The sequence below is a fragment of the Salvelinus namaycush genome, chromosome 16 (genome assembly GCF_016432855.1).
Source record: "Salvelinus namaycush isolate Seneca chromosome 16, SaNama_1.0, whole genome shotgun sequence".
Taxonomy (NCBI): domain Eukaryota; kingdom Metazoa; phylum Chordata; class Actinopteri; order Salmoniformes; family Salmonidae; genus Salvelinus; species Salvelinus namaycush.
In genome coordinates, this window is record NC_052322.1 from 26,800,551 (window position 1) to 26,941,274 (window position 140,724).

The 140,724-nt window shown below is 43.8% G+C and overlaps 10 protein-coding genes across 21 annotated transcripts in view; 3 read left to right on the plus strand and 7 right to left on the minus strand.

The window, feature by feature from the left end:
- Nucleotides 1-364: 364 nt before the first annotated feature.
- On the minus strand, nucleotides 365-5,306 carry LOC120060725 (histone-lysine N-methyltransferase SUV39H1-like). Its single transcript, XM_039010132.1, has 6 exons — nucleotides 5,280-5,306; nucleotides 4,511-4,656; nucleotides 3,384-4,046; nucleotides 3,021-3,167; nucleotides 2,554-2,683; nucleotides 365-1,519 (listed from the first exon to the last, which is right to left on the minus strand). Exons 1-6 carry the CDS (start codon nucleotides 5,296-5,298, stop codon nucleotides 1,386-1,388), a joined length of 1,239 nt encoding a protein of 412 aa, XP_038866060.1. The 5' UTR covers nucleotides 5,299-5,306; the 3' UTR covers nucleotides 365-1,385.
- A 1,499-nt stretch (nucleotides 5,307-6,805) lies between these two features.
- Nucleotides 6,806-9,748, minus strand: si:dkey-16n15.6 (organic solute transporter subunit alpha). Its single transcript, XM_039010133.1, has 6 exons — nucleotides 8,778-9,748; nucleotides 8,602-8,675; nucleotides 8,316-8,471; nucleotides 7,973-8,084; nucleotides 7,640-7,892; nucleotides 6,806-7,484 (listed from the first exon to the last, which is right to left on the minus strand). Exons 1-6 carry the CDS (start codon nucleotides 8,973-8,975, stop codon nucleotides 7,060-7,062), a joined length of 1,218 nt encoding a protein of 405 aa, XP_038866061.1. The 5' UTR covers nucleotides 8,976-9,748; the 3' UTR covers nucleotides 6,806-7,059.
- Nucleotides 9,749-12,023: 2,275 nt separating this feature from the next.
- Nucleotides 12,024-18,327, minus strand: LOC120060727 (protein-serine O-palmitoleoyltransferase porcupine-like). 3 transcript variants are annotated; one of them, XM_039010136.1, is made up of 14 exons: nucleotides 18,283-18,327; nucleotides 18,129-18,203; nucleotides 16,046-16,207; nucleotides 15,604-15,799; nucleotides 15,461-15,504; nucleotides 15,117-15,298; nucleotides 14,709-14,839; nucleotides 14,273-14,398; nucleotides 13,956-14,056; nucleotides 13,735-13,811; nucleotides 13,455-13,518; nucleotides 13,260-13,345; nucleotides 12,945-13,055; nucleotides 12,024-12,809 (listed from the first exon to the last, which is right to left on the minus strand). In XM_039010136.1, the coding sequence occupies exons 3-14, from the start codon at nucleotides 16,176-16,178 to the stop codon at nucleotides 12,708-12,710; spliced, it is 1,353 nt and encodes a 450-aa protein (XP_038866064.1). In that variant the 5' UTR covers nucleotides 16,179-16,207; nucleotides 18,129-18,203; nucleotides 18,283-18,327; the 3' UTR covers nucleotides 12,024-12,707. The 3 variants fall into 3 exon arrangements, with proteins under 3 accessions (XP_038866064.1, XP_038866065.1, XP_038866063.1); XM_039010137.1 differs by having other exon boundaries at nucleotides 15,604-15,796; nucleotides 18,129-18,206; nucleotides 18,283-18,325; XM_039010135.1 differs by having other exon boundaries at nucleotides 18,129-18,206; nucleotides 18,283-18,325.
- Nucleotides 18,328-27,198: 8,871 nt separating this feature from the next.
- LOC120061599 (myelin transcription factor 1-like) lies at nucleotides 27,199-40,359 on the plus strand. The gene is made up of 24 exons (XM_039011508.1): nucleotides 27,199-27,220; nucleotides 29,275-29,369; nucleotides 29,555-29,609; nucleotides 29,771-29,801; nucleotides 30,643-30,881; nucleotides 31,136-31,374; nucleotides 31,465-31,611; nucleotides 31,726-32,106; nucleotides 32,209-32,332; nucleotides 32,459-32,549; nucleotides 32,655-32,780; nucleotides 33,098-33,312; nucleotides 35,535-35,743; nucleotides 36,030-36,248; nucleotides 37,134-37,288; nucleotides 37,499-37,561; nucleotides 37,869-37,937; nucleotides 38,373-38,435; nucleotides 38,549-38,632; nucleotides 38,802-39,023; nucleotides 39,327-39,418; nucleotides 39,668-39,771; nucleotides 39,932-40,075; nucleotides 40,219-40,359. The coding sequence occupies exons 1-24, from the start codon at nucleotides 27,199-27,201 to the stop codon at nucleotides 40,357-40,359; spliced, it is 3,330 nt and encodes a 1,109-aa protein (XP_038867436.1).
- A 16,228-nt stretch (nucleotides 40,360-56,587) lies between these two features.
- pcmtd2a (protein-L-isoaspartate (D-aspartate) O-methyltransferase domain containing 2a) lies at nucleotides 56,588-65,337 on the plus strand. Of its 6 annotated transcripts, none has more exons than XM_039010929.1 (7): nucleotides 56,588-56,661; nucleotides 56,779-56,847; nucleotides 57,594-57,909; nucleotides 58,224-58,326; nucleotides 58,670-58,841; nucleotides 63,088-63,211; nucleotides 63,776-65,337. In XM_039010929.1, the coding sequence occupies exons 3-7, from the start codon at nucleotides 57,603-57,605 to the stop codon at nucleotides 64,219-64,221; spliced, it is 1,152 nt and encodes a 383-aa protein (XP_038866857.1). In that variant the 5' UTR covers nucleotides 56,588-56,661; nucleotides 56,779-56,847; nucleotides 57,594-57,602; the 3' UTR covers nucleotides 64,222-65,337. The 6 variants fall into 6 exon arrangements, with proteins under 6 accessions (XP_038866857.1, XP_038866858.1, XP_038866855.1 ...); XM_039010930.1 differs by having other exon boundaries at nucleotides 57,603-57,909; XM_039010927.1 differs by having other exon boundaries at nucleotides 56,601-56,746; nucleotides 56,817-56,847.
- A 303-nt stretch (nucleotides 65,338-65,640) lies between these two features.
- Nucleotides 65,641-82,789, minus strand: LOC120061254 (polycomb group protein ASXL1-like). Of its 3 annotated transcripts, XM_039010931.1 has the most exons (13): nucleotides 82,174-82,789; nucleotides 78,860-78,942; nucleotides 76,219-76,221; nucleotides 75,956-76,073; nucleotides 75,650-75,809; nucleotides 74,844-74,974; nucleotides 74,552-74,636; nucleotides 73,508-73,630; nucleotides 72,624-72,790; nucleotides 70,717-70,813; nucleotides 70,235-70,340; nucleotides 69,094-70,075; nucleotides 65,641-68,783 (listed from the first exon to the last, which is right to left on the minus strand). In XM_039010931.1, the coding sequence occupies exons 1-13, from the start codon at nucleotides 82,228-82,230 to the stop codon at nucleotides 66,087-66,089; spliced, it is 4,809 nt and encodes a 1,602-aa protein (XP_038866859.1). In that variant the 5' UTR covers nucleotides 82,231-82,789; the 3' UTR covers nucleotides 65,641-66,086. The 3 variants fall into 3 exon arrangements, with proteins under 3 accessions (XP_038866859.1, XP_038866861.1, XP_038866862.1); XM_039010933.1 differs by lacking the exon at nucleotides 76,219-76,221; XM_039010934.1 differs by lacking the exon at nucleotides 73,508-73,630.
- Nucleotides 82,790-87,340: 4,551 nt separating this feature from the next.
- LOC120061255 (zinc finger protein PLAGL2-like) lies at nucleotides 87,341-92,252 on the plus strand. The gene is made up of 2 exons (XM_039010935.1): nucleotides 87,341-87,465; nucleotides 88,443-92,252. Exon 2 carries the CDS (start codon nucleotides 88,972-88,974, stop codon nucleotides 90,250-90,252), a length of 1,281 nt encoding a protein of 426 aa, XP_038866863.1. The 5' UTR covers nucleotides 87,341-87,465; nucleotides 88,443-88,971; the 3' UTR covers nucleotides 90,253-92,252.
- A 214-nt stretch (nucleotides 92,253-92,466) lies between these two features.
- On the minus strand, nucleotides 92,467-96,105 carry mylk2 (myosin light chain kinase 2). Its single transcript, XM_039010138.1, has 11 exons — nucleotides 95,826-96,105; nucleotides 95,454-95,641; nucleotides 95,207-95,312; nucleotides 94,990-95,083; nucleotides 94,814-94,923; nucleotides 94,299-94,440; nucleotides 94,028-94,098; nucleotides 93,786-93,914; nucleotides 93,381-93,533; nucleotides 93,150-93,282; nucleotides 92,467-92,932 (listed from the first exon to the last, which is right to left on the minus strand). Exons 1-11 carry the CDS (start codon nucleotides 96,077-96,079, stop codon nucleotides 92,825-92,827), a joined length of 1,488 nt encoding a protein of 495 aa, XP_038866066.1. The 5' UTR covers nucleotides 96,080-96,105; the 3' UTR covers nucleotides 92,467-92,824.
- A 10,857-nt stretch (nucleotides 96,106-106,962) lies between these two features.
- On the minus strand, nucleotides 106,963-116,694 carry LOC120061256 (targeting protein for Xklp2-B-like). Of its 3 annotated transcripts, none has more exons than XM_039010936.1 (16): nucleotides 116,590-116,694; nucleotides 116,130-116,265; nucleotides 115,288-115,425; nucleotides 115,054-115,186; nucleotides 114,620-114,703; nucleotides 112,467-112,577; nucleotides 112,060-112,169; nucleotides 111,837-111,982; nucleotides 111,499-111,670; nucleotides 111,205-111,343; nucleotides 110,655-110,874; nucleotides 110,126-110,392; nucleotides 109,657-109,803; nucleotides 109,340-109,451; nucleotides 108,683-108,870; nucleotides 106,963-108,023 (listed from the first exon to the last, which is right to left on the minus strand). In XM_039010936.1, exons 2-16 carry the CDS (start codon nucleotides 116,242-116,244, stop codon nucleotides 107,913-107,915), a joined length of 2,193 nt encoding a protein of 730 aa, XP_038866864.1. In that variant the 5' UTR covers nucleotides 116,245-116,265; nucleotides 116,590-116,694; the 3' UTR covers nucleotides 106,963-107,912. The 3 variants fall into 3 exon arrangements, with proteins under 3 accessions (XP_038866864.1, XP_038866867.1, XP_038866868.1); XM_039010939.1 differs by having other exon boundaries at nucleotides 107,878-108,023; nucleotides 108,683-108,849; nucleotides 116,590-116,653; XM_039010940.1 differs by lacking the exon at nucleotides 115,288-115,425 and having other exon boundaries at nucleotides 107,913-108,023.
- Nucleotides 116,695-132,443: 15,749 nt separating this feature from the next.
- The window catches only part of LOC120060729 (solute carrier family 2, facilitated glucose transporter member 1-like), a 9,300-nt gene continuing 1,019 nt past the window's right edge, over nucleotides 132,444-140,724 (minus strand). The window contains exons 2-9 of the mRNA XM_039010139.1: nucleotides 139,831-139,991; nucleotides 137,366-137,606; nucleotides 137,012-137,174; nucleotides 136,412-136,599; nucleotides 136,178-136,282; nucleotides 135,818-135,919; nucleotides 135,491-135,694; nucleotides 132,444-132,647 (exon numbers count right to left, since the gene is read on the minus strand). Coding sequence (XP_038866067.1) covers nucleotides 132,444-132,647; nucleotides 135,491-135,694; nucleotides 135,818-135,919; nucleotides 136,178-136,282; nucleotides 136,412-136,599; nucleotides 137,012-137,174; nucleotides 137,366-137,606; nucleotides 139,831-139,991 — 1,368 coding nt within the window. The remainder of the gene's footprint in view (nucleotides 132,648-135,490; nucleotides 135,695-135,817; nucleotides 135,920-136,177; nucleotides 136,283-136,411; nucleotides 136,600-137,011; nucleotides 137,175-137,365; nucleotides 137,607-139,830; nucleotides 139,992-140,724) is intronic.

Here is a 140,724-nt window from a genome sequence, read left to right on the forward strand (position 1 = left end):
ACCCAAAGGACATCCAGCCAACTTGACACAACTGTGGGAAGCATTGTAGTGAACATGGGCCAGCATCCCTGTGGAACGCTTTCGACACCTTGTAGAGTCCATACCCTGACGAATTGAGGCTGTTCTGAGGACAAGAGGGGGACTCAATTTTAGGAATGTTTCTTAAATGTTTTGTACACTCACTGTAGCTACAGCAGCACCATATTATTGGGGGATTTGATGTGAAGTCATAGGAATGCAGCTGCACCATCTAGTGGTGTTGAGGTTGTACTCAAATGAATTGTAAACTTTACATTTTGATTCAGCTACATTTACATTACACTTTTAGTGCTGCATCACTCTAAATATTGTCCAGAAGAATAAATCAGATTAAAACTTTTATTTACAATGTTTTTGCTGGCTGTAAACCTTAAAAAAGATTTGCATTGATAAAAATGAACGTGAATAAAAAAAAAGTTAAATATAAATGACTAAGGAAAATATAAAATAAAAAGGAACAGCTTTGTTTGGCCATCACATTACTACATGAACAATAATATTGACTTCCACAAAGGACATTTCTCATCTGATTCACAAATAGGTTAAACCATGGAGAGCTTTTTCAAGGTGTGGCTTGTGAAATTATACTGCAGCTCACAAACAACCAATTGTAGGACAACAAAACGGGAGTGTCAGAGGGGATTCATTCACATTTAAGAAAAAGTAGGCCAATTCAAAAACAAAAAAAGCACTGGGACAGTTTGGAGGTACACAAAATTCCTAAACATTATTTCAGGACAACATACAGCACTATCTACAAGTGGGGAAGAATTGCAACTTAATAATTTTCTCAACAGTCATTGAAAGCATATCAGTATAAAAGTACACCTTTTAATGTTTCTTTCTACCAACGAGGCTTGAAGCTCAATAAACTTGAGACAGGAAGAACTGCTAGTGAAAATGACTGGGCACCATAGAATTTGCAATGACTATGTTCCACTGAATTTATAGGTCGAGATTTTAAATCCTCAAACACTGACAAAATGTACAGACTGACAAGTGCACTACCGATATGTAAGCGCTGAAGAAATTCTAAAATCCAGGTGTGTAAAATGTATGTTTAAGCTGGTTCATTTAGGTCATATTGGCCATTGTTTTACTAAAATGGTTTACCAACATACTAGATACATTTGGGGACATTTAAAATGAAGTTATGAAATAAAAAATGTTACAAAAATTTATCATATCTCTTTTGATATGCACCAATGTGGCTTAAAAGTTAATGAAAGTAAAAACAATAAAATTTAAAAAATTGACAAATACAAATAAAGCCGTACAATTACCATAATTCCCCGAAATATTACACAGTGTCTGTTCAAGCTTTGATGTTCCGTTTACAATCCATATCAGAAGAGATACTTCCGACATGTGTCAGATCCACACCGGCACTCCACCCGAATCCGCTTTTTGGGAGAGCTTGGGAGTCCCGCTAAACTGAAATTTGAGTCCATCCTCGTGCTCTCTGCATCGACTGGATCAACTGCAATGACAATGTCAAGAGTAAAATTCAGCCAAGACAGCATATCTGAGATATATGCGTTATGGTTAGCTCACCTGCACCACATAATTGTCAAACTGCTTAACAAGCCAAATATGAAAATCGAAGCATCAAACACTCAAGAGTGAAACGCTAAATAAAGTTTAATGTTGAAATGTCCAGTGTTCATTGAAATTGTATAACTCAATGTAATTCATGTGTTACTGTAGTACAAAAAAAAGTTGGGTTTTCCCAATTGCACTCGCCTACCTAGCCCTGAAAGGACTGAGTTTAGGTAATATGACACATTTGGTGCCCACTCCCACCTTTATAGTTAGTGAAAGTAGCTAGCAAGTTACCTGCAATGCCCACTAGCAGTGATAGGTGATGACAAAATGACAGAGCCTATTCATTTTCAATGAGCCAGGTGAAATGTGCAAAGCGAAGAGAGCGATGCAAAAAAAATTGAGAAAGCTGAACTCTATGCAAATCTCCAGCAATATTGCGGCACGATTACCAATAGAGGCTCATGATAGCTTCCAGCCGATGCTGTATTGGAAGTTGATAAATCCACTACCTATCGTGCTGTGGGCTTGCTGCTCGAAAGAATCACCCACATGGTGATCAACTGTTGGAAAATCAAGTGACTTGTTGCTTTCAGTTGATATTAGTAACAGTAGCTGTATTATCTACCTTTAATGTGTAAACTGTCATGTTGGGGTCATGCTAGTAGAGCCGGGACGAAACCAGAATCTCGATACTCATTAGTACCGTGGCAAGTAAACAAAACACGAAGCAGATTTACCTTCTTTAGGAAAACAGCCTTAATGTTGGAAACAAACATCATTATGTTGTCATCCAGAGTCACATGTTTTTATTTTCTAAGTTATAACACACTATATATTTAACATATAGCAGGTTTTTAAAGGACCAAAGCGATTGGTCTGCTTTGTGTTTTCATTTTTGAAATGTAAAGAATATCTTGATACTAGTATCGCCACAGCCCTACATGTCAGGCAGTGAAACTTCACACTTACTTTGCATCTTGTAGTCAAAAGTGAGCTCTTCTCCTGCCCTGATGGGGCGTGTTGAAAATAAAGCTATCCTCGGGAGCCTCTCATCCAGGTTGTCTATAAACACGTTGTATACTTGCAAGTTGGGGTTGCACTGCAAAACAGAGAAGAGACAACTTAAAGGTCAATACTTTAAGGTCAAATCACATTACAGCAATTAATGCTTTATTTCAGAATAGCCTACTGCTTATAATATAGATACATTTGCTGCACTTCATGCTCTATTTGAGGAAGCATATTAGAGTGCAATACTATAACATCCATGAGTTGAACCACTTCCATTCTGCTGTGTCTACGATGCGACTGCTTTCACTTGCACCTAGAATACCAAAATATACTACTACCAAAAAGGTACGACATGGTGCTTTGGCTACTCTGCAGGTATGCCTCAGGTTTTGAAAGGTGAACATATATGATAATGTGCCACTCACACTGTGGTTGACAAAGTGGGAGATGTTGCCATGGTGAGCAGCGTCCACTGTATAAACATCCTCCACGTAGTCCAGGTCAAACAGGTAGGTGGCGCCCTGCCGGTCGTACAGGTGTCCTCTCTTCTCCGCCTCGTCCGATGTGATGATCTTGACAAACAGACACACACACACCACTTCAGAAACTGTTCACAAACGCCCGTAATAGAAACATAGCACTAGCACAACGTTTGTCTAATGTTCTTTGTCCATTACTCCAATCCAATTTATACATTTTCATGACAGAATAGCTCATTCTGGTAAATGCAGTTGACATAGGCCAATACATTTTACCTAAAGTATTGGCTAATACTTTATACTACTTACCTCTCCAACGTACTCCATGACAAAGGTGTTCTTTTTGATGTGCTGTAGTGCGCGCACGCCCCAGCCTCGGCCGTTCCCAGTCTTGAAGATGCACAGGTCGAATGGAATGCCCTTCTGGACCACTCGGTTGGGGCAGTCAGGCCCGCAGCTGCAGCGGGTGTTACACTCGTAGATGGGCTCCCCGGCCCGCACTCGCACCTGGCCCTTGTCAGTGTAGGCCAGGCGGTGGAGGGAGGCCCCGGGGCAGCAGCCTCCGACCGGATCACTGAAGCAGTCCTTACACTCACAGCCAACAGCCATCTCATTGAGCACGATGCCCTCGCCCACCTTATAGGTGTTGATGTAGGTGAAGTCCCTGGGTGGGCCGTCCAGGTCCACCTCGTTCAGGACAAAGATGCGGCCTGGGTGGTTGCGCGTCTTGTTCAGGTCGGCCTCCCAGCGCTGGAGCCTCTGGCGGAGTTTGGCTTTCTGCACCAGGATCCAGGCTACGTCCTTGTCCAGCCGCTTGGGACAGGTGGTCCGTCTCTTTTGCCGCCTCAGCTCACGCTCCATGTCCTCATGGAACTGAATCATCAGCTTCTTGCACTTGAGATTTTTGCGGGGCTCCCAAGTGTTGGCCGACTCAGGGAAGCCCTTCCATTTGACCAGGTACAACTCCTGCTCCTGATAGATGACAAAAGGACACATGACTTGGATTGCGTATTAAGCCACAAAATAATTATATTGAACGTGGTACATTTTACAGTGAGGTCCAAAAGTATTGGGACAGTGACACATTTTTGTTGTTGTTTTGGCTCTGTACTCCAGCACTTTGGATTTTAAATGGTACAATGACTATGAGGTTAAAGTGCAGACTGTCAGCTTTAATATAAATTAATGGTAAATAATGTAGTGTCATTTTGGAGCCACTTTTAACAAACTGCAAGTGCACCACATAAATTTGTCGAGTTACAAGCTTGATGTAGTCATTGCGTGCTGTAACTGTTGACTGCTGTCTCTTTATCTCAGTATCCATATGAAACCAAAAGTTAAAGGAACCACACCAACTGACAGTTGCAATGCTCGAGATAACTCTACGGAGGACTTGTCCCAGCCTTCATAGACCCATTGTGAATTAATTCACTCACCTTAGACTTCTTGTAGTCACAGAGGTACTCAACCTCATAGTCATCGATGTTATGCTTGTTCACCTGTAGTTCTTTACAGTGGAGCCTTTCCCGGCGACAGACAGCCTGCAGATCGTCCAAAGACAGCTTGCAGGATACGTTGCAACCTGCAATGTTGTAATTGTAGCCACCATGTTTAGCTAGCTAAATTACGTTAGCTAATAGCTGCCAACTACGTTAGGTTTAGAAGGCAATAATTAAATATATTCAACTTTATCATATTCTTATTTGTTCTAATTTGGAATTGTGCAGGCTAACGGGTTATGTGAAACGCTTGCAAGACAGCTTGCAGACACTGCCAGACATTTCTAGCTAACTAGCTACTCAACGAGGTCTGTGTTTTGGCGGGTTATGAAGTTCTCCGTTGTTTGCAAGTAACTATGGCTGTCTGAAAACCGGGCCGATTTTCCTCGAATTTACGCTTTATCGTGCCATGCAGCTTGCGATCATTTCTTTGGCTAGTTTAGTTACTAGTTATTCGATATCCGTATGCATTCGTTTAGCTTTTAATTAAAACGTTATCCGCTACAATTTATTTTTTAAAAGACCACACAATCGAAGTGCGCAGATAGAGCTGTCTACTCAATGTCATTGTTATTGCTTTATCAATGCTAAATATTCCATGACAAGCGTGTATTAAAGGTCACATAATTAAGTGTTACATTTGATCAGTTCAAACAGCCACAATAACCTCAAAACACAACAAATATACACGTATTAACATCCTTACCGTTCAAATCTTCCGCCATGTTTTCCGCACCGCCAAAATGGAACAATCCTTCGATTGGGGGAAAGACTTTCGAGGAAGCAGCTGTTTCATGCTGTTGATTGGATGGAGCATATTCTAGCGGTATTTCTATTGGAGCAGAAAAAAAACTGTTGTTGCAAGCGAAGCTTTGTAAGGATGTAATTATTTTGCAAGGTCAGCAAGGTATGGAAAGAGAATAATATGCATTTTCTCACTCTAATGTTCAGATAATATTTTTTGGGAAAAAATGTATATTCTTATTTATTATTTAAACCATTGGAAAAATGTGTATCACTAAGAGGTCACAGTAGACACATTGTTTCAAAACGTGGCTCTTACTACATGCCTGGGGGAGTTACAGTAGCCAGCGTAAACTACCTCATATTTGTTTGACATTATATTTGACAATATGAGACCTACAGTACACTACATGGTACATACCAAAAATACTACATACCAAAAGTATGTGGACACCTGCACGTCGAACATCTCATTCCAAAATCATGGGCATTAATATGGAGTTGGTCCCCCCTTTGCTGCTATAACAGCCTCCACTCTTCTGGGAAGGCTTTCCATTAAGAAGCTGGAACATTGCTGCGGGGACTTGCTTCCATTCAGCCACAAGAGCATTAGTGAGCTCGGGCACTGATGTTGGGCGATTAGACCTGGCTCGCAGTTGGCGTTCCAATTCATCCCAAAGGTGTTCGATGCTGTTGAGGTCAGGGCTCTGTGCAGGCCAGTCAAGTTCTTCCACACCAATCTCGACAAACAATTTATGCATGGAACTCACTTTGTGCATGGGGGCATTGTCATGCTGAAACAGGAAAGGGCCTTCCCCAAACTGTTGCCTCAAAGTTGGAAGCACAAAATCAGCTAGAATGTCCAGTTCTGTGAGCTTGTGTGGCCTACCACTTCGCGGCTGTGCCGTTGTCGCTCCTAGACGTTTCCACTTCACAATAACAGCACTTACAGTTGACTGGGGCAGCTCTAGCAGGGCAGAAATTTGAGGAACTGACTTGTTGGAAAAGTAGCATCCTATGATGGTGCCATATTGAGTTAAGTTACTGAGCTTTTCAGTAAGGCCATTCTACTGCCAATGTTTGTCTATGTTAATTGCATGGCTGTGTGCTCGATTTTATACACCAGCCGAATCCACTAATTTGAAGGTGTGTCCACATACTTTTGTATATATAGTGTATCTTTGGTATCAAGGCACTTCAGAGGGAAGGCTAGGCCAGAGGCCTACTATGTATGTGGTGTGAGAAGCTCATAGGGAGCCAATATCATCTACCCCATGGGGCAGTTATGAGAACAGATTATATTAGTGCTTACTTTGAATTGAACATTACATTAACCCATGAAGGTAATCAAATTCATATCAAACTCCAAAGATTTTTTGTACGTTTTGAGAGACGGCATTAGAGACACAGAGACCGATTAATAAATATGCAATATTTGTGCAACAGGCGTTTTAAAAATGAGTTTATTGGCTTTTTGAGATAACATTGCAAAACAAAATGTAGAGTATAAAAAGTAGGGAAAAAATCTGGGTAGGAAAAAATGACAGCCTATCACACCAGTAGCTACCATCTTCATTCAGCTAAGGAATAGATAGAGCCAGAGTCTCAGTCAATATACGCAAAAAGGAACAAACTGGTTAAGGTAGTACCTCAAGCGGTGAGGTGTGTTTCTTCCATTTTCTGGAGGTGACCCCTATGTTGTCTTCCCACCAGGAGATTCCAGGACAGTACATTCCATATTGTCATACAACAGTAACATTTCTAGACTCTACAACATTGATGTCAGCAGTGACAGTCAGTTTGGGCAACTCCAAAGTGCCACTTTCATCAGTTACGTTTTCTGGCCTCACTGTCTTTTGACGTCTCGGTTGAAATGGGAAAGGGAAGCAATCCAAAGGGGCGTGTTCGACTTTACAGAGGCTGTCCTCACTGCTGTCACTACTACAGTCGGGATTGGAGACTCCGGCGCCGCCCCAGCAAGGCCAGGGGTTCTCCCTGAGTGGCACCACGTCTTCAGTCTGAACCGCCTTCTCCATCAATATGCCTCTGGGGGGCCTCTCCTCCAGCCCAAAGTCCTCCTCTAGACTAGGCTCCACTTTACGGAAAGTGTGGCGGGCAAAGAGGCATATGCAGAACATCTCCACAATCACAGAGTAGTGGTAAATTACTGAGAGAGGAAGATAATAAAATAGAAAAGGTTACCACCAATGTCACATTGATAATTTTAATAATAAACATGTATCTCCACTGTTACAATATTGACATGGAGATGATGTTGAGAGGGAGATGTATGGGGGAGGACTTCCATCACAGTGCACTTACGCTGGGAACGCATGAGGACAGAGAAGGGAGCGGTGCAGGGCACCACCTCCAGGGCCCCCATGGTCTCCAGGATTCCACTCTGAAGGCCACACAGCACCAACACTACAATGATACAGACAAATTTGGCCCTCAGCCCATAGCCAGGCAAGGCCTTTTTGGTGGCCTTGTAAAACAGCAGGTGGCCATAGAAGGACAAGAAGGTAGACACGCCTATGATGACATTCGTGTACATATTGGGATTGGCATAATCCACCTGTGAAAAATTGCATGGATATGGTTAAAAAAAAATGATTACAATGCAATTATGTCTTGCGATATATGCATTCCACTCACATCTCCATAGTCATACTGCTCATCTGTCCAGAGGACCAGAGTGACAAAGAACAGGATGGTTCTGACCACAGACAGTTGCAGCACAGCAGCCATCATCCATCCCAGGCTGGTCCTATGGAGGGAGAGGTAGTGGGCAGGGTGATTACGGCAATATATGTGCATTTATCATTATCGCAACATGGGAGATTATGGTGATATATTGTGCATTTATCAATATTGCGATATGGGGCCATTACAGCAATATTGTTTATCTATCATTATTGCGATGTGGCCATATCTTATGAATCTATCATTATCACGATATGGATGCGCACACTGAGGAGGACACCCAGTTATAAAGTACCTGTTGATGGCTATCATAGGGAGGCAGCAGCAGCAGCAACATGGGAACGGATCCGGAGACACCTGCTCTCCAGCTAAGATCTCCAGCATGCGGGCCTTACCCCCAAAGAAGTCTGTGATGAGCCCCATAAACTTTAGCAAAGTAATGGAGTGGTACCTTCAGAGCAAGAACGACATATGGAGAGATAGTTTTACTGATGGAAGTTTTAGCCCAGAATGATGTGAACAATTTAAATTAGTACACAAAACAAAGTGATGGTCAGAAAGAGGTTGTACTCAATACTTACAGAGAAGCTATGAAGCTACATAGTGAGGAGGAGCGAGGAACGTACAGCGCAATGATTGAGGTTAAGCCAAAGACCTGACCGAAAGAGAATGAGTGTAGTTAGGCAACAATGACAAAATGTACAAATACCTATCCGAAACAATTGAAATGTGTGGCAAAAATGAGAGGTCCCTTTACCGGGTACATGCCCAGTATCCACAGGTAGAGGCGCCGGCGTCTGGAGTAGGGGACGTGACGCAGGAAGAAGCCCACCTCTTCTAGGAACAGGGCCAGCATGATCACAGCGAACCCAGCAGGAATGAGAAACAGCCATAGCTCATCCTTGATCACTGGGTACAAACGCACAACACAAGGACTTGTGGTGGGACAAATCATATACAACACATACAGTTCCCAGAAAACAACAATAGAGCTAACATTATCATAAACACTGGTGACACACTGGTGTGAGGTAAGTCTCAGGCGGAAATGCCCCAACACATTAGCAGGGTTGGTGTAGCAGAGAATGGCTCATCACTCAGAATCTAAGACGGCAAACACCAATATTGCACATAGACAAAGCATTGAAAAAGCATTGTGCCGTTTTTGGCATAGAAAGAAAATGTTGGTGTCTTCAAGCACGGACGTTTATCACACAGAACTTGATATGTATCAGATCCAATGACTGCAAATTCTCTGGCCACTCAAAAACATAGCCCATACAGTTCATGTGAATGCATAAATGCTGGTCTTACCACTGAAGAACTCCCAGGACAGCGGGATCTCTGCTCCTAACCAGCTGCAGTTAACTCCTCTCCTCATCCTCTCAGAGAGCACAGTTCCCACTAACAAACACCACAAACCCTAAACATATTATGAATAGGACAGAATTTAGAGTAGGTCTCAAATTTAGGGAGGGACAATTACTTTTGAACTAACTGACCTCGTATAGAAAGACTGATGTAATAAAGGACAAGACTTTGTTTTTCTATTCTCAGAGGACGGACACTTGGCGAGTGTCTTGTCAGTTCCGTGTTGAGATGGCGTCTTGTCGTCTGAACGATGGTTTCCTGATAGCAGTGATTAATGATTGACTAAACACAGGTAAGCCGACAGATGGGGAGCCAAGTCCACTCTGGAATGTGTCAACTTGTGTTGTCTCTGAACCGATTATGAGGGGGCTCTAAACAAGCTGGGTTGTGAAACTAACGTAACAAATTGTTTTAAAGTTGTCATACCATGTATCATTTAGCTATTTGATTTAGAATTTTAGGACCCCTCTAGGTATCAAAAGAATTGTTTTAAATTATTTGATAAAATATTGAATTTGGGCTTTACTACTATAGCCCATAGAAATTAATTGAATAACACATTCATAAATGGAAAAGTAATTATTTTTTATCAAAAAACATTAAGGAATAAGTGTCTCTAGGAGATACAGTATAAGAACGCTCAGGAAATATTTTACTTTTTTGGACACATATTTAACCCCTTTTTTTGTTGGTACAAAACTAGCTCCATACTTCCATAATTGAAAATAATTGGTCCGGGGTTACCTTCAGTCGAGTCCTGTCGTTGTTGTTGGGGTTGTAGAGCAAAACAGAAATACCACCGTGTTCGTAAGTCTCCCCTTTCCAATATGGGGTCATATCAGTAGAGGCTGCTGAGGGAAGAACGGCTCATAATAACCGTCGGAACGTAGCAAATGGAATGGCATCAAACACCTGGAAACCATTTGTTTGATGCATTTGATACCATTCCACTGATTCCGCTCCAGCCATGACCACAAGCCCGCTCTCCTCAATGAAGGTTCCACCAACCTCCTGTGTTAGTTTGTAGCCCAAACGGTTCGGATGCTACAGACAGACGTTGGCACATCGGCGGTACTGATTTTAGACCAGTCCCATGGGGCTTGTGGGGGTCGTAGAGAAAAACGGAGTACACCATCGTGTTTGTGAGTCTCATCTTTCCATATAGTGGTCATATTAGTTAGTCGGCCAAACCGTTCGGACGCTACGTTTTCGTGAGAAGACCAATTTTCAATGTCTACTGGTCTGACAAACAGTGCTGTAGCTCTGCCACTTTCCACCGCAGATGCGGAAGGCCAACATCGGCGGATGCAGTGGTTTGAGATGCAGCCCATGCAAAAAAGCCCATACAGATATCTCTACCTTAAAACTGACAGATTTATGGGAATTGTTGTATTATGTCAATTAGATTGACGCATAGACTCTTAATGATTAAGACAATAAGTTATATAAAATTGTCTTTGTACACAACACTTGTAATAAGCATGATACTCTTCTTAGTGGTTAAGATTAACTCCACTGAACAAAAATATAAACGCAACATCTAAAATGTTGGTCCCATGTTTCATGAGCTGAAATAAAATATCCCAGAAATGTTCCATATGCACAAAAAGCTTATTTCTCTCAAATGTTGTACACAAATGTATTTACATCCCTGTTAGTGAGCATTTCTCCTTTGGCAAGATAATCCATCTAGTTGACAGGTGTGGCATATCAAGAAGCTGATTAAACAGCATGATCGTTACACAGGTGCACCTTGTGCTGGGGACAATAAAAGGCCACTAAAATGTGTCACACAACACAATGCCATAGATGTTTCAAGTTGAGTGCAATTGGCAATCTTGACTGCAGGAATGTCCACCAGAGCTGTTGCCAGATAAATGTTAATTTCTCTACCATAAATCGCCTCCAACAACATTCCAAAGGCCACAATCAACAGCCTGATCAACTCTATGCACAGGAGATGTGTCGCACTGCATAAGGAAAATGGTGGTGACACCAGATACTAACTGGTTTTCTGATCCATGCCCCTACTTTTTATTTTAAGGTATCTGCGACCAACAGATGCATATCTGTATTCCCAGTCATGTCAAATCCATAGATTAGGGCTTTGTGAATTTATTTCAATTAACTGATTTCCACATATGAATTGTTACTCAGTAAACAAATGGAAATTGTTGCATGTTGCATTTATATTTTTGTTCAGTATACTTGTACTAACCATTGTTTTGATCTGGCATTTTAAATGATATAATTTGCTGCAAAATACAGTACAATCCTTCACCATGTTGAATAAATAATGTAACTACTAGGGTGTGTTTTACCTCCCATTACCAAATAAACCGTTCATTGATTAGTTTTTAAGTAGGGCCACGGAACTAGAAATAAAATGTCTTTAATAGAAAAACAGATACACAAGTAGAAATAAAGTACCTCCATCGAGAACATCATGTATTATAAACTGGGTGGTTCAAGCCCTGAATGCTGATTGGCTGACAGCCGTGGTATAATCAGACCGTATACCACGGGTATGACAAAACGTTTATTTTTACTGCTCTAATTACATTGGTAACCAGTTTATAATAGCAATAAGACACCTCAGGGTTTGTGGTATATGGCCAATATACCACGGCCAAGGGCTGAATCCAGGCACTCCACGTTGCGTCGTGCATAAGAACAGCCGTTAGCCGTGGTATACTGGCCATAAAACACACACCCCCCGTGCCTAATTATATAACATCAATGGTCCAACATAATACATTCACTTAAGGCACACTGCACCTTAGCCCCAGGTTAACAAATGCTTGTATGAACACAGGAAAAGCTAGACCAGTCTTAGCCTGGGGCTAAGAACAATGCAGTGTGAGAAGGCTAATAGTGCTACTGATATACACAGAAGCATAAATATTCATAATGATTGTGTGTGATCAAACTCCAAAAGACCTGAAGATGAACAGTAGCCTATACAGAAGCCACTGACAAATCTTCAGCCTACCTCTGGTTCTCAATCTCCACAGTGTGATGCATCATAGCAATGAACTTGTGTGTGACTGGTTTGTTAGTGTTCACCACAACAAACAAATACAGAAAGACCCTGGTAAACAATGCAGCATTCTTCCAGTCATGATGGTGTGGGACAATTGTCCTGGCTCTACACTTTGCTACTCCGTGTCCACTAAGTCTTTACCCACACCAGACCTTGCTAGGTAAGATGGCCCACCTGTGAACTAAGGGTTCTTTTTGGACCAGGCTTTTGTCTTCTGTTCTTTTTGGACCAGGCTTTTGTCTTCTGTTCAGTACAGACTTTCGCCCAATGAGATTACTGAATGAGGCGGTAGAAGAGCCAGCTGCCGAACACCAGCCAGTGGCTGGCCCAGTTCAACTCTGACCACTTCTGAATGGTGTGGTTGGCCACATAACCCTGAGAAGGAGGACAATGGTGACTAAATGTGTATAAGTAATACGTTCATGCAGTTCATATAGACCACTGTTTAATTCTTATGTTCTCCATTAACTTGGCCCCAGCCAGGAGTAGCAGGTCATTGGTGGGCCTTACCTCCTCTGCAGCCAAGTTGTCTACTTCAGCGTCAAACAGGGAGCCCAGGTATGTCAGGTGGAAGATGGCCATGGCACTGAAGGCCAGGTTGATGCCATACACCCACAGCTCCTACGAGAGAGGCACAGATCATTCACTACACTGGGGATGTGTTCTGAATCCCAAACCTCCCCGCAATGTGCACTAGCTAGCTCACTCACCCCACATGGACCCATTCAATGTGCAATTAACAATAGGTTCTCTTATGGAAAGCACCTTCAAAATATGATATGCAAACTTGAGTGGAAAACATTCCTGGATGCAACAAGCATGTACCTTCTTCTGCTGATGATGGCAATTGTTGGGACACTGTTTGGACAGGATACAGGCACTAAAGATGGCTGCCAGCCTCTTCCTCAGAACTGACAGAGGATGACAAGACAATAAGGTGATGTACAACCTTTGAAACAAAACTCACATAAAACAAGCGAGCATGTGAATGTGAAAAGCAGATAGGCGCGGTAACTTCACCATGTTCCACGTAGGTGATGAAGCCCAGAGACAGCAGCACGGCCCCAAGATGGAAGCTGAGGCCCTGGAGAAAACAAAATGGCAGATTGGTTTTACAACATCGGAAGCTGATCAACCAACTATTCACTTTGGCCTCAGCCAGAGGGATAAGGCAGTGACATTTTCAAAATCAGATCAAATCTTACTAAAGCAAAAAAACAGTATTAAAGTGCAATGGTGAGTGACCTTTTCTGAATCATCACGTAAGATGACATCACTGAGTTGGTTGACTCATACTCACATGTAGCAGGGCACTGGCTGTGTAAGTCACAATGATGGAAGAAAATGTGCCAAGTTTCAAAGCACTTTTGAAAACATCTATAACAAAATGGGGGAAAGACACAGTAATCAGTTGACATTTTAATATGTAAAAAAGTAAATATGGTTGGTTAAACAGGGCCCATAGTTCTAACATTTATGTCTAATCTGTTTATAGTAAATTGAAGGTGTAATGATGCTTACATATGTTGAGCCAGCGAGACATGGGGATGTTCCAGGAGGTCACCACCAGCACCATGGACCTGGGCAACTCCACATTCAGAGGCTTAACCACTTTCAGATCCCTAAAAACACATTTTGTGCATTCATGGATATGCACATGCATGCACGCACACATTATTTTCACATATCTTATCTAGACAGATATTACAATAGGTACATAGCATAGTAACATAGTGTCTATCACAATACTGCAATTATAAACTTAACCTACAGGCAAATTGATAATATATGAAATGTGTACCACTAATTGAACCATAGATCGTATGAATTGAACTCCCCATTTGATATTGTCTTTGTCTTCAGTGAAACCTGCTCCTGCCAGCACAGTAGTACTTTCGCTGAGGTGGCCCACAAAGTAGTTACTGAAGTGGAAGGATACAGCATTCTCATACGCATGGAGCCACCTGTACACAGGGAAAATAGACAAGATAGCTCTAAGATACTGTTTATAGCCTTTCTTCATTCAGCAATAATGCCAGGAATAGTATTATGCACTGACACCATCTTGAAGTGTTATCTATTGCTACTACCAGTGCTTGTCTGAAGAACTTTGTTTGATGTTCTTCATCACAATAACCCTTACCTTGCTTATGTGCCTCTTGGAAGCAGAGAAACAGAAATAAATGGAAATCACTAACATAAAGTTGGTGTACATTCACATATCAAAATAGCATTGGAATGACCAAGGAATTGCTCAGTGAAACATGCACTCACGTGCGCAGTCCTCTGCTCCCGTGGATTGGAATGAAGTAAGGAAAGAGGTATGGGGCGATGCAGTTGGATATCACCAAGCATACCTGGCATTTCACCCAGCTGACTGAAAACTTCTGGAGCCAGGACCAACTCTGGGGGACAGAGAAGCCAAGTTAAAAAAGGACAGATTTTAGCAGCCATTTTTACTTAACGCAGCTACAGTATGTGGATCTAACTGCGGTGAAAAGAGGTGTAAACTTTGCACCAGCGCAAACACTTAGTAAATCTGGACCAATATGTTATAGGCCTATATGTCAAATGTAAATTCAGATACTATCCAGGAATCAATTCAGCTTTCTTTTAACAAGTTCACTGAGAATACATAATTTATTTGCAAAACAGTAGCACATCTCTTCAGCTGTGGCTTACTAGTTTACGGCTCTCAATTGCCTCTTTGTAGCTTGAGTAGCTAATCCAGGGTCCAAAGATGACAGTGCCCACAAAGAGAATGTAGCCTGTGAACTCCAGAGGGTTGGGCACAGCGAGCACAGTGCCTCTGTCCAGGTCAAAGGCCAGAGAAATGGCCTTCATGGCCACCACCATCTGAGAACCTGAGGAAGTGGGGATGATAGGCAAAGCATGCACAGTTGTTCCTTCACTAAGGTCTCGAATACAATGTAACAGGAAGATGTCCGTGTCTGAATCTATAAAATCATGCATATGTCTCATACTGCCTTGCCATCCAATCATTCACATCTGTGCAGGACATTTACCTCTCATTTTATGCCAGGTCACTGTGTCAATCATATGCAGCTCTCTGGAGAGAAAAAAACCCCAGGAGAAAACAGTTAAGTGGAGCAACATTGCCTATGATGCAGCATTAGCAATAGATGGAGTTATCATTTTCATTCATTACCCCATGAGTAGATAGATGAGGATAGTGGCAGAGAGGAAGATTCCTCGGCTACTGGAGTGGCGGTTGAGGAACAGGACAGTGTAGCAGAGCATACTGAGCATTAACACCCACACCATGGACTGCTCAAAGAACAGGTAGAGGGCATATAGACCCGCTGACACTGAGCCCAAGTGTTTCACAGAGGACGAGAGACCTACTGGAGGACAGGAAACACTAAGTACCAGGCTGGCACCACCAAAGGCCTTTGTACAAATTGGGGTGCTTTTCTAGACATCTGTAAGATAATACTGAATGCTTTATCTGTCATCAGTACATGTGTCCCACACACTGTGGATGGTGTCATGGCAAAGTATACATTACATGATTCAGTCTTTGTCTATAAAGTTAGGCACATCCTCTGTTTAATGCTCATTAAATAATGTTATCGGTCAAGTGAACTCACCCAGCCTACAGAGGAGTCGACAGAGCAGGCAGAGGAGCAGTAGCTGCCAGACCTGTTCCACTCCCTGCTGTGCCGTAGGGAGCACACAGCTCTCCCCTAGCTCCTGGAAGAACTCTATCCTGCTGAACTCCATGGTGTAGCCTCAACTCTGCCTGGCTCTCACTAGAGTGGAGAAACATTAAAATAATGCAGCTGTATGTGAGTGATCAATGTTAAAAAGGCATAATGTATAAAATGTCCTACTGTTCAATTGTCAGTGTAATTTAAATTAATGCCTTGGCTTTCTTGAGTATAACTTATTATATATTATGAGCTTGGTACAATGGCCCACAATAGGTTGTAATCAGGGTTGTGCGGTCTGCCCAACGCATTACCGGGGGCAAACTACCCGCCCTCCAGGACGCCTACAGCACCCGATATCACAGGAAGGCCAAAAAGATAATCAAGGACATCAACCATCTGAGCCACTGCCTGTTCACCCCGCTATCATCTAGAAGGCAAGGTCAGTACAGGTGCATCAAAGCAGAGACCGAGAGACTGAAAAACAGCTTCTATATCAAGGCCATCAGACTGTTAAACAGCCATCACTAGCACATTAGAGGCTGCTGCCTATAGGCATAGACTAGAAATCCCTGGCCACTATAAGGAATGGAATACTAGTCACTTTAATAATGTTTACATATATGGCATTACTCATCTCATATGTATATACTGTATTCTATTCTATTCTACAGTATCTTAGCAGGTAGCCTAGTGGTTAGAGCATTGGGCCAGTAACCGAAAGGTTGCTGGATTGAATCCCCGAGCTGACAAGGTAAATCTGTCGTTCTGCCCCTGAACAAGGCAGTTAACCCACTGTTCCCCAGTAGGCCTTCATTGTAAATAAGAATTTGTTCTTAAGACTTGCCTAGTTAAATAAAGGTTAAATTAAAAACAAATAAATAATGTTTACATATCTGGCATTACTCATCTCATATGTATATACTGTTTTCTATACTTCTACGGTATATTAGTCACTTAATAATGTTTACATATCTTGCATTACTCATCTCAAATGTATATACTGTATTCTATACTATTCTACATGATCTTAGTCCGTTCCGCTCTGACATCGCTCGTCCATATATGTATATAGTCTTAATTCATTCCTACTTAGATTTGTGTGTATTGGGTATATGTTGTGTAATTTGTTAGATATTACTTGTTAGATATGACTGCACTGTCGGAGCTAGAAGCACAAGCATTTCGCTACACCCGCAATACGATCTGCTAATCACGTGTATGTGACCAATAACATTTGATTTCATTTGTATTACCGGTATTTTGTGTTGTCAATAATCCGTGTTGGGGAGTAGTGAACTACATGTAGTTCAACAAGTAATTTAATAAATATTCAGTAGCTTGGTGGTAGTTTAACAAATTCAAACCTTTGTGGTGTTTGCAGTAGTTTATTTTGCCATGTAGTGGTGAAGCTAACTATACTCTACTTGTTTTGCAAAAAGAAAAGATGGGTGAAGTAGGCAATAATGTTCTTTCTTTTTCAGCATCAGACCTGCCTAATTCTGATGTTGTGTTTAAAAGGCTAACTTCTTCCAGTGTGAAGTCATTGGTAGCAAGCTTGGTAAACTATATTTTCAGAATAGTTTCCCCAACACTGTAAATAACGTAAAATGTTTGAGTAAATGTCCGAACTCCATTACAAAAGTAGCTGGTTCAAACTGTTGAAATACAATTTTAAAAATCCTCTAAAACATTGTAATTTTTAACGAGGTTTTGTCATGTTATGGCAGTGGCTACTAGTTTAAGGCGGGGTTGGTAAAAATAGCAAACTTGCCTGTTGCTCGAGACAATGGTACACGGCAGAGTCAGCAAGAGTGCAACACATTGAACGGATAGCTAGCTAGCTTGCAGAGTATTTGTGCCAACTCTCGATATCTGGACGAAAGTTTAAGAAACGCCAACCTTCGCTGGCTAACTTTAAACTTGAATGAGTTGTTCGCTAACATGCAGCCAACATTGCTGGCTAACTAATAAAGCAGACGAAGTGAAACGCTAGCTAACTCGCTAGCCAGCCAGAGCTCACCTGAAATAGTTTTCACTTGTCTGATTCGTGTCCTACTCGTCCTGTACTATGCCAATGTCCGCGTCCACTCGTCTCCTACTGAAAATGAAGTTATTTTAGAATCAATATATTCAAAAAAATGTTTTGGAATAGAAAATCTCGTGCAACGCATTACCTTGAAACACATTCGTATTTCGACTCTTCATAATCACTGGCTACACTGTCCACCAGGGGACACCATTCTCTGAGCTCTCTCTGTGTGTTTGCATACTGAATGCAAGCGGAATCCACATGCTATATTCCAAATGATCAAGCTGTTTTTGTATAAACCTTATGTACGTGTTGAGAGGGTTAAGATGCAAGTCACACTTTGAACAGGGATTGGACTGCCATTTTTGTGATTTTGCTCACTGAGAAAACGCATGGCCCCTGCTGTAACAGTGCAAATGTGAAAAACACAGTTGCTCTAATAACATAATTACACTGGCTTGAATAATATCCAAACATGCATCAGCACCCAAACCTTTGAATCTAATTTTTAGCAAAACAGCGCAATATCCTACATGACAAGGCTGCTCAACCCGTGAGATATGAACTGGCGCTTTTGTCAGACTTATGTTACCTTTACCTGTATGTCCCATACCCACAGCACTGACAGTCATTCCAGAAACTATATATTTTAAATGTGTAGATTTTATTGTGTCGATGCAATGGATAATTATTGTGTATTAATGAAAATGTTACATTTGTTTCAAGTAATTCAGCCTTAGCTGCTATTGATAGCTGCTATTGATACCATGGCATGTTGCCTTATTGAAATAAAACCACTCTCAACTCACACTTTTCTCTTCATGACAGATAATGAGATGTCTTTGCATGAAATAGCCTATTCTATTCAATTGTACACCATCAACCTAAGAAACAATGAAAACCAATATTGTTAGTATGTTAACAAAAGATGACTGTAAATTCACCATTTCAATACCAGTGTTCATAACTGTAAGCTTCAGACTTCTATTTTTTGTCATAGAGAAATGAGATTGAAACTGATCTGGAAGAGGGAAGAAAGATGAGAGGAAAGAATAAATGTTTTCCCTTCGTCTCCCCTTTCCTTCTGAGGGTCCTGGGCAGTATACCCCCCTGTCCTTCTGTCTAAATGCCCTGGACCGAGTCTCTTCTCTCTACTTCCTCTTTCCCTCTCTCTTCTAGGAGCATATGTTAAGACTGGGCAGTTCTCTACTAATAAGATGCTCCTATTGTGTCAGGTTTCTTTTTTCAGTGCAATAGTAGTGGTTGTTATAATTTTGTTGGTGGGGGAATGGTGCAAGGCTTGCTGTGCTGGCAGAAGGTTATTATAGGACTCTTAATGAGTTTACCTCCAGGTGGTCGGCTCTGTAGACCCACTGCTTTGCACATGTTTGTTTGTTCTGCGTCGAGAACAGTCAGGCCCTGAAGAGGTCCACATTTCACCTTCTATCCCCTCTTTCCTGGTGAGAGAAGTTTGTCAGTGAGCGGTAACAGAGAGCATTGACATGAAACCTTGTCATGAATACTTTAAATTCAAACAGATGCACATGTATACATTCAATATATACTAAGATAATAATATGTTTTTAAGCCTGTTGTTCATGCAGTATATAATAAATGATAAGCAGGCCATATGTGATTATTAGGTTTGTTTAATTGAGTTGCAGTGTTGGCAGTGTCTATGTTGGCAGTGTCTTCCTCATCCCTAGGGAGAGAGGCACGTGCGGCACATTCAACTCCAGTAAATAATCAAACAGCCCTTTCATTCTCTTCAAGAGGTCAGTCCTTTTGCAACACCTGCTCCCACTGGAGGAGAAAGAGAAGCCTCTCCGGGGTGACCTCTGTTACCACGCACCTCCGAGAGGTCAGGGGTCAAAGAGTGACCGGTGTGGCTGCCCATCGTGACACTTCTTCTCTGGGAGAGGTGTCCTGTTTCCCTGTGACCTTCAGGGAATAGAGTGAAAAGTTGGTCATCATCAGAAGAAATTTTAATACATTATTGTATAACAAATAAGTAAATCATTCATTAAAACATTTCCTCAATTTGTGCAGATCTAGACATCAAAATGTTTCCAACCATTATAATACTACCTGAAAACATTGTCTGCAATATTGTTTTCTTTATTGCATTGTCTATTTTAGATGTGTGTGTGAAACAGATGTAGGAACATGCATGGGGAAACAGCTTAATAACAAAGGCACAGAAATGCCCGGTTTTGAAGTACTGTTTAAAAGATGTTCACAATGTGGTAATGTAAGCAGAATGACTTAATTAAGTATTTTTTTCATTTGTAACAATTTCATAATCAATATTTTACAAATGGCAATTGCAAGGGGCTTTGCCTCTCTGGATGACAGCCATAGAAAGCAGGCCGGCAGCTGCTTATAATGTCACACAATTTATATCTTAGTGCATAAGTATGGGGGAGTCCTACATCCCCTCACCCTCCATACATTATCTATATACCATGAAGGTTATTTACATACAGATGCCAACTCAGCCTGGCTAGTTGGATGAGAAAGGGGGGGGGGAATTCACTCAGTCCTTTGGCTCTGCGCCATGGCGACAGGAATGTGGAATTAAAATTACCATGGATACTTCGGAGTGTGGGCCGGTCCTAATTAATCTTTGAAGATGTCTAATCTAACAATCATATTGGCTGGGCTTCAGCAGTCTGCAGGTAGATTTTATATTTTTCTGGCTTTCTTTTTGAATGAGGGGCAATGGGGGCTGCTGTATTGCCGGAGGCAAGGTGACGAAACAAAAATAGTCTGGAGACCAGAAAGTGAGTGTGCTTAATTATGTGGGGGGGGGGGGGGGGGCTGAGCTGGGTGGGAGGGAGGGTGTATAAGGGCAGGTGGCATGAACATCTAGAGTAGAAGGCAAATTGTCTTATTGGGAGGGGTGTGGTGGGGGGTCTATTGAGAAGTTGAGGGATGAATGAAAAAAGAGGACTATTGGCACGTTGTCATATTCACTCCACCAAAACAAGTGAACCTATACTTTTCGACATCTGCTGAGCTTATTTGGCAAGGCATGGCAGAATACTTGGTATTTTAAGTGTGATGCATTTTTACAAATAGAACATTTTTAGTCAATGATTATCTGAAGTTCAGTTTGTGTTTACCACACCATACCTTTTTAAGCTACTCCTCTTTGTAACTTCAGTCTTACAACTTTGAGTCACTTCATAGATCCCTATGCACAAACAATTCCAGAACAATTTACTTGAAAATACTGAAATGTGTCTTTTTTTGTATTTGAGCTTCAAATAATTATTGAAATGATCCAGGGATATTGATGCAGTCGTTCTTTTCACACTAACTTTAGACAGACTAGAGTGATATTACACTGAAGAGTGACAGCTGTGGCAAAGAGCCTTTTTTTCACTATTCACACACAAACACACACACACGCAGACACACACACACACACAGAGAGTCCTCATTAAGCAGCCAATGGCCTGGAAATCATCCCGCTGGCTCCGCCCCAAAGTGTGAGCAGCCTTTGTTATTGTAATCAGGCTCTTAGTGTGCAGGGGGCAGGGGGTGCGTGTGTATGCGTGTGTGCAGTGCAGCAGGACTTGGCCATCCGTCAGTATGCCTCCTCACAGCTCCCATCCATAGGCCCATACAGCATCAGATTTTAAAAAACAACTACCGATGCAAACACTACAAAATACAGTTTATTTTGATGAAAACCATTGATGAAAACCATGTGAAAAACACCAAATTGAAAAAAGTTAATTTCAAGGTAATCATAATCAGGTCTCAGCCATACGTCTCAACTCTCAAAAGTTTGAGCCTGCAGAATACCTTTACGACAACCAGAAGTGCTGTCAGAAAGGAGGTGAGGGGGGGGGGGGGGGGGGGGCTGCAGCCTGTGGTCATCAATATCTGCAGGCCATCTGTCATAGGGGTCTATGGAGGCGCACAGTCTCCACTCACAGGACGAGAAGGACATATGGTGAACCATAAAGTTACAGAGCACCATTCACAAGGAGAGGAGAAGGGCCAGACTAACAGAGACACAGGGACAGACAGACAGACACAGGGACAGACAGACAGACAGACAGACAGACAGACAGACAGACAGACAGACAGACAGACAGACAGACAGACAGACAGACAGACAGACAGACAGACAGACAGACAGACAGACAGACAGACAGACAGACAGACAGACAGACAGACAGACAGACAGACGTGGAGAGAGATGAAAACAATGAGAGAATGGGAAGCAAGTAAGAGAGAGAGATGGCATTTGTAGATGACAGTCAGGCTACAGTGTGTCAAATGGTAGGCATGTGTCTGAGAAACATCCTTCATTGATTTGTAAGTAACTGATTGATAGACCTGTCAAACCTTGACTTGAACTCAGTGATCTGGGTTTGGCATCCCTATCTGACAGAACACAACCTTACTGTAGCATGTTGCTGTACTATAGCACAACAAATGTGGTGTAATAGCCTGAAAGAAGAACGTAATTACACTGAAATTAAGGGTTTAGGCTATCTGAGTTTTCATTAGCCTATGAGTAGGCATACTAGGCCTATAACTTGTTTCCACACTATTGCCATGTTATAACCACTTTATTGCATGCTATTGTATAAAGTGCTACCAACATAATTGTATTGACTAAATTAATCTGATTGTGCATTTGTACACACTACTTCAGTATTATATAATTCGTTTCATTACATATTATAGGAAATTGGTAGGGTATGCCTTCCTCTCACCTGCTGATAAGATTCTGAGGGAGGCATTCTAAGAAATGAAAGCTTCCTTTCAGAGACACTTTGAAAGCTCAAGCATCTTTGAGGAGTTGCAATGAGAGAGCCGGGAAGAAGTTGAATTTCACTTGTGACTTACTAGGGATACCGCGACCCTTTTGTGTTCCTTTTCAATGGGCATTGTTTTGGAACGCTAAGAGTGTGCGGCGCTCTCATTTGCTGTTTTTGGAAACAATAAAAGGACCGGTGGCCTCTGATTGGTTCAAATCGACAGCTGCCCAATAATACCCCCCTTCCCGACTCGTAAGTTTCTCTACCCAACTTTGCTTAGTGTGAAGTAAAGTTGCTGTGTTTGGAAGCGGTGTGCAAGGGGAAAAGTCACAGCAAAAATGAAGATGAAGCTGTGTAAAACTTTTTTAGGTGAGTCACCTATTTATCATCTGTTTCTCGCTCTCTCTTCAGCAAGCAATGTGTTGATGGCTAACTGAACTATGGTTAGGAGCAGATGTGACGGTCTACGCATCTGTCACTTTTAGACTGTTAGGATAGGCCTTACCTGCTCTTCTGTTGTAGCCTAAACTTGCATCTTCTCTATTCAAAGTAATGTAAAGACACAGTAGCCTATTCATCGTAAAAAAAAGTATCAGTATTTGCATTGGCTTTTGTGATGAGAAAGAAGCATCTTCCACCGACCACAAAACACTCACAGGTGGCGTCAACATGATTTAAACATACTCGAATTATGCTAATGTAACTTCTTCGTATTTCATTAGCAAAAACTCATCAACTATATTTACACAATGTCTAAATATAACCCAAAATGTACGGAAGCTATAAGCTTGTCGACAACGTATTAAAAAGGTTGATTTGTAGTCTGTGCCCAGTTGTTGAATTTTCTGGGCCTTTTAACCGTTCAGCTGTTTATGAAAAGTTTTTCAGTATATGCCCGAATTTATATTAACAGAAAAACAATGTTGAATCCTAACCACACAAGGCCCTTTGTGCTGACCAAATATTTCCTGAACTCACACTCTGTTCAGACACTTTGTTAGACAAAGGAAAGTTTTGTCCCCTCAGGGATTAGTGGCTCTTAACTCTGTATAGGAGACGTCAGGCTGCAGGCGTATTAAACATTTTTGTGCGGGGTGGGGGAGTCTGTCAGATTGGTCCATCTGTTTTTGGGGAGTCGAGAGAGCAGCCTACCCTCTCGTCGGTCACCCACCATGTAATATTTATACAGCCTGTCCCGGTCATAGCAGATCCGACGCTGATTGTATTCCAGAGCAGGGCTGTCCATCTGCACTGGGGCTTTAAAACGTGACTGAGATGGGGGAGAAAAAGGCCCCAGCTGGTAACCGAAGAGGAGTTGAGACTTGAAATATGCAAAACTCTTTTGAAGTTGCTCCAGCTTTAACAGTGCCAAAATGTTGATAATTTTTTCACCATATTTACAACCGGACGTTTGAGGGGTATAGACTAGGCCTACTAGGGTACTTTATATGCCCAATAAGTAAAAGCATTTATTTACACGCATTCAAAAGTGTATACTACTATAAAACTACTAATAGCATATTCGTTTTGTTTAATTATTGATTGGTTTTCCAAATGTGTATAGGTATAGGCTTCATGATTTGTGATTAGATCTAGATTATGGTCATAACCTATATATTCGTGGTTATATTAGCATTTATTAGCCTACTCTATTTAAACAATACATTGTTCTAAAGTAGCTTTTTTTCTGTAACATTATTTAATTTTCCCCAAAACAAAATCAATAGAGAGCAAATATAGGCAAAGATACTTATTGGGCTCCCGAGTGGCGCAGCGGTCTAAGGCACTGTATCTCAGAGTTAGAGGGGTCACTACAGACCCTAGTTCGATTCCAGGCTGTATCACAACCGGCAATGATTGGGAGTCCCATAGGGCGGCGCACAATTGGCCTAGCGTCTTTCGGAGTAGGCCGTAAATTAGAATTTGTTCTTAACTGACTTGCCTAGTTAGAGAAAGGTTAAATAAACACTGTAGGGTTACTACTACTTTGTCCAGAGGCGCTCAGGCTGTAGGCCTAATCATATTTTGCGGAGTATTGCCTATGTATTGTTGCACAAGAAAATGAGTTCCCTCTGAGAGGGGTACGCTTTTTTTTGCCTTGACACCAGTGTTTCAGTTTTTGTGCTACGAAGACATTGTCTGTAACAGACACCATGCAATTGATCGTTTTTTTCTTCTTCAATAAAATATCGGTATTTAAGTTAACTTTGAAGGAATTTAAATCGGTGTGGATTGGAAAGTGGTTTATATTTAGCTCTGAGAGTAGTTACCACATCTATAAGGACCAACGTTACAGTATGTTTATGGTCCGCCGTTTTAGCAGAGCGCTCTAGCTACTGTCCATGGTGCTGAAACTAAGGCACGCACCACCCGGGCTACTGAAATCTTCAAAATATTTTTACGGTGCTTAGATTTACCTTGATACTGATGCTGATGGAGGGTGTAGACTACAACAAATTATGATTGATGCTGCAGCATGATAACTGATCTAAAAAAATTACCGGAGTACTCGAAGCCACCTCTTAGCCTATGTTGTGGGCTTTGCTATGGTGATGTCAGCGCATGGGGGGAGGGGTGAACAATGACCCATGAGCGAAAGGTAAGGCAATATTACGCAGGCCTGTTCTCGCTGACAAAGGCAAATGAAGCCATGTTTTTTGCTTATGAATTTTGGAGTAGGCTATTCTACATTTAAAGTTGGATTAATGCCGCTTTTGTAAACTGAAGACTGGTGGAAGAGCACTGAGCTCCGGATTATGTTTGATGTCTCTAACGGTCAATGAAAGAGTTGCGGGGATATTGTGGAGGTAGTATTCAACGCTGAGAAGAAGTTGTTGAAATAGGAATCAGGAGGCCCGCCTTACCTACTTGAAAACAACGAAGCAACCAGAGCCATTCAATAATGGTATTTATAATCATATTATGGTTTCAAATTCTGTAGTATAGTTAAATGCGTGTGTTCCTCAAATGTATTTCAAATCAGATTGTAAACATATTTATTATCTTTTCGCGAACATCCATTGCTGTTGGTTTCTATCGCCTAATGGATGTCCCGGTCTTAGTTCTTAAAGATGCAGTCTCTTTAGGATGCTAATTCATATAGAACATAATTGTATCTTATTTCACACAACCTTCAGTACTATAGACGTATGGCACGAACAAACAGAACACACAGTTCTGTTTTGGTAATCCAAAAGTAATCCAAACGGCCAAAGAATGTCATTTCGGACGAATGACGAACTCTTTTGATAGTCCCCTTTAAAAAAACGTTGATCGTTTTGATATGAGTTTCAGATAAGCTATATTGTTCACAGTTTGTAAAAACATTAATGTGTGATTTGTTTCGGACTTCGTGTTGCTTATGGTTTCTGAAACTTCGAGAAAAGAGGCATATAGACCTAATGTTGATAAGTTTGAAAGCTGTAGGCCTATTGTGTGGCATTGTACATAGCCATGTAGTTGTATTTTATGGTGTATCCTTTCTTTCCATTACGAAGAGCCTATAGAAAAGTAGGCTACCGGGGTGATAATATAAAATAATATTTGAACCACTAGGCATATTTGTTTCGGTTTAGGGTTCTATTGTGAAAGTAATTTTGTGTTTTTGCAATCCGGAGAGGCATAGGCCTTTATACGCGCAATGTAGCCTACTTTTCTTGTTCTTATCTCGTGTATGTTTTTTGTCTTTATATTTCAGTTGTATGTGGATGTTCAATCGATGATCAAGGCCTAAACCGGCATGTTATTTGGTTACAAAGTGGCTTTGCAATGGGCCTACTGCTGCGTTGCTATATATTTGCCTGTGCTTTCCTACTCGGCTCGCTGGAGGTCGTGTTTGTAGTCGATGACTGTCAAATGTGTCAGTAGGAAACTGGCGGAGGTGGAGCTACATATCCGAGAGCCGATGATCATGTGCCCCTCAAATGTCACCATCTCCCGGGGCTATGTGCGCTAAGAGTGCCATTACAACGACCTTATTATTATAATAGCACTAGAAAAACACACCCAAACTTGATATTTGAAGGCTCTCTCTCTCTTACTTAAGCAAGACGGATTAACTCGAAGGCGTTGTGTCATAGCGGAGTGTGTGAGGCCGTGTTAGCAGCACCATGGACAGCACCGTGGTGTTTTTGTCAAAGGCCGATAAACAAAGCCACGAAGCCATTTTCTTTTTCTTTAAACACATATTCATAAATAATTAAAATGTATTCAAATGTGTCCTACTCTAGGCCTTTAGGTCTAATTCCATTATGTGCAAGAGAGAAGAAAAATAGGCTAACATGGTCGAGGAGGAGGCTTTGGGTAGGCTAGTTGCATTTCCGTTGTAAATGCAGTTTAATATTTTAGTATATACTGATTAACTGTCTGGTTCATTAAAGGCTATTCCTCAAATAATATAATCACCACCGGTTATAACGTCCAACTATATAGGCCAAGTAGGCCAAATCATAGGTATGCCTAAAATGCTATATGATACATTTTTTTTGCACATTGCTGCATGTTTAACGCAACATGATCTTGGAACAGTGTAATGTCATTGATGTAACAGCACTAGTGATAGCACATGGGCAGGCCTTCTGTACTTGTCGGACTTCTGTATTGTTCTCTTATATTTATCTGGGAGAATCCCAACCACACAGCCCTATTGTGTATGGGAATCTTGTTGTGTTTGCAATAACAGTCATGGTTATTTATCACCCTCTTATCAACCATCGACCGTTTTTACCTGTAGCTCTGTCCAGATTGAACATGTGATGATTTTCTAGGGGTGCTCTTCAAGGATTGTTTTGTGTTTAATCTTTTTAGAACATTTTTTACACAAATAAGAATAACAACAAATAAGAAGAACACCAACCATTAACATTACATTATGTCATGGAATGAAATTGCCATACATGGAAAAAATAAAGCATGTCACACAGTCCTATATCTTGTATCCCTAATAGGTTAGGAAGTCACCAGTATAGGCCTGTCTAAGTATGTACACAATATATACAAAAGTATGTGGACACCCCTTCAAATTAGTGGATTCTTCTATTTCAGCCACACCGGTTGCTGACAGGTGTATAAAATCGAGCACACAGCCATGCAATCTCCACAGACAAACACTGGCATTAGAATGGCCTTACTGAAGAGCTCAGTGACTTTCAATGTGGCACCGTCATAGGATGCCACCTTTCCAACAAGTCAGTTCATCAAATATCTACCCTGCTAGAGCTGCCCCGGTCAACTGTAAGTGCTGTTTTTGTGAAGTGGAAACAGCTAGGAGCAACAACGGCTCAGCCACGAAGTGGTAGGCCACACAAGCTCACTGAATGGGACCACCGAGTGCTGAAGTGCGTAGCGCGTAAAATCCTCTGACCTCTGTTACAACACTCACTACCGAGTTCCAAACTTCCTCTGGAAGCAACGTCAGCACAATAATTGTTTGTCGGGAGCTTCATGAAATGGGTTTCCATGGCCGAGCGGCCGCACACAAGCCTAAGATCACTATGCGCAATGCTAATCATCGGTTGGAGTGTGGTAAAGCTCGCCGCCATTGGACTCTGGAGCAGTGGAAACGCATTCTCTGGAGTGATAAATCAGGCTTCACCATCTGGCTGTCCAGTGGACGAATCTGGGTTTGATGGAGAGAACGCTACCTGCCCGAATGCATAGTGCCAACTGTAAAGTTTGGTGGAAGAGGAATAATGGTCTGGGGCTGTTTTTCATGGTTCGGGCTAGGCCACTTAGTTCCAAGAAAGAGAAATCTTAACGCTACAGCATACAATGACATTCTAGACAATTCTATGCTTCCAACTTTGAGGCAACAGTTTGGGGAAGGCCCTTTCCTGTTTCAGCATGACAATGTCCCCATGCACAAAGCGAGGTCCATAAGGAAATGGTTTGTCGAGATCGGTGTGGAAGAACTTGACTGACCTCAACCCCATTGAACACCTTTGGGATGAATTGGAACACCGACTGCAAGCCAGGCCTAATCGCCCAACATCAGTGCCCGACCGCACTAATGCTTTTGTGGCTGAATGGAAACAAGTCCCCACAGCAATGTTCCAATATCTAGTCGAAAGCCTTCCCAGAAGAGTGGAGGCTGTTGTTGCAGCAAAGGGGGGACCAACTCCATATTAATTCCCATGATTTTGGAATGAGATGTTCGATGAGTAGTTGTCCACATACTTTTGGTCATGTAGTGTATGTCAGAGGTGGGCAAACTTTTGCGGGCCTCTGTGCGGCCCTCCATTGAATTTCGAAATCCCGATGTGGCTCTCGAGCCAAAAGGTTTGCCCAACCCTGATGTATGCTGTATGCTGTTGTTGTATAACCCTGACTGTGTGTCCTATGTCTCTCCTCTCCAATAGAAAATGAGTTCAGAGGGCAGCTGCTGAACCAGAGGTGGACGCGAGGAGACAGAATAAGCAGATTCTGTGAGACCAAGAGGAGCCTTCGAATCAAAGTGAGAAGCTGTGTGTGTGTGTGTGTGTGTGTGTGTGTGTGTGTGTGTGTGTGTGTGTGTGTGTGTGTGTGTGTGTGTGTGTGTGTGTGTGTGTGTCTGTGTGTGTGTGTGTGTCTGTGTGTGTGTGAAAAAGAGAAAGAGAGACAGATAGTAAGTGCAGTGTCATGACACTCTGTGTGTTTCAGATGAGTCAGGACACAGCAGAAACGAGAACCCGGACCCGCTCAAAAGGCATCAGAGGTGAGCTGGGGCCAAACACACATGCACGTACAGTAGGCACGCACGCAGCAAACGCACGCAGCCACACATTCACACACACTAATTAAAAAGGCTTCATTTGTCGTGTATTTAGGACAAGTGTGTGTCTTATGATGTTCCCTCTCTGTCTTTTTATTCCCCAGTACCCGTTGAACTCGTGGGAGCAGAGTTAAGGTGAGAGAATACGTGTTTTTCTGCTACTGTATTGAATCCAGCCACACAGTTGTCCTATTACTGTATACATGTAGTCCAGTCCTGATAAATGCAATATGGCTTTAGACTGGTCGGGTGCACTAAAACCAGAGCATGCAGATATTCAGAGCAAATAAACTAGGTTGGTGATGAACTGAAAAGCACATACAAAGTTTGAACGTAATTCATTGTGCAAAATTAATAAAACAAATGTTTGTTTTCTGTTTGTATCACTAAGTAGCTGCCCCACCCCCGGGTGCGATGGTTCAGGCCATGTCATTGGGAGATATTCACGACACAGAAGGTATGATATACTAACTAGACTAACCACCACCAACTCTTAGCGCTCAAGTTCCTCTGCTAACACTGTTTTTTAAATACAAATACTATTAAATTGAGAAAAAGCTCCATTAAAAATACCACATATGTGGTATTAAGGATAATTCGTTCTCCATTTCTCCAGTGATTTTTTAACTTTACCTGTTGAAAAACAATATCCCATGTATAAATACAGTAAAGTACATACACTAAAGGATAAAAAAAATATGTTTTGAGCAAAATAGTGTTTTTTAGACAACTGCAAACTTCAAGGAGTATGGCATTGGTCTGATGGTGACTGTGTGATGTCATCGGCCACCCTCCTTGCTCAAGGAACAGTAGAGAACAAAAGAGGAAAGGCTCCTCCCCCACTTGTGCCATGTCATGAGGATACCTGGACCACCTATTGAGATGTACCTTTTGTTAAGTAAATCAGGTGTTAAATGAGAATGAAAGGAGACTGGAGTAAGACTTTAACACCCATCTCCTCACCTTGCACCCATAGCATTCTTGGATGCCCAATAGTGAAGAAGAGGAAACTTGTGGAGGCGGAGGAAGAAGAGAATCAACCCGCCCCCAAGAAAAAGACCCTGCCCCTGAAGTTGGCCATGGACGAGGGCTTCAACACAGCAGACAGTGACGCCGCCAGTGAGGCAGAGCATAAGGAGGGAGAGGAGTCAGAGGAGGAGGAGCAGAAAGAGAAGGAAAATAGCAAAACGCCAAACCCAGCCATGTCCATGAAAGGTGAGTCAAGAGAAGACCAGAATCCAAGGAATATATCACATTTATCATGGATTGCTATTGGCTATTGCAGTGGTACAGATTGATGATGATACTAAAGTAAGTATTGATGGAAAGACAAATACAGGGAGCGTTCATTATTTAGCAATAACCTATCAACTCTGCACTGTACACAGCCGATTGCTCACAGGTGGTACCCGAAGACACCGAAAAAGAGACATCTGTTGAGTCCGACACCATAGCTGTACCTGAAGCAGGGACTTCGCAGAAGGACACAGCCACCACAACCCAACAGCAAGCTTCCACAGAGGCAGAAGCAGAGGCAGAGGCAGACAGACACAAAGAGGAGGTGCAAGTAGTGGCAGAGATACAGGCCGCTGAGGAGGAGGAGGAGGAGGAAGATGAGGATACAGTTGATGTACACAGAACAATAGAGCAGCCCAAAGGCGACAATGAAACAGGGAGAGCAGAGAGTGAGGAGAAGCAAAGGGAGGAGGTAGGAGAGGAGGAGGAGGAGGAGGGAGGAGGGGAGGAAGAGAAAGAGGAGGAGAGGCAATTTGTGAGTCAGGAGATCTCAGATCACCAGTATTCCAGTGGCGACTATAGCAGGCATCCGGCAAAAGAGGAGGGAGATGAGGAAGAAGAGAAGAAGGGAGAGGAAAAGGAGGAGGAGGAGGAAGAGGAGGAGGTAGAAGAGGAGGTAGAGGAAGAAAAGGAGGAAGAGGAGGATGAGGTGGTCTACATGGAGCCTGCCATCCCTCTTGCCCCTAGTACTCCTGCTCAGGAATGTGAGGATACAGAAGTGGCAGCGGGGGAGGTAAAGATTGGTTCCCCGTTGACTGAAGAGGAGGAAGAGGAGGAGGAAGAAGAGGAGGAAACAGAAGCAGGGGAGGTGGAAGAAGAGGACCACGACTCTCACAAAGCCCCACCTACCACAGTGGCCATTGAGATACGATCTGAGGAAGAGGAAGAGGAGGAGGAAGAGGAGGAGGAAGATGACTGTCTCTCACAGGGTTCGGGTGTGACAGATGACTCAGAGACCTGGGATATGACCCGGGGGAACTTGGGACTGCTGGAGCAAGCCATCGCCCTGAAGGCCGAGCAGGTGAGAGGGCCGCACGTCGACCAACAGTCTCCAGAGCACCAGCACTACCACAGCCCCGACGACAGGGCCAGCAAAGCCATGGACCAAGCCATGCGACACAGAGGATACCACAGCAAAGGTAGGAAAGTTTATGCTTTATCAGGATATCTTTTAACCCGCCATAGAATCAGAATCATGTTCCAATTGTTAGGGATTTTGCTCACTCAACATCTCTCCCCTTCCCATCCAGAAAAGAAGGAGGTGAAATGCCCTACCCCTGGGTGTGATGGGACGGGCCATGTGACTGGGCTGTACCCCCACCACCGCAGCCTCTCTGGGTGCCCTCACAAAGACAGGATCCCACCTGAGAGTGAGTACTAGCAGAGCACTAACACGCTAATACCAAAGTTCTAACAGCGAAACATTACACGTACTCGTTTGAACAATTTGCATATCTGACACACATTCTTATATCTCTCTGTCTATCTCTCCCTAGTACTGGCCATGCACGAGAACGTGCTGAAGTGTCCAACTCCAGGATGCATAGGCCAGGGTCACGTAAACAGCAATCGCAACACACACCGCAGGTATTATACCGTCCAACGATTACAACCTGACATTGACCTTCTATTTCTGGTGGGATTCTATGAGAAAATGTATACATTTTCACTATCTCTCTTTGTCCCTCTCAGTCTGTCCGGTTGTCCCATAGCAGCTGCAGAGAAACTCTCCAAGGGGGGCCATGTCACCCCCAGTCACCCCCAGCCTTCAGTCAGCGAGCCCGCAACTGGGAGCCCACATTCAGACAGAGTTCTCAGGTGAGCCCTCTCTGGTCCTCCCTTTCTCCATATCTCCACTTACTACAATAGCTGTCCATCTGATGCATTTTACTAATCTTTTACCCCTTCTCTTGTACAAAATGTTCTGACTGTTTCACCACCTCTGTCGCTTACCTTTCACCTCTCTCTCTCTCTCTCTCTCTCTCTCTCTCTCTCTCTCTCTCTCTCTCTCTCTCTCTCTCTCTCTCTCTCTCTCTCTCTCTCTCTCTCTCTCTCTCTCTCTCTCTCTCTCTCTCTCTCTCTCTCTCTCTCTCTCTCTCTCTCTCTCTCTCTCTCTCTCTCTCTCTCTCCTACAGACCTATGTGTTTTGTGAAGCAGCTGGAGATCCCTCAGTACGGCTACAGACCCAACATGGTGCCTGCCACACCCCGCGCCAACCTGGCCAAAGAGCTGGAGAAATACTCCAAGGTCTCCTTCGACTATGCAAGCTTCGACGTCCAGGTGTTTGGGAAGCCTTTGCTGGTTCCAAAGATACCCGCCACCAGCCAAACCTCACCCAAAGCCTTCAAATGTAAGATGATCTTGGCATTTGTTGAATTTCTGTTGGAAACCAAAATGACATTTTTTTTTTTACCATGTAAGCATTCTATGGACAAGGTATCACAGCAATTCATGCTCTGGTTTGTTTCCCTGGCACTGTTTCCACATGCTAACTTTTTAGCATTTGTGGCACAAATCTTATTCAAGTCATGAGACCAATATTAGCATTTTTCGCGCATCATGTCCAAATCATCCAAAAGCACTTGCATTTTTCAAATTTAATTTAAAAAAAATGTAAAGTCTTTATACAGCATGTGCAAATGAGGTAGGATAAGGGAGGTAAGGCAATAAATAGGCCATGGTGGCGAAGTGATTACAATATAGCAATTAAACACTGGAATGGTAGAATGTGCAGAAGATGAATGTGCAAGTAGAGATACTGGGGTGCAAAGGAGCAAGATAAATAAATAAATACAATCTGGGGATGAGGTAGTTGGATGGGCTATTTACAGATGGGCTATGTACAGGTGCAGTGATCTGTGAGCTGCTCTGACAGCTGGTTCTTAAAGCTAGTGAGGGAGATAAGAGTCTCCAGCTTCAGTGATTTTTTCAGTTTGTTCCAGTCATTGGCAGCAGAGAACTGGAAGGTGAGGCAGCCAAAGGAAGAATTAGCTTTTGGGGTGACCAGTGAGATATACCTGCTGGAGCGCGTGCTACGGGTAGGTGCTGCTATGGTGACCAGTGAGCTGAGATAAGGCGGGGCTTTACCTAGCAGAGACTTGTAGATGACTTGGAGCCAGTGGGTTTGGCGACGAGTATGAAGCAAGGGCCAGCCAACGAGAGCGTACAGGTTGCAGTGGTGGGTAGTATATGGGACTTTGGTGACAAAACGGATGGCACTGTGATAGACTGCATCCAATTTGTTGAGTAGAGTGTTGGAGGCTATTTTGTAAATGACATCGCCAAAGTCGAGAATCGGTAGGATGGTCATTTTTACGAGGGTATGTTTGGCAGAATGAGTGAAAGATGATTTGTTGCGAAATAGGAAGCCGATCCTAGATTTCATTTTGGATTGGAGATGTTTAATGTGAGTCTGGAAGGAGAGTTTACAGTCTAACCAGACACCTAGGTATTTGTAGTTGTCCACATATTCTAAATCAGAACCATCCAGAGTAGTGATGCTGGATGGGCGGGCAGGTGCAGGCAGTGATCGGTTGAAGAGCATGATTTAGTTTTACTTGCATTTAAGAGCAGTTGGAGGCCACGGAAGGAGAGTTGTGTGGCTTTGAAGCTCGTCTGGAGGTTGTTAACACAGTGTCCAAAGAAGGGCCAGAGGTATACAGAATGGTGTCGTCTGCGTAGAGGTGGATCAGAGAATCACCAGCAGCAAGAGCGACATCATTGATGTATACAGAGAAGAGAGTCGGACCGAGAATTGAACCCTGTGGCACACCCATAGAGACTGCAAAGGTCCGGACAACAGGCCCTCCGATTTGACACACTGAACTCTATCAGAGAAGTAGTTGGTGAACCAGGCGAGGCAATCATTTGAGAAACCAAGGCTGTTGAGTCTGCCAATAAGAATGTGGTGATTGACAGAGTCGAAAGCCTTGGCCAGGTCGATGAATACAGCTGCACAGTATTGTCTCTTATCGATGGCGGTTATGATATCGTTTTGGACCTTGAGCGTGGCTGAGGTGCACCCATGACCAGCTCGGAAACCAGATTGCATAGCGGAGAAGGTACGGTGGGATTCAAAATGGTCGGTAATTTGTTTGTTAACTTGGCTTTCGAAGACCTTAGAAAGGCAGGGTAGGATAGATATAGGTCTGTAATTGTTTGGGTCTAGAGTGTCTCCCCCAATTGATTTTGAAGCTCAACAAAGTCACTTATAGATGATTTGAACATGATGCATGAAAAATGCAAATATAAGTCCCATGACTTCCTTAAACGTTAGCATGTGAAAACAGTGCCAGGGAAACTAAACTAAGGCATGTATTGCTGTCATACCTTGCCCATAGACTGCTTACAGGGTAAGGAAACGTATGTCATTTTGTAATTTGGGTGAACTGTCCCTTTAACTAACAAAACATAACTTTTTCGTTTCACGTTAGTATTCATGAGAGAAATTGGTTGATAGTCTAGGATCATGACCCTGCTGGTTATAGGAGAACTGTAATGGCGGCTTGGGGCGTGTTATACTGTGAAGGTAAATTCTCATTGGCACACACCCACCCTCTCTCTCCTCTACAGCTAAACCATTCCCTAAGGCCACGTCCCCGGGCCTTAGCTTCTCGGGAGGATATGCAAAGAGCAGCTCCTCCTCGTCCTCCAGTGGCTACGATTACACCCATGATGCCGAGGCTGCTCACATGGCTGCCACTGCCATTCTGAACCTGTCCACACGCTGCTGGGAGAGTCCAGAGAACCTTAGCACCAAACAGCAGGACCCAGCTGGCAAGGTAGGCCTCTCTGCTACCCAGCTCAGCCCAGCCTAGCCTGTTGGTGGTTGACTTTATAAAGAATATATTTTTCCCTCTTGAAATTATTTATTAGACACACTGCATTACTACGCACGCACGCACGCACGCACGCACGCACGCACGCACGCACGCACGCACACACGCACACACACACACACACACACACACACACACACACACACACACACACACACACACACACACACACACACACACACACACACACACACACACACACGTGTTAACATAGTCCTTGTACCTTCAGGACATAGATATTGAAGTGGATGAGAATGGGACACTGGACCTGAGCATGAAGAAGCCCATCAAGATGGAAGGGATGCAATCACCAGACCCCTGTTCTTCCTCCTCCTCGCAGCACCCGGGAGACGTTCCCTCGTCCCAGGGCCACCTACAGGAGGAGTTGGAGGGGCCTCTGGACTTCACTAAGCCAAACTGTCCCAAAGAGAAGGAGGAGCAGGATGAGGTAACTGCTTTATGCCAAGTCTGCGACTAACACCAAACCATTGGAATTATGATAATCTTTATTTTTTATTTTACCTTTATTTATACAGGTTTTTTCTCATTGAGATAACATCTCTTTTCCAAGAGAGACCTGGTCCAATAGCAGCAGAGGGAACAACGATTCAGACAAAACAACTTACATACACCAAAACAACAGTAAACAAAACTATAAACATAAACATATAAAACAAAAACATTGTACATTAAAAACACAAACGTCTTGACTAAAAACAGCTGGCCTAAAAACAATTACACTCTTCTATGATATATACATCGATCAAGTGTTTAAACTCCACCAATGATACTAGATCATCACATTTTTAAATGTTCAGGAGAGAATTCCAGGACCACGGAGCTAAGTAACAAAAACTATTTCTAACATGTTCTGTTCTAATTTTTGGTACTGTTAGAAGCAAATCAGAATGGGACCGTAATCAATATTTATTTACTGACCTGACTAAAAAAGAACAGAGATAAAATGGCATTTTACCCAATATGGCCTTATAAATCAGTGTATACCAGTGTTTAAGCCTACGCAAGGTCAATGACGACCAGCCAATAGCGCTGTAGAGATCACAATGATGTGTTAGACGTTTCTGATTTGAAATGAACCTGAGGGCTGCACTGAATCAAGGTAATGTAATAGTCTTGAGAGAGGTGAGTGTGTGTTCTAGCCTCAGCTTCCAGTGATACACGACAATTGGAAATATGGCAAGGTGAGACTTGTGTGATTATGTTCTGATTACATGATTTTTTATACTGGAGCTGTCATCTTTTGAATAAAGGGTGGATTAAATGATGAACTATAATCTCCATCCTTACCTGTGTTTGTTTGACCTTCTGCCAGTTGGACTATGTGGCCCACTCCTACACCTCCTCTGACGCAGAAGATGATGACATCACCCAGGAGAGCATGGAGGACAGGAAGTACCCAGGCGAGGTCACCACGTCCAGCTTCAAGGTCCAGTTCTCGCCCAAAGACTGCAAAAAAGAGGTTCTACTGTAAGAATACTCTAAAATAACTTAAATCCGGCATTCATAACAACACTATAAGTAAAAAATAACCTACATTTTAATTATCTATGTCTCTCTACCTAGTACTCTAATATCAAGGCTGACACATCACCATTATAAAGAATTCAGTTCAAAGTAGTACTGCCATCCACCCTCATGTTTTTGAATGAATTTCTAATCATTCCCAATTATCTCCAGGTGTCCCACCCCAGGTTGTGATGGCAGTGGGCACATCACTGGAAACTACGCTTCACATCGGAGGTATGACACAGCCCTACTCCCCTGCATTACAACCAATGCAGTCGCTAGCGCTGTTTCACATTGTACGTCTTACAGCTGCATTTATAGTGTTTTTCAGGCACTGACACTGAATATCAACTAATCTACACATCTGTATAAAAAATCCTGAACTTTCAATAATTACTATACTCTATTGCTCTTTTCATGTGCTACTATGGGTCCTGTAAACAGTATTCATTGTTATGATTGTGATCTTTCCTTTATTCTGCCCTTATTAAATGACTACACAATATACTCTGTTTATATATATATTTTCCATATCTTCTAGTCTGTCAGGCTGTCCTCTTGCTGATAAGTCTCTTCGGACCCTCATGGCTGCCCACTCTGCTGAACTGAAGTATGTCTGTGCTTGTATTACCCCTTCCTTCCTTCTTTCTAACCCAGGCATGTGTGCAGGCATTGGTTCCAGTTCAGCTCCAACACACCTAAAAACCTAATTGTTGTCTGACTTCAAGGATTTTAATTAGGTGTGTTAGTGCTGGGCTGGAATAAAAACCTTCACACACTGCGGCACTCCTTGACCAGAGTTTTCTATCCCTGTTCTAACCCTACTTTATACTGACATGACTGAACCCTTTGTATTGTCACTACAATGCGCGGGGATGTGTTTTCCCTCTGCTGCGATCTCCTGTGTCAAACAAATTCTATCCCATAGAGAAAGTGTTAGCTACTTTTATGACAAAGCGCTTTCATATCATCTCTACATTTGCAACAAATATGAATATCTCATGCAGTGCTATGCTGACTTGACTTTTCTCTGGTTGACTCCCAGGTGTCCGACCCCTGAATGCGATGGATCAGGTCACATCACTGGAAACTACGCCTCCCATAGAAGGTATGCACAGATCATTTATTGCTTTTGTTTAAAAAAAATGTAATCCTAGAAAATCCAACTGGAGGATAATATAAAAAGGACTTTATTCAAATTTCTCTCTACGTCTCTGTCAGTTTGTCTGGATGCCCCCGTGCTAAGAAAGGTGCCGTCAAAACAACACCCACCAAGGATGACAAGGAAGACTCTGAGCTTTTAAGGTTGGTCCACGACAAACCATTCCTTTTCTTTACCATCCACACAACAGACCGCCCTTTTTTCGGCCCTCTAGTTTTCAAACTATTGCTGATTGCTTTCCTCTGTCTCTCTCTTTCTATCCTTTCCCCTCTCATTCCCTGTCATCCCTGACTTTCCCCCCTCCATTAGTAGATGCCCGGTGCCCGGCTGTGACAGCCTGGGCCACATCAGTGGGAAGTATGCCACCCACCGTAGTGCCTACGGGTGCCCGCTGGCTGCGAGGCGTCAGAAGGAGGGGCTCCTCAACGGTTCTCCTTTCTCTTGGAAGGCCTTTAAGACGGAGGGCCCCACCTGTCCCACCCCCGGCTGTGATGGATCAGGACACGCCAACGGCAGCTTCCTCACACACCGCAGGTATTACACTCAATCAAATTCAATTGTTTTTTGGCGGGGTTCGTGCAAACACTTTACAAAAAGCTGGGCCTAAACCTGAAACATTATTAACCTAGTATAGGTTATTATTGAGTTGGTTTATTTTATGATTTCATTTCATTTGATAGATTTTTACATCTAGTCAGGTTTTTAAAGCACAGGAAAACATATTGTATAAAGACAAAAAAGTGATTGGCATATTAAAATGAACTAAACTAACTGGCCCTGTTCTAGCAGTGCTCCATCCCTAGCCTCATCTCTCTGTTCCTCTTCTGTTGTTCCAAGTCTCTCTGGTTGTCCCAGAGCCTCCGCTAATAAGAAGAGAACCAGGTTCCCTGGAGACGAGTACATTACAGCAAAGTTCAAGGCCAGCGATGGTAAGTCTGGGGATATACAGTAACTTAAATGTTTAATCTGACAGTTTCTGCATAACAGGGAAAATTGTAATTTCCACTTAACTCAAATGTTCACTTAGTCATGCATTGATTTCAGTGGAAGTTAGGATTTGTCCCAACATTATGAGTGTGTCAAGTCAACAATACATCAGTAAAACTGGATGATCTTCAATTATGTTTGACTGTTTCTAGTTGTTTTATTGGTTGTTACTGGTTGCTTAATTTCCATAGTTCTGGATAATGATGAAGATATCAAGCAGCTGAACAAAGAGATCGGGGAACTGAGTGAGTCCAACTCAGAGATGGAGGATGATATGATGAACCTGCACACACAGGTGAGTCTGACACTTGTTAACAATACCCACTAAATACTGTCCCGACCGTACATTCCTAATTCAATTCAAAATCAAAAACAGATTGTAAAAAGAGTGTTTCTGACTGGTTTGTGGCTGACTGAAGAACTGTGGTTGATTGATTGGTGGTTCTCTGCTCCAGATCTCATCCATGGAGAAGAACCTGAAGAGTATGGAGGAGGAAAACAAGCAGATCGAGGAGAGGAACGATGCCCTGTACATGGAGCTGTCTGGCCTGAGCCAAGCTCTGATCCGCAGCCTGTCCAACATCCGGCTGCCACACATGGTGAGTTACACATAGGGATGGATCACTCAGAGCATGTATGCACTCACGCACACCCACATACTCTCCACAAATGCAACGGCACTCGCTTACAAATTAACGCATACAACTTGTCTTTAAAGCGTTACTTGTGTTTACTTCAGCAGGAACCTATGTCGGACCAGAACTTCGATAATTACGTGGACACCTTGACCCATATGTTCTCCAATAAAGATTGCTACCAAAACCCGGAGAACCGCGCTCTGTTGGAGTCCATCAACCAAGCAGTAAAAGGCATCGAAGTGTAGTCTCTAAAAGTGTGGTGAGACATAATGGAACATACAAAAGAGAGGCAGAAGAGGAGAGAGAAGGCAAGGTGACATGGTGTCTGGGTATACAAAACCCAACAACCATAAATAATCATCCCTTGCTTTTGGAATATATACTTGGTTTTTCTCTTATTTGTTTTGGAGAAAATATGTTGTCCATTTCATGTTGCTCGCCTCCCTGTTTGCATGAAGGTTAACAGGATCAATGGACACACAAGTGTTTTTGTGCGCATTGGAGTAAACTGTGTTGGTGTGGGTGTTTGGGAACCTTTTGAGGGGTATAATAAAAAAAGACATCCACTTTAATTGTACAGAACAGACTAAGAATGCAGTATACTGGCTCCAATACCCCATCATAACATACGCTCCAAAATAGTGTACTTGTGTTCCAACCCTATTGAGTAATGTTGATAGTATTTATGGGCATAAATATTGCACTTCCAGGAATAGTTTGTGATTTCATTATTATTGTTGTGTATGAATTTTAGTCTGTTTAATATATTATTTATTCATGTTGTGTTCATTTTGCTTATTTATTCAGCATTTATTTATTGACCTATTTATTTATTTTTACAAAAAAAATGACACTGAAGACATTTTTAAACAGCGACCGAGAGGACTTGTTTATCCTCTGCATTGTTGAAAAAGAGGAAATATTTTAAAATATCAACTATAAATTGTTTTATATATCTTATTTATTTGAAATACTGGGATCTTTTTTAAGTGCAAATATTTTGTAACCGACAAGTTTTGATAATTTTTTAAAGAGTTAGATTTTTGTTTATATCATTTATTTTATTTCCATAAAGTATTTTGAGACACCTTTGCAATGAACTAGGAAAAATGTGATGAACGTATTTAATATTTATTTGATAATGAAGAACAAAGTGAATGGAGATGTTGATGTATATTTATTTTGTATTGTCTATGTCACGTGTTAGTGATGATGGCTGTGTATGGATTAGTCTTTGGCCATATGTTGATTTTGAAATAAAGGAAAACCTGTGCTAAGAAAACTAAGCATCATGGAATATTTCATGATTAATTATAATTATGCGTAATTATTGTGAAAGTGTATGAATATTGTTTATGGCTACAGATATTTTGTTGAAGACGGTGCTGGCTAAAGCTAAAACTGGCGAGTGTAGAGAGTATAGAGATATTGTTATCCACGTCGGCACCAACGATGTTAGGATGAAACAGTCAGAGGTCACCAAGCGCAACATAGCTTCAGCGTGTAAATCAGCTAGAAAGATGTGTCGGCATCGAGAAATTGTCTCTGGCCCCCTCCCAGTTAGGGGGAGTGATGAGCTCTACAGCAGAGTCTCACAACTCAATCGCTGGTTTAAAACTGTTTTCTGCTCCTCCCAAAAGATAGAATTTGTACATAATTGGCCCTCTTTCTGGGACTCACCCACAAACAGGACCAAGCCTGGCCTGCTGAGGAGTGACGGACTCCATCCTAGCTGGAGGGGTGCTCTCATCTTATCTACCAACATAGACAGGGCTCTAACTCCTCTAGCTCCACAATGAAATAGGGTGCAGGCCAGGCAGCAGGCTGCTAGCCGCCCTGCCAGATTAGTGGAGTCTGCCACTAGCATAGTCAGTGTAGTCAGCGCAGCTATCCCCATTGAGACTGTGTCTGTGCCTCGACCTAGGTTGGGCAAAACTAAACATGGCGGTGTTCGCCTTAGCAATCTCACTAGGATAAAGACCTCCTCCATTCCTGCCATTATTGAAAGAGATCGTGATACCTCACATCTCAAAATAGAGCTACTTAATGTTAGATCTGTAACGGCTGTCTAATTCCTCCTCCTCGAATGAGGAGAAGGAGTAGGGATCGGACCAAAACGCAGCGGTAGATGAATACATTAATTTATTTATTTAAAGACAAGACGAACACGAAAAAACACTTGAAAAATTACAAAACAACAAAACGACGTAGACAGACCTGAACTTGAGAACTTACAATATAACACGAAGAACAGGAACAGACTAACCAAACGAACGAACACGAAACAGTCCCGTGTGGTGCGACAGACACAGGAACAATCACCCACAAACAAACAGTGAGAACAGCCTACCTCAATATGGTTCTCAATCAGAGGAAACGTCAAACACCTGCCTCTAATTGAGAACCATATCAGGCAACACATTTAACCCAAAATAGAAACACATAACATAGAATGCCCACCCCAACTCACGCCCTGACCAACTAAACACATACAAAAACAAGGAAAACAGGTCAGGAACGTGACAGAACCCCCCCCTCAAGGTGCGAACTCCGGGCGCACCACCTAAAGTCTAGGGGAGGGTCTGGGTGGGCATCTGTCCACGGTGGCGGCTCCGGCTCCGGACGTGGTCCCCACCCCACCATAGTCAAACCCCGCTTCCGTAGCCTCCTCCAAATGGCCACCCTCCAAATTAACCCCACTGGATTAAGGGGCAGCACCGGACTAAGGGGCAACACCGGAATGAGGGACAACACCGGAATGAGGGGCAGCTCCGGACTGAGGGGCAGCTCCGGACTGAGGGGCAGCTCCGGACTGAGGGGCAGCTCCGGACTGAGGAGCAGCTCCGGACTGAGGGGCTGCTCCGGACTGAGGGGCTGCTCATGGCTGGCTGGCGGCTCTGGCTGCTCATGGCTGGCTGGCGGCTCTGGCTGCTCATGGCTGGCTGGCGGCTCTGGCTGCTCATGGCTGGCTGGCTGCTCATGGCTGGCTGGCGGCTCTGGCTGCTCATGGCTGGCTGGCGGCTCTGGCTGCTCATGGCTGGCTGGCGGCTCTGGCTGCTCATGGCTGGCTGGCGGCTCTGGCTGCTCATGGCTGGCTGGCGGCTCTGGCTGCTCATGGCTGGCTGGCGGCTCTGGCTGCTCATGGCTGGCGGAAGGCTCTGGCTGCTCCTGTCTGGCGGAAGGCTCTGGCTGCTCCTGTCTGGCGGAAGGCTCTGGCTGCTCCTGTCTGGCGGAAGGCTCTAGCGGCTCCTGTCTGGCGGAAGGCTCTAGCGGCTCCTGTCTGGCGGAAGGCTCTAGCGGCTCCTGTCTGGCGGAAGGCTCTAGCGGCTCCTGTCTGGCGGACGGCTCTAGCGGCTCCTGTCTGGCAGACGGCTCTGAAGGCTCAGGACAGACGGACGGCTTTGCAGGCTCAGTACAGACGGGCGGCTTTGAAGGCTCAGTACAGACGGGCGGCTTTGAAGGCTCAGGACAGACGGGCAGTTCAGGCGGCGCTTGGCAGACGGACAGCTCAGACGGCGTTGGGCAGATGGCAGACTCTGGCCGGCTGAGGCGCACTGTAGGCCTGGTGCGTGGTGCCGGAACTGGAGGTACCGGGCTAAGGACACGCACCTTCAGGCTAGTGCGGGGATCAGCAACAGGACGCACAGGACTCTGGAGGCGCACAGGAGGCTTGGTGCGTGGTACCGGAACTGGAGGTACTGGGCTGGAGACACGCACCACAGGGCTAGTGTGTGGAGGAGGAACAGGGCTCTGGAGATGCACAGGAGGCTTGGTGCGTGGTGCCGGAACTGGTGGTACCTGGCTGAAGACACGCACCATAGGGCTAGTGCGTGGAGGAGGAACAGGGCTCTGGAGACGCACAGGAAGCCTGGTGCGTGGTGTAAGCACTGGTGGTACTGGGCTGGGGCGGGGAGGTGGCGCCGGATATACCGGACCATGCAGGCGTACTGGCTCCCTTGAGCACTGAGCCTGCCCAACCTTACCTGGTTGTATGCTCCCCGTAGCCCGACCAGTGCGGGGAGGTGGAATAACCTGCACTGGGCTATGTAGGCGAACCGGGGACACCATGCGTAAGGCTGGTGCCATGTATGCCGGCCCGAGGAGACGCACTGGAGGCCAGATGCGTTGGGCCGGCTTCATGACATCCGGCTCAGTACTCAATCTAGCCCTGCCAGTGCGGGGAGGTGGAATAACCCGCACCGGGCTATGCACACGTACAGGAGACACCGTGCGCTCTACCGCATAACACGGTGTCTGCCCGTACTCTCACTCTCCAGGGTAAGATCGGGAAGTTGGCGCAGGTCTCCTACCTGACTTCGCCACACTACCCTTTAGCCCCCCCCCCCCCCCCCCCTCCTCACACTGCGCCAGAGAATCCCAGGCCGGCTCCGGCACTCTCCTTGGGTCGATCGCCCACCTGTCGATCTCCTCCCACGTAGTGTAGCCCAGATCCTTCTCCTGCTTCCGGGCTAGCTCCTCAAAACGCCGCCTCTCTGCTTTCGCTGCCTCCAGCTCAGCTTTGGGGCGGCGATATTCTCCTGGCTGTCCCCATGGACCTTTACCGTCCAATATTTCCTCCCATGTCCAGAAATCCTGCGATCGCTGTTGCTTTCTCCCACGCCGCTTGGTCCTTGGTTGGTGGGTGATTCTGTAACGGCTGTCTAATTCCTCCTCCTCGGATGAGGAGAAGGAGTAGGGATCGGACCAAAACGCAGCGGTAGATGAATACATGAATTAATTTATTTAAAGACAAGACGAACACGAAAAAACACTTGAAAAATTACAAAACAACAAAACGACGTAGACAGACCTGAACTTGAGAACTTACAATATAACACGAAGAACAGGAACAGACTAACCAAACGAACGAACACGAAACAGTCCCGTGTGGTGCGACAGACACAGGAACAATCACCCACAAACAAACAGTGAGAACAGCCTACCTCAATATGGTTCTCAATCAGAGGTAACGTCAAACACCTGCCTCTAATTGAGAACCATATCAGGCAACACATTTAACCCAACATAGAAACACATAACATAGAATGCCCACCCCAACTCACGCCCTGACCAACTAAACACATACAAAAACAAGGAAAACAGGTCAGGAACGTGACAAGATCCCTCACTTCAAAGGCAGTTATAGTCAATGAACTAATCACTGATCATAATCTTGGTGTGATTGGCCTGACTGAAACATGGCTTAAGCCTGATGAATTTACTGTGTTAAATGAGGCTTCACCTCCTGGTTACACTAGTGACCATATCCCCCGTGCATCCCGCAAAGGCGGAGGTGTTGCTAACATTTCCGATACCAAATTTCAATATACAAAAAAGAAAATGACGTTTTCGTCTTTTGAGCTTCTAGTCATGAAATCTATGCAGCCTACTCAATCACTTTTTATAGTTACTGTTTACACGCCTCCTGGGCCATATACAGCGTTCCTCACTGAGTTCCCTGAATTCCTATCGGACCTTGTAGTCATAGCAGATAATATTCTAATTTTTGGTGATTTTAATATTCACATGGGAAAGTCCACAGACCCACTCCAAAAGGCTTTCGGAGCCATCATCGACTCAGTGGGTTTTGTCCAACATGTCTCTGGACCTACTCACTGCCACAAACATACTCTGGACCTAGTTTTGTCCCATGGAATAAATGTTGTAGATCTTAATGTTTTTCCTCATAATCCTGGACTATCGGACCACCATTTTATTACGTTTGCAATCGCAACAAATAATCTGCTCAGACCCCAACCAAGGAGCATCAAAAGTCGTGCTATAAATTCTCAGACAACACAAAGATTCCTTGCTGCCCTTCCAGACTCCTTCTGCCTACCCAAGGACGTCAGAGGACAAAAATCAGTTAACCACCTAACTGAGAAACTCAATTTAACCTTGCGCAATACCCTAGATGCAGTTGCACCCCTAAAAACTAAAAACATTTGTCATAAGAAACTAGCTCCCTGGTATACAGAAAATACCCGAGCTCTGAAGCAAGCTTCCAGAAAATTGGAACGGAAATGGCGCCACACCAAACTGGAAGTCTTCCGACTAGCTTGGAAAGACAGTACCGTGCAGTATCGAAGAGCCCTCACTGCTGCTCGATCATCCTATTTTTCCAACTTAATTGAGGAAAATAAGAACAATCCAAAAAATGTTTTTGATACTGTCGCAAAGCTAACTAAAAAGCAGCATTCCCCAAGTGAGGATGGCTTTCACTTCAGCAGTAATAAATTCATGAACTTCTTTGAGGAAAAGATCATGATCATTAGAAAGCAAATTACGGACTCCTCTTTAAATCTACGTATTCTTCCAAAGCTCAGTTGTCCTGAGTCTGCACAACTCTGCCAGCACCTAGGATCAAGAGAGACACTTAAGTGTTTTAGCACTATATCTCTTGACACAATGATGAAAATAATCATGGCCTCTAAACCTTCAAGGTACATACTGGACCCTATTCCAAATAAACTACTTAAAGAGCTGCTTCATGTGCTTGGCCCTCCTATGTTGAACATAATAAACGGCTCTCTATCCACAGGATGTGTACCAAACTCACTAAAAGTGGCAGTAATAAAGCCTCTCTTGAAAAAGCCAAATCTTGATCCAGAAAATATAAAAAACTATCGGCCTATATCGAATCTTCCATTCCTCTCAAAAAAAATGGAAAAAGCTGTTGCGCAGCAACTCACTGCCTTCCTGAAGACAAACAATGTATACGAAATGCTTCAGTTTGGTTTTAGACCCCATCATAGCACTGAGACTGCACTTGTGAAGGTGGTAAATGACCTTTTAATGGCGTCAGACCGAGGCTCTGCATCTGTCCTCGTGCTACTAGACCTTAGTGCTGCCTGTGATACCATCGATCAGCACATTCTTTTGGAGAGATTGGAAACCCAAATTGGTCTACACGGACAAGTTCTGGCCTGGTTTAGATCTTATCTGTCGGAAAGATATCAGTTTGTCTCTGTGAATGGTTTGTCCTCTGACAAATCAACTGTACATTTCGGTGTTCCTCAAGCTTCCGTTTTGGGACCACTATTGTTTTCACTATATATTTTACCTCTTGGGGATGTCATTCGAAAACATAATGTTAACTTTCACTGCTATGCGGATGACACACAGCTGTACATTTCAATGAAACATGGTGAAGCCACAAAATTGCCCTCGCTAGAAGCCTGTGTTTCAGACATAAGGAAGTGGATGGCTGAAAACTTTCTACTTTTAAACTCGGACAAAACAGAGATGCTTGTTCTAGGTCCCAAGAAACAAAGAGATCTTCTGTTGAATCTGACAATTAATCTTGATGGTTGTAAAGTCGTCTCAAATAAAACTGTGAAGGACCTCGGCGTTACTCTGGACCCTGATCTCTCTTTTGACGAACATATCAAGACTGTTTCAAGGACAGCTTTTTTCCATCTACGTAACATTGCAAAAATCAGAAATGTTCTGTCCAAAAATGATGCAGAGAAATTGGTCCATGCTTTTGTTACTTCTAGGTTGGACTACTGCAATGCTCTACTTTCCGGCTACCTGGATAAAGCACTAAATAAACTTCAGTTAGTGCTAAATACGTCTGCTAGAATCCTGACTAGAACCAAAATATTTGATCATATTACTCCAGTGCTAGCCTCCCTACACTGGCTTCCTGTTAAGGCAAGGGCTGATTTCAAGGTTTTACTGTTAACCTACAAAGCGTTACATGGGCTTGCTCCTACCTATCTTTCCGAGTTGGTCCTGCCGTACATACCTACACGTACGCTACGGTCACAAAACGCAGGCCTCCTAATTGTCCCTAGAATTTCTAAGCAAACAGCTGGAGGCAGGGCTTTCTCCTATAGATCTCCATTTTTATGGAATGGTCTGCCTACCCATGTGAGAGACGCAGACTCGGTCTCAACTTTTAAGTCTTTACTGAAGACTCATCTCTTCAGTGGGTCATATGATTGAGTGTAGTCTGGCCCAGGAGTGTGAAGGTGAACGGAAAGGCTCTGGAGCAATGAACCGCCCTTGCTGTCTCTGCCTGGCCAGTTCCCCTCTCTCCACTGGGATTCTCTGCCTCTAACCCTATTACAGGGGCTGAGTCACTGGCTTACTGGTGTTCTTTCATGCCGTCCCTAGGAGGGGTGCGTCACTTGAGTGGGTTGAGTCACTGACGTGATCTTCCTGTCTGGGTTGGCGCCCCCCCTTGGGTTGTGCCGTGGCGGAGATCTTTGTGGGCTATACTCAGCCTTGTCTCAGGATGGTAAGTTGGTGGTTGAAGTGATCCCTCTAGTGGTGTGGGGGCTGTGCTTTGGCAAAGTGGGTGGGGTTATAGCCTTCCTGTTTGGCCCTGTCCGGGGGTATCATCGGATGGGGCCACAGTGTCTCCTGACCCCTCCTGTCTCAGCCTCCAGTATTTATGCTGCAGTAGTTTATGTGTCGGGGGGCTAGGGTCAGTTTGTTATATCTGGAGTACTTCTCCTATCTTATCCGGTGTCCTGTGTGAATTTAAGTATGCTCTCTCTAATTCTCTCTTTCTCTCTTTCTTTCTCTCTCTGCCTCAGGACAACCTGCCCTGATGACTCCTTGCTGTCCCCAGTCCACCTGGCCGTGCTGCTGCTCCAGTTTCAACTGTTCTGCCTGCGGCTATGGAACCCTGACCTGTTCACCGGATGTGCTACCTGTCCCAGACCTGCTGTTTTCAACTCTCTAGAGACCGCAGGAGCTGTAGAGATACTCTTAATGATCGGCTATGAAAAGCCAACTGACATTTACTCCTGAGGTGCTGACTTGCTGCACCCTCGACAACTACTGTGATTATTATTATTTGACCATGCTGGTCATTTATGAACATTTGAACATCTTGGCTATGTTCTGTTATAATCTCCACCCGGCACAGCCAGAAGAGGACTGGCCACCCCTCATAGCCTGGTTCCTCTCTAGGTTTCTTCCTAGGTTTTGGCCTTTCTAGGGAGTATTTCCTAGCCACCGTGCTTCTACACCTGCATTGCTTGCTGTTTGGGGTTTTAGGCTGGGTTTCTGTACAGCACTTTGAGATATCAGCTGATGTACGAAGGGCTATATAAATACATTTGATTTGATTTGATTTGATTTTGACGTCCCTTCAGAACCTAGAAATGGCAGTGGATGTCAGCAAACAACCTATCGGCACCAAGATGGAAAAGCTTGTCATAGTGTTTGATGAGGCGAGTGATTGCGTTCTTCGAATACAGCACTGCTGGGTGCACCAGTTCTGGTTCGAGAGTCTCAGCTCTCCGGAGCTAGCTCCCAACTTGAATGAGACCTGTAGACTTGTCCAATTCAGGAGAGAGGTTTTGGAGGCGGCTTTTCAAAGGGACTACTTTACCACTTTCCAGCGTATGGAGGTCTTCTGGGAAGGAATTTCTCTGGGAGTGCTGGAGGAACAGGATCTCACATTGAGAACCACCAGTAGCTGGAGAACCAGGGTTTTGAGAGGGAGTTTGGTTGATGGACTGGTAAGTGGCTTCAATCAGTTCATTCCAGGTATTGAAGTGAGTGGCGTCTGGCAGCGGAGTCACAGTGGTTTTCTCAACTCTGATAGTTACTCCTGTGGTGCTACAGAGCGAGTCTTTGGCCACTGATTAGGGGGTAGGTGAAGGAATGGAGGGCCATGATTCAACCTGTGTGGAGCCGACAACTCAGCCAGACTCTTTCCTCTGGGGATGTCATCTGCTGGGTTGATCTGTGTGTCAACATACCTCCAGTCCTGAGGTGATGTGTGGTCCAGGATTTTAGTTACATGGTTGGCAACAAAGACTTTGTATCGAAAATAGTGATTTCTGAGTTAAGTGTGGAGCAATTGAAGTAGAAAATTCCTGGTGTTTGTGATGCCCTCCATTTGGTGCGACGCAAACCCGGTGGGGAGCATGGTGAAATAGAAGAGTCATTGTCAGTCCTTTTGAGTCAGAGTCTCTACCAGACAAAGTCATGTTAGGATACATCAATTATCCTGTTAGAGCTTTTGTCCAGAATACACTGAGCTGTTTCAGGTGCAACGTTTATGGTCATGTTGCAGCAGTGTGTAGGAGGGAGATTCCAAGATGTGGGAAGTGTGCAGGAGGGCATGGGACAGAGGATTGTGAAGGTTCGGAGGATAAAGTTGTGTGTGTTTCAATTTTAGGGGTGATCATGTTGCTGGGGATCGGAAGTGTCAGCTGCGAGAGAGGCAGATAGAAGTGGCCAGAGTCAGAGTAATGCAGAGGGTGTCATATGCTGAGGCAGTGAAGAAAATGGAGGAGGATGGGTCAAAGGTGAAGGATCCTGAGAGGATTGCAGTGAGTCGTAGATTTGAGCCAGTGCAGAGGGATAGGGTAACGTGTGAGTTATTTTTCAGTAAGGTTGGCATCTTAGCGTTCATAGTAATGGATATCAACTGTACCGCAGAAATGGAAAGTAAATCACAGAAAATAGATGTTGTGGTGGCAGCTGCAGAGAAGTATTTGGGTAGATGAGATTTAACTTCAGAAGCGTTACAGCAGGGGTGGGCGATTCCAGTCCTCGAGGGCTTGATTGGTGTCACAGTTTTGCCCCAGCTCCAGCTAACACACCTGACTCCAATAATCACCTAATCATGATCTTCAGTTTAGAATGCAATTTTGCTAGGGATGGAGAAAACGTGTGACACCAATCAGGCCCTCGAGGACTGGAGTTGCACACCCCTGCATTACAGGGTGAGTTGAGGCGTGGTGTATTTGTATTTTTATTCATTATGGATCCTCATTAGCTGCTTCCAAGGCAGTGCATGTGTCTGTGCCTACGTTTGTGTTGCTTCACAGTCCCCACTGTTCCATAAGGTGTATTTTTATGTTTTTAAATCTAATTTTACTGCTTGCATCAGTTACTTGATGTGGAATAGAGTTCCATGTAGTCATGGCTCTATGTAGTACTGTGCGCCTCCCATAGTCTGTTCTGTACTTGGGGACTGTGAAGAGACCTCTTGTGGCATGTCTTGTGGGGTATGCATGGGTGTCCGAGCTGTGCGCCAGTAGTTCAAACAGACAGCTCGGTGCATTCAACATATCAATACCTCTCATAAATACAAGTAGTGAGGAAGTCAATCTCTCCTCCACTTTGAGCCAGGAGAGATTGACATGCATATTATTAATATTTGCTCTCTGTGTATATCCAAGGGCCAGCTTTGCTGCCCTGTTCTCAGCCAATTGCAATTTTCCTAAGTCCCTTTTTGTGGCACCTAACCACGACTGAACAGTAGTCCAGGTGCAATAAAACTAGGGCCTGTAGGACCGGCCTTGTTGATAGTGCTGTTAAAAAGGCAGAGCAGCGCTTTATTATGGACAGACTTCTCCCCATCTTAGCTACTGTTGTATCAATATGTTTTGACCATGACAGTTTACAATCCAGGGTTACTCCAAGAAGTTTAGTCACCTCAACTTGCTCTATTTACACATGATTTATTACAAGATTTTGTTGAGGTTTAGGGTTTAGTGAATGATTTTAGTTTTAGAAATATTTAGGACTAACATTCCTAGTCACCCATTCTGAAACGAAATGCAGCTCTTTGTTAAGTGTTGCAGTCGCTGAAGTAGCTGACATGTATAGTGTTGAGTCAACCGCATACATAGACACACTGGCTTTACTCAAAACCAGTGACATGTCATTAGTAAAGATTGAAAAAAGTAAGGGGCTTATGCAGCTGCCCTGGGGAATTGCTGATTCTACCTGGATTATTTTGAAGAGGCTTCCATTAAAGAACATTCTCCGTGTTCTGTTAGACAGCTAACTCTTTGTCCACAATATAGCAGGGGGTGTAAAACCATAACGCATATGTTTTTCCAGCAGAAGACTATGATCGATAATGTCAAAAGCCACACTGAAGTTTAACAAAACAGCCTATACAATGTTTTTATCATCAATTTCTCACAGCCAATCATTAGTTATTTGTGTCCCATCCTTCCAGGCTGTTGGCAGGGGCAGATATGGTCAAAGTAGTGTAATGGGGTAGTGGGTTTTTATTGAGTGTAGATGGCAACTGCAGAGAAGTACCTGGTTCAATTATATTTTACTGGAGAAGAGTTAATGGGGTGGTGATTTATATTTTTATGAAATAGTGGTGTATATAGGTGTAGGGTCAGTTGGTGTTGCACTTTTTATTTTATTTTTAGGAATAGGAATAATTAAGATAATTTAATGTAGGTACGCCGTGACTGGCCTCACTTTAGCATAGTATGTGGCAGTGTATGCACCTTTAAGTTGGATGTGATCCGCCAACCTAGTCCCAAAGAAGAAGAAGAATCAGTGTGGCAGACCTTACTATTTCAGTTTCAGTGTTTTGTTACAAGACAACTTTTCTCTTGTAATATTGTGTATTTTGGATGCGTTTATGACAAAGTAAGTTTGTTCTTATTTCTTCATTTATACTATAATTTTATTGAGAACATTTACTGTTTGATAAATTTGTTTGCTTTATGCATGTATGTTTTTATATCCTTGTTAACCATCACATCCTTAAATCTCTCATCTTCAATTCAACTGAAATAATAAACCGGGCAACAGCCCATTGAACCGCAAACCACCATCTATGTTTTAATGGACACACCACCACGATAGCCCTCTGTAACTCAAACCAACAGTTACAGCAAGATAGTCCTTTTACCACCAAAAGTCTTCACAGGTTGTGAAATGCAACCATTGAAATGGTGAGAACAGACATATATATCTGTTGGGGGGAAAAGTCTGGTTATTACCACACAAATACCTGCTTGTTAACAAGGTCAAAGAGGTCTCTTTCAGAATGATCCATAAGTATTACCCTGCGAATCATGAAGGAACTCAAAATACATTAACATTAACCATACTTTTTGTGTTGAGAATCCAGAAAAAGTTTTGCATTGATTTTGGCATTGTCTACATGTAAAGAAATGATGGAAAGATATTAATAGTTTAATAATTGTTAATATTCTTGATAATTTTTGTTTTTTATGGGAGAATGTGCTGCTCGGTTTCCTTAACTATAAAAAGGATAAAGAAAAACAATTTGACCTCAAATCTAATTGTGCTAATGGCAAAATGTCATATTCATAAATGTAAATTCACTAATAAAAAAACACTCTTCTGTGTTTTCTATAAGGAATTCGAGCAGTACATTAAGACCATTCTACATTATTCTAATAAGAAAGCTGTTAAAATAATCAATATGTGTGCATCTTTTAAGGTCTTTGTATAATCTGTCATTTGTTGTACCCCCTAGCATATGATATCATTGTCTGTTTGTATACTTGTATGTATACTATTTTTTCTGCAATACATTTTTTTTTGTATATTATTTATATATATATATATAAATAACAACAACAAAAAACAAATATATATTTTTTTTAAAGGAGAACAGACAGATATTACATGGTGGTTTATAACCTAAGCTCTGATGACATCTGTCGGCCAGTTCAGGAAATGCTAATATCATGAAGCATATCTGCAATTGTTCAATGAAATTAAAACCACTTAGTTTTGTTTACCATCAAAGAGTGGGTCCCACCAGCCATAATGTAAACGGTGGATAAATATTCCAGTGACAATGTCAAATGCAAATAGCAATTGATTACCATGAGAGATCGATCGATCGATCTACACACACCATACTCCACACTTAAGGGGATTTGTGTGGATTTAAAAATATATATAATATAAATACAAAACTGATATCATAACTGCATATCTCCCGAGTTAATATTTTTGGCAGCAATTACAGCTGTGAGTCAGATAGGTCTACCAACTTTGCACACCTAGATTTGGCCAGTTCAGACCATTCTTCTTTACAAAACTGTTCAAGCTCTGTTAAGTTCCTTGGGGAGCATTGGACATTAATCTTGAAGTCATGCCACAAATGTTCAATTGGATTTATGCTGGGTTTTCCTCAAGGACTTTTCTGTACATTGCTCCATTAATTTCCCCTTCTATCTAGATAAGACCTTAACGATGAGAAACATCCCCATAACATGATGCTGCCGCCACCATGCTTCACAGTAAGGATTGTATTCATTAGGTGATGTGCCGTGTTAGATTTGCGCCAAACCTAATGCTTTGCATTTAGGCCAAGAAGTTAAATTTGGTCAGACCACAACTTGTTTCACATGGATACAGAATTTGTATTTTTTTGCATACTTAAAAACAGGATTCAAGGTGGGCTTTCTTGAGTAATGGCTTCCTTCTTGCCACTGTACCATACATGCCAAATTTGTGGAGTGCTTTGGGATATTGTCACATAAAATCTTGTAGCTCTTTCAAAGTTGCCATTGGCTTATTTGCAGATCGCTGTAATACCATAAAATAAGAAAGTTGCCATTGGACTCTTGGTAGCCCCTCTGATCAGTCTCCTACTTGCTCGGTCATCCAGTTTGGAGGGACGGCTTGGTCTAGGTAGTGCCATACATATTCTACTTCTTAATAATTGTCTTGACTGTGCTCCAAGGGGTATTCAAGGATTTTTTTTATACCAATCTGTGCCTTTCCACAACTTTGTCCCAGAGTTCTGGAGAAAGCTCCTTGGTGTTCATGGTTGCATGTTTGCTTTGCAATTCACTACCCAGCAGAGGCACCTATAGAAAATCCAGAAACAGGAACTGCTGAATTTATCCTGAAATTATGTGAATCACTACAATTTAACACAGATGGAAGCCAATTAACTTGGCTTGTGATTTTGAAGGTGATTGGTTACACCTGAGCTAATTTAGGATTGCTATTACAAGGAGAGTGGAACAGTTATCCAACACAACTATTTCATTTTTTTTTTAATCCATTTTTTTTCATTCCGAATTTCAAATCAAATCAAATCAAATTAGAAAGCCCTTCTTAGATCAGCTGATGTCTCAAAGTGCTGTACAGAAATCCAGCCTAAAACCCCAAACAGCAAGCAATGTAGGTGTAGAAGCACAGTGGCTAGGAAAAACTCCCTAGAAAGGCCGGAACCTAGGAAGAAACCTAGAGAAGAACCAGGCTATGAGGGGTGGCCAGTCCTCTTCTGGCTGTGCCGGGTGGAGATTATAACAGAACATGGCCAAGATGTTCAAATGTTCATAGATGACCAGCAGGGTCAAATAATAATAATCACAGTGGTTGTCGAGGGTGCAACAGGTCAGCACCTCAGGAGTAAATGTCAGTTGGCTTTTCATAGCCGATCATTCAGAGTATCTCTACCGCTCCTGCTGTCTCTAGAGAGTTGAAAACAGCAGGTCTGGGACAGGTATCATGTCCGGTGAACAGGTCAGGGTTCCATAGTCGCAGGCAGAACAGTTGAAACTGGAGCAGCAGCACGGCCAGGTGGACTGGGGACAGCAAGGAGTCATCAGGCCAGGTAGTCCTGAGGCATGGTCCTAGGGTTCAGGTCCTCCGAGAGAGAGAGAAAGAAAGAGAGAATTAGAGAGAGCATACTTAAATTCACACAGGACACCGGATAAGACAGGAGAAATACTCCAGATATAACAGACTGACCCTAGCCCCCCGACACATAAACTACTGCAGCATAAATACTGTGCCACTTTTATGTTTACATACCCTACATTACTCATCTCATATGTATATATTGTACTCGATACCATCTACTGCATCTTGCCTATGCCGTTCTGTACCATCACTTATTCATATATCTTTATGTACATATTCTTTATCCCTTTACACGTGTGTGTATAAGGTAGTAGTTGTGGAATTGTTAGGTTAGATTACTCGTTGGTTATTACTGCATTGTCAGAACTAGAAGCACAAGCATTTCGCTACACTCACATTAACATCTGCTAACCATGTGTATGTGACAAATAAAATTTGATTTGATTTTGGAGGCTGAGACAAGAGGGGTCGGGAGACACTGTGGTTGTGGGGTAGGATGTGTAGATAAATGTGAAAAACAACTATTTTAATGCATTTTCATTCCAGGGTATAAGGAAACAACATATTAACATTTTGACAGGGGTGCAGACTGTCTATAGATAGGCACTGTATCCACATAGGCTTACAATTGTCTTATGCCGCGTTCATATTCTGGTCAGAACTAAGAAACTCGAAAATGTCCGAATTGCTGATTCGTTGAACGCGACACATTTATAATTACTATCAGCATGTTGGAAATGTCAGTTTCCTAGTTCCGACTAGAACATGAACGTGGCAATATTATTTTGCATACATCCCATCCCACATATACTGCTTTATGTTTAATGTCAAACAAGGTAAATAACTTGAAATTGATATTACGAAATCGCATTTAAAGCCTAATTTCTACTGGATAAAAATTGCCACTTTACATCTCGGCCGATGCAAGACGAATATTCCATCGAAGATAACTGACTTGCCTAGTTAAATAAAGGTTACATTAAAAAATATGTTTTTTTTCACAATGGCCTGTTCCTCTGCCCAGGTGTTGCTGGCGCCTGCCAGATCTTACAATAGTACTCCACCGGGGGTGCTGAGCGCACATTTGGGTGTTACTGCGTGTGACGTTAGTGTCAGCTGGTCAATGTTTACATCCATAATAGTGGTGAAATCTATTGAATGTGTATGGGGGGGGAAACGAGAAGGTAACAACATATACGATTTCAACATAATTTTGAGAAGTACAGTTGACACTATAAAGCAGCGTCGATTAAACGTCACTTCCATAAGGTAAAGACAGCTGCTTCGTATTTCTTTGTTAGCTCCAACCAGACCATAATTTATCTTCTCTGCATCGCAGCTCTTCATAGACGACATCAACAGAGACAAAGGTGATACTTTTTATGTAGCTCACATTGCGGCTGCAGTTTGTGCACGTCTTGGTTGGTTGTTGATAACAAAGCCTTATCAAACTATTTGAAATAAGGCATAACAAAACACTATGACGAATGCGTATGAAATGCTGACCTAAATGTTGGTTGCAATAGTTTTGGTGGCAATGAGAATATTTATGTAATACAGACTCTTTTGTTATTCAGTGGCGCAGCTGTATTTTGTGTGTTCGTTGATTGGTGGGAAATATGCCTCTCTACCACCGTCACTAGGATTCTCGTGTACTGTGGCAGTGCCACCCCCCGACTACTGGTGAAAACACAGGGAAAGGGCTTATTTGACTTGTTTATGATATACGAACTTTATGAAAGACTTGAAGAAAGTGGTTATAAAACAGGCCTGTATTTTACACACACCTTCTAGACCCTAAAAGACAAATTATTTTCTCCAGCTACCACTTGGCTCTGTTGAATGCAGATGGAAAATAACCAGTTTTTTTATATTTTTTATAATGTCCCAAGTCAGTGGTTAATCCAAATATAGCAATAAAAAGTTATTATCTGGAGCCTGAGGTCAGCATTGCAGAAAATACAGAAGCTGGTATGGATCATTGGGGAGATGAGGGGGATAACTTATCAATACTTGACACCTTTTGTCTGACTCAATCCTCGTTAAACCAGCCTGATCTCTCAAACTTACATTCCATTTAATCTCTCTCTCTCTCTTCTCTCTCTCTCTGTGTGAGACTGTGAAGATGGGAGGAGCAGTGAGTGCGGGGGAGGACAATGACGAGTTGATTGATAACCTGAAGGAGGCCCAGTACATCCGTTCGGACCTAGTGGAGCAGGCCTTCAGGGCCATCGACCGGGCCGACTACTATCTGGAAGAGTTCCGGGACAGCGCCTACAAGGACCTGGCCTGGAGGCACGGCAACATCCACCTCTCAGCCCCCTGCATCTACTCAGAGGTGATGGAGGCCCTGGACCTCCAGCCTGGCCTCTCCTTCCTCAACCTGGGCAGTGGCACGGGCTACCTCAGCACCATGGTGGGACTCATACTGGGTGAGTCAGGACAACACAAACCTCACCTGGCCAGGTGAAATCTAGGCTGGGTGAAAAAGGATAGACTTGCTCCAGATTCACTAGATATTCTCAAAACTTTGGTGACTTAAATTAGATAAGTGCATTGCAATGGAGCAAGGGAGGCTGAGCACAATTCTTGCCATTGAGACTCTCAGCCACTTGTGGTCTCCACTGCTATACACAAGCCTGTGGATGTGCCCTGTTAAGGGAAAGAAAATGGAGAAGTGTAAATTATTGATGGACTCTCATTGTTGATGGACTGACTCTTTCCTTGTTTCTCATCCTTACTGTAGGTCCATTTGGAGTGAACCATGGTGTGGAGCTGCACCAAGATGTCATTGAGTATGCATACCAGAAACTGGAGTTCTTCATCAAGACCAGCGACAGCTTCGACAGGTAAGAGGGTTTCATGATGAGAGAGCTGGAGAGAAGGTGATAGAAAGAGAAAGGAGGTCAACAGAGCAGAAGCTCCTATAACTCTGGTATAATGCCATCAGGCGCAACCAGTTAAATGTAATTACTCTGTAACAAGCTAGTAAGATAAGTTATTGTGAGTAGGCTACTCACCACACAGAGTAAGTCTGTGTCTTCGGGGTACAGGGCACATTTATTCTGGTTTAGGTGTCGTTGATAAGATTGTCGAGAAAACTGTTTCGGGAATACTAAAGGTATCCAAGAAACATCAGACTGGAATGGGGGAAACGTGTGTTTCTGTGTGTGTGTGTGTGTGTGTGTGTAGGTTTGAGTTCTGCGAGCCCTGTTTCGTGATAGGGAACTGTCTGGAGATAGCCCCAGAGAGTGGTCAGTATGACCGGGTGTATTGTGGAGCTGGGGTGCAGCGGGAGCAGGAAGACTACATGAAGAACCTGCTCAAAGTAGGAGGAATCCTAGTGCTGCCGTTGGAGGAAAAGGTCAGCATGTGTGCACACCCACAAACTATACAGTGCATTCGGAACGTATTCAGACCCCTTGATTTTTTCCACAGTTTGTTACGTTACAGCCTTATTCTAAAATGGATTAAATATTTTTTCCCCCTCTATCTACACACAATACCCCATAATGACAACGCAAAAACAGGTTTTATGAATTTTTTCCCAATGTATATAAAAAACACGTACATAAGTATTCAGACCCTTTTTGTGTGTGTGTGTGTGTGTGGGGGGGGGGGGGCATAATATACTGTAAAGCCACCAGGAAATCAGCTCCAAGTGATTTTGATAAAATAAATCTGTTCCCAAGTATTCCCACAAATAATAGAGAGACACGTGATCATATACAAATGTAAGCAAGGTTTGAAATGATTATGTCTTAGTCAAACATTATCTGTTTGGGCTTCTTGCGGTCAATTTGCAGTCTACAAATTATTTGTAATTATGTTCCCGGCCCCCCGACCATCTGCTCAAGAAAGAAATCGGCCCGTGGCTGAATCTAGTTGATGATCCCTGAACTAGAATAATCTCATCTCTTCACCCAGTGCTATTTTTAGAACTTGAATCTATTCTGGTGTCTTGTGGTTTCATCTCCCCTGTCCCTTGCATTCTCTGTTATAGAGTTTGTGTTGTCTCATCTTTCTTGGTCCTGCTCCTAACACATTTTGACACTTGTTTCCTTTGTGTGTAGCTAATGCTCTGTGCTCCATTTGTGACTTGGGTTTAGAGAAAGGCTCCATATAAATGCACTTTTTTTCTCTTCCTATTACAGTGCATTCAGAAAGTATTCAGATCCCTTGACTTTTTCCACATTTTGTTACATTTTAGCCTTATTCTAAAATAGATGAAATAGTTCCCCCCTTCTCAATCTACACACAACACCCCATAATGACAAAGCAAAAACAGGTTGTTAGAAATGTTTACAAATTTATATAAAATTAACTGAAATATCAGATTTACGTAAGAATTCAGACCCTTTACTCAGTACTGTGTTGAAGCACCTTTGGCAGCGATTACAGCCTTGAATCTTCTTGGGTATGACGCTACAAGCTTGGCACACCTGTAATTGGGGAGTTTCTCCCAATCTTCTCTGCAGATCCTCACAAGCTCTGTCATGTTGGATGTGGAGTGTCAGAGCTATTTTCAGGTCTCTCCAGAGATGTTTGATCAGGTTCAAGTCCAGGCTCTGGCTGGGCCACTCAAGGACATTCAGAGACTTGTCCCGAAGCCACTCCTGCGTTGTCTTGGCTGTGTGCTTAGTGTCGTTGTCCTGTTGGAAGGTGAACCTTTGCCCCAGTCTGAGGTCATTTGCGCTCTGGAGCACGTTTTCATCAAGGATCTCTCTGTACTTTGCTCCATTCATCTTTCCCTCAATCCTGACTAGTCTCCCACTCCCTGCCACTGAAAAACATCCCCACAGCATGATGCTGCCACCACCATGCTTCACCGTGGGGATGGTGCCAGGTTTCCTCCAGACATGACACTTGGCATTGGGGCCAAAGAGTTCAATCATGGTTTCATTAGACCAGGGAATGTTGATTCTCATGGTCTGAGAGTCCTTTAGGTGCCGTTTGGCAAACTCTAAGCGGGCCGTCATGTGCCTTTTTACTAGAGGTCGACCGATTAATCGGCCATTCCGATATCAAGTTTTCATAACAATCGGAAATCGGTATTTTTGGGCGCCGATTTGCCTTTTTTTTTTTTTTTTTTTTTTTTTTACACCTTTATTTAATCTTTATTTAACTAGGCAAGTCAGTTAAGAACACATTCTTATTTTCAATGACGGCCTAGGAACCAGAACGACAGATTTTTAACCTTGTCAGCTCGGGGGATCCAATCTTGCAACCTTACAGTTAACTAGTCCAATGCTCTAACACTGATTACATTGCACTCCACGAGGAGCCTGCCTGTGCCGCGAATGCAGTAAGCTAAGGTAAATTGCTAGCTAGCATTAAACTTATCTTATAAAAAACAATCAATCAATGACTGTCATTGCTCCAATGTGTACTTAACCATAAACATCAATGCCTTTCTTAAAATCAATACACAAGTATATATTTTTAAACCTGCATATTTAGCTAAAATAAATCCAGGTTAGCAGGCAATATTAACCAGGTGAAATTGTGTCATTTCTCTTGCGTTCATTGCACGCAGAGTCAGGGTATATGCAACAGTTTGGGCCGCCTGGCTCTTTGCGAACTCATTTGCCAGAATTTTACGTAATTATGACATAACATTGAAGGTTGTGCAATGTAACAGGAATATTTAGACTCATGGATGCCACCCGTTAAATAAAATACGGAACGGAATAAATGTTTTGTTTTCGAGGTGATATTTTCCGGATTAGTCAAAGGTATATGGTTTAGAGAGAAATAGTCGACGCGTTATAATTCCTGTAATAACTTGCGGCTGAACTTGAAAGGGGTTCCTTTGTTATTTTACCGTTCATGTCTTCCATAGAGAATGTCTTGATCTACTTCAAATAAGGTCTGTGTTTCGTGCTTAAACCGCCTCGACGTTTTGATACCCGTGTAAATCTCACTAGGATAAGGTAACGTTTGTCAACATATTTTCATAAATCCACTCTACAAAAAAAAAGATCTTCGCTTATATTTAGCCAATATTGATCAGAGTTACCTTGTCCTATGGATATCTACACAGTTATAAAATTGGCAAGGTGGTGTAAGCCTACATGAAACACAGACCTTATTTTAAGTGAATCTAAAAAATATCCTATGGAATAAATGAAGGAACCGCTTTTCAGATTTTTCTAGGTGTCATGGGAATTATGACTCGCACTTTGGTCGTCAATTCTTACCATGCCCATTATTAAAATAGGATTTCCTGCATATAGAAATTACAGTTTTTGTTTTCAACATTCATCACAGGTAACTTAAACTCTATTTTTATTCAAACAGTTGAGAGTATTTGGCTCCTAAGCAGACTCTTCAGTATCATTGTCACTTCAGAGCTGTGTGTGTGTATTTATGTATTATATTAAGTTAAAATAAAAGTGTTCATTGTTCATTCAGTATTGTTGCAATTGTCATTATTACAAAAGTGTGTGTGTGTATGATTTATATATATATATATATATATATAACATTTTTTTTATTTTTTATAAATCGGCCGATTAATCGGTATCGGCTTTTTTGTCATCCAATAATCGGTATCGGTGTTGAAAAATCATAATCGGTCAACCTCTACTTTTTACTGAGGAGTAGCTTCCGTCTGGCCACTCTACCATAAAGGCCTGATTAGTGGAGTGCTGCAGAGATGGTTGTCATCTGTAAGGTTCTCCCATCTCCTCTACTAAGGAACTCTGGAGGCCTGCCTAAGTGACTATCGGGTTCTTGGTCACCTCCCTGACCAAGGCCCTTCTCCCCCGATTGCGCAGTTTGGCCGGGCAACCAGCTCTAGGAAGAGTCATAGTGGTTCTAAACTTCTTCCATTTAATAATGATTGAGGCCACTGTATTTTTGGGGACCTTCAATGCTGCAGAAATGTTTTGGTACCCTTCCCCAGATCTGTGCCTCGACACAATCCAGTCTCGGAGCTCTATGGACAATTCCTTCGAACTCATGGCTTGGTTTTACTCTGACATGCACTGTCAACTGTGGAACCTTTTATATAGACAGGTGTGTGCCTTTCCAAATCATTTTCAATTAATTAAATTTACCACAGGTGGACTCAAATCAAGTTGTAGAAACAAATCAAGTTGTAAAAACATCTCAAGGACAATCAATGGAAACAGGGTGCACCTGAGTTTAATTTCGAGTCTCCTAGCAAAGGGTCTAAAAACGTATTTATATGTATGTATGTATGTATGTAGGTAGGTAGTTCTGTCCTTGAGCTGTTCTTGTCTATTGATGTTCTGTATTGTCATTCTGTATTATGTTTTGTGTGGACCCCAGGAAGAGTAGCTGCTGCTTTTGCAAAAGCTAATGGGGATCCTAATAAAATACCAAATAAGGTGTTTGTTTATTTTTGAGAAATTAGCAAACATTTCTAAAAAACAGTTTTTGTTTTGTCATTATGGGCAATTGTGTGTAAGTTGAGACATTATTATTTATTTAATCCATTTTAGAATAAGGCTGTAACAAAATGTGGGAAAAGGGAAGGGTTCTCAATACTTTCCCGAATGCACTGTAGATGTATTTATTAACCCTGCTTAATAAAAACTCATTTCCAGTACACATTAACACATCATTGTCCTTCCTCTCCTTAGTTGACCAAGATTACTCGAACAGGTTACAACAGCTGGGAGACCAAAAAGATCATTGCTGTGTCATTTGCCCCACTGGTGTTGCCCAAACACAGAGACAACAGTAAACCTAAAGCAGTGCCTTTACGTAAGTACTGTACTAGCATATCTGTCATATAATTGTCTTTGTAGCAGAGGTAGTTTTCCAAGTGAGCCTTTTGTGTGATGAGTAGCCATGTTGGAGTTCTAAACCCCTATTCGCAAAGCGTCTGAGTAGTGGTGTGCTGATCTAGGATAAAACATTTTATTTTAGATTATAAAGAATACAACAGGGGGACCTGATAGGGGAGGCAGAAGCAAGGCACTTAACCCTAATTGCTCCAGGTTCGCCGTTGATAATGAGTGAACCCTGGCCATGACCCCACTCTCCGAGGGTGTCTCGGGGGAGTTAGGATTTGCAAAAAATATAAGAAATATAGGCACCCTCTAAATTATTATTATTATAGCTCAGCACTCCTACTCTGAGAGGCTTTGTGAATACAGGCCCTGGAGACTCAAGAGACTGGGGAAGGAGGCAGGAGGTGAAAGCAGCTGAACACTGTTGTCTCAAATGCATGTTGGAATAGTTAGAAAATGAGAATGCAGAACTTCCATCACTTACTATGTGGGGAGGGTGAAATGGTTTCATCTTGTGGTGTGTGTGCCTCCTCAGCGACCATGTTTAAGGTGCGGACTCTGCAGGACTTGGCTCGCATTTCTATCCGCCTGACGTTGAAGAAGACAGTGGCAGGGCCAGGGCCGTTGCCCAGGAGGAGGATGGCCCACAGCGGGGAGCGGTTCCGACGGAGGCAGGCCCAACACCGTGGCTCCACCTTGCTCTCCAACCGCTACGTATTCATGAGCCGCCTCATCCCCGGGCCGATGGACAACAACAACAACCGCTCTGGAACCGACACTGAAGAAGAGCAGGAGGACGAGGTGGAAGAAGAGGGGAACTGCAGGGTTCTAGGAGATCCTGAGGAAGAGGAGCAAGAGGAGAGGAGGGAGGGCGGTGCCCTTCTACATGAGGCTCCAGTGAACCTGCTAAGAGAGAGGATCCTGGGTCTGCCACTCCCTGAGCCTCTGAAGATGTACCTGCTTCACTACAGAGAGAAGTAGGGAGGGACAGGAGACGTGAAGCTGTGCGCCCATTCTATAACTTGTTCCCATCCCTATGCCCTTGTTGACTCCCCTTTCTGGATTCAGAAGTAATGGATGTGTAAGAAATAGGCTGATAACTCCAGTGGAATGGCTGAAATGAGTTCCCACTATTTTTTATACAGCCTACCTAATAAGTTGCAAGTCAACAACAGGTGAATTTGAAATCACCCCCTAAAAACGTAATGTTGAAATGAATATCTAGAAGAATTGGATAAGTAGAAGCAATATAATAATGGCACCATCTCCCCCTCCCGATAGCCCAGGTACGCGTATCCAGAGGTGTCTAGGAGGTAACGGTTGAGTTGGAAAAACAAGGATGGCGAGTTAGGGATTGGAAGCTTACTTAGTCAGTCCCAGAGACGTCACCACCACCAGCCTCCTAGGACTATCCCAACTCCTCTGAACACTGAATTCTCATGTCACTCAATGCCCTACCTGTGAACTCCATCTACCCATCTTGTCTTGTGCCTGACCGTGGCACCCAGTTTCCAAGTCCTTCTTTATTCCCTTAGAATTTTGTAAATGTGATTGTTTGGAAAATTATGCTTTTGACTGTGACCGAACAATTCAGTGGAGCTTTTGAGATGGACTTACAAGTACTGAAAGCCCCAAATGTTGTGGAAATATTTTCTCATTCTGTGTTCATATCTTACTGCATTGAATGTACTTGGTGAAAGCAGGGAATTCGTTGAGGCCATTTCTGTTCAGGCACATGTCGAGGGCTCCAGGCATTAAAGTATAGTAACACATTTTTGCACACAGTAGGTATAGAAATGAAATGACCACATTGTCAAACAGCATTATCCAAATTCACTCGTTTTGTGAATTCTTTCATCAAATCTTTTCAAATAATGGGAGACTGTAGAACACCCCTGGATTAGGGGTAAAAAGTGAATGAGTGTGGGATAGCAATTTACCATTGGGTTCTTAATGCAGAACTGTAATCAAAGTAGTGAAGAATGTATGTGTATCCACCTGTGAAGGAATTTAAGTACTAATTTGTCTACATTGGAACTTCAGTGTAATGCTCTTTGATGGTGTTTATCGGTTGTTTATAAAATGTTTTGTCTTATGTTCTCAGTGCCAAATTTCTCCAGCACTGGCCGGCTCCAAATGTTTCTTGCGGTTCCGTTCTACAATGTGTCAAGTTGTTCAGCGGAAGTAAAAATGATGTATTTAGAATAAATATCTACGTGTGACAAAATGTTTGGAAAAGGACTGTAGTGTGACGATCATTAAAATAAGTTCAACTATACTGCAAGCAAATTAAAAAGTTGTATTGCTTAATACCAGACTGCTTGATTAGTTTTGAATATTGTGCTTAGCTGCAGAGTATAGTCTTGACTTGAAGGAAAGCAATTACAAAAAAACGGAACGTAATTTATGCTTGCTTTAATGATTTAAAAAAATATTTATTTGCAAGAAAGAGACTAGAACAAATTCCCCAGAGAGGAAAACAAAAACAATAACAAACGGCCACCATTTTCACACTGAACTGATGACAGGTGTCAAGATGAGGTAAATGTTTTTTTGAGAAAAGAAAAAGGCACAATTTACAAATCAACCGTGCCAAGTAAATTCACATTAATAATTATAATACAAAATAATAAAAGGCATTAGAAAAAATAAGCAACAAAATACAGACCGATTGTATAATACAAGGCATCACCCTGCCCGTGTTCATGTCGAAGCCTAAGTCCCACACCCTTGTTTCTCTCACAAGTCCTGGGTGTGTTAGGTTAGTTAACAGTTTATACATGGAGCAGGTATGCTGAAGGTGGCACACCAAACCACCAACACTGTAGCAACATCAGAGAAAGCGCCTATCTGACCACCAAGCAGGATACACACAGTTTGGAGGGGCCGATGCAGTCGTCGTGGCAGAAGGCCCCGCAGCCCTGGCACATGATCATGGCCTTGAGGCGGCAGGAGCACTTGAGGGCCACCTCCTCAGCGGCGCTGTCTGCGAACGCCTGGATGCTGAGCGTGGCGCTCTGGCTGGCACTGTGGCGCTGACGCAGCTGTAGGACGCCATCGGCAATGCTCCTCGAGAAGCCGCTGCCGTCTACCACAGACACGTTGGCCGTGTAGCTGAAGCCGGGCGCCGACACACTGCTGCCTCCGCCCTGCTTGGGCAGCTTACCATAGAGCTGGAAAGGGAGGGAGGAGATCGAAGAGGAGGATGAAGATGAAGAGGGGGAGGTGGAAGAGTATTGAGCTTTGCTTTGCGCCTCCTTCTTAGCCATGCGGGCTAAGGACATCTCCATGTTCAGCAGTCCCTCCATAGCTCCACCTCCAGTCAGGTAACCGTCCATAGAGTTCACTGCCTCCTTTTTGGTGACCACCACACCTGGCCCACCACCTACCATGGGGCCAGAGGGGGAGGTTTTGGCAAGAGCTTGACAAGAGGGCCGGGAGGTGACCTCGCTTTTCACGCTGGGTGCGGGCGAGAGCTGCTGTTGGTGCGGGGGGTGGGGTTTGGAAGGGTGCCAGTTTATCTTGACAGTGGGGACCACCTCAGTGGTGCAGAGGTCCGGGGTGGCCCGGGGCTGAGCAAGGTTGTTGTGGTGCCTCTCTGGAGACTCTCCGATGACAGCCGACTCTTGGGAGTTCCGTCTGGAGGAAGAGGACGAGGAAGAGAGGGATGTGATGACAGGCACGGCCCCAAGGGGCACAGCGCCACCTGGCTGCTGGGACAGGTACTGCTGCATGGCCGTGGCCCGAGAGGAGGCCTCCTCCAGCAGGCAGGCCATGCGGGAGGGCACTGTGCCCGGGGGAGAGGACCCGAAGCTCCGGCTTGCTCCAGGGGAGCCTCCTCGGCCAACAGGGGACTTCTGCTGGTTCTGAGAGGACAACGCAGGGACCAGGGACTCTCCCGTATGGGCCTCTGTGGGGCCCCTGAAGCGAAGCCCCGGATTCCTGGTCTGTTGCTGCCGGCTGAGCTGGGACTGGGGGGCTGGCTGGTGCCCCCCTGGCAGGCGGTTGATCTCTAGCTTGCTAGACGAGTGCGTCTGCGGCAGGACTTTCTCCATCGGGAGGCTGCCTTGAAGCAGCTGGGTGACCAGAGGATTGTTGGCCTCCACTGTGGACACAGGCCGGGCCGAACTAGGGAGCCTCTTGGAGCCAGCGGTGGGGTGGATGGGAGAAGGCTTCAGCCCCAGCCTACAGTCCTCCTCAGCCGAGCCCCGGCTGGACGCCTTGTAGTCATCCATTGGGTCCGTTTTGTGCCCCCTCTGGGTTTGGGAGTGTGGCGCAGCGAGAGTCTGTTGGTCTGGGTGGGGAGTGCATTCAGGCTGCGGCTGCTTTAGGCCTGGCTGTATGAGACTCTGGCTGGGCAGGCCGTTGGGGAAGCAGGGCTGGATGACTGTTTGGCTGTGGCCGTGGTGGTTGGACACGTGAGCATGGATGACCGGCTGCTGGATCTGCTGTAGAGGGGGGCTGCAGATCACAGGCTGGCCGTGGGCCTGCTGAGACAACCTTTGGAGGTGCTGGATGTTGCCGTTGCGCTGAGCAGGCAGGCGGTGGCTCCACATGCTCAGGTGGGGCTCCTCCTCCTGGCTCTCGTTCTCGCAGTCGGAGGCCGTCTCCGTGGAATCGCTGTGATGCCCTGCTTCGTCCTCTCTGACTGAAGGTGGGAGACGAGGGAGGGAGGCTGTATCTCTCCCCCTCTCCGGGGGCCGTGACTGCTTTTCGCTCTGGCCCTCTCTGGCCGGGGTGGGGGGGTTCTCTTGTGGCCCCACGTGGTGGGAACCATGTTGGATGACACCCCCTCCCCCAGCCAGGGACCTGATCACATCCACTCCCTGGGCCCCGAACCTGGGCAGAGAATCTGGGATGGAGGTGGGAGCCAGGGGACCATGTTTGGCCGTTGTCCTGTCACAGTCGTCCCCCTCGCCCCGCCCTCTGAGGTGGCTGGACACAGACTCAGGCTCGGGCAGCACTGCCTTTTCCGAGAGTCCGTTGGAGGTGCCTTTGACTGGTGGTGGTGTTGTCACATCTTCCCCACTCAGCTCCCCTGGTCGCTCCTCTGGGGTGGTTGGGGATGGAGTGGGGGTCTGCGGGGGCTCGGAGAAGGATAGGGAGGGGTTGGAGGAGGTGTACAGGGAGGGGGACGAGGCAGCTGTGTTGGGGGTGGGGGTAGATGAGGGCTCTAATTTGGACTGCTGTAGTTGTGTTCCAGGCGGATGAGAGCCCGCAGGCGATCCCTGCTCCTCCACGTCTCCTGTTCCTCCGGGCTCGACGGGTCCAGGGTGCTCTCGCGTTCGTCTTCCACTGCTGCGATCCTGTAGCCCAGCACCAGCCCTGCCCCCGCCCGGCCCTGGTCCATCCCCAGTGGCTGCAACAGCAGCAGCGGCCTCGCGCTGGGCCCGGGCCTGCTGGGCGCGGGCTTTGATGTCCGCCAGGGTGCGCGCCCCCGTCCCCGAGCGCCGCGAGCCCTCGCCGGGGGGCACGATGCGGGGACAGATCTGGTAGGTTGGCGGCCCTTTGACCCAGGGCGGTTTGATTCTGGAGAGTTGAATCTGGAGGGATACAGACAAGGAGAGCATATCAAACATGGATTTTACAAAGGCCATATAACAGACATTCGCATCCATTGCTTGGCTAAGAATTCCACACCGACACCCAGTCAATCATCACTAATGATTTACCATCTTCAGAGAAGGAAGTTTGTATTTTGGCAAGGTGGCTTGACATTTTTGGTGGAGACAAATCACAATAATCAAACTTACTTTACAGATTGTGGATTCCAGGTCGTAGGAAATTGAGTGCCTGCTACTGCACCACTACAGCCACAATAAAGGGTTACAATTAAAAATGGTGACCTCATACCCGGATAGGTGGGACCTTGGGCTCCTCTGCTGTCGGCTGCGGCTTTTCCGTGTGAACTCCGTCGATTGTGGTACGAAAGGACTGACGATCTTCCATTCGCGGCCTCTTTTCGGGGAAGCTGGAGAAGGCCTGGGGCTCGTCTGGCCTCCTCTTCTGCTCCTTGGTGGCCTGGGCGGAGGTGGCGATGATGGGGGTGGGGCTGGCTGCAGGGCTGCTCTCCCGGCTGCTGGTGGTTGTGCCCCCCGTGACCGAGGTGACCATGGAGGCCCCGTCGTCCAGTGGATCAGCGGTGGCAGCGGCCGTGGAGGAAGAAGAGGATGAGGAGGAAGAATCCAAGCCGGCGGTGAACCCCCCCTGTCTCTCTGAGTTGGAGGAGGGAGATGAGGAAGGGGAGGAGGACGAGGAGGAGGAGGAGGAAGACGAGGAGGAGGGAGAGGAGGTTGAGGCGACGGCAGGTGCAGGCTCTTCGGGGAGCAGGCGGGCGGTGACTTCAGGCTCATCGGAGGTGCTGATGGATACAGGGCTGGGACTGGGGGTCGGGGTGGGCACAGGCATGGTCACAGACGGGAGCGCAGGCACAGGGGAAGGGCAGGGCACGGGCTCTAGGGAGGCACACTGGGCCGGGTCCTCCAGTTCACAGTCGGCCTGCAACACCACCTCTCCTCCCTGCATCGTGGTGGCCTCTGGGACGGGCAAGGGGACAGAGGCAACAGAAGCTGCATCTAAAGTGAGCGTGCCTTCCAGCTGCTTGGAGGACTGCAGGGTAGGGGAGTTGGTCTTACAGAGGGTGCGTTGCGCCCTGCGTCTCAAGTCTGCCCGCGTTCGCCGTCTCATCCTGCCATCGCGCCTCCGCCTGCCCACATTGCGGCGCTTGGGCGTTCCCGCCGCCACCAAGGCCACCTTGCTGTCCAGAACGCTGGTGGCAGCATCGGCCGCTTCGCTCATCGTCAACTTCAGAGACTCTTCTCGGGTCAGGCCAGACCTGCAGCAATAGAACAACATTAGTATAAAGGGTATATACACTTTTATAAAAGACACTGTTATACAGTTGAAATAATCAAGTACATTTGCAAATGGTCCATGGAATAACAGGGAGCTTAAAAAAATAACAGCCGATGTTGTTGATGTTCAGAAGACTTACTTTTGACCATGGTACTCCTCAAAGAACTTCTCCTTCCATGCCTCCACTTTCTTCTCTTTCTCCATCTCCTGGCGGAATCGCACTTGCATCTCATGGGTGAACTCCCCTGAGCAGGTCAAACAATATTGGATTAACCTACAGATAACTGGCTATAGCGTTTTATATAATACCTTCATGTATTGACTGATTCTGTTTCCCCTGGTACTTGCATGGTATTTAGTAGGAAGCTATGTGACAGCATCAATGGGTACTTTCTGGTACTGAATACCCAAGAGACAGTAATTCATGGGTTATTATTGTAAACCATGTTATTTCTAGAAAAATACCTGGCAATTTCTGTAGAGTAAAATAAATTGCTAGCGAATTAACTCTTGAAAGGAAAGAGTTCCCCACCTGTGTAGCCAGTCAATAACCCCTAGTCACGTGATATCAGTGGGCCTTTATACCAACCATAGTATATAATTAAGTAAGTAGGTACTAACCCTCAGCAAGCCTTTCCTTCCAGCTCTGGGAGGCGTGAGTGAAGAATTCATTGTTGAGAGCTGAGTTACTGAGGCGAGCCAGACCATCAGGTCCAACCTGGAGAAGGAGGAAGACAGGACATACTGGGTTACATTCACAGACAGAGCTGTACGAGAAATCCAAAAAACAATATGGCACAGAAATGATGAGACATGATGGGCTGGACTAAAAAGGCACACTCCAATAGAGAATCTCCATTGAAAAATCTTTTTAGTCCAGGGAAAGGTTTAACCTGGGTCCGGGAAACTGTCCTTGAGTTATACAGTTGAAGTTGGAAGTTTACATACACTTAGGTTGGAGTCATTAAAACTCATTTTTCAACCACTCCGCAAATTTCTTGTTAACAAACTATAGTTTTGGCAAATCAGTTAGGACTTCTACTTTGTGCATGACACAAGTAATGTTTACAGACAGATTATTTCACTGTATCACAATTCCAGTGGGTCAGAAGTTTACATACACTAAGTTGACTGTGCTTTTAAACAGCTTGGAAAATTCCAGAAAATTATGTCATGGCTTTAGAAGCTTCTGATATACTAATTGATATAATTTGAGTCAATTGGAGGTGTACCTGTTGATGAATTTCAAGGCCTACCTTCAAACTCAGTGCCTCTTTGCTTGACATCATGGGAAAAGCAAAAGAAAATCAGGCAAGTCCTCAGAAAAAAAAAAATTGTAGACCGCCACAAGTCTGGTTCATCCTTGGGAGCAATTTCCCAACGCCTGAAGGTACCACGTTCATCTGTACAAACAATAGTACGCAAGTATAAACACCATGGGACCACGCAGCCGTCATACAGCTCAGGAAGGAGACGCGTTCTGTCTCTTCGAGATGAACGTACGTTGGTGCGAAAAGTGCAAATCAATCCCAGAACAACAACAAAGGACCTTGTGAAGATGCTGGAGGAAAAAGGTACAAAAGTATCTACATCCACAGTAAAACGAGTCCTATAAATCGACATAACCTGAAAGGCCGCTCAGCAAGGAAGAAGCCACTGCTCCAAAACCGCCATAAAAAAGCCAGACTGCGGTTTGCAACTGCACATGGGGACAAAGATCGTACTTTTTGGAGAAATGTCCTCTGGTCTGATGAAACAAAAATAGAACTGTTTGGCCATAATGACCATTGCTATATTTGGAGGAAAAAGGTGGAGGCTTGCAAGCCGAAGAACACCATCCCAACCGTGAAGCACTTCACAAAATAGATGGCATCATGAGGACGGAAAATTGTGGATATATTGAAGCAACATCTCAAGACATCAGTTAGGAAGTTAGAGCTTGGTTGCAAATGGGTCTTCCAAATAGACAATGACCCCAAGCATACTTCCAAAGTTGTGGCAAAATGGCTTAAGGACAACAAAGTCAAGGTATTGTCAAGGTAGTGGCCCTGACCTCAATCCTATAGAAAATTTGTGGGCAGAACTAAAAAAGCGTGTGCGAGCAAGGAGGCCTACAAACCTGACTCAGTTACACCAGCTGTGTCAGGAGGAATGGGCCAAAATTCACCCAACTTATTGTGGGAAGCTTGTGGAAGGCTACCCGAAACATTTGACCCAAGTTAAACAATTTAAAAAAGGCAATGCTACCAAATACTAATCGAGTGTATATAAAATTCTGACCCACTGAGAATGTGATGAAATAAATAAAAGTTGAAATAAATCATTCTCTCTACTATTATTCTGACATTTCACATTCTTAAAATAAAGTGGTGATCCTAACTGACCCAAGACAGGGAATTTTTACTAGGATTAAATGTCAGGAATTGTGAAAAACTGATTTTAAATGTATTTGGCTAAGGTGTATGTAAACTTCCGACTTCAACTGTAAATGATGACTAGGATTATAAATTATGAGCAAGATCCCTCACCTGGCGGTCGACCTCGGGGAGGAGCTGCAGGAGTTGCTGTTGGGAGTGGGCTGGGAAGGCAGAGAAGGTGCGCATGTTGATGAGAGCCCTGATGTTGGTGTTGACCAGGATAGAGCCGGGCGTCTCAAAGTCCACCTCCACCCCGCCTCGGCTCCTCTTCATGGGCCCTGCAGACAAACACAACCACAGGCCCGCAAGTGGCTAATGCTATCCAATGGATATGGGTTTAAAACTCAAATCATTCAACTAACAGCAAGCACAGCATGGCCGTTCCATTGCAAGCCAACAACTCCAGTTAAGAGCCAGCAGCACAGTCATTCAGGCGTTTAGTTTAGCAGCCAACACAATCACAACAGCTATCAGTCAGTGAGCGGTTAAGTATGTCCTGGCTGGGTAGCCAGTGTTGGGATAGCTAGCCGACCCTGGCATTCAGTTAGCAACCTGCAATGCACTGCTGTTCAGTTAGCATTAGTGACCAATGCAACCCTGACAATGTTAGCGTCCAGCGTACTATTGGTTAGCTACCAAATCACCCTGTCAGTCTGGGATTGACCCAAAGTCCAGGTTTGACGCTTATTCGTAGACAGCTGGCCTGTGTAGAAACTAAGACATACATCTAATAGTTCTACAGTTTGTGTACTATGTCCAGATTATGTTGTTTGACCTCTTCATTTGTGACAGCTAAATTCATAAGATATACAGATTTGTCAAGTTTTTTACAGTTCAGGTTCCATCAGGCATATCTCTTTGCCAAAGGTGTCCTGAACAATGATGAAAGGAAAATAAACTGGCTTACAACTGGAAGAGGGAGGGGTTGGTGTTTTAGGGTTTACTGGAGGGAGGTTGGTTGGGTTGGTTATTATACCCGGGTCTAACCCCTGTACCTGAGTGGTAGCCACGCAAGCTCTTGAAGTGCTGGGGGCGTTTCCAGCTAGCCAGCTCGGGGCGGGCACGGAGCGTGGGGCCTGGACCCCCCCTAGAGTCTTCCCTGCGCCTCCCCGCTGCTCCTGAGGGGGAGAGGTGGGGGGAGGGGGAGCCTGGTGAGACACTCCGGTCACGTGTGTGAGGGGGGACTTACGAGCGGGAAGGCGGGGGTGGGCAGGTCAGGCAGACAAGCCAAAAGGGGAGGCAGCAGAGCCCATAGCACGGGGTGGGGGGGGATTGGGACAGGTGAGCAATACAGACAAAGCAAAGGGAGCAGTTACCCAGTCCCACATTAACACAGAGAGAGGAGGGTAGGGTGGAGCAGAAATCTCAGAAAGAGCTCCCCCACCTCATAGATAGCAATTGGGTTTACTGGGCAGCTAAATGTAAGGCGGGAGGGAAGGACTGATATGAGTCTGGAATTTCCAGGTGCACATAAAAGAAGCAGGGAGGACAGAAGTTGCACTCAGACAATGAGTGGCTAGGAGGGTTATTCTGCACGCAGAGACTGACAGACAATCAGCCACAAGAGGGGAGGGTTTCAGGGGATCCTCAGAATGAGAGAAAGACTCTGGGTGCACGAGGAGCACGGTCAAAACTGCACACAGGTCACATTTCAGTCAACACGAAACCTGCAGGAACACTAGCCATTCCTACATTCTACACTTTCTTCCCATAGATAGCACTAAAACAGTTTAAAGGCCATTCACAGACGGTGTTTTTATTACCCAGAGCTTACTGAGAAACTTGAAGAAGTTACAGTCTAAGAATGCTGCTGCAAAAGTAAATAGGCAACACATAAATAAAAAGACTGGCAAAGCAGTAGAGGCCCATGCTGGGTGAGAAATGGTCCAAGCCCACTGTAGGAATATGACTCAGAGGTGTCTGTGTGTGTAATGCTACAAATTCTGCAAACATTTTTTGCCCAGGAAGAGGTTGTGTGTGTGTGGGTACAGCGAGATGGGGTTAGGGTAGCAAAGGGGCTAGCAGAGAGAAGTGCTCACCTGATGGGACGTGTTCACCATTGACCTTGAGTGGAGTGAGGACCACCCGCGGCATCATCACAGCCTTCTTCCTCTGTCTGCTCGACTGCAGAGAAGGAGAGAAACGGACATAGTGAGAGGTAATAGAATGCTGAGGTTATCACTAAGCCAGACATAAAGGGGATCTGCAATCATTTCCTATGCATGTAGTATAAAAACCTCTTTCGACTCGACCTACGCACAACCACCTATAATATCCCTATTGAGCAACAGTACACATACAGACAGCCCAGGTTGAGGGGGTAAAGCGTACCTGTCTGGATCGACTTAGTCGGGTCTGTGCCTGGGCCTCAGAGCGCACCTGTCCAGAGACTCCAGATCTACTCAGCCTGGTCTGGGGCTCTGTGGAGCAGGAGGCACTGGACGAGCTCTCATCTATGGATGCTGTGAGGGGTAGAGGGGGCTATGGTCAGATACCAAATTGTTCTCTCTTTACTGGGTTCCAAATGGTTTAGTCGATGATAAATGGTCCATGGACCACAAACACTGACAATAAGGTTTTTCACACTGCACATGTATTGGTTTCCGTTATCACAATTGGTGGTGTTTATCATCTAGCACTTTTCAGCCATGCACTCAGATAAACAGGAGCTCACCCAAATAAAATGTTTATCTTAAAAAAATAAATAAAAAAAAACAGATCTAAGCCACGGTTGGCAGTTTCATGTGCACCCGTAACCACAGCAACAATCACATCCTAAAAATAAGAAAAAATGTCTCTGGTTTGCAGTTGTTTAAAAACACTTCAATTTATTCTATCATAGGCATGCTCTTTTCGCCTTTATCACGACACGTGTTGTTTTCAAAGTGCCTTTGAACAGGGCAGTCAGAGATTTAATAGTGATGCGTTAGATATGTGTGCTTAATAAAGACCATTGATGTAGTGGTATAAACAAACGGTGGATAAACTGTAAAAGGACGGTTGATAAGATGGGTGGTGATTAATGTAAACTTCAACAATGTTAATTTACAGTGGAAGTAAACACCAAATAAAAAGGGCATTTACTCTCCACTAAATGATCACTGATGAAGGCATGTGGTGATCACAACCATACACACCATCGTTCTCTCCACTGGCTGCAACTATTTCCATGGAGTCACAGCTCTCTTGCTCCGCACCTTCCGTTGGCCCTGCTGTTGCTGCGTTAGCAGTAGCCAGTGTGCTGGCTTCGGCTGTCTCCGCCTCCGTGGAACTCTTGGTCCACTGCAGAGCGTTCTTCTGCAGAGGGACAGTCAGAAGAGAGATTGCTATCACAAACATGCATGTGTGTGTATTCCAGATATGGTTTGTATGAGGTTTATTAGGGGTAGGGATAAGAGGTGCGTGTTTGAGATATGGGTGTGTGGATTGGGCTGGTTCCATACCTTCAAGGTAAACAGACTCATCCTGCCAGGAAGCTTAAAGAAGATGCTGTTTTTTACTCTGTCCCCCCTCACCTGGGAGTGCAGCATGGTCACCAGACAGGCCAGAGGGGCTGTGCCACTGGTGGACAGAGAGAGAGAAACAGGGTGGGGTGATGGAGAAAGAGTGGGAGAAGATGACTGAAGCAGAACAATACCTATGGTATGCAAAGAGACAGCTAAACATAAAATGGAAATATTGTCCCTTTGTTCTTGTGCCATCTTACCTTCTGTTTTTGTTGAGCATATTGTGGATCAGGCCAGGTAGAGATCATGGAAGAATTGTGAAAAATGTGAGTCAAAGTTGAAACATTCCTTTCTCATGGATATTCTCATAACATAGACTTATTTTACATAAAACATGAGTGCTTCCGCCTCCCGGGTGGCGCAGTGGTCTAGGGCACTGCATCGCAGTGCTAGCTGCGCCACCAGAGTCTCTGGGTTCGCGCCCAGGCTCTGTCGCAGCCGTCCGCGACCGGGAGGTCCGTGGGGCGACGCACAATTGGCCTAGCGTCGTCCGGGTTAGGGAGGGTTTGGCCGGTAGGGATATCCTTGTCTCATCGCGCTCCAGCGACTCCTGTGGCGGGCCGGGCGCAGTGCGCGCTAACCAAGGAGGCCAGGTGCACGGTGTTTCCTCCGACACATTGGTGCGGCTGGCTTCCGGGTTGGAGGCGCGCTGTGTTAAGAAGCAGTGCGGCTTGGTTGGGTTGTGCTTCGGAGGACGCATGGCTTTCGACCTTCGTCTCTCCCGAGCCCGTACGGGAGTTGTAGCGATGAGACAAGATAGTAATTACTAGCGATTGGATACCACGAAAAATTGGGGAGAAAGGGGGATCAAATTAAAAAAATTAAAACATGAGCGCTTCCATTCTTGGTTTTGTTGCTGGTATACATTACCATAAAGATGGGCTTTAAAGGTATAATGCGAGATTCTGGCATTTAAGCCCTTGTTCTACAGTTGAAGTCGGAAGTTTACATACACTTCAGCCAAATACATTTAAACTCAGTTTTCACAATTCCTGACATTTATTACTTGTAAAAAATCCCTGTCTTAGGTCAGTTAGGTTCACTACTTTATTTTAAGAATGTGAAATGTCAAAATAGAGAGAATGATTTATTTCAGCTTTTATTTCTTTCATCACATTCCAAGTGGGTCAGAAGTTTACATACACTCAATTAGTATTTGGTAGCATTGCCTTTAAATTGTTTAACTTGGGTCAAACGTTTTGGGTAGCCTTCCACAAGCTTCCCACAATAAGTTGGGTGAATTTTGGCCCATTCCTCCTGACACAGCTGGTGTAACTGAGTCAGGTTTGTAGGCCTCCTTGCTCGCACACGCTTTTTCAGTTCTGCCCACAAATTTTCTATGGGATTGAGGTCAGGGCTTTATGATGGCCGCTCCAATACCTTGACTTTGTTGTCCTTAGACCATTTTGCCACAACTTTGGAAGTATGCTTGGGGTCATTGTCCATTCGGAAGACCCATTTGGAAGACCCAAGCTTTAACTTCCTGACTGATGTCTTGAGATGTTGCTTCAATATATCTACATAATTTTCCGTCCTCATGATGCCATCTATTTTGTGAAGTGCACCAGTCCCTCCTGCAGCAAAGCACCCCCAAAACATGATGCTGCCACCACCGTGCTTCACGGTTGAGATGGTGTTCTTCAGCTTGCAAGCATTCCCCTTTTTCCTCCAAACATAACGACGGTCATTATGGCCAAACAGTTCTATTTTTGTTTCATCAGACCAGAAAACATTTCTCCAAAAAGTACGATCTTTGTCCCCATGTGCAGTTGCAAACCGTAGTCTGGCTTTTTTATGGCGGTTTTGGAGCAGTGGCTTCTTCCTTGCTGAGCGGCCTTTCAGCTTATGTCGATATAGGACTCGTTTTACCGTGGATATAGATACTTCTGTACCTTTTTCCTCCAGCATCTTCACAAGGTCCTTTGCTGTTGTTCTGGGATTGATTTGCACTTTTCGCACCAAAGTACGTTCATCTTGAGGAGAGAGAACGCGTCCCCTTCCTGAGCGGTATGACGGCTGCGTGGTCCCATGGTGTTTATACTTGCGTACTATTGTTTGTACAGATGAATGTGGTACCTTCAGGCATTTGGAAATTGCTCCCAAGAATGAACCAGACTTGTGAAGGTCCACAAATTTTTTCTGGGGTCTTGGCTGATTTCTTTGATTTTCCAATGATGTCAAGCAAAGAGACACTGAGTTTGAAGGTAGGCCTTGAAATTCATCCACAGGTACACCTCCAATTGACTCAAATGATGTCAATTAGCCTATCAGAAGCTTCTAAAGCCATGACATCCTTTTCTAGAATTTTCCAAGCTGTTTAAAGGCACAGTCAACTTAGTGTATGTAAACTTCTGACCCACTGGAATTGTGACAGTGAATTATAAGTTAAATAATCTGTCTGTAAACAATTGTTAGAAAAATTACTTGTCATGCACAAAGTATATGTCCTAACCTACTTGCCAAAACTATAGTTTGTTAACAAGAAATTTGTGGAGTGGTTGAAAAACGAGTTTTAATGACTCCAACCTAAGTGTATGTAAACTTCCGACTTCAACCGTACTTACCCAGAATCAGATGAAATTGTGGATACCATTTGTATGTCTCCGCGTGCAGTATGCTACTGTAGCATTGCTATTGTACCTGTAGACTTCCAGTCATTGCACTAACGCTAGTTAGCGGTAGTTTTGCAAGCCAATGCTAACTTCCTTCATACTGTCTGCAGAATCATAAAATGGTATCCACAAGTTCATCTGACTCTGGGTAAGTGGTAGAACAAGGGCTTAAATGCCAGAATCTCGCATTATCCCTTTAATTAAATGTGTGTGTGTGGTGGTTGTTTACCTCATTTCCTTGAGCCCCTTGGTCTGTATAACATGCAGGATCTGCTTGGGCGTCATGGGGGCATCAGAGAAGTTCTCTAGAACCTGGTAAAATTACAGTCAGTCATGAACATGTTATAGCCCATACAGATACAATTTAAGATATACCTCCAACTATACCATACATCCAATAAGTGAATACAGCAGCTTCAGAAATATCTGGTGAAAAAGGGCAACAAAATGTGAACTCCATACCTTATGAATGGAAGATTCACAAAAGGCAGTGTATAAAACTAGCGACCATTTATTAAAATGTTTCAAAACGCCTGAGTTAACCACTCAAGCTTTGTCAGCAGAAAGCATGTGGCTTTAATATCCACTAAGACAGTGAAATAGCACAACACACCCACAACTAGGCCTATCCCTCCAGAAGAACCAATTCATATAAACGTACTATAACAATTTAAATAAGTGATATCGTGATAAATAAGTGGGTAAATGCTGATTGCCAGCTATGGTGAAAAAATTAACGCTCACTATACTTTCAATGCATTTTTACGCAAAAGGTGGGTAAACACTCACGCAAAATAAAAAGGTGTGTAAACAATGTTTATCCTCCACTACACCACTAATTCTAATAAAGTGACATCACTACATAGCCTAGCAGCATTTGTGGTTTTAAGTGCCACCTCCACTCCCTTAAAAATACTGTGAATTATTGATTAATTTCCATTAATAAGACCAGAGATAGGTGCTTGAGGTTGTGCGATTAATCCAGCGCCTCTCAGTGTGTCGTCATGACAGGATGCATGAGAAGGAACAACACAACACAGACTGGGTAGTAGAGCGCTGCTTCAAATTAACCCAAGGACACACGTGCAGGAAATTGGACGAAGAGGAAAGGGTATTTCAGTCAGGGAGACCAGCAGACAAAGCCGACTCCAAGCACACAACACACACACTGACAACACAGGCACACACTAAAGATGCACATCACAATAGAGCAACAGTATGCACCATGATTCGGTGAGGCGTTGATTACAGAATACTAAGACATGTGGCATTCAATGTAACAATTATGTTGTCCTTGTCCCTGTAGAAAAAGGAAACTGAAAACAGTCTCTGAGGAACTCAAGGGGCCAGATGGTGGATAAGTTAGACCTATCAGGGTTCTCTGCAATCTGTGGAGAAAAGAACCTGCCCAGTCATGCATGGAGAAAACCCATCACACACCACTACCAAACTCCTGATTAATGCCATGGCAGATAGATTATTTTGACTTACTGCAGATAGGCCTATATGAAAATTATAAACTAGCCTACAGGCTGTGCTTGTGGTTGTCTAGGCAACATGACATTGTTGGTAATAGTATGAAAAGTGTCTTGAAGGTTCTCCTTTTTTGTATGTGGTGTTATGCAACGCTAAATGGATTTGTTCCATATGGTGATGTGTGTCCTCTATCTAGTTGAAGATACAATTTCACACCGGCCCATCCCCATTTATCTGAATGTGTGAGCGTGCAAGCTAGGTATTTGTGTGTTTCACTAGCGGTTCTCAAACCATGCTTGAAAATCTATTTTTTTTGTTTACATCTCTTATCACTAAATCGGTCTGTTATTCCTGTATGCCCCAGAGAATAATGAGAAGCTAGCATGGCCTAGCACAAGTTTCAGAACACACTGGACTCTCCTCAGCCTATGAATATTGTTTAGGTTCCCCAAAAGCTAGCCTAGCCAAAACATTCGCACCACAAGATTCTGCAGTGACATATGGGCTTCGGATATAAATACATGCATTCCCCACACAGTGAAAACCAAAAATGGCACTGAGCTATGTAGCGCTGCCGTGGCGTGCAAGGATGCTGATAGGCAGGGAACAGAAAAGTAGGGTCTGGCAACAGAATAGAGCCCCACCCTAAAATTTAAGTAACTTCCACACCCATATTAGAAAGGAAAAATTTGCCAAAGTTGAGCTATAATGCATCTGCAATATGCATGCACAATATAAAACATGGTAGGCTTTATAGCTATGTGAACTGAATAAAATGTGTCATTAACTACATCCAGTTCAAAATCCTCAAGAAACACCAATGATACTGCTATGCAACACAGCCTCATCTGGCAGTTGAGTCGCAGAAGAGGGGTCTGCCTACCATTTAAATGTATGGACTGTTGCCGAATGCAGACCGTTTACAGCAGTAAATGGGCACTGTGTGTTAGGGCTCTGCATAACTACACAATGTAGGTGCCTGATTATCCTACTCAGCATCAAGACACAGCTCTGAGTGGCAACCTCATGACATTCCCAATCGTATATCCTTTTTACACACAATTTTAATCCAAGTACTCTCTGATACAATATAAATAATTTAATCTACCGCATATAGTAGACCTGTATATTTAGAACACTCTACAAAGCATAGAGAATAGGGTGTCTTGTTGCGGAAGAAAACATAATGGAAAACTGAATTACAATAAAATGTTGCAATGGTCATTGAAGAAAGCCAAAAGAGGACTTGCATTACACAAGAACACAGACATGATTTGTATACCATTGGGTAGTAACGTTAGCTGGAAGCCTACAAGCAACTTCTTAGCAGTCTTATTTATCAATATGGCTAAATAAAAACTTTACATACATACACCAGCTTAGCTATCCAATAACCATGATGATAGCTACATAAAGACAACTGTATCCATCTTTGAATGGTTGTAGCTAGCTACCACCTAGATAACATTAGCTAAGGCTTGGGGTGGTATTCCCCTGACCCTTGGTCTGACCATAACCAGAGGGACCTGTCTAAATGTGTTAAAATAAGAGCAGACAGTGTAATTAACGTTAGCTTGGGTGGATAACTCTGAAATTGTTATTTGTTTACATTTTCAATTAATGGTGGTACCACTGGTAGTCTGGCTAATTTACCAATACAGTGGGTTATGCTAACTCGCTAGCTAGCAAACAAAGGGTCAAACTGGAAGGCAGACGTACCCGTATGTTAGCTATGCTCCTGTCAACAATAAGCGTTAGCTTAGATACAACCAGAGCCATCTAAATACATGACTCTGGCTACAACCACACGTGGAATGACTAACGTTAATCATATGAATAATACAATTATTTCGTTATCAGGGGCTCAATGCATTTACTCATTTCACTGTTAACATGCTGGCAATTTAGCTAAATTAATTTGAGATTATCCGAGCACTCCCTGCTAGCTAAAGTGCAGTGCCAACCAGACAGCCCAGGCTCCGACTAATATTTGTTTGGTTGCTGAGTGTTCGTCTTCCCTGTCAGTACATTAGCTAGTTACTATATTACAACTAAAGATAGTATTACCATGCGAGCCGCCTCAGCCCACGTGCGTTCCTTCTTTCTCTTCTGTTTGTCCTTCATTTCCTCCCCTCTAGTAGCTAGCTAGTTATCGGTTGCACCTCCAGCAGCAGCTAGTTCCTAGCAAGCTAAATACGGTCGGTGGATCAAGAAACCCCGAACTAGCAAGCTAACGTTAGCTGAACTGTTTCTCTCCGTTTCGCTAGCCTTCCCACCACGTAGTTGCTCGTTCTCTCGCTCGTCTGGTGCTCGGTAGGCACGCCTCTTGTTGAGCTAATTAATTTAGCTATATAAACTATTATTGTTCTACGCTAGTGCACGATAACGCGCCTAAAGGCTAGTAATAAGCTAGCTAGCTAGCTAATAAACACATACGGGGGGCGCAGTAACGAGCGAGCGCCTCTCGTCTTGAAGCTACTACCACAGAGTTTCTAAACCTAGAGGGCCCAACATCGCGATACTTCCCAAGACTCTACCTATAGCTCAGTGGACTCAACAGACCAGACTGGGGTTTGGGAAGTCAAAGAGAGAAGTGGACAATTCTTCCTTAAATTGTTCGTTTTCTCGATTTCTGAAGGCACAACTTTAGATTCGAGCCAATGTCTTAAGTAGCTGATTGTGTTATAACTCCAACCTCAAACTGACACGTTTTAATTTTCGTCAAAACTAGTTTATATCGATGGACCGTTAGACCTGATGACGTGTTTCTGCGCATGAGCTTAGCTAGCTAACGTCGCATACTAAACCATATTGTTGTATTAATAAGGGTTCACAGCGAAGCTAACCTATTGCTTATCTCTCCTGTATTCTTTTTTCTTGACATGGTCAAATAACTCAAGCATAAATGTGTAACTTTTTTCTAAATTGGCACAAAGTAACTGGCACAGAGTAACTTGGTAAAAGATTATGTCACAGATTGGCCTATAGGTGGCGCTGTTATAAGCAGTCTCACTTAACACACTCCAGCACAGTAGGTGGCGGTATGCAGATTAATCATTTGTTTGCTGACCGACATATTGGATGAAGAAGTCTCACTGACACCGAAGATAGAACAATGAGCCAGATGTTTCACTGGATGTATAAATCTGAAGCATCCAGTTGGCGTTTCCGCTCACCACCAAATATGGTGATGAGAGGAAGCCCAGTGGCCTGCATTGGAGAAGATGGCGCGAGATGGATTTTGGCCGACATTCTTCAAATGTTCTCATCGATGAAACATTTGATCTCAATACAGTTTTCTATTCCCAAAACTAGAATATGCTACGAACAGATTGGACTACGTTTTGTAGACTTTACCCTTTGCCAAAGTAAAAAAAAAAAGGCATTGTCTAGAAGGAGTGCACGAGCGAATTGAGTTATTGCAGAGGAGCACTTCACAGACTAGGCTTCCCTAACGAAATATGCAAATACATGCTAAAACGTGCAAATAGGATCTCGCTTGCTCGTGCTTGGCTCTGCCTACCTCCTTGCCCACTATGATTCATTTGCTCGCATCGAAAAAAACAGGCTGTTGTCTATCTTGGGTTAGTTATACAGACCTTTGCTTAACCCAGATAGAACAAGGGTTAGTGCTGTACAGATTTCTGTTCACAAAACTACAATCTGTTACGGGGAAAAAAGTCAAAGGGTCACATCTACAAAACTTAGTGGACTCTGTTCGTAACAGATTGTTAGTAATCAGTGTTGGTTTAAATGGGAGCAAATTAAGCATAGTTGTCAGAACAAGCAAGGAAGTGGGCAGAGCCAAGCACGAACTAGCGAAAAACGATTGGTGTGTTCTAGCATGTATTTGCATATTAACATTAGGGAAAGCCTTCTCTGTGAAGTGCGCGTGTGCAATAACTCAAATCGCCCTTGCACTCATTGTAAACGATGAAACGGAAATATGCTAATACAATACTTGTTCTGACAACTATGCTTCATTTGCTCCCATTTAAACCAACACAGATGACTAACTGTCTTGGGTTAGTTATAAATATCTTTGCTTAAACCCTCATATCTGTCACCCCATTTGACATAGCCCCATAATGGATTTAAGAAGCCTAACGTTACTCCTTATCATCCAAGTACCTTACAAGTTCTGTTAAGAGGCGAATTGGCTCTGTCAGCCAAAACAACCAAATACTCCAACTAAACTTGAATCAATTCTCAACTGCGGTAAGGTTCTAGAAACTTAAAGCACTCTACTTTCATAACACATCAAAAATAATTTCACAAATGCAAAATATACACTTTAGCCGGTTTTAATAGTTGCAACCGACAGTATTTTTCAGTGACATCACGTTTGGGGTGTCTTCCGTTCACACTAATTAGCACAGGTAGTCGACTCTGTCTCCCATCTGTTTTCCGTAAACAAGCGCTGTATCATGGAAATATGGTCATGTGGAAACCTTAACTAAATTGGAGAAAAGCAAAGGGATTGGTTAAGAGATGGCGGAGTCATCAGGAAATCAGATTTTACGTGTCCATTTAAATCCTTTGTAAATCCACTCCACAATGGCTTATCTACTTGAAACGTTTTAAGGTAATCAAAGCCATTATCATGATGAACCATGTTAAGTTTGGCATTGATATCTTAAAAAATAAGGAAACTATTAACAATTCACTTTTTTGACTATGTAACGCTAATACTTAAAATAATCATAAATAATATTCTTCTCATGGACTAAATGTCAGATTCACTCCAAATCTGGTTATGGACTCATTACAATAGTTCCTAAAGAGTTTGAGAAAACAACATTGACGCATTCAAAGATGGCCACACTATACCAGTTGATGCATATTAGCACATATGCTAAAATGTGCAAAGTATACATATAAAAAATCTAATAAAAACCACATTTGGAATTTACTAATGAAGGGATTGATCACAAGATGGCTGAGATATTGACAAATCAGATTTTACGTTTCCATTTAAAACACTAAATCCACTCCTCAGTGGTCTTTCAACTTGAAAGTTGTCATCGCCCTCATGGACGTCCCTAAGATTGACCACACTGAATTTGGTATTGATATATTAAAAAAAACAAGGAAACTATTAACAACTTATTTTTTGCAAATGTAATGCTAATGCTCAAAATCATCTGCAATCCTCTTCTCCTTTAATGGTTTTGATAAAAAAAAAAATAGGTGCTGCATTCAAATATCTCCGCACTGTACCTATAGATGCATGTTAGCACATATGCTAATGCAAAAAATTCTGGGCACAGACGGCAGTTCAACGTCTAGTTTTGATTTACATTCGGTTGAACTTTCAACTAACATGAATTCAAGCAACGTGAAATACCATTGGCTGTACTGTAGGTTAAAAGTTGATTGAAAAAAAATAAGAAATGCCCCTACGTTGACTTTTTGCAAATCCAATCAGTTTCCCACTTTGATTCAACCTCATCACATATTTTTTTTTGAGGGGGGGGGGGGGGGGGGGGGGGGGGTTGAAATGACGTGTTAACAATGTTGATTCAACCAATTTTTGCCCAGTGAGTCACTTTGGAATGCAAGGCGGACAGAACACAACAATGAGGTCAAGGGTCAAAACACTGCAGGAATGAAATACAAAACAACTCTCCCTACCCCCTCTCTCTCTCAAGTCACTCTACAAACCAACGCTAGTGGGAGAGAATTGACAGAGATCAAGCCATTGTGGCTCTGCTATCTGCAAAATTAGCCACAATCAGTGCTACACTTGGACTGAAATAGGTGCTGGTACTCATTTTGGGTGTCGGTACTGTTTATATTTAGGTGCAGGAGCTCCACAATACTTTTGAGCTAATATTGTCAAAGAGAAACAGGAGCTCAAGCAGTAGAACATTTGAGGTGCCGATACTCAGCTCCGGTGAGCTCCTGCCCAAGTCAAGCACTGGTCACAATGGCATCAACATGTAACCTGTCCATGGAAGAACCTGGCAGAGATCAACCTGAAGGAAAACATGGAGAGGAAAAATCTGAGACCACCCCTGTGGGCACAGACGTCAATTCAATGTCTATTCCACGTTGGTTCAATGTTATTTTATTGAAATGACATGGAAACAACGTTGATTCAACCAGCGTGTGCCCAGTGGGACATTCTGTTTTGAGATTTTTAAAAATCCAAGAATAAATAAGATTTTTCTAGGCTACTATTTAATTACATAAAGACATAAGGGGACATAATTATATTTACTACAGCGTTAAGATAAAATCCTAGGGCTAGCCATATTTTTCATTGATGTTCCAGTACTCTAGTTTGCTTAGGGTGTGCAGTGCTGTTCAAATGACAGTGGAAAAGGCCTGTGTCTGTGTCAGCCTTAACTGCCTATTTATTAGCACACACAAAAATTGGGGTAAGGGACAATTAAAATTATTTTGGTTATTATCAAACAAAAACGGATTATAGTCTGTAAAAAATAGAGTACTAGTCATTATGATTGCCCATACCCCCAAATCAAGTCACACAGAGAACATCCACATTAATAAAAATAGGTACAATCTGTCATTTCAACAGCCTGATCCTGCCACATTGTTTGATGAACTGAGGGATGGGGCTGGGGAAATGTAACCACACATTTTGCAGCTGGAGCTATGAATGCAAACCTGGACAGACAGTCTGTGAGATTGACATTATATAGTTTGAAGCTATTGGTACAAGACAAATAAGAAAAGCAGTAGGCTATGCAATCTTACTACACAATCAATGCAACCTAAATCCATGTTGCAAACAGTTCCTCAATGAAGGAACTGTTTGAAACATGGATTAAGGTTACTTTAGGATTTTTGGTCATCCTGAGACCTGACCAGAACCAGAACCAGATTATGACCAGAAAATCTGATGGAAAATACGATGAGGATCTTCTCCTCATACCCGTCTTAAGTGAGTTCGCTACCTCCATCATCCTCTCTTCTTATATAGTGTCATGATGTGGGGTCCATATGGCCATCCTCTTGTTTTTTGGGCGTACAACACCTTCAATTCAACAGTTTTACTTTTCTACAGAAAAAATGAGTATATGCAATGATGTTATGGAATTATCTTTTCCAAGTTTTAAAATATTGTCCCGTGTCTTAAGGTTTAATATGAAGTATTGCATACTAGGTCGCACAGTGTTGGTGAACCTTATTTAGTTAGCAACCCCTACAAAAGTTTGTCAAAAAGTGGTGTGTCTGACGTCACACTCCCATAATGCAAGCGCTCTGCAACTCCAGCGCCGCCGAGGAAAAACCCAGGCCCCGAAAAGAATAAATCTTTAAAAAATTGGAAAAATAGTTTTACAAAACATCTGAGAGAAAAGGACCAATAACCGAATCGCGAAAGTTTTAAAGGTACGTTTACGCCAATTTTCAACGGAAACGTCCCAAATATACGCCTGCCAGGCTGATAGTAAAAATCTACTCATACCGATCAAATTCGGTGACATGAACTTGCTGAATTTCTTTAGCACTTTTCAAATAGTAGTGCAATATGTATATTTATTTTCATTACTTTATGTAATTAAGAAAAACATAACTGTTTTGTTAGCGCTCATCACATTTTCAGAATACAAACGTTTAAAAAATATATTTTTGAATGTTATCATCACGTCATTATTTTCGTATTACGTTTCCCCATTCATTATTTTTCAATCATTGCTCATGAATTACACGAGTCCATTTATTGAGTTAAGTTAATTTACTTTGTGTTTTTAAGTTACTACGCGAATACGTTTTTGTGTGTTTTTGACTTCATATACATGCTGATCACCGCGAGTTGATGATGAACCATATGTTCGTTGTATATAGACTCTTGATTCGTTTCCAAGTGAAACTCGCATACCTTGCTTTACATTGCTCAGATCAGAGTGTCTTTTGTACAGTTGCCCCATCAAATGATGTAAAAAGGATAATTTTCTAATATAGAATACAATGCTCATATCATGCCACCCCAGGTTTCACTTGATGAATATTGATCTGCAGCACTTGCACAATTAGCCTAACCATAGTAAATCTTCAACTTAAAAAGCCAAGTAATATATATTTTTTTATATTACAGTATTGTTCAAGTTTTCCTTATTTCACATGTGTAATCACAAAAACACCTCAACTCCATTACTTTACAAAGTAATGACTAAAGTTCTATGTAATAAAAGTGTTACTACCAATGATGTATAGCTATGGTTATTACACAGGTATAGGGTAAAATAATGTAAAGTGCATCGCTTTGGATGGGTGCTATACATGGGGTGTGTCCGGCATCAGCTTGACCCTGGTAATTTCATCACACAACAACTGTAGGCTGATCTTAACCTTGTGCTTCTTTATAGGACTGTGGTCATGCAAAATTGCCACTCACGTTCAACCGGTCCTCTGGCTCGTGTGGCTGGATGAGACAGGGAGAAGAAGCACACAACTTTGGGCCTTACCCAAGAATTACCCTGTGGAGACACGCACACATACACACAAACACACACAACAACATAAAACTCACACAAGCTCAGGGATGCTCACCCATATCTAGTCTGAGCCTTAGCAGCTGAGTGAGTGACTCTGCTCTCTTTGCCCAGGCCCTATTGGGTTGCTATGGCAGCTGCTGCTGCAGAACCCCCCCATCTAATAGAAGCTCGTACTGGAAAGGGAGACAGGCGGACAGACCCTCACCTGGAGAGAATACGAAACACTCCACTAGCAGCATTCAGCAGCATTCAACACCCTACTCTCCATTAACGGTGCAGCCAATGGTGTCAAGTTTGAAGGTCCTCTCTTAAAATACCCCATGAGTGTTTTGTCCGTCTGCTCATGCTTATGGCCCGTCGCCCTCTGCAGAAGACCCAGCGCCGTTCCCTCTGCTAGAGCATGTTCCAACAGAAGGAGCACCTGAAGAGCCACCTGCAGGCCCACGACGCCAACAGGCAGGTGTTCCACTGCCAGGAGTGTGGCAAACAGTACAGCACTCAGTTGGGCTACCGGCGCCACCTGCTGGCCGCCCACGCCCCTGCCTCCAGCGCCACCATCCCTGAAGAGCTCCATTGCCAAGAGGGGGCGCCTGCCCTGCTGGAGCAGCTAGGGAGCCACACCGACAGGCTTCCGCCCCTGGAGGTCACCGCCACCGTCAGGGAGAGGAAGTATTCGTGCGAGCGCTGCGACCGGCGCTTCTACACTCGCAAGGATGTGCGGCGTCACGCGGTGGTGCACACGGGCCGCCGTGACTTTCTGTGCCCGCGCTGCGCCCAGCGATTTGGTCGCAGGGACCATCTAACGCGCCACCTGAAGAAGAGCCACATCCAGGAGCCCACAACCACCACCCCCACACCAGCCCCCACCACACCTGGGCCCGTAAAGGAGGAGACAAGTCCGGTGCAATGCAGCAATGGACCCTCCTCCAAGGAGCATGTAGAGGCCTTCCCCATTGACATGTACAGCAGTTACCCCTTGCAGACCATGTCCAATCCAGGCATGGGCCACCAACACCACTCCCTCATGCAGGGCTCCCTGCCCACAGCCATGGGGGTGGGCCTCAACATGCCAGGCCCCTCTCCCCATCCCCACCACCACCTCCCCCAGCAGCAACAGCAGCCTTATGGCCACATGGCCAGGTATCAGCATGGATCTACCTCATATCCCCGCACTGACATGGAGAGCTTCCTAATGGACCTGCAGAGCGGCCTGCCCCCACACCTGACCACAGCCTCCTCCTCTACCTCCTCCTCCGCCTCCCCTCAGAGGGAAGTGCTTTCAGAAACCCAGGGTGGCCCAGTGGCCGGGGACCCCCACCTTCTGTCCAGGAGCCCCGCTCTCTCCTCAGCCGAGCTGTCATGCGCTGCTAACATGGACCTGGGTCCTCTTCTGGGCTTCTTGCCGTTCAGCCTGCCTCCCTACAGTGCTCATATGAGTATGGGAGGTCTGGTGATGGGCTACCCGTCTACCTCCACCTCCACTGTGCCGCCCTCCTCCTCCAGCCCCCTACCCTATCAGGCCCCAGGAGGTCTCACCTTCCTGCAGCCCCCACAACTTCACGCATCCCAGGGCCCCGGAGCCCACAACCACAACAACAACCAGCTACCTCAGGGGTTCAGCAATCCTGGAATGAGCACTTCCACCTCCCTACCTCGCTACTACCAGACCTTTCAACAGTGAGCAGCCTGATACCATGTGACCCACGTGACCCCAGCACCAGGCCAAGGGACACTCCAAATATTCTTGAATAAAGCCTCCCATAAAGGACGAGTGTCTAGAAAGTCTTGAATATACGAGTGATACATATAGGCATCCAATGTGCTTGCATTTATTTTTTTTATGGAAAAAAAATGGGAATTGTATTTTTTTAATGATGCTAATTAAGCTTTCAGTAGCAATAGTTTTTGTTATGATGATGTTGAACACAAAGAACCACTTCATCAGTATTACCTTATCCGATAATAAGAAACAGGAGCAGAAGGAGAATAGAAAGTGTGTTTTAGCAACCAAAATGTTGTTTTATTGAACCCTGTTAGAAATAGGCCAAATGGTTGCACTTTGTTCAGAAAAGACCGCATAAGGTCTATACAATGTGGACATAAGTGCTACATGACACCTGCCACTCATCTTGTTTTCCAATAATGTTAGTCACTTGTCTGACAATGGTCATGTTAGATATTTAACAGCAGTTTACGTAAAAGTGTACTTGTGTTATCATGTTCTGCTTATTTATACAAAAACTAGAGATGTTTGATTTTTATGTTCCTTTAAAGCAGTTTCCCAAACCTCTATCCAGGACCCCCATTCCAATTATTTGGTCTGTTCCAGACAGTATTAGCACACCTGATTCAAGTAATCAAGAGCTTGATTATTAGTTGACCAGTTCAATCAACTGTGCTTGTTCTGGAATATACCAAATAAGTGGAATGGCAGGGGGTACTCGAGGAGAGGTTTGTCAAACACTGCTTTAGAGGGTGTTACTGAAATGGGTTTCATATTACTGCATATCATTGACTGTCTCCTTTATTCAGTGAAATGTTGCACCGATGTCTTTAAAAAATGCTACTGTTGTGCCTCTTGGGTGTCTACTCTATTGACTGGGTTTAAGCACTTAAGACATTATGAAAGGATAGAATTGATGTCTTATGAAATGTTTTGTTCCTTTTACCTCAACAACATGCTCTCCTAGATGAACAGATTAATACAGAACTCTGTCCTTTGGGGTTAGGGTATATCATTTTAATCTCTTTCCTAGTTACTTTGGCTCTAACTTGTGACATTAGATCTAAAGTGAAAATGTAGATTTTATTAATCAAATTGCTTGTTTTGTTTAGATACAACAGACAGTGACATTGATTGACCCATAAACTCTCTACCTCTATCTTATCCTATTACAGTACCCGTTTCTTTCTTGGCGTGGAGGTAACTGTTATGTAAAAATTAACAATCAGTACGGAATAACATCTCTCCTCCTTGAACATTGTTGTCTCTTTTACCAGTACTTATGTATTGTATCCTTTCCTGATATGTAAAGATCAGTTCCTTCACGCCCATGATGATTGTATACTTGTTGGCAGCGTTTTAGACAGACTACATTGCAGACGCCTGCCAAATCTCACAACACCTGGATAGGTGTTATAACATATCACCTAACCACATCATATGATATAGCAATCTGAGGCCCGACTGCGCAGTCAATTAAGTAGCACGCAACCATTGGTTGATGCAATGCAACTGTCTGAAATGTAGTCAGCCTGGAACGCGTCCTTTGACTACCTCAGAAAAGAGCAACTTGTAATTGCAGAGAAAACATTTGTGTAGAGTTTATTTTTGTCAGTTCAACGAATGCACACTTTATAGTAATAGATTTGAATTGAGGTTAGCTTAGCATATTGACGAAAGGATGTTATGCCCAATAGTTAAGTTCCCATCATATTGTATTGAATGAGGATTCCATTTAATTCAATTGCATTGTTGCCTGTAGTAAAATTAGCTGGAAGCGTTACTAGTATGCAGGCATCACATCCTCGTTAGCTCTTAGGACAAGGCTCTAGCTGTTTGTTCCATCACCCTATAGAAGAAGATACAAAACAAGAATTGCTGAACTGCTCTTATCATATTATCTTTGAAGCATTTTCTTATTGTATGAATGTAAACAATAAAGTACATATTAGATTGGATTGGTTTCTCGTTATTTTGTTATTAGGGCTCTTGAGTGGCGCAGCGGTCTAAGGCACTGCATCTCAGTGTTTGAGGCGTCACTGGTTCGAATCCAGGCTGTATCACATCCGACTGTGAATGGGAGTCCCATAGGGACACAATTGGCCCAGCACCGCCCGAGTTTGGCTGTCGTAGGCCGTCATTGTAAATAAGAATTTGTTCTTAACTGACTTGCCTAGTTAAATAAAGGTTACGTATAAAAAATCACTTGAACTATTTCCTTTATAGATGTAGTGTCATATCTTTTGGCATGAATCCGCTTCCATACATTTCCACACAAGAAAATAAAAATATCAAAGTACAAAATTGCTGCTCATTTTATGAGTGAAATTATGTTGTGTAGCCACTATTTATTCACACACTGTGTCCTGTTTTGTTTACACAGACAGACCATGACAAGAGTACCTTCTCTGACTGATTATGTGGGAGGTCTTTACAAGTATGCAGTTTGTCCAGCGTAGGTCAGTACAGATTTCACAGGGGGTGACATTGTAAGGCGGCAGTGTAGGTACTGTATTAATGGGTGACATTGTTACGTTGCTATAGGTACTGTATCCGTCTCCGTATCCAGAGAGGTCAGTTCCCCACCGCTGCTGATCTTCTTGAATCTGTTGGCTGCCGCTATCGCAATGTAGTTTTTCTGTCAACAAGCACAGAAGCACGTTTACAACATAGTGAGCAGGGCAGTAAGGTTGGATGCGTCTCATCAACAATGGTTGGCCGGAAACAATTGACATGAAACAGCTGATTGCAGTGCAAAGAGGATAAAACTACCATAATGTGAACAATGTGTCTTCCAACTACAAAACCAACTAAATGAACCACACTGTGTGGTGGAGGAAATCTGTTGGACTGACCTTCCATAGTTTCTTGGCCAGGTATTTCTTCAGCAGGACCTGGGACTTCAGTACTATATTGCTGCCCTTGGCCTTCTCTGCAATGTTGTTGAGCCACGGATGTCTTAGACACTGTAAAGCACTCATTCGCCCTCTGGCCAAACAGGGAACAGGGTAGAAGTATAACTAATAAACTGTAATAATCATCACAATCATGAGTGTTATGATTATTATTTAAGCTTTGGCCCTCACCCCCTCTCCTTGACCAGAAGGTGGGAGATAAAGTCCTTAGCCTCAGCTGAGATGTGCTCAAAGGCCTCGTCCTCAAAAGAACAGTTGGCAGAGAGGACGTTGTTGAGGGTCTGGCTCTCATCATCACCCAGGAAGGGTGAAAGGCCACTTAGACTGCGGAGGATGAGAGGAAGGAAGTGCCGCATGCACATACACAGGGAAACAGGTCACAATGAAAGAGCATGCATGGTAGGGACATGGGGGGTGAATCCTAACTTCCACTTAAGTCACATTTTTACTTAGTCATGCATTGATGTCAATGGGACACGAAGTAAAAATGTTACTTACGTGGAAGTAAATTTGCCCCATACAACTTACGGTTTAACTTAGATGTTAGGGAATATGAGGCTGATATTTTAGACTCACAGCATATAAGTGACGACCCCTAAGGTCCACATGTCTGTGGGAAAGGACACAAAATCAAAGTTGACCACCTCTGGGGCCAGAAATTCAGGGGTTCCAAAATTGACTCTGAGCTTCTCCCGAGGCCTGTATCTGATTCCGAGGAAGAAAGAAAATGTATTTTCAAGGTTCTTTTTGAGAGAGCTGCTACCAGTGCTCACAATAAATCCCCCAAAGTCACACCCACAGCTGAAGAGAGGCATTACCTTCTTGCCAGCCCAAAGTCGATAATCTTCACCTGATGGCCAGTTCGATTCACACAAAGGATATTCTCCGGCTGTGAACATTGGAGTGTGCAAATTCATTTGGATAAATTAACCATTGATTACTTTTCTTACAACAACACACACATGGATGCCTCTGAGTTATGGTGAGACTGACCACGCTGTGCTTCAAGTGGCAATTAAAATGTGCTTGGCATTTGTGACGGTGGTGAGCCTTGAAATCTGGAATGCACATCCAGTCCACCATACTCACTTTCAGGTCGAGGTGGAGGACGTACATCTGATGCATGTAGCTGACCCCTTCACAGATCTGCTTGACAAACACCATGGCGTCCACCTCGGTCAGCGGTGCGCTCTCATCCACAATCCTGTCAAACAGCTCCCCGCCTTCAACACTGCCACACACAGACATCAGGTTGACCAACTCCACTGGACCTTTCTCCCCTTTCCCCTTTCCATTGTGTACTTTTGATTGAGGTATACTGTATGTAATGCACTTTGTCTTTGTTTTAATAATGTATCCATATTTGTGGTGATTCAGTGTTCCATATCTGTCTCTGAGTGTCTGTACTTTGTACTTTAGTGTCTGCTGCCAGCAAACCAAATCCCCCCTCAGGAGATCATTAAAGTATATTAATTAATTGTTAATTTATTGATCCCTGTTAAATGATTTGTAGAATGTTTGGAAGCACTACAGTGTAATGGAGATCTTGCTAACCAATGACACTGAATAGCAGAGTGGAATATGAAGGAATAGTAGCCACTTACTATTCCAGAATTAACACCAGCTGGTGCTTGGCCTCAAAGGCATCGTAGAGCTGGAGGATGTTGGGATGACTCAGCTGGTTCATTGCCTGCACCTCGTTATTTGCCCTTTCCTGAGAGAACAACACAGGCAAATGTGTATGTGAACATAAAAATATGTACCTCACTCACTCACTCACCTTTTCTTTAGCAGTTCGTGTGTTGATTATCTTAGCTGCGAGCTTTAGTCCAGAGGATTTTTCAGTGCATTTGTGCACCTTGCCAAAGCGTCCGCTGAGGGAAAAATATGTTTTTCTTAACTCATTAACACACAAACCCAATAGCTATTAGATAACATCTGGGAGATTACTAGTTCTACCACTATTCCAGACCAGTAGGCTACAGATGTCAGTTTACCTCCCCAGCACCTCTCTGGTGTGGATGACGAAGGTGTCAGATGGGGGGTTGGATCGCAACGACACACAGCGGTGAAGGAAAGGAGCTGGCTGGGGGGGAACGTCATCTGAGAGATAGATAGAGAGAGAGAGATTGGGAGGGCAACACTCATTAGCGCAATGTCAGTACACGTTTCTGTATAATAGCATACTAATCCCAAAATTCTCAAACACACTAAGGCTTTTTGTGCACGGAAGTCAACATTCACCTATGACCTTATGACAAGTTTTGGTATGGGACTTGGGCCGGGTCCTTTCTGCTGTAGTAGGGACTACTATGATCTGTATTCCACTGGCTGCAACTGGACTAGCCCCTCCCAACACACTGCAGGTCTTCCCAACAGCCGGTCCACGGGCAGGGCAGACATACTGGGGCTTGGGCCTTGAGCTCTGGAGCCTGAACCAGAAAGAAGGCCAGCACAATCAGAGCAGAGCAGAGTAGCATTTATAATTTGTATGGTGGAAAGCAATGTGATTCAAATTGGTGGTGGATGTGTTGAGTTTTTCACATTTAGATATGATATCCAATCATTTATCATTTTTATTAGTATGTATGTTAGATGATGAGTAAGCGCCTTTACCTCTGCAAGGACTCTGGACAGCTGTACACTTGTCTAAGGGAGGAGCTCTCCACGGTTGGCATAAGGACAGCCAACCCAGACGGCTTTTTTGGTGCGGGGGCGGGACTTGATGGAGCAGCTGCTTGGTTCTCCGTCACTGTGGTCCTCGTCTCAGTCTTTGGAGTGTCCGCCATTAATGGGACAACCGCTACAGCTGGAACCTCTCTCATCCCACCCCTTTCAGTTTCACTCTGTCTGTGGGAATCTGCTGCCATTGGTTGACCTCTGACCCCCTGCTGGTTCCCTCCAATCCACTGCTCTCCAACACATTCTCTTTGCTCTGCTCCCATACCAGCAGACACCTCTTAATTAATATACAGTTATAGTCTGAAGTTTACATACACTTAGGTTGGAGTCATTAAAACTCATTTTTCAACCACTCCACATTTTCTTGTTAACAAACTATAGTTTTGGCAAGTCGGTTAGGACATCTACTTTGTGCATGACACAAATATTTTTTCCAACAATTGTTTACAGACAGATTATTTCACTTATAATTCACTGTATCACAATTCCAGTGGGTCAAAAGTTTACATACACTAAGTTGACTGTGCCTTTAAACAGCTTGGAAAATTCCAGAAAATTATGTTATGGCTTTAGAAGCTTCTGATAGGCTAATTGACATCATTTGAGTCAATTGGAGGTGTACTTGTGGATGAATTTCAAGGCCTACCTTCAAACTCAGTGCCTCCTTGCTTGACATCATGGGAAAATCAAAAGAAGTCAGCCAAGAACTCAGAAAACAAATTGTAGACCTCCACAAGTCTGGTTCATCCTTGGGAGCAATTTCCAAACGCCTGAAGGTACCACGTTCATCTGTACAAACAAAATTACGCAAGTATAAACACCATGGGACCACGCAGCCATCATACCACTCAGGAAGGAGACGCGTTCTGTCTCCTCGAGATGAACGTACTTTGGTGCGAAAAGTGCAAATCAATCCCAGAACAACAGCAAAGGACCTTGTGAAGATGCTGAAGGAAACGGTTACAAAGTATCTATATCCACAGTAAAATGAGTCCTATATCGACATAACCTGAAAGGCTGCTCAGCAAGGAAGAAGCCACTGCTCCAAAACCACCATAAAAAAGCCAGACTACGGTTTGCAACTGCACATGGGGACAAAGATCATACTTTTTGGAGAAATGTTTTCTGGTCTGATGAAACAAAAATAGAACAATTTGGCCATAATGACCATCGTTATGGTTGGAGGAAAAAGCGGGATGCTTGCAAGCTGAAGAACACCCTCCCAACCGTGAAGCACAGGGGTGGTAGCATCATGTTGTGGGGGTGCTTTGCTGCAGGAGGGACTGGGGCACTTCAAAAAATAAATGGCATCATGAGGGAGGAAAATTATGTGGATATATTGAAGCAACATCTCAAGACATCAGTCAGGAAGTTAAAGCTTGGTTGCAAATGGGTCTTCCAAATAGACAATGACCCCAAGCATACTTCCAAAGTTGTTGCAAAATGGCTTAAGGACAACAAAGTCAAGGTATTGGAGTGGCCATCACAAAGCCCTGACCTCAATCCCATAGAAAATTTGTGGCCAGAACTGAAAAAGCGTGTGCGAGCAAGGAGACCTACAAACCTGACTCAGTTATACCAGCTCTGTCAGGAGGAATGGGCCAAAATTCACCCAACTTATTGTGGGAAGCTTGTGGAAGGCTACCCGAAATGTTTGACCCAAGTTAAACAATTTAATGGCAATGCTACCAAATATTAATTGAGTGTATGTAAACTTCTGACCCACTGGGAATGTGATGAAAGAAATAAAAGCTGAAATAAATCATTCTCTCTACTATTATTCTGACATTTCACATTCTTAAAATAAAGTGGTGATCCTAACTGACCTAAAACAGGGAATTTTTACTAGGATTAAATGTCAGGAATTGTGAAAAACTGAGTTTAAATGTATTTGGCTAAGGTGGCTTAAGGTAAACTTCCGACTTCAACTGTATGTCTATCCATTCATCTGGCAATGCTTTCTCTGTGTTCCTATCTATCATATAACTCATAAACACCCATCAAATCCATGAATGTTGGTCAGCTCAATCTAGCCAAATATAGGTCTTGAGCTCACAGAGTATGACATGACTATAGTCATACCACTAAAATGGAAGTGAGTTACCTTTCTTTGCAGGAGCGATAGGAGTCTGTTGCTTTGTTTCCTGGTGTCTGTTCGTCTCAAACTGATTCTGGGTCTCAGCCTGAGCATGAGAGAAACAGAGGCAGCTTGAGCATCTCACAAGGTGTGCCACTGACCAATCATCAACTAAAAGGCTTGTTTTATGTTTTGCCAATTAGAGATATGGAGTAGACACATATCCATGCAATGTATACACAAAACCATTCACACAATGAAGAAACATATTATAAGAGTACCTTTTCAGTGCTTAATGAATCACTGACTGGCAGAGATGCTGTCCTAAGTGACGCCTCGATGGATGTCACCGCTTGGTTCTTCATCACTGTGGTCCTTGTCTGAGTCAAAATCTTTTGAGTGTGCGCCATTGATGGGAAAACTGCTACTGCCAGCCGTGTCAATGTTTTCTTTGCATCTGTCTCTATCAAATAACACACCAATTGAATCCACCCTGGATTATGGTCACCTACATTTGGTCTAGAGCTCATTGAGTATGAATAGTTACCTTTCTTTGCTGGGGTGGTAGGAGTGTGTTGTGTCTTATCCTGCTGTCTGTTTGTCTCCAACTGATCCGGGATCTCATCCTGACCATGAGAGAACATAGCACCAGACAGACTAAAATGGTTGCTTTATGTTTTGTCATTTAGATATACATGTTTACCATGTTGACATGTATCAACATGGAAAAAGACAATGCAGTGTATACACAACCATTCACACAATGAGGAAACAGACTCAAAGTACCTTAGAAGTGACTAGTGAGGTCCTGGCTGGCAGATATACTGTCCTAGGTGATGGCTCAATGGGTGGGGCTGGGGAAGCTTCCTGGCAGGTGTGGGGGTTCCTTTGCTCCAGACCTCATTTACAAGACAAAACAGAATTATCCTCAAAGGAAATTGGACACAATTCCTACAAGCCTTTGTCATCTTCACAGTAGCATGGACGTTGTTGTAACATCAACATTGTGTGAGCAAAATCATTGTAATTCATGTCCACTTCACAGTTATTCATCTCCTTTGAAATGCAGTTTGAAACTTTAATGCAGATACACGGTATTGGTTGAGACATTGAAACACTAAACCATGGGTCAATCCTGTAGTGAGCTCAGTCAAACTTAGCTTGTCAAAAACAATACAATCCTTCCGTGTGTCATTTCAGACCGATTGAACGTTACCTTTGGCCAGGGCATCTAAGGTCCTCTGCATCTCACCGATCTTCCTCTCAAAGTTCTCTAGCAGCCTGGACTGGGCCACAAGCTGCCTTTCTGTTGCCTCTGGCTGGCCGCTGTGCAGACTGCAGGTGGAGCAGACGGAGCAGGAACCTATTTGTCTGGAGAGGAGCTCATCCAACTTGTGAGTCAAGTTATCTACTTTGGCCTCTAGGACAGGTAGGTTTGTGGGGAGTGGGACAGGTGGTGTACACCGCACAGAACCCATGATGAACAGTGGTCCTCAATAGGCCTCCGCAAAACACAAGCCTCTAGACTAGAAGACATAGGCAGAGTTATCCTCAAGAAATGAAAAGGCTGGTTACAGATTATAAAAAAGTCAGGACAGTTGGTTACAGATCCCTCCAAAAATATAAAGGTTGGCACTCTTCAGGACTCCTCTCAGAGCTCTTAAAATTGTACCTACCTCTTAGATCAATGAAAGCGGTAGAAGGCAGAGTAGGAAGAATCTCAGATCAAGAAAGACCAGTATTGGTGAGAGTCAGACAGTAGGGGTTGGTCCTGTCCAGAGAGCAGAATGCCGCAGTGAGCTGGTTTGCTCCGTTATCTCTTCCAGCGACAGCCTCATTGTCCAGAAATAGGCAAGCGAGGGGCAAGGGCGCTGAGGGTTGGGAAACAGTAGCAGATAATGAAGGTATGCATGTCAGGCCAGACAGACGTCAAGAGGACATACGCAGTTCCTCTGATGAAGGAGAGCATGTGCACACAATATTTTTTTTATTTGGGCATAGAAGGCAGTGATTCAAATGTCTGGGTCTTGGCTAATCAAGTTACAACCAATCCTTTCCAGGCTTGGACCAGACTCCTAATTTGCATATTTATTGGTGTGTTAATAGTCTCACTAAACTATCAGATACGGTTCCCCCATAATACTATTCTCAATGAGCTGACTACTGAAATGACACAGTTTGGCCTCCATCCAACCAGTGTCTCAACCTCTGGTCCCCAAGATGGTTAGTCTACACCAGTGGTTCCCAAACTTTTTATAGTCCTGTACCCCTTCAAACATTCAACCTCCAGCTGCGTACCCCCTCTAGCACCATTGTAAGCCTGCCACACACACACTATACAATACATTTATTAAACATAAGAATGAGTGTGAGTTTTTGTCACAACCCGGCTCATGGGAAGTGAGAGAGCTCTTATCGGACCAGGGCACAAATAATAATATAATAATAATCAATAATTTTGCTCTTTATTTAGGCATCTTACATATAAAACCTTATTTGTTCATCAAAAATTGTGGGTGTGCTTGAAAGGATGCACATAAATCATTTTCCACACACAGTCTGTGCCTGTATTTAGTTTTCATGCTAGTGAGGGCCGAGAATCCACTCTCACATAGGTACGTGGTTGCAAAGGGCATCAGTGTCTTAACAGCGCAATTTTCCAAGGCAAGAAACTCTGAGCTCAGCCCTATCCAGAAATGATTCAATTCAATTTTCACAGAACCGCTTGTTGCAATTTCGATGAGGCTCTCTTGTTCAGATATCAGTAAGTGGACTGGAGGCAGGGCATGAAAGGGATAACGAATCCAGTTGTTTGTGTTGTCCGATTTGGGAAAGTACCTGCGTAATTGAGCACCCAGCTCACTCAGGTGCTTCGCTATATCACATTGACTTTGTCTGTAAGCTTAAGTTAATTTGCACACAAAAAATCATATAATGATGGAAAGACCTGTGTGTTGTCCTTGTTAATACAGACAGAAAAGAGCTCCAACTTCTTAATCACAGCATCAATTTTGGCACGTACATTGAATATAGTTGCGGAGAGTCCCTGTAATCCAAGATTCAGATCATTCAGGCAAGTAAAAACATCACCCAGACAGGCCAGTCGTGTGAGAAACTCGCCATCATGCAAGCGGTCAGACAAGTGAAAATTATGGTCAGTAAAGAAAACTCTAAGCTCGTCTCTCAATTTTAAAAAACGTGTCAATACTTTGCCCCTTGATAACCAGTGCACTTCTGTATGTTGTAAAAGTGTTACATGGTCGCTGCCCATATCATTGCATAATGCAGAAAATACACGAGAGTTCAGGGGTCTTGCTATAACAAAGTTAACCATTTTCACTGGTGTCCAACACGTCTTTCAAGCTGTCAGGCATTCCCTTGGCAGCAAGAGCCTCTCGGTGGATGCTGCAGTGTACCCAAGTGGCGTCGGATGCAACTGCTTTCACACACGTTACCACTCCACTATGTCTCCCTGTCATGGCTTTTGTGCCATCAGTACAGATACCAACAGATCTTGACCACCAAAGCCCATTTGATGTCACAAAGCTGTCCTGTACTTTAAAAATGTCCTCTCAGGTTGTCCTGGTTTCCAGTGGTTTGCAGAAGAGGAAGTCTTCCTTAACCCTTGTGTTGTCTTAAGGGTAAAAAATGATCCGCCACTATGTTTAACAGCAGAAAGAAAACACTAAATTATATTTTTTCAACTTGAAATTTGATTACTTTTCCTAGAGTGACCCCAACATTAGAAAAAGTGAAACATCGCCTTTGTTCATATTTCCATGAAAGCTGTGCACCACCAGGGTACAAAGATTGTTTTAGGGTCATTTTTGACCCGGCAGTTATAAAATAATTTACACGCCACAAAAACCACAAAGACACACAAGCATTCCCGGGTGGCGCAGTGGTCTAGGGCACTGCATCGCAGTGCTAACTGCGCCACCAGAGTCTCAGAGGCTCTGTCGCAGCCGGCCGCGACCGGGAGGTCCGTGGGGCGACGCACAATTGGGCTAGCGTCGTCCGGGTTAGGGAGAGTTTGGCCGGTAGGGATATCCTTGTCTCATCGCGCTCCAGCGACTCCTGTGGCGGGCCGGGCGCAGTGCGCGCTAACCAAGGGGGCCAGGTGCACGGTGTTTCCTCCGACACATTGGTGCGGCTGGCTTCCGGGTTGGAGGCGCGCTGTGTTAAAGAAGCAGTGCGGCTTGGTTGGGTTGTGCTTCGGAGGACGCATGGCTTTCGACCTTCGTCTCTCCCGAGCCCGTACGGGAGTTGTAGCGATGAGACAAGATAGTAATTACTAGCGATTGAATACCACGAAAATTGGGGAGAAAAGGGGATAAAATAAAATAAAAAATAAAAAAGACACAAGCACAATGAGAAATTTAGATTATGAGTGCTGCTGATTGAACTCAGACAAAACTAAAACTTTATTGTGCATGTGCAGCATCTCCCCTCCATGACCCCACACATGACTCAAGTTCACAGACAAAATAAACAACATTTCAGTCAAAATGAACAACATTTCTGACAAAATAAATATTTCTTGAACGCATCGTTTACTAATGGGGAATGCAGTCAGAGGCTATAAATGTGCTACAGATGACAGTCCCCCAGTTCTCTCTTTGCTGAAGCCATGAGTGCACGTTTCAGTGCCCAACGGGTTGTAGATCTGATTTTTTTGTCCAGGAGGAACAAGAGAACAATGATTTAGAAGAGGAGGAGGTATCTGAAGAAGAAGATGGGGAAGAATACAACCCAGGGCACGATGCATCATCTTCAGATGAAGAAGAAATCCCCCAAGCTGAGAGACATTTTTGTCAAAGAACAGCAAAATAAAATGGTCCTTGTCACCACATGACAACCAGGGCAGGATGGCAGCACAAAATGTCTTAAGGATTACCCCAGGGCCCACAAGACATGCAGTTGCCCATGCCCAGGACATCGCCTCAACATTCTACATTTTCATCACACCAGCCATCAAAAAAATCATCCTGGAGATGACAGATTTGGAGGGTTTCTGTAAATATGGAGACAACTGGAAAAGGATGGATGAGATTGACCTGCGTGCCTACATAGGGCTGCTAATCTTAGCGGATGTGTATAGGTCCCGAGGCAAAGCTACATGTAGTCTCTGGGATGCAGAGTGGAAGGGCGATTTTCTGTGCCACGATTCCACTGAAAGTCTTTCACACTTTCTCAAGAATGCTACGATTTGATAACTGTGAGACAAGACCTGCAAGACGTGTGAGAGATAAACTGGCGGCCATAAGAGAGGTCTGGGAGAAGTGGGTGGAGCGTCTACCATACCTCTACAACCCTGGGCCTGAAGTGGATGAGCAACTGGTTCCATTCAGAGGTACATTTTTATATCTGTAGTGTAAGTGATTTTCACTGTTAATTGTATTATGTATTGCTGTAATATTATTGATTTATGTGATTGTTTTCGGTGACACTGATACTAATTACTGATAGTAATCTCTTTTTTCAAAAGGTCGCTGTCCTTTCCAGCAGTATATGCCCAGCAAGCCAGCAAAGTATGGCATCAAGATATGGGTGGCCTGTGACGCGCAATCCAGGTACACTTGGAAGATGCAAGTCTACACAGGGAAGCCGACCAGTGGAGGCCCAGAGAAGAACCAGGGGATGCAGGTTGTGCTTGATGTGACAGATGGACTGAGGGGGCACAATGTCACGTGTGACAATTTCTTCACCTCTTATGAACTCAGCCAGCAGCTCCTGAAGATACAACTCTCCTTCCGTGGCCTCCAACTCCAACTTGCTCTTAAATACAAGTAAAACTAAATGCATGCTCTTCAACCGATCACTGCCTGCACCTGCCCGCACGTCCAGCATCACTACTCTGGACGGTTCTGACTTAGAATATGTGGACAACTACAAATACCTAGGTGTCTGGTTAGACTGTAAACTCTCCTTCCAGACTCACATCAAACATCTCCAATCCAAAGTTAAATCTAGAATTGGCTTCCTATTTCGCAACAAAGCATCCTTCACTCATGCTGCCAAACATACCCTCGTAAAAATGACCATCCTACCGATCCTCGACTTCGGCAATGTCATTTACAAAATAGCCTCCAATACCCTACTCAATAAATTGGATGCAGTCTATCACAGTGCCATCCGTTTTGTCACCAAAGCCCCATATACTACCCACCACTGCGACCTGTACGCTCTCGTTGGATGGCCCTCGCTTCATACTCTTCACCAAACCCACTGGCTCCAGGTCATCTACAAGTCCCTGCTAGGTAAAGTCCCTCCTTATCTCAGCTCGCTGGTCACCATAGCAGCACCCACCTGTAGCATGCGCTCCAGCAGGTATATCTCTCTGGTCACCCCCAAAGCCAATTCCTCCTTTGGCCGCCTCTCCTTCCAGTTCTCTGCTGCCAATGACTGGAACGAACTACAAAAATCTCTGAAACTGGAAACACTTATCTCCCTCACCAGCTGTCAGAGCAGCTCACAGATTACTGCACCTGTACATAGCCCAAACCACCACTTCCCCTACTGTATTTATTTAGCTCCTTTGCACCCCATTATTTACATTTCTACTTTGCACATTCTTCCACTGCAAATCTACCAATCCAGTTTTTTACTTTGCTACATTTTATTTACCTCGCCACCATGGCCTTTTTTTTTGTTGCCTTTACCTCCCTTATCTCACCTCATTTGCTCACATTGTATATAGATTTCTTTTTCTACTGTATTATTGACTGTATGTTTGTTTTATTCCATGTGTAACTCTGTGTTGTTGTGTGTCGAACTGCTTTGCTTTATCTTGGCCAGGTCGCAATTGTAAATGAGAACTTGTTCTCAACTTGCCTACCTGGTTAAATAAAGGTGAAATTAAAAAAAGAGAAAGATCACCACGGTTGGCACAGTTAGAAAGAACAAGCCTGACCTCCCCCCTTCACTCCTCGCAACAATGCTTCGTGAGAGATCTTTTCATCAAAGTTAGCCTTCACCCCCACCACTCTAGTTTCTTACCTCCCAAAGAGGAACAAGAATGTGGTCTTCCTTAGCACACTGCACAAAACGGCTGAAATCAGTGATCGTGAGGACAGGAAGCCAGCCATCATCCTGGACTACAACAAAGGAGGCGTGGACAACCTGGATGTGATTGGAACTTACAGCTGCAGGAGGATGACTGCCCGCTGGCCCCTGGTCATCTTCCATAACATCATTGATGTGTCCTCATACAATGCCTTCGTGATATGGAACAAGACCAACACTACCTGGATGCCTGATAAGCGGAACAAGAGGGTGTCCCTGGAGCAGCTGTGCACGGTCCTGGTAACCCCACACATTCAAAAAAGGGAGCGCCTCCCTCGCACAGCAGCCTCTGCAGCGTTTGTGAAAGCTGTTCAGGGGGCTAAATCTTGTCCTGGTCCACCTGAGGCTGCAGCCAATTCTGCCCCCCAAAGGACTGTGAAACAAATACTATGTGCTGCAGAAATACATCTGCAAAGTCCATGCACATGTAACGGATGTGAAATGGCTAGCTAGTTAGCGGTGGTGCGCGCTAATACCCTTTCAATTGGTGACGTCACTTGCTCTGAGACCTTGAAGTGGTGGTTCCCCTTGCTCTGCAAGGGCCGCGGTTTTGTGGAGCGATGGGTAACGATGCTTCGTGGGTGACTGTTGTTGATGTGTGCAGAGGGTCCCTGGTTCGCGCCCGGGGCGAGGGGACGGACTAAAGTTATACTGTTACACACACACACTTCCATACTGTCCTACATGTGCTAATTAGAGATGATTGATTTATGTTCTTCACGTTTTTGTTTTGTATCTATTATCTTATTGTTTATACTGCTTGTGGGTGGGGCAATGGTAAAAAAAAAAATGGAAGACTAGTATTTTGTAGTTGAATTCCTCATTGTACAGTATATAAGAATATATCACTGTTGGCAAAAAAGTTCAACACGGTTGTTTCCTTTCAATAAAATGTTTTCAAAACGACTTTGTAGCACGTCTGCTACTTTCTTAGGCTATACAAGTGCTATCTCTTGCAATTTTTTTTTTTTTTTTTTACACCTATGCAGTACCTTTAGGAATAATAATAATCCTCTACTTTAGTAAAGAAAACAATGACAGGTGTGTTGTAATAAAAACGAGTGGTGTCCACTGATTAAACCCAGATAAATCAAAGTTTGATGAATGACAAGTTGTTTCTTCAAGCAAATTAGATTTGGGGTTTAAAATTCAATTAAGCTGCTATATTTTAGGGGTTTAGTGAAGGCAGGTCATTTTTGACCCATAGGACAAGGGGAGTATACAGAATGTTTAGACTATACAAGGGTTAATTGACCCCCCCATAAACACAACGGACATATACCAGGAGCTGTGCCAGGTCGGTCGGCCACGTCCATTGACTCATCCAGCTGTAACGCTTATAATTCACTGGCTTGTATGCGAAGCAGTAATTATTTCAAAACTTCTCCTGCCATGTCACTGAAGCGTCATGAAAGTGTTTGATGAAGGCAGTCTGTATAGTTTTTTGGGGCCTTTCCCCCCCAGCCATATCCGCAGCAGCAGGAAGAATTAAGTCCGCCACAATAGTATGGGGCTTGCCTGTCCTAGCCACTCTGTAACTCACCCTGTAAGACACTTCTAGCCCCTTCATATTAATGGTATCTGTTGTTTATGACATGTCTGCAGTTTTGCCACAACACAATTCCACAGACATCTCATTTTGTAAGAATGCAACTGGCATACTGACTGCAGGAATGGCCACCAGATCCGCTGCCAATTGAATTTCTCTACCATAAGTCGCTGTCATTTTAGAGAAGTTGGCTATACGTCCAACCGGCCTCAACCGCAGATCACGTCTATGGCGTCATGTGGGCGAGTGGTTTGCTGATGTCATCCTTGGGGACAGCGCCCCATGGTGGAGGTGGCGTTATGGTATGGGCAAGCATAAGCTACAGACACAATTGCATTAGTGATGGCAAAGTCAACACACAAAAATACCGTGACAAGATCCCGAGGCCCATTTCTTTTAATGCACTGTATATCTGTGACCAGATGCATATCTGTATTCCCAGTCATGTGAAATCTATAGATTAGGGCCTAGTGAATACATTTCATTTGAATGATTTGCTCATGAACTGTAACTCAGTAAAAAAAAATATATTTTTTTGCTTTTTAGAATCTGGTTCAGTATGCAGATATGACTTCAAAAGATAGTAAGGCTGTCAATTCTGGTGTATGAACTAAGTCTTTACTATATTAAAAGTAAAAACTTTATTATACATAATTGAAATCGGACAGTAAATCAGAACAAACAAAAAGTACAGGCCACGTACAATTAAGATGGGAATGAGAAGTTAGAACATTTTATAGGATTAGAAGTAGTTACTTAGCTATACAATAACACATAGGTTTGTGAATTGTCCCATAATAGCATTACACTTTGGCTAGTAGAAAGGGGTCAGAAGCTAATTTTCCAACTAACCTGGTCTTGACGATACATTACTTCCAAATTGAGCACAAAAGTATGTTATGTTCAGTTGCAGGTGGTTCTCCAAAAGCAAGCGAATATTCAGAAAGATTACAGCGCATGTATTTTACATCGTTCTACACGAGGCATTTCTCACGCAGAACGACGTGGTCACGTCGCATAGAAATGTGTAGTTCCATCAGAGGTTGGGAAATGCGTGTCTGGCAGCTAAAATGGCAAAGACACTCCCCACTAAGGGCAAAACATAGGATTTCACCAGCTCTTGGGAATATTATTTTTTCTTAAGAACCACCTGCAAACGTGTCAAATGTACTTTTCTGAATCAAGGACGATGAAAGTATAGACCCTTTCTACCAGTCAAGGTATAACACTACAGGGGACGAATTCACAACCGCAGTTAATGTACAGCTACAAACTAATAAAAAAGGCAGACATACATACACACACACACGCGAAACCTTTCCCTCAGCCATCACATGCGGAAACGGTCAGAAAAGTTGGGGGACTGGGGCACAGTTAGTGTGACGTCGCTCTTCTTCAGCTCCAGCAGTTTGTAGCGTCTGATGGGCTGGGCTTTGTGGACCTGAGGGACAGAGGGGACATTAAGACACAGTTCAAACACCCACCAAGGTTCAAGCAGGGCTTCTGTTCCAACAATTCAAACATTAACACCTAATTCAACTATATCAAAAGGCCAAAAAAATCAGTTGTATCAGGTGTGTTGGTACTGGAGCAGACACATCTTAAGTAGGGTAAACATTTAGTAACAGACAAATGTTTCATGAAGAAGTTCAGGTAGTCCCTCCTAGATTATACCCTAGTTTGTACCCAAGGAATAATACCCAGGAGTGTGTGTGCTGGAACAAAAGCCAGCACCCCATGTAGAGAAAATGGTTCATTTCAATAGCTCTGGTTTATAATGGTCTATGGACACCAAGTGCTACCACACTGCAACAATTTTTTCTTTGTTTGGATTCACATTAGCCATTTTACTGTAAGTTTGACTAGTAACCGGAAGATTGCAAGATCAAATCCCAGAGCTGACAAGGTAAAAATCTGTCGTCCTGCCCCTGAACAAGGCAGTTAACCCACTCTTCCTAGGCCGTCAATGAAAATAAGAATTTGTTCTTCACTGACTTGCCTAGTTAAATAAATGTAAAATAAAAGTTTATTATAAGTGCGTAACCAAAATTTCTTTTTTGGGGGGGGGGGGGGGGGCTGGTCTAAGGTTTGCATAGTTACCTGCTCTTGGCGTAGCCTGGCCATTTTCTCCTTCTCGCACTCCTCCAGCTCCATCCGCTGCGCCTCCTCCACGCGAGCCCTCAGCGCCTCCTTTTCGCTCACCGCCCGCTCAAACTCCAGCCGCTCCTTGGCGCGGCGCTCTGTGGATAGCTGGAAGACCTCTGGAACTACGGAATTATTAATGTCTTCTAAAAGAGTGCCAAGGAAAAGGGGTTGGAAGAGAAAGAGGGTGGGGGTGAAAAGGGTTTGGGTGGGGAGGTGTTCTCAAAGGTGGGAGGAAAATTGGAAAGTAAAAGGTGGGAAGCAAAAAGAATAAAGGGTTAGGGGTGCAGAAGCCAAGCTCAGTGTTTCCCAAACAAAGCCCATGTAAAGGAGTAGGCAACCCTGATCCAGCAATTAGAGACTTAAGAAAAACAAGACAGTCATTCGTAGTGGGGGAAGAAATATGCTCCAGTTCGACTGATACATCCTTCCCCTGGAGATGGGTAATGATCCAACAGAACTGCTCAGGGTGACATGTTGGAAATCCTTAAATAAAAATGGTGGAAACATTTCAGGGGTTGAATAAAGAAGTCTAACAGGTTCAGGACCAGGGTTGTCCATGGCCACCATAGTGCAGAAAGCAGAGGTGAGCGAGGCAGTTGTGGTCATACGTACCCAGGACTGAGCGGTTCTCTTTCTTGGGCATGAACGGCTCTTTGTGAATTGCCGTGTTTGGGCGAGCTTTGAAGGTGGCTGCCTCCGCCTGGTGCTTCTGTTCCTCCTTCATCTGAGAACAAAACGGAGGAAATACTGTATGGGTGGCAGGGAATAGGATTTTGTACCATTTGTTGTAAACATGCATGAAGACTGACATACTCTGGCACCAGAATCAAACAATTAGTTATTCCTTGTACTGTATATGGTCAAAGTATGAAAGCAACAGCATGACGTTTCAGACAGAAGGGCATGAATTCATTAAAGGTTTGTCTTACCATCTGCTCCCAGCGGTCATTCTTGGCGGCTCCCCGCTCGTCGAGGAGCAGCTTGAAGGGCTCAGGCTTGGTGGGCTCAGCCACCTTCTTCTCTGGCAGGACCACCGCATGGAAGTCTGGCAGTGGCTGGGCCTTGAACGTTGGCGCCTGAGGGGTTAAGAACATTAAATAAGTAACAGACAACCATTTCGGCTATATTGTCAGACCAACACCTAGTTAGGACAACATTTCCTAGCTCTACAACTTGCAGCAAAAGGCTATCATTCTTAATCCCAAACAAATGTTGATTCTTAAGTCTTACAAAGCGTCCAAAAATAAAAACCTTTCTCTCCGCCATCTAATGACAGGCAACTACATCTGTAATGCCATTAGTGGCATCATTCATCAGGTCTACCCATATTGATAGAATGTAAGGCAAATGATACACGAGGAGAAATCTGAACAATTTTAAGGCAGTTAGTGGGGCTACCTCTTCGTGCCTCAGCTCCTCCAGCCTCTTCTCTTTCAGCACCCGCCTCTCGCGCTCCCGCTCTTCAAAGGAGAAGGGGCACACCTCCACCTGGGTCTTGTCCTGGAGCTTAGGCAGAAAGGGCAGGCCAAAGTGGGGCACAGCATGGGCCTTGAGCGGGGCTGGGGGTTTCACCTCCTCCACTTTTCTGTCCATGCACATCCTCTTCAGGGCCCATGCAGGGGACTCTGGAACAGTGGGACACTGCACCTTCTTTTCCGGGACACCCTGTGAACCAAAAGGTGTGGGTAGACCATTAATAACGGAGCCTTCACATCTTATATACAGTCAGTGTTATACCAGTGCTAGAATGCCTTGAATAGATAGTATGGAGGTAAAAAAAACTGAAAGCCTCATACTACTAGCCTGGGTGCCCATCTTCTTCGGTTCTCCTTTGCTTAAGGAGCAGACATGAAACAAACTGTACAACCAATTCAGTGTAAAAATTGATGACAATCCAGTAAAAAAATGTTGGTCGTGTAGCACTCACCACCACCTCCTCCAGGATCCTGACCGGCAGCGGGCGGGAGCGGAAGGTGTGCTGCTCCTCAGGCTCATCTGGCTTCTTGCTGGCTTGCCGCTCCGCAAGTCTCCTGTCCATATGCATATGGAATACCTCTGGGTGTGTGGACTCCTTCACAGTGGGCTTTTTGGGGTTCAGTGCCCCCTCCAGGATCTTTCTGTTCAGCTCCAGGGCCTTGAACTTAAACCTGAATATACAGGACAGGGGTGGATTAATTTATTAAATGACAAAGTGTTCTGAACATTGCAAATAGCAATAGAATAAGTAGACACAATTCCCTAGTCGAACAATCATATTGGTTCTACACAATGTATTACTATCTGCAAGTTCTGTCCTTCTGAACAGGCCTCCGGCTGAAGGTTGTTGGACTATGGATGAGCTGGAGCAACAGTAAACGTTTTGGCTTTATTCAAGTCTCATTGGGAGTCCACACGGGTAAAAGTAACCCAACAGTCTAATAACTACTATGCAGAGGGTAGAAGGATAGAGTGTGAAGAAGCCATAAGTGTGGATTCACTGTTGGAGTTTCTGGAGCTCCTCGGCCTCCAGCTCAGCGCTGCTCTTGACCGCCGTGGGACGGCTCCTCTGTCGGGTCATCAGCTGAGGGGTGTGAGGGTGGGTGATCTTAAGCTGCTCACTCTTCACAGGCGATGGGCCTGAAAGAGGTGATAACATATTGTAATTTGCTGCCACCCCCCTCGTCACACATCTCATGAATCCCAGCCATGCATACAGTGAGCACATCCCAGGGTATGCTATGTGACTGCCACTCAGCTGTAATGTACAACAATGACAAAGCTAACATACGCACCCCTCTCCTGGCTCTGTCGACTACGAAGGTGGTAGCGGGTCGGAGTCCGTTTCTGGAACAGCTCGATCTGTTGGGCCATTGGCATGAAGGGGACAGGGTCCGCCACCTTCCTCTTGCTGCCAGTTGACAGGTTGAAGGGCTTGGGAACAGTGGCACCCTTCGGCGCCTTGGTCTGAGATGGAAATAATTCAGGAGATTAATTAAAAGAAACAAATAATCAAAAATATGTCTGGTGAATTGGCAACCTAGGTAAGTGGAAAATCATATATTTGTTTGTGTGAACCATCCTTTTAACAGCCATAGCAGCGATGAGGCAAAACAGAAAGCTAGCTACTTACGGGGGAGGACGGGTGCTTGCGGAGCTGAGCAGTGAAGTCCACCTCCATGTGGGTTGATGCAGTGCCTGCCTTGACGCGTCCATCTGTGCTGAAGTTGAACTCTTTGGGTACGGTGGTGGCCAGAGCCAGCTTCTTAGGGAGCTGACCTGAGTGACAAGATGAAATCCCTCTTAAGTCAGGAAGACTTGCAACGCTTCACTCGTAGAAAGGAAGGGGTACTTACTGCCTGCCAAGGCAGCCTTGTAGCTGGCCTCGTTCCTCTTCCGCTTGTCAGCCACCTCCTTCTGAAGAGTCTTGATGTGCACCATCTCCTGCTGCTCAGAGCTCTTATTCCTGGGTGAACACACAATCTAGGAATATTAACCTTCAAAGGCAGTGTTCTACAATCCTGGTCCCAGAGAAGCACTGGTTGTGGAGGCTTTTGTCCTAGCCATGTGCAAACACTTGGTTAGTTGCATAAGGTATTACTGCTATGGCTATAAGACTGTTGGATGTGCCCGGGGAAATGTAAACACTCAAATTCCTTAACGTAGCCATGGACGAAAGGACTGACAGGCTTGTCGGCACCAATATCAGGTCATGGTGCCTCCTTGACTAATTGCTGAATCCATTAGTGATAGAATGCCTTACTGTGTGGTGCTCGTGGCTGCTGCAGCGGGCCGGGCCTGGTTGGCTGCTCTGGGGTTGAGTCGCACGCTAGTACGGACACTACCACTGCGCCTAGGGGGTAGTGATAAGCTCCTGGGAAACAGACAAACCAAGACTGTCTGGTTACTTTTCTCCACAAGATAATTGGTCAAGGTTAATTATTAAACATCAGTCCTTACACTAAAAGCGTATGCCATGCAAAGGTGACAAAACTATATCTGCATGTGAAAAAGTAATACAGTGGGGCAAAAAAGTATTTAGTCAGCCACCAATTGTGCAAGTTCTCCCACTTCAAAAGACGAGGCCTGTATTTTCATCATAGGTACACTTCAACTATGACAGACAAAATGAGGGGAAAAAATTCCAGAAAATCACATTGTAGGATTTTTAATGAATTTATTTGCAAATTAATGGTGGAAAATAAGTATTTGATCAATAACAAAAGTTTCTCAATAATTTGTTATATACCCTTTGTTGGCAATGACAGAGGTCAAACGTTTTCTTTTAGTCTTCACAAGGTTTTCACACACTGTTGCTGGTATTTTGGCCCATTCCTCCATGCAGATCTCCTCTAGAGCAGTGATGTTTTGGGGCTGTTGCTGGGCAACACGGACTTTCAACTCCCTCCAAAGATTTTCTATGGGGTTGAGATCTGGAGACTGGCTAGGCCACTCCAGGACCTTGAAATGCTTCTTACGAAGCCACTCCTTCGTTGCCCGGGCGGTGTGTTTGGGATCATTGTCATGCTGAAAGACCCAGCCACATTTCATCTTCAATGCCCTTGCTGATGGAAGGAGGGTTTCACTCAAAATCTCACAATACATGGCCCCATTCATTCTTTCCTTTACACGGATCAGTCGTCCTGGTCCCTTTGCAGAAAAACATCCCCAAAGCATGATGTTTCCACCCCCATGCTTCACAGTAGGTATGGTGTTCTTTGGATGCAACTCAGCATTCTTTGTCCTCCAAACACGACGAGTTGAGTTTACCAAAAAGTTATATTTTGGTTTCATCTGACACTCTCCCAATCTTCTTCTGGATCATCCAAATGCTCTCTAGCAAACTTCAGACGGGCCTGGACATGTACTGGCTTAAGCAGGGGGACACGTCTGGCACTGCAGGATTTGAGTCCCTGGCGGCGTAGTGTGTTACTGATGGTAGGCTTTGTTACTTTGGTCCCAGCTCTCTGCAGGTCATTCACTAGGTCCCCCGTGTGGTTCTGGGATTTTTGCTCACCGTTCTTGTGATCATTTTGACCCCACGGGGTGAGATCTTGCGTGGAGCCCCAGATCGAGGGAGATTATCAGTGGTCTTGTATGTCTTCCATTTCCTAATAATTGCTCCCACAGTTGAGTTCTTCAAACCAAGCTGCTTACCTATTGCAGATTCAGTCTTCCCAGCCTGGCGCAGGTCTACAATTTTGTTTCTGGTGTCCTTCGACAGCTCTTTGGTCTTGGCCATAGTGGAGTTTGGAGTGTGACTGTTTGAGGTTGTGGACAGGTGTCTTTTATACTGATAACAAGTTCAAACAGGTGCCATTAATACAGGTAACGAGTGGAGGACAGAGGAGCCTCTTAAAGAAGAAGTTACAGGTCTGTGAGAGCCAGAAATCTTGCTTGTTTGTAGGTGACCAAATACTTATTTTCCACCATAATTTGCAAATAAATTCATAAAAAATCCTACAATGTGATTCTGGATTTTTTTCTCCTCATTTTGTCTGTCATAGTTGAAGTGTACCTATGATGAAAATTACAGGCCTCTCATCTTTTTAAGTGGGAGAACTTGCACAATTGGTGGATGACTAAATACTTTTTTGCCCCACTGTACATTGGCACAGTCACTAATGACCAACAGCCAATGTTTGTTTATAATTCCAATCCCAAAAATTAAGAGTTTTGACCATGCCGAAATAGCCCCCTCTAAACATTTTCACCATGGTGGGAAGGGGGAAGACCCTCCAGTTGTTTACCTTCTACGTGGGCGAAAGGTTCTTACAGCAGTTGGGTTTGAGCTGTAAAGTTAGACTGATGACTACCATGATTACATCCAGGGCTGGATTTAATAATCCTAGGCACAAAGCTGCTCATAACAATAGACAGGTGGCAGAGGGCAGGATAGTGGAAATGTTTACAGACCTCCTCAGCTTCTTAACAGGTGGTGCAGCTTCAGGGGCTGTGTGCTGTCCTTCATTGCTGGATGCATCTTTGCGTTTTGACACCCTTCAGTGAAGAAACAGGATTGCCACTTGGAAGCATACAGTTGGTTGGTCTAATGCTGACTAGTTAGGGCAAAGACAACTGGAACTTCATTTACTCCTGGACTGGTCTACAGCTAAACAGGCAGAAGCTTGTTTTGGAACAGAGACACTACTTTAGAGTAAAAGTTTTTATCCTTGTGATCTTTCCTTTTAACTTTTGCAATAAACAAAATATTCTGAACACCCATGAATGTAGCAGGACGAAAGCTGCACTAAATGATCTATCGGTTTGTGAAAACTCAATTTGACCAATGTAGAGCCTCACAGAACTCTCAAACAAGATGTTAGCTAAGTGTTCTAGAAACAAAATACCTGCGTGGTCGGGCAGGCGGTCCCTTTGGTGGGGCAGCTACCGGTGCTGGCCTATTTCCCCAGGATGTGACAATGTTGGAGGACGTGCTCGGGGCATCTGCTGTGGTGGGTACTGAGGATGTGCTTGGGGCTTCTATTGTGGAAACATTAATAATTAGCACATTACACAATGGTCAGTCAAACTTGTGAATGTATCTGGCCTAGATAAATCACACAACTGTCTAAAGTACCAACCCGAGTCGGAGTTCTCTTTCACCCTGGGAGATACAATCGCCCTGGGCAAGTGTGCTTTGGGGGTCGCACCAAATGGTATGTTTCTGTTTGGGGTGGCAAGATGGCCAAACAGTCTCTCATCCTGGCCAGCACATTGGTCTGCAGAGCATCAAATGATTCAGGAATACATTGTGGGAATTCAAGAACTTGGCAAGTTTGCCACTTCAAAAGCATGTAGTCAGGCCCCCATTGGAGCATGCTGACAAACATTGAAATGCATGCATTCATCCTGGGAAGCACCATTCTTACTAGCCTGGAGACCCGAAGTTGAATTGCATTCAGTCAGCTAAAGTTACCTCTCGACCTCTACAAGCCAGTATATTGGATAAAATGGTTTCCTTGCAGTTGGTCCTTCTGCAGGGAGGATTGTGAGACCATATTTCCACCGGAAAGTGTAATTACATAAACTTTAGGGCATTAAGACTTCTATCACCTGAAGCATGTGCAGGAGCTCTACACCCATGAATGAGTCTCCTACATGCATTTTAATATTGTGCACATGCTTCAAGTGCGTTCAGATTTCTGGCACTTTGAAAAGTTGACGTAATTATATTTTCCTGTGGATGGATATTGTCTCATTCCTACCTGCAAAAGGACCAAACACACAGAAAACCGGTAAAGTTAAAATATAATTTTATTCAACATTGACTTGAAGTCGTTAGAAGAAACTTTCCTTATCCAAACGATCATTTATGCCCTCACATTTGTTATTTCATTGAATTCTACTTGAGGCTCACGTAGAATTAAATGACATTCAAAATATTGTTCACAAGCACGCAAACATAGGTTGCTAACTATCTTACCAAACCAAATATCTGCGTTGTCCTCCGTTTCCAATGCTTGGAAATCAATGACATGTGACGGTGCATCGAATTCGTAGTGACTAGCCGATTCGCTCTGCGCCATCTCAGCATCCATCACCGCACCTATTGTCTCTGCCTAAACAAGCAGATTATGCATGATGTGAGTTGTTCAAATGGGTCTAGCAGAGTTAGTTAGCTAAGGTTATTCATTCACAAACACATTTAACTGCGTAGCGACAAAATATACGTTATTACAGCAAACACGCGAGAGTTAACGTTATATAAAATCCAAATTAATACCAGAAATTTTGTACTGAAGTTAACTATGCAAAATAATGTTAGCTAGCATTAGTCGACCAGGTAACGTTAGCTAGCTAGTAAGTTTACTGTTGATCAAAATTATCTGGGTAAATTAGATACAAAAGAGATGTCCATTAAAATACAAAATATTATAACGTACCTCTTAAACACAACCAACACGTAATAGAAATCGAGTGAGCCGTCAGCTGAACTGCAGTGTTGCGAGCGCAAAATAACAAATTAGTTTTGGCGTAACCGTTTAAAGTTTCTCGCCATTTGAACCAGCCAATCAACAGCCTCGTCCAGATCAATCGGTTTTCCATTGGCTCCCGATTGTCTACGTCACGGTATACTCAGGTTATATTTCCGGTCACGTGAGGAGTTTCTGTAACTTTTTATTTTAGCTTTGTTTAACTAGGCAAGTCAGTTAAGAACAAATTCTTATTTTCAATGACGGCCCAGATGGAACAGTGGGTTAACTGCCTTGTTCAGGGGTAGAAGGACAGATTTTTACCTTGTCAGCTCGGGGATTCGATGTTGCAAACTTTCGGTTACTAGTCCAACGCTCTAACCACTAGGCTACCTGCCGCCCCAAACTTCAAAACAATCAATCTCTAGCCGCATTGTTTAGTTTTTTTCTCTGCCCACATTCTATTCTTTTAGTTATATTTTGCTCATTTAGTAGACGCTCTTATCCAGAGAGTGACCAGGGTTGGGGAATAACCTCTACATCTGATAAAAAAAATACTGTAATCTGTAATGTGAGCACAAATATTGTAATCAAATGACAGATACTTTTGAAAAAGTAGATGATTACTTATTGAATTACTTTAAAATTCAGAAAGGATGTTTGTAAAAAAGAAGAAAAACATTGACACCTTTCTGTTTTGTCAATGACATTCAATTCAGCATTTAAAATAGGCTCAAGTAAATATGTTCCCCCTGAGCATGTCTGACCACAAGTCAGAGACCACTATGATGACACACCAAAGGCATTTGATGGATCCTTTTTGTCTTTTTCTAATTCCTCATGGGGAATGTAATCCAAAAGTAACTGAATATAATAGGATTATGTTACTGAGTTTGGATAAACCAAAAATTACATTACTGTTACATTACATTACTGTACTGTTTTGAACAGGTAACTATAAGGGATTACACTTAGAAAGTAACCTACCCAAACCTGAGAGCGATTTACAGTCAACTAATGTAGGCATGACAACCACATATCACAGTCATTGCCCTAAAAAAGCAGCTATCAGCAAAAATGTACAGTAACTATAGAAAGTTTTCACATTTTGTGTTACAGCCTGAATTTAAAATGGATTAAATTTCATTTTTTTTTGTCACTTGCCTACACACAATAACCCATAACATCAAAGTGGAATTAGGTTTTTAGATTTTTTAAAACAAATTAATTAAAGATTCACTATGTAGAAATCTCTGCCATTTCCTGAATGCTAAAATTCAAATAGTTTGCCTAATTTCAGTTTATGTGACAAAACAAGCAAGTATAGTGTAGAGAATCACTGTCTAAACCGCTGTGAAATATCTTTTCATTACCAAAAATATTGTATTTTCAAACTGTTTGAAGCTAGTGTACAAAACCCGTAAGTAAAAACCGGCAAGCATAGAAATTGCGCGCATAGAACAAATCTACCATTCCTTAGACTTGCTTTCAATGAGAATGACATTTCTATAAATCACATTTCTATGTGAATTTTGTCAGGTCTCCCAAAAAGTTACATATTGGAGGTTTAAAAATGAGTATTCAACCCCTTTGTTATGGCAAGCCTAATTAAGTTCCGGAGTAAAAATGTGATTAACAAGTCACATAATAAGTTGCATGGACCGAGCACGCCCCCATTCTCATCGACGGGGCTGCAGTGGAGCAGGTTGAGAGCTTCAAGTTCCTTGGTGGCCACATCACCAACAAACTAACATGGTCCAAGCACACCAAGACAGTCGTGAAGCGGGCACGACAAAACCTATTCCCCCTCAGGAGACTGAAAAGATTTGGCATGGGTCCTCAGATCCTCAAAAGGTTCTACTGCTGCACCATCGAGAGCATCCTGGCTGATTGCATCACTGCCTGGTATACTTGTTACTTTTATCTCATTCTTATCTATATTTTGTGAAACTGCACTTTTGGTTGGGGGCTTGTAAGTAAGCATTTCACTATAAGGTATTCGGCGCATGTGACTAATAATATTTGATTTGACTAACTGTGTGCAATAATAGTGTTCAACATGGTTTTTGAATGACTACCTCATCTTTGTACCCCACACATACAATGATCTGTAAGGTCCCTCAGTCGAGCAGTGAATTTCGAACACAGATTCAACCACAAAGATCAGGGAGGTTTTCCAATGCCTCGCAAAGGGCACCTATAGGTAGATGGGTCAAATTAAAAAAATCTAACATTGAATATTCCTTTAAGCATGGTGAAGTTAATAATTACACTTTGGATGGTGTATCAATTCACACAGTCATTACAAAGATACAGGCGTCCTTACTAACTCAGTTGCCGGAGAGGAAGGAAACCACTCAGGGATTTCACCATGAGGCCAATGGTGACTTTAAAACAGTTACAGAGTTTAAAGGCTGTGATATAAGAAAACTGAGGATGGATCAACAACATTGTAGTTACTCAACAATACTAACCTAATTAACAGAGGGAAAAGAAGGAAGCCTGTACAGAATACAAATATTCCAAAACATGCACTAAACTAATACTGCAAAAGAATGCGACAAAGCAATTCACTTTTTGTCCTGAACACAAAGTGGAATGTTTGGGGCAAATCCAATAAAACTCATTACTGAGTACCTCTCCATATTTTCAAGCATTGTGCTGGCTACATCATGTCATGGTTATGCTTGTAATCGTTCAGGACTGGGGAGTTTTTCAGGATAAAAAATAAACGGAATGGAGCTAAGCAAAGGCAAAATCCTAGAGGAAGATGCACCTTTCAGCAGGACAATAACATAAAACAAGGCCAAATCTACACTGGAGTTGCTTACCAAGAAGACAGTAAATGTTCCTGAGTGGCTGAGTTACAGTTTTGACTTAAATCTACTTGAAAATCTATGTAAAGACCTGAAAATGGTTGTCTAACAATTATCAACAACCAATTTGACAGAGCTTGAAGAATTTAAAAAATAATAATAGGCAAGTGTTTCCCAATCAAGGTGTGGAAAGCTCTTAGAGACTGACCCCAGAAAAGACTCACGGCTGTAATCGCTGCCAAAGTATTGGCTCAGGGGTGTGAATACTTATGTAATTATGATATTAATATTTCTGTATTTAATTTTCAAGAAATTAGCAACAATTTCTAAAAACATGTTTTCATTTTGTCATTATTCAATCCACGATTCAATCAACTGCAGATAATAAATGTGCATTTGCACAGAAGCATGCCCTGTATGCCTAATATTCATGAAGTGAATAACCAGCTCTGCTACGGCGAGTAAAATGGTCAGTGAGGTGTTCTCTCATTTGTGTCTGGAAGTAGGTAGCTAGCTAGCGAGCTAGTCAACTTTAGCCAGTTAGCGTGAAAATATGTCCTGTTGAAAAACAACTGATAGTCCCACTAAGCCCAAACCAGATGGGATGGCGTATTGCTGCAGAATGCTGTGGTAGCCATGCTGGTTAAGTGTGCCTTGACTTCTAAATAAATCATAGACAGTGTCACCAGCAAAACACCACCACACCTCCTCCATGCTTCTACTTTTAATCTATATATATTATCCAGTTTATTTTGTAACTCAATTAGTTCCATCTTCTCCTCCCCCGAGAGGCCGGCTGGGGACCTCTGAGAAAGGGAAGTTATCTTAATGATCACCTTTTCCTCCTCAGCTCTTCTGGTCTTAGCAAGATTACTACCATATTTTTTTAAGTATTTGGACACCTCAAATTTATAGAGCTCCCAGTTCTTGCAATAAGATTTTTCTTCACAAGCCCTTTCCCAAAAGTGTGAGAGCAGATCTTTAACCTCAAATTTAACTATATCATTATTTAATAATGAGCTATTTAGCTTCCAGTAGGATGCTCTGCCAAGGTTAGTATCAAGGGTAAATATTTTGATATCAATGTAAATGGCCCTATGGTCTGTGAGGGGAGTAGTACAAATATTTGTAGTAACACACTCACTATCAATACATTTGGATATAAGCCAAAAATCTATTCTCGATTGTCTGGAACCTGTTTTGCTACTCCAAGTGAATGATCTGTCGGCCGGAAACCTCTCTCTCCATATATCAGTAGGATCAAACTTTTCCATAAAAAATATTAAACCCAAATTCTGGGATTCTGGGGGTAAGTCTGTTTTTGCCTCTTCGTGCGGTGACGTCGATAGACCAGTCTTGGAGTTAGTAGGGTTCCAAGTAGCTCTAGGTAGCTAGTAGGCCTAGCAGGTTACCAGAATGGGCCTTCAGCCGGCGTCGCGCCTGAGGGGCCTGATGGAATCCTCGGCAGATTATGTCGGTATTCCAGTCGTAGAGGATCGATGGGGTTCCGTGCCCCGTATCGGCAGTAGAAAGGGTCTGGATATTGTAGCCCAGGAGTGAGCCGGGAGATGAGCCGGGAGTCTAGCATGGGCTAGCCCCAGGCTAGTTGGTGCTAGCTCCGGGACGGAAACGTTAGCCAGGAGTAGTCAACCCGGGTTGTGGTTAGCTAGCTGTGATGATCCAGATGAAAAGGTTCAGAGTTTGTGGTAGGAATTCGGGGATATGGAGAGAAAAATAGGTCCGGTATGCTCTGGTTTGAAGCGCGTTGTACGAACTGGCGAGAGCTTTCCGAGCTAAAGGTTAGCTGATGACCGCTAGCAGTGGTTAGCTGATTGATAGCTGGTAGCTAGTTAGCTAGCTAGCTTCAGTTGAGGTATTCCAGTTCGGAGGTAAATTGAAATATTTTAGTAAAAAAACAACAACAAAAAAACAGATCCACACCACATTGGGTGAGGCGGGTTGCAGGAGAGTATTTTGAAGTTGAGGTTTAGGAAAAATATTAAAAAGAACGCGAAGAAAAAGATATATACACATGGGACAAGACAAAGACGTCTGACTGCTACGCCATCTTGGATAACAATCCCATGACACTGATGCTTTATCTCAAATTCGCCATCTTGGATAACAATCCCATGACACTGAAGCTTTATCTCAACTTCTCAATCATAGCGTGCGATGGTGATGTGCTCATGGGGTAACATTCATCCACTTAAGGAATATTTTTCCTAGGAAGGATTCAGCGTAGTCCAAATGTAGTCGTGTTCATGGTTTTCCTGGCCATTTCCATGGATGTAATGGCACGGTGGGGGGTGACTTCCTGTTACTCTGACAATCTGTACACAGGCTGACCTAATTTTCCACGTACTTGTCCATCTTTGGCCACCTCGCTTGGCCTTTCATTCTCGATGTACCTGGATGCGACCAGTGCAACAACTACAGTAGCATACCCCACCCTTATGGTGGGATAACTACTCTTGAACCCCATAGTACGTACACACCCATCTCGAACACTCAAGGCCAAGCGGCGAGCGTAGTAAGGCGTTATCGGAGGCTCTGTCACTGTAGGCCATCCTTTCAGGATAAATTCATGCACTTGTGATAGCGTTACATCCTTTAAAGTCCATTGCCTGATTTGTTCTGTGTTCACCGGTGCATCATCCAACACATCGATCATCAAGACTTGCTAATTTTCTCCTTCCTGAGCGATGATTTCTGGAACGGGCAGTCTACTTGAGCATCAGCGTTCCCATGGTATGTACCTGGCTTGTAGATTATTCTGTACTTGTAGGCCCTGAGCCACACAGCCCAACGATGAACTCTTGGAAATACCATTTGTGGTACTGGCTTTTGTTCATGGAACATAGAGCTCAGAGGCTTATGGTCGGTCACAATAGTGAATGTTCTGCTCCATTCTCCATCTGGTGTGATAGAACCGCCCCCACACCATACGATGAGGCGTCACACGATAAGATGAGGTCTGTCTGCTGAGTTGTGCCCCAGTACTTCTGCTGATTTCAGACGTAGCAAAAGCTTCTTCCTGTATTTCTGACCATTTCCAGGCCACACCCCTCCTTAACAGTTGATGCAGTGGAGCTGAGAGGTTAGGGAGGAAGCGATAGGATTTCAGCTCTGTAATGCGTGTCAAATCCAATCAAATGTTATTTGTCACATGCGCTGAATACAACAGGTAGACCTTACAGTGAAATGCTTACTTACAAGCACTTAACCAACAATGCAGTTTTAAGAAAAATAAGTCTTAAGTAAAAAATAAAAATAACAAATAGTTAAAGAGCAGCAGTAAAATAACAGTAGCAAGGCTATATACAGAGGGTACCGGTACAGAGTCAATATGTGGGGGCACAGGTTAGTCGAGGTAATTGAGGTAATATGTACATGTAGGTAGAGTTAAAGTGACTATGCACAGATAATAACCAGAGAGTGTGGGGGGGAGGGGGGGACGACAACAATGCAAATAGTCTGGGTAGCCATTTGATTAGCTGTTCAGGAGTTTTATTGCTTGGGAGTAGAAGCTGTTAAAAAGCCTTTTGGGCCTAGACTTGGCGCTCCGGTACCGCTTGCCGTGAGGTTGCAGAGAGAACAGTCTATGACTAGGTGGCTGGAGTCTTTTGACAATTTTTAGGGCCTTCCTCTGACACCGCCTGGTATAGAGGTCCTGGATGGCAGGAAGCTTGGCCCCAGTGATGTACTGGGCCATCGGAGGCCGAGTAGTTGCCATACCAGGCGGTGATGCAACCAGTCAGGATGCTCTCGATGGTGCAGTTGTAGAACTTTTTGAGGATCTTAGGACTCTTGCCAAATCTTTTCTTTCTCCTGAGAGGGAATATGCTTTGTCGTGCCCTCTTCACGACTGTCTTGATGTGTTTGCACCATGAAAGTTTGTTGGTGATGTGGACACCAAGGAACTTGAAGCTCTCAACCTGCTCCACTACAACCCCGTCAATGAGAATGGGGGCGTGCTCGCTCCTCCTTTTCCTGTAGTTCACAATCATCTCCTTTGTCTTGATCATATTGAGGGAGAGGTTGTTATCCTGGCACCACACGGCCAGGTCTCCGACCTTCTCCTTATAGGCTGTCTCATCGTTGTCTGTGATCAGGCCTACCACTGTTGTGTCGTCGGCAAACGCAATGATGGTGTTGGAGTCGTGCTTGGCCATGCAGTCATGAGTGAACAGGGAGTGCAGGAGGGGACTGAGCACGTACCCCTGAGGGGCCCCCGTGTTGAGGATCAGTGTGGCAGATGTGTTGTTACCTACCCTTACCACCTGGGGGCGGCCCATCAGGAAGTCTAGTATCCAGTTGCAGAGGGAGGAGTTTAGTCCCAGGGTCCTTAGCTTAGTGATGAGCTTTGAGGGCACTATGGTGTTGAACGCTGAGCTGTAGTCAATGAATAGCATTCTCACGTAGGTGTTCATTTTGTCTAGGTGGGAAAGGATGGTGTGGAGTGCAATAGATATAGCATTATCTGTGGATCTGTTGGGGCGTTATGGAAATTGGAGTGCGTCTAGGGTTTCTGGGATAATGATGTTGATGTGAGTCATGACCAGCCTTTCAAAGCACTTCCTGGCTACAGATGTGAGTGCTATGGGTCGGTAGTCATTTAGACAGGTTACCTTAGTGTTCTTGGGCACAGGGACTATGGTGGTCTGCTTGAAACAAGTTGGTATTGCAGACTCAGTCAGGAACAGGTTGAAAATGTCAGTGAAGACACCTGCCTGTTGGTCAGCGCATGCTCGGAGTACACGTCCTGGTAATCTGTCTGGCCCTGCGGCCTTGTGAATGTTGACCTGTTTAAAGGCCTTACTCACATCGGCTAAGGAGAGTGTGATCACACAATCATCCGGAGCATCTGATGCTCTCATGCATGTTTCAGTGTTGCTTGCCTCGAAGCGAGCATAGAAGTAATTTAACTCGTTTTAGTAGGCTCATGTCACTGGGCAGCTCGCGGCTGTGCTTCCCTTTGTGGTCTGTAATAGTTTGCAAGCCCTGCCATATCCAATGAGCGTCGGAAGACAGATGATTTTTACGCACTAAGCTCTTGTTGATCTTGTGTGGCCTACTACTTGGCGGCTGAGCCGTTGTTGCTCCTAGAAGTTTCCACGTCACATTAACAGCACTTACAGTTGACCGGGGCAGCTCTAGCAGGGCAGAAATTTGATGAACTGACTTGGTGGAAATAGCCGAATCCACTCATTTGAAGGGGTGTCCACATACTTTTGTAGCGTATATTAGTATCTTAGGATGCTTCTTAGATCGATGACTTCGGACACGTAAGTACCTTTTTAGTATTTAATTGTAACTTAAAAATAACATTACAGGAATGCACCTGGCGTAAGCTACCTGAGGCTTCTCTTGAGCACAGTTATATGGCAGACATTTTAAGGGCTAGAGATAGCGGAAAGCAAACTCCATATTGAGGTGATACTGCGATCTATTTATAAACATAATACTTAAAATATATATACCAGGTTACTACAAGTTGGATCGTCCTTAATCTATGCTTCGCGTTCTTAGGAAACTATGCAGTATTTAGTTTTTTTATGTATTATTTCTTACACTGTTACCCCAGGAAATCTTAAGTCTTATTACATACAGCCGGGAGGAACAATTGGATATAAGAGCAACGTCAACTTACCAACATTATGACCAGGAATACGACTTTCCCGAAGCAGATCCTCTGTTTGGTCCACCACCGAGGACAATGGATCGGATCCCAGCAGGCGACCCAAAACAACGGTGCCGTAGAAGGGGCAGACAGAGCGGTCTTCTGGTTAGGCTCCGTAGACAGGCACATCGCCCACAACTCCCGAGTATACTACTTGCCAATGTCTAGTCTCTTGACAACAAGGAAGACGAAATCCGAGCAAGGGTTGCCTTCCAGAGAGACATCAGAGATTGTAACATTCTCTGTTTCACGGAAACATGGCTCACTCGGGATACGTTATCAGAGTCGGTCTGGTTTCTTCACTGATCGCGCCGACGGAAACAAACATCTCTCTGGTAAGAAGGAGGGTGGGGGTGTATACCTTATGATTAACGAGTCGTGGTGTGATCATAACAACATACAGGAACTGTCCTTTTGTTCACCTGACCTATAATTCCTTACAATCAAATGCCGACCACATTATCTACCAAGAGAATTCTCTTCGATTATAATCACAGTTTTGTATATCCCCCCCAAGCAGACACCTCGACGTCCCTGAAAGAACTTCATTGGACTCTATGTAAACTGGAAACCACATATCCTGAGGCTGCATTTATTGTAGCTGGGGATTTTAACAAGGCTAATCTGAAAAGGCTCCCTAAATGTTATCAGCATATCGAATGCGTGACTCAGGCTGGAAAAATTCTGGACCATTGTTACTCTAACTTCCGCAACGCATACAAAGCCCTCCCTCACCCTCCTTTCGGCAAATCTGACCACGACCACTTTTTTTGCTCCCAGCCTATAGACAGAAACTAAAACAGGAAACGCCCGTGCTCAGGTCTGTTCAATGCTGGTCCGACCAATCTGATTCCACGCGTCAAGATTGCTTCGATCACGTGGACTGGGATATGTTCCAGATAGCGTCGAACAACAACATTGATGTATACGCTGATTCGGTGAGCGAGTTTATTAGCAAGTGCATTGATGATGTTGTAGCCACCGCGACCATTAAAACCTTCCCCAACCAGAAGCCGTGGATTGATGGCAGCATTCGCGCAAAACTGAAGGCGCGAACCACTGCTTTTAATCAGGGAAAGGTGACCGGAAACATGACCGAATACAAAGAGTGTAGCTATTCCCTCCGCAACGCAATCAAACAAGCTAAGCGTCAGTATAGAGACAAAGTAGAGTCGCAATTCAACGGCTCAGACACGAGAGGTGTGTGGCAGGGTCTACAGTCAATCACGGACTACAAAAAGAAAACCAGCCTCGTCGCGGACCCCGATGTCTTGCTCCCAGACAAACTAAACAACTTCTTTGCTCGCTTTGAGGACAATACAGTGCCACCGACACAGCCCGCTACCAAAACCTGCGGGCTCTCCTTCACGGCAGCCAACTTGAGTAAAACATTTAAACGTGTTAACCCTCGCAAGGCTGCCGGTCCAGACGGCATCCCTAGCCGCGTCCTCAGAGCATGCGCAGACCAGCTGGCTGGTGTGTTTACGGACATATTCAATCAATTCTTATCCCAGTCTGCTGTTCCCACATGCTTCAAGACGGCCACCATTGTTCCTGTTCCCAAGAAAGTGAAGGTAACTGAGCTAAACGACTATCGCCCCGTAGCACTCACTTCCGTCATCATGAAGTGCTTTGAGAGACTAGTCAAGGATCATATCACCTCCACCCTACCTGACACCCTAGACCCACTCCAATTTGCGTACCGCCCCAATAGGTCCACAGACGACGGAATCGCAATCACACTGCACACTGCCCTAACACATCTGGACAAGAGGAATACCTATGTAAGAATGCTGTTCATTGATTACAGCTCAGCATTTAACATCATAGTACCCTCCAAACTCGTCATTAAGCTCGAGACCCTGGGTCTCGACCCCGCCCTGTGCAACTGGGTCCTGGACTTTCTGACAGGACGCCCCCAGGTGGTGAGGGTAGGAAACAACATCTCCACCCCGCACAAGGGTGCGTTCTCAGCCCTCTCCTGTACTCCCTGTTCACCCATGACTGCGTGGCCATGCACGCCTCCAACTCAATCATCAAGTTTGCAGACGACACTACAGTGGTAGGCTTGATTACCAACAAAGACGAGACGGCCTACAGGGAGGAGGTGAGGGCCCTCGGAGTATGGTGTCAGGAAATAACCTCACACTCAACATCAACAAAACAAAGGAGATGATCGTGGACTTCAGGAAACAGCAGAAGGAGCACCCCCCTATCAACATCGACGGGACAGTAGTGGAGTAGGTGGAAAGTTTTAAGTTCCTCGGCGTACACATCATGGACAAACTGAAATGGTCCACCCACACAGACAGCGGGGTGAAGAAGGTGCAACAGCGCCTCTTCAACCTCAGGAGGCTGAAGAAATTTGGCTTGTCACCAAAAACACTCACAAACTTTTACAGATGCACAATCGAGAGCATCCTGTTGGGCTGTATCACCGCCTGGTACGGCAACTGCTCCGCCCACAACCGTAAGGCTCTCCAGAGGGTAGTGAGGTCTGCACAACGCATCACCGGGGGCAAACTACCTGCCCTCCAGGACACCTACACCGCCAAAAAGATCATCAAGGACAACAACCACCCAAGCCACTGCCTGTTCACCTCGCTATCATCCAGAAGGCGAGGTCAGTACAGGTGCATCAAAGCTGGGACCGAGAGACAGCTATCTCAAGGCCATCAGACAGCAATCACTAACATTGAGTGGCTGCTGCCAACATACCGACTCAAATCTCTAGCCACTTTAATAATTACAAATTGGATGAAATAAATGTATCACTAGTCACTTTAAACAATGCCACTTTATATAATGTTTACATACCCTATATTACTCATCTCATATGTATATACTGTACTCTATACCATCTACTGCATCTTGCCTATGCTGTTTGGCCATCGCTCATCCATATATTTATCTGTACTGTGGCAGACCAGGGGGTTGGGTCAAAACATTTACACAGATCAGTCACGGACAGAGTAGGATTAGCTCAGTTTCAAATGTGTTTATTAAAAATAATAGTTCAAAAAGAGAAGGTCTCCCCCATGAGACCCTCTCCGGGATACCGTCTTCTGGGCTCCGGGTCTTGCTGTATCCTGTGGGGATCAAAAACTGAACTCACTCCTGTTACCTCTGTAACCGTCCCCCAACTATACAGGAGTCCTTTCTGCCCCCAGTCTCCTCCTGTGTGCTGCCCTTCTGGCAGCTTTATGAGACTTGTGCAGCTGGTGAGCAATCAGCCCTTGATTACTCACCAACTCCCAATCAGCCCTGGCACATCCAGCAGATGGAGCCATCGCCTCGTGATGTATACTCCGTCTGTCACCAGGCCTCGACGAGTCTCCTCCTGGTGGCTGACCTGCTGGACGCCACAGTACATATTCTTATTCATTCCTTTACACTTGTGTGTATAAGGTAGTTGTGAAATTGTTAGATATTACTGCATGGTCGGAACCTTTCGCTACACTCGCATTAACATCTGCTAACCATGTGTGTGACCAATAAAATTTGATGTGGTAAAGATATGGCAAAATTGTACAGCAAAAATAGTTTTATATGATATTATTTGGAAAACTTTCAACTCTGTTTAAATGTGTTGAACAGAAAAATAACAGAAAAGACAACCATGAACATGGTTCCCTGGGTGCAGCTTGTTTTTATTGAGACAAATATCCAGCTACAATACAATATCTCATAAAAAAGGGGAAAAACTGTGAATATAGCAGTCTTGGCACATTGTTTTTACATAAAAAAAGAAAGCTAAAAATCTACACCCCCACCCCCTAGGCACAACACACAGATTTTATTTTACAATACATTTGTACAGCTCACAAATAAATTATTTGTTTTAGAAAATAATATATGTCCCCACTCTGTAATTGACAAGTTAGAGCTTACAACTACAGTTATTTATATTTTATGTTATTTACAGGAAGTGTTCAACACTACAGAAAAGTCACTAGCCTAGTGACTTGTGGTGTGTACACGAGAACACAAGAGAGAGAGAGAGGGACACAATTGCATGCATGCACGGACACACACAGCTTGAAACAAGTAGGGAAATTATTGTACATTGTATTGATCAAAGACAAGGATAAAAATCAATAAATTCCAAAATGTTTTGCCTCAGATGACTGAAAGACTACAGTAGCTATACTTCTGAAAATCAGAGGACACACTACAAATCCCCATTTGTAGTCACAAAGCAGTCACCCTCTAAAATACAAGTGGAGTGTATGTAACATTTGCTAGTAAAAGTATATATATATTCACATTTGCTGATATCATTGTCCTACTTATTAATGTTGAAACTTAGTCTTCGGTGTATAGATGATAGAAAATACCGTAATAAAAGGTTTTATTGCTCAATATTTCATTTGAATGAAAGGTTACCCTGTGAACACCCCATTGTATTATTATAAACTCAGCAAAAAAAGAAATGTCCCTTTTTCAGGACCCTGTCTTTCAAAGATCATTCGTAAAAATCCAAATAACTTCACAGATCTTCATTATAAAGGGTTTAAACACTGTTTCCCATGCTTGTTCAATGAACCATAAACAATTAATGAACATGCACCTGTGGAACGGTCGTTAAGACACTAACATCTTACAGACGGTAGGCAATTAAGGGCACAGTTATGAAAACTTAGGACACTAAAGAGGCCTTTCTACTGACTCTGAAAAACACCAAAAGAAAGATGCCCAGGGTCCCTGCTCATCTGCGTGAACGTGGTTAGGCATGCTGCAAGGAGGACCGCAGATGTGGCCAGGGCAATAAATGTCCGTACTATGAGCCGCCTAAGACAGCGCTGCAGGGAGACAGGACGGACAGCTGGTCGTCCTCGCAGTGGCAGATCACGTGTAACACCTGCACAGGATCTGTACATTCGAACATCACACCTACGGGACAAGTACAGGATAGCAACAACTGTCTGAGTTACACCAGGAACGCACAATCCCTCCATCAGTGCTCAGACTGTCCGCAATAGGCTGAGAGAGGCTGGACTGAGGGCTTGTAGGTCCTCACCAGACATCACCGGCAACAACGTCTGGACCAGACAGAACTGGCAAAAAGTGCTCTTCACTGATGTGTCGCGGTTTTGTCTCACCAGGGGTGATGGTCGGATTTGCGTTTATCGTCGAAGGAATGAGCGTTACATCGAGGCCTATACTCTGCAGCGGGATCGATTTGGAGGTGGAGGGTCCGTCATGGTCTGGGGCGGTGTGTCACAGCATCATCGGACTGAGCTGGTTGTCATTGCAGGCAATCTCAACGCTGTGCGTTACAGGGAAGACCTCCTCCCTCATGTGGTACCCTCCCTGCAGGCTCATCCTGACATGACAATGCCACCAGCCATGCTGCTCGTTCTGTGCGTGATTTCCTGCAAGACAGGAGTGTCAGTGTTCTGCCATGGCCAGCGAAGAGCCCGGATCTCAATCCCATTGAGCACGTCTGGGACCTGTTGGATCGGAGGGTGAGGGCTAGGGCCATTCCCCCCCAGAACTGTCTGGGAACTTGCAGGTGCATTGGTGGAAGAGTGGGGTAACATCTCACAGAGAAAAAAAAAAACTGGCAAATCTGGTGCAGTCCATGAGGAGGAGATGCATTGCAGTACTTAATGCAGCTGGTGGCCACACCAGATACTGACTGTTACTTTTGATACCCCCTTTGTTCAGGGACACATTATTCCATTTCTGTTAGTCACATGTCTGTGGAACTTGTTCAGTTTATGTCTCAGTTGTTGAATCTTGTTATATTTATACAAATATTTACACATTAAGTTTGCTGAAAATAAACACAGTTGACAGTGAGAAGACATTTCTTTTTTTGCCGAGTTATTTAAATGCATATTCCAAAAGTAACGTTGAGGATCAACAACAGCTACAATTTGTTAAACAGATCAAAGGGCAGATACAGAAATGTTATAAATATAGTTCAATAATACACTTGATAGGCCTGGTTAGTTGACATGATCTAATTATGCAATATAATTTGAAAGTTTCTATTTTATTGTTGAATATAAATCAATTGTGTTGAGAGAACTAAAAAAATTTGTTTAAATAAAATGTGATCTAGTTCAACAATTTGACAAGACCATGGTAAACTGTTGGGCAAAAAAAGCTGGTAATTCCACTACACCACTGTTGCTAGTATAGTTTGACATTTCATTTTACACCAAATGTGCAGTATTATTATGCCAATAGACTGTGGTTGAGGAAATGTAAGGTTATTTTCAGGGAATGGTGTGGTGAAACTACTAAGTCCCACTTAGTCACAGTAAGGTTTTGTGCAAAGATCAAGACTATTGTAAAACTTAAATTAAGTTAATTCATTAAAGGGATTAAAAATACATTATTACTGTTGGTATTCCATTACATACAAGCATTAGGTCCTACCAGAGTCATATATTAAGATACAATATAACACTTCACTTAATAAAGAAAATAATTGAGGGATATATAATCACAAACATCCATGAATAGAGTTGGCTTCATAATTAATTAATTTCTAATGGTGTAAATAGAATGCTTTAGCAAAGATAGTTCATATTGCTCCTCAGTAACAGAAGAGCCAAGACACAAATAAGTAAAATATTGACAGGTCAGGCTAGGTCAGGGATATGGTGCCTTGTTATAACCTTTTGTCAATAAGATTGGTCGGGGGGTTTTGTTTTTATTGTCAGAGTTTGCTGGAGTAAATTGTGGATGAACAGTTGGAATTGAGAATGTGTCTGCATAGTTTCTGGTGATATTAAGTATTGGATAAGTGGAATGGAAAGCATTGTTTAATTCAGTGTTTCACTTTGTTATCTTAATAGCAACCTAGTCAGCCCTTTTAAGCTGCAGGTAGAGACCAAAAGAGGATAGAGCGCTATTTTCCCTTTCAGGCTGATGAGGATTTAAACCAACAAGATAATGAAGATGTCTCATAAATGCCCTTTTATGATAGCTGGCTCTGGTCTACTTATTCCCCTCTCCCCCGTTTGCACCACCCGATCAGACATGAAAAAATTTGCCTGTGAGATGTCTCAATACTATAGAGATGTAAAATGGAGATGGCCTCAATGGTGCTGCCCATGCTGTCAGACGCCATAATGAAACATACAACGTTGCTATCTCTATACATCTCTATTGTGAATTCGCAGTCTCATCACCCCCTCCTGGAACCCCATGCATACTGCAGTCATCAGTTTACCACAGAGAGCAGGAGAGGTGGGACTCTGAAGGCCTATAGGAGTGGCACTCGTCCCTAAACTAGAAATGCCCAGGCATATGTTGCCCCCCCAGTCTATCAGTAGTATTGAAGGAGGTTGGGAGTGTTGTCGGAGAGCTTAGAGTTGAGAGTCGGCTCCCCCAAGGCTGTTCATCTCATCAGGAGCGTACTTTTCTCCTGACTGTCCAGCCTCATGGCGGAAGCCGGCGGAGATCTCATCAAACGACCGTCCCTTGGTTTCAGGCACCTTGAAATAAGTGAAGATGAAGAAGCCCAGCAGTAGCACAGTGAAGATGATGAAGACGTAGGGGCCACACAGTTGCTACAGAGAAGACAGAAAAGTAACATTATTTTCACATTTTTCCATTCATAAATTGAATTTCAACTTTAATTTCAAATTGAAAATGAAGTCATCAGGGCTATTATAAAACTACAGGTATATAATATATACTGTACCATCAATGTACATTGAGTATACCAAACATTAGGAACCCCTTCCTAATATTGAGTTGCACCCCCCCCTTTTGCCCTCAGAACAGCCTCAATTCGACGGGACATGGACTCTAAAATGTGTTGAAAGCCTTCCACAGGGATGCTGGCTCATGTTGACTCCAATGTTTCCCACAGTTGTGTCAAGTTGACTGGATGTCTTTTAGGTGGTGGACCATTCTTGACACACACAGGAAACACAGAAAAATCCAGAAGCGTTGCAGTTCTTGACACAGACAGATGTGACTGGCACCTACTACCATACCCCGTTCAAAGGCACTTACATTTTTTGTCTTGCCCATTCACCCTCTGAATGGCACACATACACAATCAATGTCACAGCTGTCTCAAGGCTTAAAAATCCTTATTTAACCTGTCTCCTCCCCTTCATCTGCACTGATTGAAGTGGATTTAACAAGTAACAAGTAATCAATAAAGGATCATAGCTTTTACCTGGATTCACCTGGTCAGTCTATGTCATGGAAAAGCAGGTGTTCTTAATCTTTTGTATACTCTGTGTATATTTAAGAAAAAAGGCCAGAGGGGGTGTGGTATATTTAACTTCTTGAGCCTATGGGGGCGCCATTTCGACTTTGTTAAAATTCGTTCCCAAATTAAACTGCCTCGTACTCAATTCTTGCTCGTACAATATGCATATTATTATTACTATTGGATAGAAAACACTCTCTAGTTTCTAAAACCGTTTGAATTATGTCTGTGAGTGAAACAGAACTCATTCTGCAGCACATTTCCTGTCAGGGAGTGAGATTTCAGAAATCGAGGTCCCTGTTCTGAGGCCAGTTTATAAGTCCCCATGTAAGCCATCGGGCTACATGCACTGCATACGTCTTCCTCTAGATGTCAGTAAGCGGGGAGAATTTGAATGGAGTGGATTGCGCAATCTGGGCCCTTTATAAGACCGTGGAACGGAAGTACCGTCCTTTTCAACGGTGCGCCTGACGCATGAAGACATCACAATGGCTTCCTGCAAACGCTTTCGTTTTAGTAGTTCTATATCTCCGGTCATGTTTTTATTCGTTATAGGTGTTAAAGACATCATAAGGTAGTTAATTTAAACCGACTTAGCAGTTTATAGCAGTTTATTGCGATTTTCTGGGATTTCTTTGCCATGCGCTTTCACGAGTTGGACACCTCTCCAGTTGGCGGCTAGCATTATTTCGACCGGACAAGAGGACATCTTTCAACCCAAAGACGATTGTTCTGGAGAAAGGACACCTTGCCCAAGATTCTGATGGAAGCTCAGCTAATAGTAAGCAGTCTTTATGCTGTTAATTCGTACTTATGTTGACAAATGTCAGATAATAATTCCGCCATGAATTATGGTGCGGTCTCGCTTTAGCGCACGCTGTATGCTTGAAGTAACGTTAATTTTAAAAATCTAACCCAGCGATTGCATTAAGAACTAATTTGTCTTTCAATTGCTGTCCAACCTGTATTTTTTAGTCAAGTTTTGGAATAGTTACTGATTAGAATAGGTGCCTCTTCAAAGATTTCTCCTGCCATTTTCTGGGCAGCTTTGCTACTTTTCTCATTGTATAAGCACGATTTGTGCCGCTAAATATGCACATTTTCGAACAAACTCTATATGCATTGTGTAATATGATGTTATAGGACTGTCATCTGAAGAATTCTGAGAAGGTTAGTGAAAAAATTAATATCTTTTGGTGGTTTATACGTAATCGCTATGTTTGGCTTGAATCAATGCGGTTGTGATGTTTGCTATTGTGGTATGCTAATATAACGCTATATTGTGTTTTCGCTGTAAAACACTTAGAAAATCTGAAATATTGTCTGGATTCACAAGATCTGTGTCTTTCAATTGCTGTACGCTGTGTATTTTTAAGAAATGTTTTATGATGAGTAATTAGGTAATACACGTTGCTCTCTGTAGTTATTCTAGTCGCTTTGGTGAGTTGTAATGGTGGCTGCAATGGTAAACTATGATTTATACCTGAAATATGCACATTTTTCTAACAACATATTTATTGTATAGCATATGTTTTATCAGACTGTCATCTGATGAAGTTGTTTCTTGGTTAGTGGCTATTTATATCTTTATTTGGTCGAATTTGTGATAGCTACTGATGGAGTAAAAAAAGTGGTGTCTTTTGCTAACGTGGTTAGCTAATAGATTTACATATTGTGTCTTCCCTGTAAAACATTTTAAAAATCAGAAATGATGTCTGGATTCACAAGATGTGTATCTTTCATCTGGTGTCTTGGACTTGTGATTTAATGATATTTAGATGCTAGTATTTACTTGTGACGCTATGCTAGTAGCTTTTCTACTGATGGGGGTGCTCCCGGATCCGGGTTTGGGAGGTGTTAGAGGTTAAGCAATAAGGCACGAGGGGGTGTGGTATATGGCCAATATACCACGGCTAAGAGCTGTTCTTAGGCACGACGCTATGTCATATACCACAAACACCGAGGTGCCTTATTGCTATTATAAACTGGTTACCAACATAAAAAGAATAGGAAACTATTTTTGTGTCATAACTGTGGTACATTGTTGGATATAGACATGGCTGAAATGCTGTTTCAGCCAATCAGCACCCAGGACCCAAACTACACGGTTTGTAATAATTGATATGCATATGTAATAGAGCCATCAAGGCAATAACACAGAAATCTGTGAGTTTTCTTTCTTCTTACCTCAACGTATTGGAAGGTCATGCCCACTATGAAGTTAGCCGACCAGTTGGAGAATCCAGCAACGGCAAAGGCAGAGGGCCGAGGACCTTGGCTGAAGAGCTCAGCCACGATGAACCAGGGGATGGGGCCCGGGCCAATCTCAAAGAAGGCCACAAAGCTAAAGATGGCTACGATGCTGACGTAAGACATCCATGGCAGCTGGTCCTGAGGAAAAACACGGGGGAACATCAGTGGAGGAGGCTGCCTGAGGTAGTCGTCTACATAAAATATGATATACGCAAATCCAGTGATTTTTTAAAATGTTTTTTATTGCGCCATTATACATACCAGTAGTGCCATAGCGATTGTCATCAGGACAGCTGAGAATGCCATCCCCAGCAACCCAGTGAGGTGAAGGGATCTTCGCCCAGCACGCTCCACGACGAATAGCTAAATAAAGAGAGGAAGAGAAGAAGAATGGTGGTGTTAGTGGGAGTTGGGAAGTGGATTCATTTCCAAGACACATTTATGTTGTTACAGTCAGATGGACAATACATTTATCTCATAATCTATTATAATGGAAACAATAATGAATTTGATAAATTCCATTCCCACCCAAAAATCTTAATACTCATTGTTGAGATGCTCATATGATCACTGGGACTGGGCTCCTGTTTATGGATGTTGTACAGTGTTTATCAGACTTACAGACACAACAGTGAAGGCTGTATTGACCACTCCAGCACCAATCGTAGCGTAGACTGGCTGAGAGACTCCCGCCTTCTCAAATATCCTGGTGGAGTAGTAGAAAACCTGCACAAAAATGTAATAATTGAGTAGACCATATAGTTTGAAGTGCGTGTGTGTGTGTGTGTTTGTGCATGAGTTAGCATGTGTGTATTTGCTAGTCAGTGTGTGTCTCCCAGAGTGTCCCACACTCACAGCGTTGATGCCAGACAACTGCTGGGAGAGCTGGAGCATGACGGCGATGAAGATGGGCTGGCGGTAGAGTGGCGAGCGGAACAGCTCCAGGATGGTCACCTTCTTCTCCCTCATCATCTGCCTGGCCTCCTCCTTCATCTCCTGCATGTCGGCGCCCACCTCCTCAGTGCCTCGCAGCTTCTCCAGCACTGCAGGGAAATACACAACTCAGCTCCATTCCCTCCTGGAGAGCTACTCGAGGTGAAGCCCTTTGTTCCAGTCTTAATCTAACACACCAAATTCTATTAATAAGCTTCTGGTCAGGACCTTGATAAGTTCAATGGTGTGTTAGAGCAGGGCTGGAACAAAAGCCAGCACACCCAAGAGCTCTCCTGCTTTTTGTGGGAATAGGGGTGTAGGACAGGGGTACTCAACTGTTACCCTACGAGGTCTGGAGCCTGCTGGTTTTCTGTTCTACCTGATAATTAATTACACACACCTGGTGTCCCAGGTCTAAATCAGTCCCTGAATAAAGGGGAACAATGAAAAAATGCAGTGGAACTGGCTTTGAGGTCCAGAGTGGAGTTTGAGGGGTGTAGCAGTAGCTGGTCAAAGGCTTACCTTCTCTGGCCTTGAGCTCCTCGTTGCGGTTGATTAGAAGGAAGCGGGGGCTCTCGGGGCAGAAGGGTAACAGGATACACTGCAGCATGGCTGGGATGAATGTGAAGCCCAGCAGAAAGGGCCACAGAGTGGAGTTCCCCATTATAGACTCGATCCCAAACACCTGTAAGAAACAATATTTAACTACACTGTAATTATGCTGTCAATGAAAGATAAACTACCATGGAAATACACTGTGGTAAGGTTGTGAGGTTACTTGAGTACTGTATGTTGGTGGAAAGCCCATATTTGTCCAGATGATTGTGCTGTATCACTAGCTTTAAAAAATAAAGTCACCCGACGGACAGTGCCTACCTGTGCCATGAGGATGCCAAGGACGATGCCCAGCTGGTGCAGAGTGCCCAGTGCCCCGCGGAGCGAGGTGGGCGCAATCTCCCCCACGTACATAGGCACGAAGCCAGTGGACAGGCCGGAGTAGAGCCCCACAATGAAGCGCCCGATAATCAGCATCTCCCACGACGCCGCCAGCTTGGAGAAGCCCATGAACCCGGCGGCGATGAACGCCAGCACGTTGGCAATGAGCATCGAGTTTCTCCTGCAAATCATTCACAGAGGTCTTCTTCACTTCCTAAAGCAACAAAAATGCTATACTGTTGTTGAGGTGCACAGGACAGCACAACAAACCGAAATGACGCATGATTACCACCAGTGGCGACGCGTCATTCAGGGCAGGTGGGAACCCCACCTGTTTAGCTAAAAAAAAATATTTTTTTTGTTGCCTGTTTAGCATGTTATTATTTTGCCATTAATACATGTCACATATCAGTTTGCAAACAATGTAAAACAATTATAATAATTGAGTTAATAAAGCCGCATACAAACATGGTCTCTTTTTTGCAGGCGTTTCAGCCTAGCTCAGTGCTTTCTGTGGTGGTGAGACAGCCAGTTCTCTAGTTGCGCCGTGATTGGCTCAGTGTTCTGTCACTCATGGGGACACTACATCACCGCAAAATCTATGGGTAGAGCTAGACAATTCAAGCCCCCTGGGTGCTGCCATAGACTTACATTAGAAGTGCCAATCCAAGAAGGCTCAAGATCATTGGCCACAGTTAAAATGACATCAAATCACATTATATATACAGTAGCCTTGATTGGACTGATCATGTCAACATCATACTTTAAAAATCTTAGCTGGCATTCATCATCATGAATCAAGTCGACAATCTACTGGCAAATCGTTTTCAATCCTTGTCATATGAAGAGAAATTATAGATAAAGCGTATCGGTGCTCATCGGCCATAAACATTACACAACAAGTTGGAAATCGCAAATTCACCAATAAGTGCTAAGGCGCCACTGCAGCCCGGGGTTCGATCCCAGGCTGTGTCACAGCCGGCAGTGACCGTTGGCCCAGCGTCATCCGGGTTAGGGGAGGGTTTTGCAGGCCGGGATGTCTTTGTCTCATCGTGCTCTAGCGACTCCTTGTGGCGAGCCGAGCTACTGCAAGCGGACCTCCGTCAGGTCAAATGTTTCCTCCGACACATTTGTGTGGCTGGCTTCCGGGTTAAGCGAGCAGTGTGTCAAGAAGCAGTGCTGCTTGGCTCTTGACCTTCGCCAAGTCGGTAGGGGAGTTGCAGCGATGAGACAAGATTGTAACTACCAATTGGATATCACGAATAAAGGAGTAACGCCATGGGACAGAAAAGTTTGAAAACATTTGCCATGATGTCAATCCAGCATCAGTTCTGCTGCATTCAAATCAACTGGAAACTCAGAACTGGGAAATCTCAGACTTTAGTTCAAGACAACTGGGAACCAGCTCCGACTGGGAAAATACCTAAAATAACAGTTAACCAACTCGAAATTCCAAGTCGGGATTTTGGACCTCTTTCTAGATAGAGCCCACAAGAAGGACTGCCGCGCCACCGTCCTGTTCAAGTGAGCACAGCACAACAAAGTGAGTCCAAAAATGTATGTATGCTGCTGCATGAATGATGTAATATGCCAGGGACATATGTATACTGTAGCCAAGAAAGGAATACTAAGTGTATGTTGTGTAGTAAGCTGTTAGCTCATGTGCCTCACCGTAAAAATGTGGTCAATTTCCTCCTTCATAACAGCCTACTGTTCTGACTTGATGGTGCACATGTAGCCTATAGCCTGTTTTAGAGAAATGTCATCATCGAATATTGTAAGAGCTTTCATTGTCTGCTTAAACGCCTCATTTATCCTACGGTTCTGACTTGTACAGGGACAATACTGTAAGAACGGCCCATGTTCTGGAATCTGTCGCTGTACATTTCAAAATACTGAACAAATAGTTATTGACTACGTCCGTCCTAGCTCGCTCATTAATGTCTTAATCGAAAATACGGATTGCCTCTTATCCGCTCGTCATCGCCTTATGCCATAGTTTGTACATCTCAATTGTCAGTAGAAACCACATTTGTTTAAGCAAGTCAGACATGTCAGCTATGTTTTTTTAAAGGCAGTAAACGAGGCTGAATGAACTGTTTTGCTGCCAGGCAAGGCTCCGCTGATAGCCAGGTGTAGCAGTGGTAAGGTGTTGGGACTGCTGTTGAGACTCTGCTGTTGGGACAGCTTTATGGCCCTAAAAGTTTGTGGGCACCGTTTGTCACAATTATTGTGCAATTCATGTATTGTTTAGTGTTGTGTTGTGTAGTGGGCTTTGCTGGCATGCATCACATTTTTTGTTGTTGAGTTTGCCCCACCAAGATTTACATGCTAAAATCGCCACTGATTACCACACCCTTTTAATGTGAATACCAGCCTAAAATACATTAACACTGCAGTTTTACCTGCCCAGGCGGTTGACAAAGAGGCCCACGGAGAAGGAGCCAAAAATGCCCCCGACAGAGAAGATGGCCACGGAGATGGACCACAGGGTGGTCAGGGATGTGGTAGGGATGGGCTCAGAGTACCTGCTGTTCCACGTGTCATTCAGGAAGCCTTCGATGATCTACGGTACAATACAACATAACACATGAAGAATATACATAAACTATAGTCATCATTGAAGGTTGATGGAGACGTTAAATAATATAATTATCATACACACATCACAATTCACTTCATAGTAAATTACCAACCATACAGTGAAATTATAGATATTTCCCAGAACTAAAATCTTGCATAATTGAGTCAGATGCTTGTTTAAATTCTAGGGAAAGATGTGTTATAAAAGATACTAGAACGAGGAGCAGAAGTAGGGTGGTCGCTCCACCCCCCTCTCTTTGCAAGTTACGGACAAGTATGTGCCAAATGTCCCCACCCCTTCCGAAATTGGAACAATGCGAACATTGCGAAATCATGATTTATCCAAATGATCGTGACAAAACATTGGAGCATGTTTCAACAAAAAAAGTTAATGTGATGACGTTGAATCAACGTGGAAAACTGATTTGGATTTGAGAAAGTCATCAAGGTAAGTGAGTTTCATCTTTTTTTTCACCCAACTTTGAACCTAAATCCAATGACATGGTAATATTTTTCGTTAAGTGGGTTAAAATGTTCCTAGAAGTCACACGGAAGGACATGTCAAAATGCTGAATGAGATTTATAGAAGGGCACTTCATTTAATATAACAGGCTTTTAAAATGCTATATTGGTGCACAATGTCAACTTTTAAAAAATCAGAGGGATGCAAAAGACACTCGTTTCAGACAACTCAGTTACTCCTCTAGCCTCCCCTT

Coding starts and splice junctions, on each gene's coding strand:
- LOC120060725 (XM_039010132.1), bottom strand. Junction 4,047..4,510: donor GTGACTACAAGAAGTCTAAG/GTGAGTGAATTA, acceptor GTCATCTATCAG/GAGCAGGAGTTGTACCTGGT. Junction 2,684..3,020: donor CCCACTTTGTCAACCACAGT/GTGAGTGGCACA, acceptor TCTGTTTTGCAG/TGCAACCCCAACTTGCAAGT.
- si:dkey-16n15.6 (XM_039010133.1), bottom strand. CDS start 8,975: ATGATTTGTCCCACCACAAGTCCTTGTGTTGTGCGTTTGTACCCAGTG. Junction 8,676..8,777: donor GGATACTGGGCATGTACCCG/GTAAAGGGACCT, acceptor TCTTTCGGTCAG/GTCTTTGGCTTAACCTCAAT. Junction 7,485..7,639: donor TGTCCTCATGCGTTCCCAGC/GTAAGTGCACTG, acceptor TTCCTCTCTCAG/TAATTTACCACTACTCTGTG.
- LOC120060727 (XM_039010136.1), bottom strand. CDS start 16,178: ATGGAGTTCAGCAGGATAGAGTTCTTCCAGGAGCTAGGGGAGAGCTGT. Junction 15,800..16,045: donor TCGACTCCTCTGTAGGCTGG/GTGAGTTCACTT, acceptor CCTGTCCTCCAG/TAGGTCTCTCGTCCTCTGTG. Junction 14,399..14,708: donor GGGAGCAGAGGACTGCGCAC/GTGAGTGCATGT, acceptor CCCTGTGTACAG/GTGGCTCCATGCGTATGAGA.
- LOC120061599 (XM_039011508.1), top strand. CDS start 27,199: ATGGTCGAGGAGGAGGCTTTGG. Junction 37,289..37,498: donor TGCAAAAAAGAGGTTCTACT/GTAAGAATACTC, acceptor AATTATCTCCAG/GTGTCCCACCCCAGGTTGTG. Junction 38,436..38,548: donor AACTACGCCTCCCATAGAAG/GTATGCACAGAT, acceptor CGTCTCTGTCAG/TTTGTCTGGATGCCCCCGTG.
- pcmtd2a (XM_039010929.1), top strand. CDS start 57,603: ATGGGAGGAGCAGTGAGTGCGGGGGAGGACAATGACGAGTTGATTGAT. Junction 58,842..63,087: donor TGCTGCCGTTGGAGGAAAAG/GTCAGCATGTGT, acceptor TCCTCTCCTTAG/TTGACCAAGATTACTCGAAC. Junction 63,212..63,775: donor ACCTAAAGCAGTGCCTTTAC/GTAAGTACTGTA, acceptor GTGCCTCCTCAG/CGACCATGTTTAAGGTGCGG.
- LOC120061254 (XM_039010931.1), bottom strand. CDS start 82,230: ATGAAGGACAAACAGAAGAGAAAGAAGGAACGCACGTGGGCTGAGGCG. Junction 75,810..75,955: donor TGAGTCTGTTTACCTTGAAG/GTATGGAACCAG, acceptor GTCCCTCTGCAG/AAGAACGCTCTGCAGTGGAC. Junction 68,784..69,093: donor CCAAGGTCCCACCTATCCGG/GTATGAGGTCAC, acceptor GTATCCCTCCAG/ATTCAACTCTCCAGAATCAA.
- LOC120061255 (XM_039010935.1), top strand. CDS start 88,972: ATGTTCCAACAGAAGGAGCACCTGAAGAGCCACCTGCAGGCCCACGAC.
- mylk2 (XM_039010138.1), bottom strand. CDS start 96,079: ATGGCAGCAGATTCCCACAGACAGAGTGAAACTGAAAGGGGTGGGATG. Junction 95,642..95,825: donor TGTCCAGAGTCCTTGCAGAG/GTAAAGGCGCTT, acceptor TTTCTGGTTCAG/GCTCCAGAGCTCAAGGCCCA. Junction 93,534..93,785: donor GGGGTCGTCACTTATATGCT/GTGAGTCTAAAA, acceptor CATCCTCCGCAG/TCTAAGTGGCCTTTCACCCT.
- LOC120061256 (XM_039010936.1), bottom strand. CDS start 116,244: ATGGATGCTGAGATGGCGCAGAGCGAATCGGCTAGTCACTACGAATTC. Junction 115,426..116,129: donor CAACGCAGATATTTGGTTTG/GTAAGATAGTTA, acceptor GATGCTCTGCAG/ACCAATGTGCTGGCCAGGAT. Junction 114,704..115,053: donor CCGCCTGCCCGACCACGCAG/GTATTTTGTTTC, acceptor TCTTCACTGAAG/GGTGTCAAAACGCAAAGATG.